The sequence below is a fragment of the Zea mays genome, chromosome 7 (assembly GCF_902167145.1).
Source record: "Zea mays cultivar B73 chromosome 7, Zm-B73-REFERENCE-NAM-5.0, whole genome shotgun sequence".
NCBI lineage: Eukaryota > Viridiplantae > Streptophyta > Magnoliopsida > Poales > Poaceae > Zea > Zea mays.
Window position 1 is genome coordinate 71,028,398 of NC_050102.1, and position 144,179 is coordinate 71,172,576.

General features: G+C 44.5%; 3 protein-coding genes and 1 pseudogene across 8 annotated transcripts; 3 read left to right on the top strand and 1 right to left on the bottom strand.

Annotated features, from left to right (window-relative positions):
- Positions 1–25,923: 25,923 nt before the first annotated feature.
- LOC103632415 (uncharacterized) lies at positions 25,924–40,222 on the top strand. Of its 5 annotated transcripts, none has more exons than XM_023300610.2 (7): positions 25,924–26,495; positions 26,634–26,984; positions 30,998–34,423; positions 34,568–37,086; positions 37,177–37,264; positions 37,347–38,146; positions 38,249–38,529. In XM_023300610.2, the coding sequence occupies exons 4-6, from the start codon at positions 34,568–34,570 to the stop codon at positions 38,136–38,138; spliced, it is 3,399 nt and encodes a 1,132-aa protein (XP_023156378.1). In that variant the 5' UTR covers positions 25,924–26,495; positions 26,634–26,984; positions 30,998–34,423; the 3' UTR covers positions 38,139–38,146; positions 38,249–38,529. The 5 variants fall into 5 exon arrangements, 3 of the variants coding, with proteins under 3 accessions (XP_023156378.1, XP_035816838.1, XP_008652465.1); XR_004851442.1 differs by having other exon boundaries at positions 25,943–26,984; positions 34,568–36,885; positions 36,977–37,069; positions 38,249–40,222; XM_035960945.1 differs by having other exon boundaries at positions 25,943–26,984; positions 34,568–36,885; positions 36,977–37,086; positions 38,249–40,222.
- Positions 40,223–40,579: 357 nt separating this feature from the next.
- LOC118471915 (uncharacterized) lies at positions 40,580–42,313 on the top strand (annotated as a pseudogene).
- A 143-nt stretch (positions 42,314–42,456) lies between these two features.
- Positions 42,457–46,540, top strand: LOC103638606 (uncharacterized). Its single transcript, XM_035960946.1, has 6 exons — positions 42,457–42,719; positions 42,815–43,026; positions 44,963–45,055; positions 45,150–45,254; positions 45,345–45,506; positions 46,063–46,540. Exons 2-6 carry the CDS (start codon positions 42,859–42,861, stop codon positions 46,270–46,272), a joined length of 738 nt encoding a protein of 245 aa, XP_035816839.1. The 5' UTR covers positions 42,457–42,719; positions 42,815–42,858; the 3' UTR covers positions 46,273–46,540.
- Positions 46,541–63,677: 17,137 nt separating this feature from the next.
- Positions 63,678–71,350, bottom strand: LOC103632412 (uncharacterized). 2 transcript variants are annotated; one of them, XM_008654240.3, is made up of 2 exons: positions 70,680–71,350; positions 63,678–64,896 (listed from the first exon to the last, which is right to left on the bottom strand). In XM_008654240.3, the coding sequence occupies exon 2, from the start codon at positions 64,654–64,656 to the stop codon at positions 63,883–63,885; it is 774 nt and encodes a 257-aa protein (XP_008652462.1). In that variant the 5' UTR covers positions 64,657–64,896; positions 70,680–71,350; the 3' UTR covers positions 63,678–63,882. The 2 variants fall into 2 exon arrangements, 1 of the variants encoding a protein (XP_008652462.1); XR_555896.4 differs by lacking the exon at positions 63,678–64,896 and adding an exon at positions 69,492–69,622.
- Between the last annotated feature and the right edge of the window lie 72,829 nt (positions 71,351–144,179).

Genomic DNA, 144,179 nt, shown 5'->3' on the forward strand with positions numbered 1-144,179 from the left:
TGAACTTTATCGTTTCATGCTCCACAAAAACCCTAACCGCCATCTCAAACCTCTTGCTGCTTGTCTGCCCTCCTTGCTCTTGTTCGCCGGAGATCTGGCCCGTGTGAAGCAGACCGCCCACCGCCGCCGACGGTACGTAGCGATGCCGACCTCTTCTTCTTCTGCTGCCGCTACGCTGCCGGCCGACGCGTCGTCTGAGGAGACGCTGAGCACTTTGGCAGCGGAGGAGTTGCGCGCCGGCGACACGGTGGATTTCGGTGTGTCGCGGATGTCCTCGGTCCGCGTGCAAGATATGCAGCAGCTTGGTTACTTTGGCGGCGGAATCGCTCGTGTCCCGGGGACGGAGGAGGTCCCCGAGCCAGAAGGCGAGTTGGTTGTCTTCGAGGCGTTCTTTGCCGCTGGTCTTCGCCTACCTGCGCACCGATTCGTGGGAGAAGTCCTGCGCAGATTTAACGTCCAGATCCACCAGCTGACTCCGAATGCCGTGGTGGCTCTGTCGAAATACGTCTGGGCGACGACTTCGTACGGCGGACAGCCATCGGTCGAAGTCTTCGCGAAGTACTATTGCCTGCACTGGCAGAAAAGGATGATTGGAAATAAGGTTGCTCAGTTTGGGTCCTGTACATTTACGGCGAAGACCGGCAAGACCTCGATGGAGGTAGTTGAGTTGGTTCCTTGTGCCCGCAATAAATGGGGCAACTGGCATGAGTTTTGGTTCTATGTTGCGGAGGGCACAGTCGAAGACCATCCGGGGCTTCCTGTGGCTAAGATGTGCTCGCATTATTACTCAGCATACCCGCAGTTTGAAGTGGCGGAGGAGGATGCAAACGAAGGGGCCCTTCGGTGCGCGGTCGGCCTGAGCAGCGGGCGCGATTTGGTCGAGGAGTTTGTGGCGTATGGGGTGTGGCCTTTGGCGCATGGCTGGGCGCTGGGCGAAGTATGCCCTCGCCAGATGCCTTCCCGTGGTGGGATGCTGGTGCGAAGTCCCGCCTTCGCACTGGATCTGCATAGCCGCGATCCGGCCGCCTTTGTGCGTGAGGCGGAGGATGGGGCGGTGCGGATTGTTGGTCGGTACGTGCCGAAGACAGAGGGCCAGCGTAGCTGGGATATACGCGGGTCTAATGACCGCTTGAACAGGGTCTTCGAGTTGAACCGTCTGCCGTATGGCGGTTATCCCGGGCAAGACGATGCGGATCATCACGGGAAGAAGCCGGCGGCAGAGACCGGAGACGACCCCTCGCCGGCGGCCGCCCCATCCTCTAAGAAGAGGAAGCTAGGTATTGCTACGGGAGGACTGGGGGTTTTCGATGGTTTTGCTAGGGATTTGATGAGGACATGCGCGGCCCCAGGGGGAAGGATGTCTTCGCCCGAGCTCCGGGAGTCTTCGGCGCGGATGCTGAGGGTTACCGGGGGTTGGTGGCCTAAGAATGTTCCTATCCCCCGCGTGGCCGGCGAAGACTTTTTTACATCTCGCATGGTTCGTGATTGGAGAGTGTTTCCTTACGGGCGGAATATTGCTGTTGTTGTGTCGGCAGTGATGGACAAGGATCGTCAGGGAGCTGCGCAGAAGCGCCAGGCGGTCGTTAGGCTGCATGAGGCCAGGCCGAAGAGGTCGCGGGGGACTGCGAAGGCTGCTGCCCCCGGCGGAAACCAGCCGACGCTGGCGGCGAAGTCGGCCGCCCCTGGGTCCAGCAGGGTGCCGGAGGCTGTGAAGGCGGCCGCCGCCGGCGGTACCAAGTCTGTCCCGCGCGGGAGCCGTGAAGGCCCGAGAGTTGCCTCCGCCGGGCAAGCGTGTTGCCGACTTCGCCACCGATATTAGCGTGGATGATTATCTTGGTGGTAAGTCATTAGCTCGAGTTTTTTTGTTTTTTTTAATCTGTTGATACGCTGCAGGGTCGGGCGAAGGCCAACTTGTTGTTGTTCTGCCCGCCGTGGCGACCGCGGCGGCTGCCGTGGTGCCTAGGGCAAAGGGTAGTGCTCTTAGTGCCGGTGGTGAGATTCCGGCACTCACTGTCGTCAGGGACGAGGCGGGCGCTGTGTCCCGCCGGCTGAAGGAGGCATTAAGTCAGGTAAGTTGAGCTAGACTTCGGTTTTTACCAGCTTTGTTGGGGCTGTGGTCTTATGTGTGTCTTGTAGGCGGCTGACTTCGCAGACCGTGCGGCGTCGGGGGCCCTTACGGCAGTTGTGTCTGCCGAAGTCGAGAGACTTCGGGCGCAACATGCTGACGCCGTTCGGGAAAAGTCGGCCGCCGACAGCAAGTGCCGCAAGTTGGCGGACAAGGTGGCTGCGCTGGAGGGTGAGAGGACTGACCTCCGGCGCCAACTGGCGGAGGAGAGGAAGGAGGCTAATGAGGCCCTTGCCAAGGCGCAGTCTGCGTAGGCGGAGCCAATTTGGCACGGGTGGAGGGCAGTCTTGCCAGACAGCGCACCGAGGAATTGGAGGAGCGGCTCAACGCTTTGCAGACCCGTGTGGAGAGGGCCGAGGCTTCGACGCGCTCGGAGGCTGAGCGGACACGCAAACAGCTTATGGACTCATACCACGAGCTGGGCGCGCGGACCGCTGACTTCGAAGTGCTAGACCGAGAGCCCGGACTTCGCTGCCTCGAGTGGCTGCAGGAGGAGTTGCTGGCGCTCCCCGCCATCGTGGAGGGGTTTATGTCCTATGCCTCCCTGGTCACCTGCGAAGGGGCGATGAACGCGCTGTCCCACGAAGGGTGCCGGCACTATGAGGTCTTCGACCAAGCTGATGAGGATTTCGAGCGCGATATTTACAAGGTTGAGGACCCTGTGGTGAAGGAATCTGCGGGAGCCCTCTTCGACCGGATGTGGGGCCCTCACGGTCGGGAGGTGGTCAGGGAGCGGACCGAGACAGCGAGGTGTCAGGTAATGTTTGACTTTTGTTTGGTGTTGTTGAATGTGGGTTATATGTGGGTTTGCTGAATCTGTGTGCTGTGTCTCAGGCGGCGCAGAACGAGAAGGTGGAGGACTTCGGGGCTTTGCACAGCGCGCAGCCTGATTCAGAGTCGAACCCGGCACCGGCTTTGTCCGAGGCCGCCCCGGCGCCGCCCCCGGAAACCGTCGAAGGCGCCCCTGATGCCCCCGCAGCCACTGCGGCCGGCGGTGGCTCGTCGCCAACTGCTGCGCCGAGGGCTGAGGATCCTGTGAAGATGGCGGCGGAGCCGGCAGCGGAGGATCCCGCGACGGCTGGGTCTTCGCAGGTGGCTTAGTGGGTGTGGGTAGTTAGGGAATTTTGCATATGTTGCTGAACCTTGGTTGCTGCGCAGGTTCAAGATTTTGGGCCTGTGCACGCAACCGCTACTGCTAATTTTTTGGCGGCTTCGACCGTGGATGATGGGAATGAATCGGATGAATCTGCATCTAAGTTTTCTGATTTTGGTGACTCTAGGACTTCGGTTGAGTGGACTGAAGAGTCATCGAATGAGGACTTGGATTACTTTGCGGTCTTGGATGTGGCGGTGGCGGGGGCTTCACCGCGTGCTGTGGATGCTGAAGTTGTGCCTGGTCCAAGTGCTGGGCGCAGGCGGCGAAGGGCGGTTGCGAAGCGTAGAGTGAGTGAGGCGGACGGCGGTCGACTTCGTGTGGGCAGGGTTGGCAGGCAGGAGCTGTTGTCCCTGCCGGCCGCTGCGAGTGCAGGTGAGGGGGAGCTGCGAAGTCTTTTTGCGGGTGAGGAGCTGAGGATAATGCTATTTAACTATAGGGAGATGGGAATTATTCCGAAGGTTGAGCCGATGTAAAGTGTGATGCCCTCGCTTGTACATATATAATGGCTTGTATGATGAGGCTGTGTGCCTTCACGCATTCGGCTATGCTCACGAAGGTGTTGCGCACTTGGTCTGGTGTATTTGTTATGTCGGTCTGGCGCGTATGTAGTTGGTCTTTCCGCGGATAGTTTGGTGTAGTCTTTTTCGCACTTGTTGTGCCTGGTCCGGCTGCACCCTTAGGTGACTTTTGCACAGATAGTCTTCGCGGAAGACTTCGATTTTTCACACTTGTTGTGCTAGTCCGGCTGCACCCTTAGGCGACTTTTGCACGGATAGTCTTCGCGGAAGACTTCGATTTTTCGCACTTGTTGTGCTTGTCCGGCTGCACCCTTAGGCGACTTTTGCGCGGATAGTCTTCGCGGAAGACTTCGATTTTTTGCACTTGTTGTGCTTGTCCGGCTGCACCCTTAGGCGACTTTTGCACGGATAGTCTTCGCAGAGGACTTCGATTTTTCGCACTTGTTGTGCTTGTCCGGCTGCACCCTTAGGCGACTTTTGCGCGGATAGTCTTCGCGGAAGACTTCGATTTTTCGCACTTGTTGTGCTTGTCCGGCTGCACCCTTAGGCGACTTTTGCACGGATAGTCTTCGCGGAGGACTTCGATTTTTCGCACTTGTTGTGCTTGTCCGGCTGCACCCTTAGGCGACTTTTGCGCGGATAGTCTTCGCAGAAGACTTCGATTTTTCGCACTTGTTGTGCTTGTCCGGCTGCACCCTTAGGCGACTTTTGCGCGGATCGTCGCACGTGAGGGTAGCTGGCGCTCGGCCTCGCGGTGACTTTGGATTGGTCGAATGTCGGAGACCGTCGGCGCGGTCTTTTTTCGACGTAGATTTTTGCGGGGGATTTTTCACTTGTATATTACATGACTCTGCCTCGTTAAGAACCTCACCCCCAGGGAGGAAAAGAGTGCGGGCCAGAATAAAATTGTTTTTGCGAATTACAAGGGCGAGCTGGCCCTGATGAGTCAAACAAAAAACTTGCGGAGATTATCGATGTTCCAGGAATGCTCCAAGTCTTCACCGTTTGGCGTTGCGAGCCTGTATGCGCTGGTGGAGGCCTTCATCTTGACAATGAAAGGGCCCTCCCACCTGGGCTCCAGCTTGCCCCTGGACTCTGTCCGAGCTGTTCGGACGAGTACGAGGTCCCCTTCGCTGAATTCCCGCGGGATGACTGTGAGGTCGCGCCATGCTTTTGTCTGGGCTTGGTATTTATTTAGAGCCTGTAGAGCGAAGATGCGGTCTCCGTCGATAAGATCCTTCGAAGTGGGTTCGTCCACGTCGGGGACAGCTGACGCAACTGTTCGCGGGGACCCATGCTTTATTTCTTGTGGGGTCATGGCCTCCGATCCATATAGAAGGCGGAAAGGGGTGAACCCAGTCGCCCTACACTCAGTCGTGTTTAGCGCCCAGACCGCTTCAGGTAACAAGTCGGCCCACCTGCCCTTTTTTCGTCGAGGAGCATCTTCTTGACAGCTGTGAAAATTTTTCCATTGGCGCGTTCCACAACTCCGTTGGACTGCGGGTGATATACTGAGGCGAAGGCAAGCTTGGTGCCAATGGAGAAGCAGAAATCCTTGAAGTCTTGGCGGTCAAACTACTTGTCGTTGTCAACTGTGAGTTCGGACGGTACTCCGAAGCGGCAAACAATGTTTTGCCAAAAGAATTTCTGTGCAGTCTTTGATGTTACTGTGGAAACAGCCCTCGCCTCGATCCATTTGGTGAAGTACTCGACAGCGACGAAGGTGAACTTGAGGTTCCCCTGAGCCGTGGGCAGGGGCCCGACGATGTCCAGGCCCCAGCGCTGGAGAGGCCATGTGTGGGCGATCAGTTTTGTGAATTGCGAGGGGCTGCCTGATCGAGGAGAAAACTTTTGGCAAGCTTCGCAGGACCTTGTGACCCGATTTGCGGCGCAGATCATTGCGGGCCAGTAGAAACCTTGGCGGATCACCTTTGCGGCTAGGGCCCTTGGCCCTGCGTGAGAGCCGCAAGTGCCACTGTGGACTTCGCGCAGGATTTGGACGCCTTCGGTCTCGGTGACACATTTAAGCATTGGCTGACTGACCCCCTTCTTGTAGAGCTGGCCCTCAATCAATGCGAAGTCCCTGCTTCGATGTTTGAGGCGCTTGGCCTCGTTGATGTCGGTTGGGTGGTAGTACCCCTGTAGGAACAGGGTTATTGGTGCTCGCCAATCTTCGGTCATAATAAGGTTGACTATGCGGTGGCCCTCGCTGTCATTGGTTATTTGGAGCCCTTCGGGGCTCCGGACGGCTGGCGTGCCGATAACATGGTAGAACACGTCGGAGGGCAGGGACTCGCCTCTAGCAGCAGCCTTGGCCAATGCGTCGGCTTCTTCATTCTTGGCCCGGTCCACATGCTGCAAGGTGAATCCCTTAAATTGCCTCTCGAGACTTCGGATGGCCGCGAGGTATTGCATAAGTGCGGGGTCCTTTGCTGCATAGTCTTTCTCGACTTGGTCGATGACTACCTTGGAGTCTGTTCTGACAATGCAGGTGGTGACACCGAGGGCCCTCAGCTTGCGGAGGCCGAGGATGACGGCTTCGTATTCTGCTATGTTGTTTGTGCATCTGTCAGATTCCAGAGTGACGCTGAGGCGTGCCGCGTATCTGTGCTTGACCGCGGTGGGTGAGGTGATGACTGCAGCGGCGCCTGCCCCCACATGGCACCATGCGCCGTCGCAGTGGATCGTCCAAACCTTCTCTGCGGACGGGTCCAGCTGTGTTATTGGCCCTGTCCAGTTGACGACGAAGTCTGCCAGAACTTGTGATTTGATGGCTGTCCTAGGCTCGAAATTGATGTGGTAGCCGGAGAGTTCGGCCGCCCACTTGGCAATCCTGACCGATGCCTCCGGGTTTCAGAACAATTCACCTAGTCCCCTATCTGAGGTGACCCGGACCTTGAATGCTTCAAAATAATGGCGCAATTTGCGCGAAGACATAACAACTGCATAGGCAATCTTCTCCAGTTCCGTCATGTTACATTTGGATGGTGTTAGCACTTCGGAGACATAATAAACTGGGCACTGCCTGTCACGCCCTCAACTGTCTGCTCCTGCACCAGTGCCGCGCTGACCGCATGCGGCGAAGCCGCAACATAGAGCAACAGGGGTAGCGAAGAGTCGGGGCTGGTAAGGACTGCCAACTCCGATAGGTACTATTTTAATGCGGCGAAGGCCGCTGCCTGCTCTGGTCCCCAAGCGAAGTCTTTTGCGCCACGGAGAGTTTTGAGGAAGGGGAGACTTCGCTCAGCGGATTTGGAGATGAATCTGTTGAGGGCGGCCAATCTGCCCGTCAGGCGCTGGACGTCTCTTGCTGACTGCGGGGGCATCATGTTGATGATGGCCTGAATTTTGGTTGGGTTGGCCTCGATGCCGCGGTGTGATACCAGGTAGCCCAATATTTTCCCCTGGCGAACGCCGAAGACGCACTTTTCGGGGTTCAGGCGAAGTCGTGCATCCCGCATGTTCGCGAATGTCTTGGCGAGGTCAGCAAGATGGTCCTCCTTGCTCCTGCTGGCGATGACGATGTTGTCCACATATGTGAATATATTTCTGCCGACTTGCCCCTCGAGCACTGTTTTGGTAAGCCGGGAGAAAGTGGACCCGGCGTTCTTGAGTCCCTCCGGCATTCTGATGAAGCAATATGTGTCGAAGGGTGTTATGAAGCTGGTGTTGGCCTTGTCTTCCTCCTTCATATATATTTGATGGTAACCAGAGAAGCAGTCGAGGAGTGACATGACTTCGCACCCGGCCGCGCTATCGACTATTTTGTCGATCCGAGGCAGCGGGAAGTTGTCCTTTGGGCAGGCCTTGTTGAGACTGGTGAAGTCGATGCACATTCGCCACTTGCCGCTCTTTTTCTGCACCATCACAACGTTGGAGAGCCACGTGGGGTAAGCCACTGGCTCGATAAATTTGGCTTCTAGGAGGCGATGTACCTCGGCCTTGGCGGTTTCTGTCTTCTCGTCGAACATTTTACGGAGCCGCTGTTTTTTTGGTCTCACCGAAGGGTCGATTCCCAAGCTGTGCTCAATTATGGATCGGCTGACCCCGACCAGGTCGAGGGCGGACCAGGCGAAGACGTCTTTGTTCTTGGACAAGCAGCAGAGGAGTTTCTCCTCGTCATGTGAAGTGAGGTCTTGCTGATGGTGACTGTCTGCTTAGGCGTGGCCTGGTCGAGGGGAACAGTCTTGGTCCCGGCGTTGCTCTGCAGCTGTGCCTTGTCGTGTTCTTTGTCGGTCGGGCTGGCAGACGCAGGGACCTCGCGCTGGGCCGTGAGGCAGTGCACATTTCTTTGCCCGGGGATGAAGTCCCGCTCTATGTTGCGCGCAGTCTGCTGATTGCCATAGACCGTGATGGCGCCTAACGGACCTGGTATCTTCATGCATAGGTACAGTCCGTGAATGGCTGCCTCAAACTTGTTGATGGAGCCCCGGCCCATGATGGCGTTGTACGGATACACGATATCGACGATATCAAAGGTTATTTGCTCACTTCGGGCATTGGGTGCTACACCGAAGGAGAGGCAGTTCTATTTTGCCGACAGGAAAGGTGCCCTTGCCGCCGAAGCCATACAACGGGTTGTCCGAAGGCTTGAGCAGGCTGTGGCTTATGCCCATGCGGTCGAAGGCATGGAGGAAAATGATGTCTGCTTGACTGCCATTGTCGACTAGGACTTTGTGCAGGTCCCAGCCTGCCACGCTGCAGTTGATAACCATGGCGTCGATGTGGGGGGCGCTGCGTAGGTCGACGTCTCGGGCGTCGAAGGTTAGCGGTACGTGGGACCACTTCGTCTGCACGACTGGGCCGGTAATGGCGACGTGGTTGATGCTGCGGTAATGGTCCCGCTTCTGCCGCTTTGTGTCGAAGTCGGTGCTGGACCCCCCAGTGATCATATGAATGACTCCGTGATACGGCTGATCGGTGAAGTCTTCTTGTTTTGGGCGTGGGGGTGGGGGATGTTTTGTTGTTGTTGGTGTGGAGGTGGAGGTGGGGGAGGTACGATTTGTACTTCCTGGTGGTGTTGGTATGCATGGTGCGGTGGATGCGGGGCGGGGGCGTGGATTTATGGTGGAGGGGGTTGCTGATAAGTGTGCACGACAACTCTAGGGTTGTCAGCTGGCTGCGCCCGTGCCATCCTGTCTTTGGTGGCCTTCGTCTCTGGGCAGTCTCTGGTTTGGTGGGCGCAGTCTTCGCCGTGAAAAAGACAGTAGAATCGGCGCGGCGGCTGCGCACGTCCCCGACCCCTACCGCGAGTTCCATTTTCGTGGCCTGGGGGGATATTCCTGACGGCGAGGGGCGTCACCAGCGGGGTGTTGGTTGGTGATGTTGTGCACCTGCTGCTGATTGCGGCCGTCTCGACCGGAGTCTGGCTGCGGAGTTCTGGTCCACGTGCGGCTGGACTGTGGAGCATCTTTGAGTTTCCTCTGAGACTCAACCTTGCACTGGTGGAGCTCTTTGGATTTGGCGTATTTTTCAAATAGTTGATATAATTCCTGGAGGTTCTTGGGCGGATCTCTGATGCAGTGGCTGTAAACGACGCCGGCGCGAAGGCCACTGATGGCGTAGTGGATGGCGATCTGGTCGTCGACTGAGGGCAGCTGTGATTTGAGTGTTCGAAACTTACGGTAATACTCCCGCAGAGTCTCTTTTTCCAGCTGCTTGCAGAGTGAGAGTTCGGCCAAGGCGTCGGTGTCTGGGCGGTACCCTTGGAAGTTGAGCAGGAATTTGTCCCGGAGGCTTCTCCAGGAGTCAATGGACAGTGGGGGCAACCTGGTAAACCAGGTGAGAGCTGGGCCCTCGAGGGCGATGATGAAAGACTTGGCCATCGTGGCGTCGACCCCTCCGGAAGATGCAACGGCGACCTGATAACTCATGATGTACTGTGCTGGGTCAGTGCTGCCGTTGTACTTGGGATAGGTCCCTGCCCGGAAGTTGGCAGGCCAGGGTGTCACTTGCAGGTGTGGCGCCAGGGGACTTCGCTCGTCGAGGTAGTTGACCCCTAGGAATGGCGCGGCGTGTGGGAAGGCGTGGTCGCGCTGGGGGAAGTGTAGGTCTTCCATTTGCGCACGCTATTGCAGGGGTGGCCCGTGCAGCAGGCCGAGGTGGCCTTCGCGTATGTCCTCCAGTTGCGCGCGCTGTTGCAGGGGTGGCCCGTGCTGCAGGCCGAGGTGGCCTTCGCGCTGCATCAGCGCGATCTCCTGCTCGAGGTCCTGGGCCTTCTGCTCTTTGTCGCGTATCATTTGCCGCACCTTGGCTAGTGCAGACACACGTTGGCGCTTGGCCTCCAGTATCTCTTTTTGCCTCTGGAGATTGCGGTTCTTGATGCGCAAGGCGCGCAGCTGTAGCTGTTCTTCCGCTGAGACGCCGAGGACTTCGCCGTCCTCGGTGAGGTCCGTGCCCTCCGGCTGGGCGAAGCCTGGGGGAGGTTGCAGTTGTCCTTCAGGGCCGCGGGTGCGGAGAGAGTCGTCTTCAGTAGCCTCTTGGTGGGTGGAGTGGGTGAGGGCGAGGGCCTTGCCCTTTTTTGCGGCCAGCAGTGCTGCCTTCGCAGCCTCGTCAGCCTTCGAGCTAACTTTCTTGGGTGCCATCGTGGGTGGTTTTTTCGTAGCACGAACGGTGGGCGCCAAATGTTGGAACTTGCTCTCTGGTGCAAGGTGATCCAACGGGGGTGTGAAGTGACGTAAACAGGGTTTTCGCACGAGACGGCAATAGCTCTGTTAATTTAGCCTCTCAAGGGCACTTTGCGGGGGTATTTATAGGTATCCGGGTGCCCAGTGTCCCGTGTTAAGGACGCATGTGCCCTCAGACACCTAGGTTATCCCCGGAATATTCCCATAAAGCGGGGTTACAGACCGTAATTACAGGGAGGCCTTTACAAATTAGGCCTGTAACGCGCGACGGCCACGCAGGGCCTGTTACAATGGGCCGGATCACACGCGGGCCTCCACTCTGGACGAGGTCGCAGGATGATACGACCTCGTCGCGGGTCTTCGTCCGGCGGCGTATGAGACGAAGGGTAAGTCTGCCCGTTGTCTTGTCACCGTTGGTGCAGCGAGTACGGCGAAGGCCTCGAGCGAAGGGTGGCGTCTTCGCCTTCGCCCCAACAGTCGTACTCACTCCACGCCTCACCTGACTCCCCAGACCCAGCACTTAGCTCTGGCGAGCTCTATGCCAACCGCCGAGCCACCCGAGCACTCGGCCCACCGCGGCCAGGCCACCCCCACCCATCTCCACTCGATCCCGTGCCTCGGCTAGTTTCCCAGAGCCCCGTAGAGCTCCTCGAAGCAAGAAATCGGGCGCTACCTCACCGGAGAAGTCGTTCCACCATCGCCGGAGTTGTTCTCCCCGTCGGCGCGCGTGGCCACGCCTAACTGGTAAGCCGCAGTTCAATTACTCGTGCCCACGCAGTTCAGTTACTGGTCGCAAACCAATTTTTACCCAATTACTTATGATATAAACCACTAGGGAAAATATGAAACTAAGGTAAGAACATGATGTAATACACCTCACTTCTTATTCCACGAGAAAGACCATATATTCCAAGAAATGCTACCCCCTTCCCTTTGAGAAAAATTAGCCAAATTCTAGAATGATTGCTCTTGCGTAAAGAAGAAGATAGAAAAATTAGAAAATCTGTTGTTTGACATTTTTCAAATATAGTAGTAGTAGAAAGCACCACTAGACCCTAAAACTTTAGAAAATCACAATAAAATGACCAGTAGGTATCATTGGCTAAAACTTGGTACAAAATCATATTATTGCACCTAAATGCCAGCAAAAATAAGCCTTAGGGAATAATCCACTGTTAAAAGAGAGTTGTAGTTTAAAGCACCTCCTCTGTCCTAAAACTTAATATTTTTGTACAGAGTGAACCCTTAACATTCTAAGCGCAAACTTTTGAGACTGAGAATTATACACCAGTGAGAAACTACTGTAATTTTTACAGAATATTTGGAAATTTATAAAGCTATGTTGTAGTTCAAACCCAGCTTAAAAAGTATAATAAAAAAGGGGAAAAGAGAGAATTGATAAGAGTGATAAATCTCACCCATAATGATTTCAGCAAGGATTATGATAAACTTTTCACTAAGACACAGAAAGAAAATCACTAGGACACTGAAATAATCTGACCACTTAAACTTGATCATACTTGACCCTAAATGGCTAAGTATACCACTAGAACTTCCAATATCAAGATTTAGCTTTACCTTATCAACTTGATCATTTTACTACTACTACATTGCATGTCATGGAATACATGTAACTCACTCATTGCATTCATTAGATTGCAACCTCACTGACGGAGAGTACGTGCTCATTCCCGAGCAAGGAGCTGTCCAAGAGGAAGTCCAGGAACCAGCTCCCGAGCCTACCACCGAGGATCTCCCCGCAGCCCCAGCTTTTGAAGGCAAGCCCCGGTTTTATGCATAATCGTTTATATATGCTACTTTACTACACTTAATGTTTGTAGGCTTGTAATGTGCACTTAAGTGTAGTAGTTGCTTCAAACCCTTAGTTGCATGAACTCAGGATTCCTTTTTGAGATGGATACTAGTATGCTAGGTCGAGTAACTGCTTGCTAATCAGGATCTCGATAGAAGTCGAGTGATTTTTCTTGCACTCGCGCGAGTTCAGACATTGATTGTGTTCATCTTGATAACGGGATCTATGATGGTCTATGGACTTGGATCCAGGGTGGATGCCTTGTCTATGAGACGGAAATGGCATTAAGGATTAATGTGTGGATACCTGAGTCAAGCGTTTGAATGTACTAAACACTATCGGGAAATATGGTAATCGGTAAGCCTAGTACCAGATTGAACCTGCCCACAGACTTTACCCCTCACTAGACCTGAGACGGGTTCTCCCATGCTAGCTATGCTGGGTACAAGTGCAGTCGTTGCACAGTGGCAGTCGGGGACCATTGGAGCATTGTATGCCAAGGCTGTGAGCCCTGTTCTGTTGCCAAGGAGTCGATGGGGACGGTTGACGTGTGTGGAGACGGAGTGCCCCTACATGTCGTGTGTTTAGGTTTACCTTGCAAGGATAAAAACTCGATTCGAATCGTCTGCTTCTCGCAGCTAATGAGACTGCTTGACCTCTTGTACTGCATTGAGTAAAAAGTGAAATGAGGTGTTACTTGAGATAACATGTTGATTGTACTAAATGATTTTTATCATGTATGCTTAGAAAGGAGCAAACCTAGCTAAATTAATTATGCTAGAATTGGAAAAGCTAAAATTGATTTTAGACTCAGCTAGTGCTTTTCTAGAGGTAGAGGAGTAGACTCCTCACACCGGGTAAGTCTAGCTGAGTATTAGTATACTCAGCCTTGCTTGTGGCACAATTTTTGCAGGTACGCTGCAGGATATGGTTGACGGTGTGACTTGGCCTTCCACCCTGACACTGGGTTGGACGGTTGAGTGGGATGCTGCTCCGGCAGGAGAGGATCAGGACGAGTAGTGGGCTAGGCCTTGCCCTATTTCTCAGTATTCGACGTTATCGATTATTCGCTGCACTTTAACTATGAACTTGTTTTCTATTGTTAAAATAACTCTAGTACCTTAACTTGTGGTTACATGTTTATTGTATTCTCTCTGTGACTCACCTTCAAGTGAGCTAGTGGTATTCTATCCCGGGGAAGTGGCTTTATCAGACTAGATCTGAGGGACTGGCGGGTTATTCCGATTTAAGTGTGTTGCTGCCCCTAAGGCGTAACTTGGGCACTTAAGCTGGAATAATTCGGGCGGTTCCGCCACAGTTGCCTCTACACAGAGTCTTCGTCTTTAGGTGCTAAACCAAGGCTGAAGGTAGCATTGACGAGCGTCTGTATTATTTTGCCGAAGGTGTTTTTTACTTGAAGACCTTCGGCGAAGAAGAAGACCCCCAACACCCAGTGCATTTACCCCTTTCCTTGGTGTTTTTAAACTCTTTATCACTTGAGATGATGCATTAGGTGAAAGGAGTTGTGTGCTAAACAATTGCTGCATACCCTTCCTTGGAAACTTATTACCATTCCTTGATACCTGATTTACTTAAAGTTTTTCTGATGCTTAGCTTTGCTTTAGAAAACAAAATGTTTTGTTTTAAACAAAAAATGATGCTTCATATGGGATGGGAATTTTTACAAAGAAAAGACTTGCGATGGTGAATCCATCATGGCCGTGATGGGTTCAACATCTACCTCTGTTAGGTACCAAAATTTGGGGTTGTAAATGATAAAGACGAGACCAGGCGGGTGACTTGCACGAGAAGGTAATCTCGGTGTAGTGTCAACGTCTGAGTTGCCTAAGGACCAAGCCGATGTAGGCTTGATGATCGAGAACCTTTTAACTGGCCACATGCATCGTCATGGGTAAGCTTTGGCTCGGGCGGACCAATACCGGAAAGGCCACCACGCAATGGGAGTGGAGAGAAGACGAGAGTAGCGTGTTCCCTCCGTGGCAAGAGGCTGGACGATTGTGTATCTATGCTCTCGATTGGCGTGAACCCATTCTGGTCTTGAGAAACCAGGTGGCGAGTTGACATATGCAAGGGTTAAGTGCTACATATGGTGTGTGGTTGGAGATGCCCAGCTGGGTATTAATCGATTCGGATCGCCGTTACTTCTCGGACATGAAGACTTGGTCACTACTCTACACGTAGCAAGCCAGTGAACTGAAGGGATGATAAAAGATGACTAGCATAGGCTAAGTGCCTGATCTAAGATAGAAAGAACTCTAGATGCAGGTAACTACTTAACCTGATAATAAAAATGGATTTTTAAGGATCCACTTATAGTAAGCTTTTTTGCAAACAGAGTCTTTGAATTTTGATAAACTTTACCTTGATTCCCAAAAGCCAGCATATCCTTGAGAGTCTTTTCCTTTGACGGGTAAGACTTGCGAAAGTACACTCTGTACTCAGGGGTTTTGAACCCATGTTGTTGTAGGTGATGAAACATCCGAGTTCTGCTGTTTCTGCTCAAAGGTGGTGCCAAAGCAGGAAGAGGATCACTAAGCTTGTTTGTGGGAGGGTGTTTTGCCTCCCAGTTATGTAATAAGTTATGCACTCAAACACCCGGCTATATAATAACTACTCTCTCTATATTTTGGTATGAATGTAAATTATATTATTGTAATCCTTTCCGCTCGTTCTCTTCTCCGATTATGTGTAATGTCTGCGTGATGGGTTAAGCACTCTTGGGTGATATGATGAAGATACAAATAACTGAACTTGTCGAGTCATTATGTGCACCTGCATGGCTGTCTGAGGTCCTTAGGACAGGGACATCTATAGGCGGGCCTAATACCTTGGAAGGTTCCGTCACAGTTATAAAGGGGCAAGACGTAGATGTGATTCTGAAAGTCGCCTAGAGGGGGGGTGAATAGGGCGAAATTGAAATTCTCAAAATAATCACAACTACAAGCCGGGTTAGCGTTAGAAATATAATCGAGTCCGCGAGAGAGGGTGCAAAACAAATCCCAAGTGAATAAAGAGTGTGACACGCGGATTTGCTTTACCGAGGTTCGGTTCTCGCAAACCTACTCCCCGTTGAGGTGGTCACAAAGACCGGGTCTCTTTCAACCCTTTCCCTCTCTCAAACGGTCCCTCGGACCGAGTGAGCTTTCTCTTCTCAATTGCCTTGGAACACAAAGTTCCTACAAGGACCACCACAAGATTGGTGTCTCTTGCCTCAATTACAAATGAGTTTGATCGCAATGAAGAATCAAAGAAAGAAGAAAGCAATCCAAGCGCAAGAGCTCGAAAGAACACAAGCAAATCTCTCTCACTAGTCACTAAGGCTTTGTGTGAAATTTGGAGAGGATTTAATCACTTGGGTGTGTCTAGAATTGAATGCTAGAGCTCTTGTAAGTGGTTGGAAGTATGAAAACTTGGATGCAATGAATGGTGGGTGGTTGGGGGTATTTATAGCCCCAACCACCAAACTAGCCGTTTGGTGGGGCTGTCTGTCGTATGGTGCACCGGACAGTCCGGTGTACACCGGACATGTCCGGTGCGCCAGCCACGTCACCAAAGCCGTTGGGTTCCGACCGTTGGAGCTTTGTCTTCTGGGCCCGCCTGGATGTCCGGTGGCGCACCGGACATGTACTGTAGAGTGTCCGGTGCGCCAGTATGGGCGTGCCTGACTTCTGCGCGCGCTGGCGCGCATTCAATGCACTGCAGGTAGCCGTTGGCGTTGAAGTATCCGTTGCTTCGATGTCACACCGGACAGTCCGGTGTACACCGGACAGTCCGGTGTACACCGGACATGTCCAGTGAATTATAGCGGACTAGCCGTTGCGAATTCCCGAAGCTGGCGAGTTCCAGAGCCGCTCTTCCTTGGAGCACCGGACACTGTCCGGTGTACACCGGACAGTCCGGTGAATTATAGCGGATCGCCTCTGGATTTTCCCGAAGGTGACGAGTTTGAATTGGAGTCCTCTGGTGCATCAGACACTGTCCGGTGGCATACTGGACAGTCCGGTGCGCCAGACCAGAGGTGCCTTCGGTTGTCCCTTTGCTCTTTTGTTGAACCCAATACTTTGTCTTTTTATTGGCTAAGTGTGAACCTTTGGCACCTGTATAACTTATACACTAGAGCAAACTAGTTAGTCCGATTATTTGTGTTGGGCAATTCAACCACCAAAAACAATTAGGGACTAGGTGTATGCCTAATTCCCTTTCAATCTCCCCCTTTTGGTGATTGATGCCAACACAAACCAAAGCAGATGTAGAAATACATAATTGAACTAGCTTGCATAATGTAAGTGCAAAGGTTGCTTGGAATTGAGCCAATATAACTACTCATAAGATATGCATGGATTGTTTCTTTGTTTTTAATATTTTGGACCACGCTTGCACTACATGTTTTGTTTTTGTAAATCCTTTTCAAAGTTCTTTTGCAAACAGTCAAAGGTAAATGAATAAAATTTTGCAAAGCATCTTTAAGATTTGAAATTTTCTCCCCCTGTTTCAAATGCTTTTCCTTTGACTAAACAAAAACTCCCCCTTAATGAAATCCTCCTCTTAGTGTTCAAGAGGGTTTTGATATGAATTTTGAAGAGGTTATACCAATTTGAAATTATATCACAAGTAAGATACCAATTTGAAAATACTCTTTGAAAAACTAAAAGTTTAGAAATTGGTGGTGGTGCGGTCCTTTTGCTTTGGGCTCATACTTTCTCCCCCTTTGGCATGAATCGCCAAAAACGGAATCATTAGAGCCCTAAGAATTACTCTCTCCCCCTTTGGTCATAAATAAATGAGTGAAGATTATACCAAAGACGAAGTCCTTTGCTTTGGACTCTCCCCAAAAGATGGAGAGATGCGCGGAGCGACGGCGAATGATGAGTTACGGAGTGGAAGCCTTTGTCTTCGCCGAAGACTCCAATTCTCTTTCAATTACACCTATGACTTGGTTTGAAATAGACTTAAAAACACATTAGTCATAGCATATGAAAGAGACATGATCAAAGGTATATAAATGAGCTATGTGTGCAATTTAACAAAAGAAGTTCCTAGAATCAAGAATATTTAGCTCATGCCTAAGTTTGTTAAAAGTTTGTTCATCAAGAGGCTTGGTAAGGATATCGGCTAATTGATCTTTAGTGTTAATATATGAAATCTCGATATCCCCCTTTTGTTGATGATCCCTTAGAAAATGATACCGAATGGCTATGTGCTTAGTGCGGCTATGCTCAACGGGATTATCCGCCATGCGGATTGCACTCTCATTATCACATAGAAGAGGAACTTTGGTTAATTTGTAACCATAGTCCCTAAGGGTTTGCCTCATCCAAAGTAGTTGCGCGCAACAATGGCCTACGGCAATGTACTCGGCTTCGGCGGTAGAAAGAGCTACGGAATTTTGCTTCTTTGAAGCCCAATACACCAAGGATCTTCCCAAGAACTGGCAAGTCCCCGATGTGCTCTTTCTATTAATTTTACACCCCGCCCAATCGGCATCCGAATAACCAATTAAATCAAATGTGGATCCCCTAGGATACCAAAGCCCAAACTTAGGAGTATAAACCAAATATCTCAAGATTCGTTTTACGGCCGTAAGGTGAGCTTCCTTAGGGTCGGCTTGGAATCTTGCACACATGCATACGAAAAGCATAATATCCGGTCGAGATGCACATAAGTAAAGAACCTATCATCGACCGATATACCTTTTGATCGACGGATTTACCTCCTTCGTCGAGGTCGAGATGCCCATTGGTTCCCATGGGTGTCTTGATGGGTTTGGCATTCTTCATTCCAAACTTGCTTAGAATATCTTGAGTATACTTCGTTTGGCTTAGGAAGGTGCCTTCTTGGAGTTGCTTCACTTGAAATCCTAAGAAATACTTCAACTCCCCCATCATCGACATCTCGAATTTTTGTGTCATGATCCTACTAAATTCTTCACATGTAGATTCGTTAGTAGACCCAAATATGATATCATCAACATAAATTTGACATACAAACAAATCATTGTCAAGAGTTTTAGTAAATAAAGTAGGATCGGCCTTTCCGACTTTGAATCCATTAGTGATAAGGAAATCCCTAAGGCATTCATACCATGCTCGTGGGGCTTGCTTAAGCCCATAAAGCGCCTTAGAGAGTTTATACACATGGTTAGGGTACTCACTATCTTCAAAGCCGGGAGGTTGCTCAACATAGACCTCTTCCTTGATTGGTCCATTGAGGAAGGCACTTTTCACGTCCATTTGATAAAGCTTAAAGCCATGGTAAGTAGCATAGGCCAATAATATGCGAATTGACTCAAGCCTAGCTACGGGTGCATAGGTTTCACCGAAATCCAAACCTTCGACTTGGGAGTATCCTTTGGCCACAAGTCGAGCTTTGTTCCTTGTCACCACACCATGCTCATCTTGCTTGTTGCGGAAAACCCACTTGGTTCCTACAACATTTTGGTTAGGACGTGGAACTAAATGTCATAACTCATTCCTAGTGAAGTTGTTGAGCTCCTCTTGCATCGCCACCACCCAATCCGAATCTTGTAGTGCTTCCTCTACCCTGTGTGGCTCAATAGAGGAAACAAAAGAGTAATGCTCACAAAAATGTGCAACACGAGATCTAGTGGTTACCCCCTTATGAATGTCGCCGAGGATGGTGTCAACGGGGTGATCTCGTTGGATTGCTTGGTGGACTCTTGGGTGTGGCGGCCTTTGTTCTTCATCCTCCTTGTCTTAATCATTTGCATCTCCCCCTTGATCATTGTTGTCATCTTGAGGTAGCTCATTTGATTGATCTTCTCCTTCATCAACTTGAGCCTCATCCTCATTTTGAGTTGGTGGAGATGCTTCCGTGGAGGAGGATGGTTGATCTTGTGCATTTGGAGGCTCTTCGGATTCCTTAGGACACACATCCCCAATGGACATGTTCCTTAGCGCGATGCACGGAGCCTCTTCAATACCTATCTCATCAAGATCAACTTGCTCTACTTGAGAGCCGTTAGACTCATCAAACACAACGTCACAAGACACTTCAACTTGTCCGGAGGACTTGTTAAAGACTCTATATGCCCTTGTGTTTGAATCATATCCTAGTAAAAAGCCTTCTACAGTCTTAGGAGCAAATTTAGATTTTCTACCTCTTTTAACAAGAATAAAGCATTTGCTACCAAAGACTCTAAAATATGAAATGTTGGGCTTTTTACCGGTTAGGAGTTCATAAGATGTCTTCTTGAGGATTCAGTGTAGATATAACCGGTTGATGGCGTAGCAGGCGGTGTTGACTGCCTCGGCCCAAAACCGATCTGATGTCTTGTACTCATCAAGCATGGTTCTAGCCATGTCCAATAGAGTTTGATTCTTCCTCTCCACTACACCATTTTGTTGTGGCGTGTAGGGAGAAGAGAACTCATGCTTGATGCCCTCCTTCTCAAGGAAACCTTCGATTTGTGAGTTCTTGAACTCCGTCCCGTTGTCGCTTCTAATTTTCTTGATCCTTAAGCCGAACTCATTGTGAGCCCGTCTCAAGAATCCCTTTAAGGTCTCTTGGGTGTGAGATTTTTCCTGCAAAAAGAACACCCAAGTGAAGCGAGAATAATCATCCACTATTACAAGACAATACTTACTCCCGCAGATGCTTATGTAAGCAATCGGGCTGAATAGATCCATGTGGAGTAGCTCAAGCGGCCTGTCGGTCGTCATGATGTTCTTGTGTGGATGATGGGCACCAACTTGCTTTCCTGCTTGGCATGCGCTACATATCCTGTCTTTCTCAAAATGAACATTTGTTAATCCTAAAATGTGTTCTCCCTTTAGAAGCTTATGAAGATTCTTCATCCCAACATGGGCTAGTCGGCGGTGCCAGAGCCAACCCATGTTAGTCTTAGCAATTAAGCAAGTGTCGAGTTCAGCTCTATCAAAATCTACTAAGTATAGCTGACCCTCCAACACTCCCTTAAATGCTATTGAATCATCACTTCTTCTAAAGACAGTGACACCTACATCAGTGAATAAACAGTTGTAGCCCATTTTGCATAATTGAGATACAGAAAGCAAATTGTAATCTAATGAATCTACAAGAAAAACATTGGAAATAGAATGGTCAGGAGATATAGCAATTTTACCCAAACCCTTGACCAAACCTTGGTTTCCATCCCCGAATGTGATAGCTCGTTGGGGATCCTGGTTTTTCTTATAGGAGGAGAACATCTTCTTCTCCCCTGTCATGTGGTTTGTGCACCCGCTGTCGATAATCCAACTTGAGCCCCCGGATGCATAAACCTACAAAACAACTTTAGTTCTTTACCTTAGGTACCCAAATGGTTTTGGGTCCTTTGGCATTAGATACAAGAACTTTGGGTACCCAAACACAAGTCTTTGGCCCCTTGTGCTTGCCCCCAACATACTTGGCAACTACCTTGCCGGATTTGTTAGTTAAGACATATGATGCATCAAAAGTTTTAAATGAAAAGCTATGTTCATTTGATGCACTAAGAGTTTTCTTCTTAGGCAACTTAGCATGGGTTGGTTGCCTAGAGCTAGATGTCTCACCCTTATACATAAAAGCATGATTAGGGCCAGAGTGAGACTTCCTAGAGTAAATTCTCCTAATTTTGCTCTCGGGATAACCGGCAGGGTATAAAATGTAACCCTCGTTATCCTGAGGCATGGGAGCCTTGCCCTTAACAAAGTTGGACAATTTCTTAGGAGGGGCATTAATTTTGACATTGCCTCCCTGTTGGAAGCCAATGCCAACCTTAATGACAGGGCGTCTCCCTCTATAGAGCATGCTTCTAGCAAATTTAAATTTTTCATTCTCTAAGTCATGCTCGGCAATTTTAGCATCTAATTTTGCTATATGATCATTTTGTTGTTCAATTAAAGTCATGTGATTATGAATAGCATCAATATTAACATCTCTACATCTAGTGCAAATGGTAGTGTGCTCAACGGTAGATGTAGAGGGTTTGCAAGAATTAAGTTCAACAATCTTAGAACGCAATATATCATTTTTATCTCTAAGATCGGAAATAGTAGCATTGCAAACATCAAAATCTTTAGCCCTAGCAATTAATTTCTCATTTTCAATCCTAAGGCTAGCAAGAGAAATGTTCAATTCTTCTATTTTAGCAAGCAATTCAACATTATCATTTGGAATTGAAACATTACAAACATTTGAATCAACCTTAGCTAACAAATTAGCATTCTCATTTCTAATGTTGTCAATGGTCTCATGGCAAGTGCTTAGCTCACTAGATAATTTTTCACATTTTTCAACTTCTAGAGCATAAGCATTTTTAACTTTAACATGCTTTTTGTTTTCCTTGATTAGGAAGTCCTCTTGGGTGTCCAAGAGGTCATCCTTCTCATGGATGGCACTAATCAATTCATTTAACTTCTCCTTTTGTTGCATGTTTAAGTTGGCAAAAAGAGTGCGCAAGTTATCTTCCTCATCACTAGCATTTTCATCACTAGAGGATTCATATCTAGTGGAGGATTTAGATTTAACCTTCTTCTTTTTGCCGTCCTTTGCCATGAGGCACTTGTGGCCGACGTTGGGGAAGAGAAGTCCCTTGGTGACGGCGATGTTGGCGGCGTCCTCATCGTCGGAGGAGTCGCTAGAGCTTTCGTCGGAGTCCCACTCCCGACAAACATGTGCATCGCCGCCCTTCTTTTTGTAGTACCTATTCTTCTCCTTTCTTCTCCCCTTCTTGTCATCACCCCTATCACTGTCACTAGAAATAGGACATTTTGCAATAAAGTGACCGGGCTTACCACACTTGTAGCAAACCTTCTTGGAGCGGGGCTTGTAATCTTTCCCCCTCCTTTGTTTGAGGATTTGGCGGAAGCTCTTGATGACGAGCGCCATTTCCTCATTGTCGAGCTTGGAGGTGTCGATTGGTTGTCTATTTGGTGTAGACTCCTCCATCTTTTCCTTCGTTGCCTTGAATGCAACCGGTTGAGCTTCGGACGTGGAGGGACCGTCAAGCTCGTTGATCTTCCGTGAGCCCTTGATCATAAATTCAAAGCTCACAAAATTCCCGATTACTTCCTCGGGAGTCATTAGTGTATATCTTGGATTACCACGAATTAATTGTACTTGAGTAGGGTTAAGGAAAATAAGAGATCTTAGAATAACCTTAACCACCTCGTGGTCATACCACTTTTTGCTCCCGAGGTTGCGCACTTGATTCACCAAGGTCTTGAGCCGGTTGTACATACCTTGTGGCTCCTCCCCTTGGCGAAGACGGAAGCGACTGAGCTCCCCCTCGATCGTTTCCCGCTTGGTAATTTTGGTGAGTTCATCACCCTCGTGCGCCGTCTTGAGCACGTCCCAAACTTCCTTGGCGCTTTTTAGTCCTTGCACCTTGTTGTACTCCTCCCTACTTAGAGAGGCGAGGAGTATGGTTGTGGCTTGGGAGTTGAAGTGCTCGATTTGGGCCACCTCGTCCTCATCATAATCCTCATCCTCTACGGATGGTACCTGTGCTCCAAACTCAACAACATTCCATATACTTTTGTGGAGTGAGGTTAGATGAAATTTCATTAAATCACTCCACCTAGCATAATCTTCACCGTCAAAGGTTGGCGGTTTGCCTAATGGAACGGAAAGTAATGGAGTATGTCTAGAAGTACGAGGATAATGTAAGGGGATCTTACTAAACTTCTTGCGCTCATGGTGCTTAGAAGTTATGGAGGGCGCGTCGGAGCCGGAGGTAGAAGGTGATGAAGTGTCGGTCTCGTAGTAGACCACTTTCCTCATCTTCTTTATTTTGTCGCCCCTCCGATGCGACTTGTGAGAAGAAGTCTTCTTTTCTTTCTTCTTCTCCTTCCTCTTCTCCTTGTTGCGGGACTCTTCCGATGAAGCCTTCCCGTGTAGCGGGCTTGTCGCCGGTCTCCATCTCCTTCTTGGCGAGTTCTCCCGACATCACTTCGAGCGGTTAGGCTCTAATGAAGCACCGGGCTCTGATACCAATTGAAAGTCGCCTAGAGGGGGGGTGAATAGGGCGAAACTGAAATTTTCAAAATAATCACAACTACAAGCCGGGTTAGCGTTAGAAATATAATCGAGTCTGCGAGAGAGGGTGCAAAACAAATCGCAAGTGAATAAAGAGTGTGACATGCGGATTTGTTTTATCGAGGTTCGGTTCTCGCAAACCTACTCCCCGTTGAGGTGGTCACAAAGACCGGGTCTCTTTCAACCCTTTCCCTCTCTCAAACGGTCCCTCGGACCGAGTGAGCTTTCTCTTCTCAATTGCCTTGGAACACAAAGTTCCTACAAGGACCACCACAAGATTGGTGTCTCTTGCCTCAATTACAAATGAGTTAGATCGCAATGAAGAATCAAAGAAAGAAGAAAGCAATCCAAGCGCAAGAGCTCGAAAGAACACAAGCAAATCTCTCTCACTAGTCACTAAGGCTTTGTGTGGAATTTGGAGAGGATTTAATCACTTGGGTGTGTCTAGAATTGAATGCTAGAGCTCTTGTAAGTGGTTGGAAGTATGAAAACTTGGATGCAATGAATGATGGGTGGTTGGGGGTATTTATAGCCCCAACCACCAAACTAGCCGTTTGGTGGGGCTGTTTGTCGTATGGTGCACCGGACAGTCCGGTGTACACCGGACATGTCCGGTGCGCCAGCCACGTCACCAAATCCGTTGGGTTCCGACCGTTGGAGCTCTGTCTTCTGGGCCGGCCTGGATGTCCGGTGGCGCACCGGACATGTACTGTAGAGTGTCCGGTGCGCTAGTATGGGCATGCCTGACTTCTTCGCGCGCTGGCGCGCATTCAATGCACTACAGGTAGCTGTTGGCGCCGAAGTATCCGTTGCTTCGATGTCACACCGGACAGTCCGGTGTACACCGGACATGTCCGGTGAATTATAGCGGACTAGCCGTTGCGAATTCCCGAAGCTGGCGAGTTCCAGAGCCGCTCTTCCTTGGAGCACCGGACACTGTCCGGTGTACACCGGACAGTCCGGTGAATTATAGCGGATCGCCTCTGGATTTTCCCGAAGGTGACGAGTTTGAATTGGAGTCCTCTGGTGCACCGGACACTGTCCGGTGGTGCACCGGACAGTCCGGTGCGCCAGACCAGAGGTGCCTTCGGTTGTCCCTTTGCTCTTTTGTTGAACCCAATACTTTGTCTTTTTATTGGCTAAGTGTGAACCTTTGGCACCTGTATAACTTATACACTAGAGAAAACTAGTTAGTCCGATTATTTGTGTTGGGCAATTCAACCACCAAAAACAATTAGGGACTAGGTGTATGCCTAATTCCCTTTCAGATTCTGGTCATGAATTGGTTAGCCCAGAACAAGACTATTATCAATGCCGATCAAAGGAATATTCAGCTAAGTCATGGACAAGAAGAAGTCAGGTTATCTTTCCCTGTATCTGTCCCAGTCAAAGCATCTGGACAAGTTTTTGAAGTTGTAGTGCAAGATATACAAAACATTCTAGTTGTGTGTGAATTTCTGGATGTATTCCCTGAAGACTTGCCCGTGTTACCTCCAGAAAGGGATGTAGAGTTTGTGATTGAGTTGAAACCGGGTACGACTCCTATTTCTAGAAGATCGTACTGTATGCCTCCCAATGAGTTGGCGAAACTAAAGACGCAATTATAAGACTTGTTGGAGAAGGGATATATCAATCCGAGTTCATCGCCATGGGGGTGTCCAACCATCTTCGTCAAGAAGAAGGATCAAACCCTACGAATGTGTGTGGACTACCGATCCCTTAATGAAGTTACCTTTAAAAACAAGTATCCCCTTTCCCGGATCGATCTTGTAACACCCCATGTGTTTATCATCTGCTCGACCACGAGTGCGGACTTTAACACGTGATAGCGGTAAATAAAATGGACACTAAATTTTAATCATCTTTATCAATCACGATTTTCATATCGTATCTGTCTCCATCTACCTAAGCCATTAAAAAAATTAGAGAAATTTGAACTTTAAAAATCTTTCAAGATGTTGAGTCTATGTTGTTCAGGTCGATCGAGTACGTGAATATGATTTCAGAAAGAGTTCAATTTTATAAATTCGACCACGATCCATATCCAAGAAAAACAAGGCGTATAGTTATAAATTGTGCTGCTCTCTAGCCGAATGTTCAGATAGCGGCAAAATTCGTTTAGGTTCAACTAAATCAAACAACAACTAAAATATCGAATCCGATATCGTATGGTTTAATCCGTCTACATATCGCTCCCGTGATGATGCTGCCATCGTCTCCAGAGGGATTCCCATTGCGATACCGTGCTCGGCTCGCGTAGTTCAAAATTTATTTATTTCATAAAGTGTCAAGTATGGCGCTAGTTTAAAATTAATGGAATAAGGCCGATTGAAAACGTCATTTAAATATTTTGCTCTTGATTCGAGCGATCTCTATGAATTCATAAAGACACTACTGAGGGCAGACTATTTAAATAAATTGAACTCGAACTAATCGAAACTGGAACAACTATTAGCCGATTTTGTTTCCTATTTTAAAGTCAAGTAGATAATAAGATGAGAGCAAAAAGGAAGATCGTTTTTTCCCTTGTCTCATGTTTATATGTGTGACTTGGTAAAAAAATGGAATATCTTCTCAAATTCAGCCGTTCTCATCACTTATCTCTTTCGTGGAGGTCCTATCCGTTCCTCCCTCTATCAGATTTTTATCTGCCGCGCCTTCTGATTTTTTTTCCACCGTCGGAGGCATACGTCCCCTGCCCTCTTCCCATATCGGTGCTCATCTCCTGGGTTGAAGCCGCCGCACAGCCTTCATCTCCCCGCCCAGCCCCTCTCTCTGGCGAGCTTGACCCGGCGTCGAGCTCTGGCGGTCCTCCTCCGCTGCCACTCGTTGGACCTTGCCCCTGCTGCGCCGTCGATAGCTCACCACACCCTCTCCTCCCTGGCTCCCGAGCTTCAACCATGGAGCTTGTCCCCTCTCTGCTCGTCGGTGACCTACGTCTTCTCCAGCCAAGCCGCAGCCAAGCTCATCTCCATAGCCGACGCCCCTGCCCTCCTGCTCGCCATGGCTGGCCATCGGACGACGCACAGCAACCTCGCCGTTTCTGAGCCCGACCCCGCCATGGAGCTCACGGCGCCTACTGCTGCTCAGCCTTGGGTGCCGTCGCTGAGCTCGCCCTGCTCCCTGGTGCTTCCTGCTCGCCGTCTCTGGCGAGCTGGCTGTCCTGCCCGTCATGGTGGCGCGCGCTCCATCTCCCATGGCGCCCGGCCGCCCCTCTTTGCTCATCTTCGCCGTCGGGCTGGTCTCTAGCTCCCTGTGCCCTCGCCTCCTTTCTTTGTTTATGCTTCTCTCTTCTCCCTCATCGCTGGTCCACTGTGATAGCGCAGGTTGTGGTGGTACATCCGTGGTTGTGGTTTGAGCCAGAGTTTGGTGTGTGCAGGGATATTCCTTGGTGCTACAACTGGGAGGTGCTCGCCGAGCCCTGTATCACTGGTTAAGCGTGCCTGCCCACACCGTCGTCTTTGATCTCTCGCTCCGGTCTCCTTGTTCTTCATCGCTTGCCAGGTGTTCGGTAAAATGGGTGAACCGGTGAACGTCGTTAATTTTATGTTTTCGAGTCAAATTACTATCTGGTGCTTATGGGTGTTTTTGTGTGTGAGATTGGAGAAAGGAGATCCTCGGATTTTGTGGATGATGAAGTAAGATCCATGTGACGTTCGCCAAGTATTCGGTGGATTGCTCGAACTAGGATTCGTTGTCGTTTTCGTGAATTCGTGTTGTTTTGATCATGGTAAGTAAAAGGAAATTAGGCGTACACCTAGTCCCTAATTGTTTTTGGTGGTTGAATTGCCCAACACAAATAATCGGACTAACTAGTTTGCTCTAGTGTATAAGTTATACAGGTGCCAGAGGTTCACACTTAGCAAATAAAAAGACAAAGTATTGGGTTCAACAAAAGAGCAAAGGGACAACCGAAGGCACCTCTGGTCTGGCGCACCGGACTGTCCGGTGCATCACCGGACAGTGTCCGGTGCACCAGAGGACTCCAATTCAAACTCGTCACCTTCGGGAAAATCCAGAGGCGCTCCGCTATAATTCACCGGACTGTCCGGTGTACACCGGACAGTGTCCGGTGCTCCAAGGAAGAGCGGCTCTGGAACTCGCCAGCTTCGGGAATTCGCAACGGCTAGTCCACTATAATTCACCGGACATGTCCGGTGTACACCGGACTATCCGGTGTGACATCGAAGCAACGGATACTTCGGCGCCAACGGCTACCTGCAGTGCATTGAATGCGCGCTAGCGCGCGCAGAATGCAGGCACGCCCATACTAGCGCACCGGACACTCTACGGTACATGTCTGGTGCGCCACCGGACATCCAGGCGGGCCCAGAAGACAGAGGTCTAACGGTCGGAACCCGACGGCTTTGGTGACGTGACTGGCGCACCGGACATGTCCGGTGTACACCGGACTGTCCGGTGCACCATACGACAGACAGCCCCACCAAACGGCTAGTTTGGTGGTTGGGGCTATAAATACTCCCAACCACCCACCATTCATTGCATCCAAGTTTTCATACTTCCAACCACTTACAAGAGCTCTAGCATTCAATTCTAGACACACCCAAGTGATTAAATCATCTCCAAATTCCACACAAAGCCTTAGTGACTAGTGAGAGAGATTTGCTTGTGTTCTTTCGAGCTCTTGCGCTTGGATTGCTTTCTTCTTTCTTTGATTCTTCATTGCGATCAAACTCATTTGTAATTGAGGCAAGAGACACCAATCTTGTGGTGGTCCTTGTAGGACTTTGTGTTCCAAGGCAATTGAGAAGAGAAAGCTCACTCGGTCCAAGGGACCGTTTGAGAGAGGGAAAGGGTTGAAAGAGACCCGGTCTTTGTGACCACCTCAACGAGGAGTAGGTTTGCGAGAACCGAACCTCGGTAAAACAAATCCGTGTGTCACACTCTTTATTCACTTGCGATTTGTTTTGCACCCTCTCTCGCGGACTTGATTATATTTCTAACGCTAACCCGGCTTGTAGTTGTGATTATTTTGAGAATTTCAGTTTCGCCCTATTCACCCCCCCTCTAGGCGACTTTCAATTGGTATCAGAGCCCGGTGCTTCATTAGAGCCTAACCGCTCGAAGTGATATCGGGAGAACTCGCCAAGAAGGAGGTGGAGACCGGCGACAAGCCCGCTACAAGCCACGGGAAGGCTTCGTCGGAAGAGTCCCGCAACAAGGAGAAGAGGAAGGAGAAGAAGAAAGAAAAGAAGACTTCTTCTCACAAGTCGCATCGGAGTGGCGACAAAATAAAGAAGATGAGTAAAGTGGTCTACTACGAGACCGACACTTCATCACCTTCTACCTCCGGCTCCGACGCGCGCTCCATAACTTCTAAGCGTCATGAGCGCAAGAAGTTTAGTAAGATCCCCTTACATTATCCTCGTACTTCTAGACATACTCCATTACTTTCTGTTCCATTAGGCAAACCGCCAACCTTTGACGGTGAAGATTATGCTAGGTGGAGTGATTTAATGAAATTTCATCTAACCTCACTCCACAAAAGTATATGGAATGTTGTTGAGTTTGGAGCACAGGTACCATCCGTAGAGGATGAGGATTATGATGAGTACGAGGTGGCCCAAATCGAGCACTTCAACTCCCAAGCCACAACCATACTCCTCGTCTCTCTAAGTAGGGAGGAGTACAACAAGGTGCAAGGACTAAAAAGCGCCAAGGAAGTTTGGGACGTGCTCAAGACGGCGCACGAGGGTGATGAACTCACCAAAATTACCAAGCGGGAAACGATCGAGGGGGAGCTCGGTCGCTTCCGTCTTCGCCAAGGGGAGGAGCCACAAGATATGTACAACCGGCTCAAGACCTTGGTGAATCAAGTGCGCAACCTCGGGAGCAAAAAGTGGGATGACCACGAGGTGGTTAAGGTTATTCTAAGATCTCTTATTTTCCTTAACCCTACTCAAGTACAATTAATTCGTGGTAATCCAAGATATACACTAATGACTCCCGAGGAAGTAATCGGGAATTTTGTGAGCTTTGAATTTATGATCAAGGGCTCACGGAAGATCAACGAGCTTGACGGTCCCTCCACGTCCGAAGCTCAACCGGTTGCATTCAAGGCAACGGAGGAAAAGAAGGAGGAGTCTACACCAAATAGACAACCAATCGACGCCTCCAAGCTCGACAATGAGGAAATGACGCTCGTCATCAAGAGCTTTCGCCAAATCCTCAAACAAAGGAGGGGGAAAGATTACAAGCCCCGCTCCAAGAAGGTTTGCTACAAGTGTGGTAAGCCCGGTCACTTTATTGCAAAATGTCCTATTTCTAGTGATAGTGACAGGGGTGATGACAAGAAGGGGAGAAGAAAGGAGAAGAATAGGTACTACAAAAAGAAGGGCGGCGATGCCCATGTTTGTCGGGAGTGGGACTCCGACAAAAGCTCTAGCGACTCCTCCGACAATGAGGACGCCGCCAACATCGCTGTCACCAAGGGACTTCTCTTCCCCAACGTCGGCCACAAGTGCCTCATGGCAAAGGACGGCAAAAAGAAGAAGGTTAAATCTAAATCCTCCACTAGATATGAATCCTCTAGTGATGAAAATGCTAGTGATGAGGAAGATAACTTGCGCACTCTTTTTGCCAACTTAAACATGCAACAAAAGGAGAAGTTAAATGAATTGATTAGTGCCATCCATGAGAAGGATGACCTCTTGGACACCCAAGAGGACTTCCTAATCAAGGAAAACAAAAAGCATGTTAAAGTTAAAAATGCTTATGCTCTAGAAGTTGAAAAATGTGAAAAATTATCTAGTGAGCTAAGCACTTGCCATGAGACCATTGACAACCTTAGAAATGAGAATGCTAATTTGTTAGCTAAGTTTGATTCAAATGTTTGTAATGTTTCAATTCTAAATGATAATGTTGAATTGCTTGCTAAAATAGAAGAATTGAACATTTCTCTTGCTAGCCTTAGGATTGAAAATGAGAAATTAATTGCTAGGGCTAAAGATTTTGATGTTTGCAATGCTACTATTTCCGATCTTAGAGATAAAAATGATATATTGCGTTCTAAGATTGTTGAACTTAATTCTTGCAAACCCTCTACATCTACCGTTGAGCACACTACCATTTGCACTAGATGTAGAGATGTTAATATTGATGCTATTCATGATCACATGACTTTAATTAAACAACAAAATGATCATATAGCAAAATTAGATGCTAAAATTGCCGAGCATGACTTAGAGAATGAAAAATTTAAATTTGCTAGAAGCATGCTCTATAGAGGGAGACGCCCTGGCATTAAGGATGGCATTGGCTTCCAACAGGGAGGCAATGTCAAAATTAATGCCCCTCCTAAGAAATTGTCCAACTTTGTTAAGGGCAAGGCTCCCATGCCTCAGGATAACGAGGGTTACATTTTATACCCTGCCGGTTATCCCGAGAGCAAAATTAGGAGAATTCACTCTAGGAAGTCTCACTCTGGCCCTAATCATGCTTTTATGTATAAGGGTGAGACATCTAGCTCTAGGCAACCAACCAATGCTAAGTTGCCTAAGAAGAAAACTCATAGTGCATCAAATGAACATAGCTTTTCATTTAAAACTTTTGATGCATCATATGTCTTAACTAACAAATCCGGCAAGGTAGTTGCCAAGTATGTTGGGGGCAAGCACAAGGGGTCAAAGACTTGTGTTTGGGTACCCAAAGTTCTTGTATCTAATGCCAAAGGACCCAAAACCATTTGGGTACCTAAAGTGAAGAACTAAACTTGTTTTGTAGGTTTATGCATCCGGGGGCTCAAGTTGGATTATCGACAGCGGGTGCACAAACCACATGACAGGGGAGAAGAAGATGTTCTCCTCCTATAAGAAAAACCAGGATCCCCAACGAGCTATCACATTCGGGGATGGAAACCAAGGTTTGGTCAAGGGTTTGGGTAAAATTGCTATATCTCCTGACCATTCTATTTCCAATGTTTTTCTTGTAGATTCATTAGATTACAATTTGCTTTCTGTACCTCAATTATGCAAAATGGGCTACAACTGTTTATTCACTGATGTAGGTGTCACTGTCTTTAGAAGAAGTGATGATTCAATACATTTAAGGGAGTGTTGGAGGGTCAGCTATACTTAGTAGATTTTGATAGAGCTGAACTCGACACTTGCTTAATTGCTAAGACTAACATGGGTTGGCTCTGGCACCGCCGACTAGCCCATGTTGGGATGAAGAATCTTCATAAGCTTCTAAAGGGAGAACACATTTTAGGATTAACAAATGTTCATTTTGAGAAAGACAGGATATGTAGCGCATGCCAAGCAGGAAAGCAAGTTGGTGCCCATCATCCACACAAGAACGTCATGACAACCGACAGGCCACTGGAGCTCCTACACATGGATCTATTCGGCCCGATTGCTTACATAAGCATCGGCGGGAGTAAGTACTGTCTAGTAATTGTGGATGATTATTCTCGCTTCACTTGGGTGTTCTTTCTGCAGAAAAAATCTCATACCCAAGAGACCCTAAAAGGATTCTTGAGACGGGCTCAAAACGAGTTCGGCTTAAGGATCAAGAAAATTAGAAGCGACAACGGGACGGAGTTCAAGAACTCACAAATTGAAGGCTTCCTTGAGGAGGAGGGCATCAAGCATGAGTTCTCTTCTCCCTACACGCCACAACAAAATGGTGTAGTGGAGAGGAAGAATAGAACTCTATTGGACATGACAAGAACCATGCTTGATGAATACAAGACTTTGGATCGGTTTTAGGCCGAGGCGGTCAACACCGCTTGCTACGCCATCAACCGGTTGTATCTACACCGAATCCTCAAGAAGACATCTTATGAACTCCTCACCGGTAAAAAACCCAATATTTCATATTTTAGAGTCTTTGGTAGCAAATGCTTTATACTTGTTAAAAGAGGTAGAAAATCTAAATTTGCTCCTAAGACTGTAGAAGGCTTTTTACTAGGATATGACTCAAACACAAGGGCATATAGAGTCTTTAACAAGTCCTCTGGACAAGTTGAAGTTTCTTGTGACGTTGTGTTTGATGAGACTAACGGCTCTCAAGTAGAGCAAGTTGATCTTGATGAGATAGGTGATGAAGAGGCTCCGTGCATCGCGCTAAGGAACATGTCCATTGGGGATGTGTGTCCTAAGGATTCCGAAGAGCCTCCAAATGCACAAGATCAACCATTCTCCTCCATGCAAGCATCTCCACCAACTCAAAAGGAGGATGAGGCTCAAGTTGATGAAGGAGAAGATCAAGCAAATGAGCCACCTCAAGATGATGGCAATGATCAAGGGGGAGATGCAAATGATCAAGACAAGGAGGATGAAGAGCAAAGACCGCCACACCCAAGAGTCCACCAAGCAATCCAACGAGATCACCCCCGTTGACACCATCCTCGGCGACATTCATAAGGGGGTAACCACTAGATCTCGTGTTGCCCATTTTTGTGAGCATTACTCTTTTGTTTCCTCTATTGAGCCACACAAGGTAGAGGAAGCACTACAAGATTCGGATTGGGTGGTGGCGATGCAAGAGGAGCTCAACAACTTCACTAGGAATGAGGTATGACATTTAGTTCCACGTCCTAACCAAAATGTTGTAGGAACCAAGTGGGTTTTCCACAACAAGCAAGATGAGCATGGTGTGGTGACAAGGAACCAAGCTCGACTTGTGGCCAAAGGATACTCCCAAGTCAAAGGTTTGGATTTCGGTGAAACCTATGCACCCGTAGCTAGGCTTGAGTCAATTCGCATATTATTGGCCTATGCTACTTACCATGGCTTTAAGCTTTATCAAATGGACGTGAAAAGTGCCTTCCTCAATGGACCAATCAAGGAAGAGGTCTATGTTGAGCAACCTCCCGGCTTTGAAGATAGTGAGTACCCTAACCATGTGTATAAACTCTCACTACAACACATATAGCCTTCTATGACGAATACCTTGTGACAATAGATCAAAATGTCATAAGCCTCTCCTACTTATGACGTTTCGTAGGGGATGATTGACTTTAGTGATGAAAAGTAAAAATTTGTCATTAAGACCAATGCAAAATCGTCATAAATATGAAAGGTGTCACATTTGTGACGAACACTCTTTCAATCTTATGACAATTAGGTAGTGTCACTATTTCATGACAATGTTGGTCGTCATAATTCTCATGTGAATTTCCTAAAAAAGCAAAAATATAGACGCCACTACAAATAATGAAATAAATCAAAATGATTATGAAATAAGTTTGAATATGAAATCATGTTTAAATAAAAATTGATTAAGCTTGAATTTCCCACATGTATTGTTCTATAAATATATTACTACAGACTTAGATCTAATATATTCATGAGTAATTTGTTATATAAAAATAGCTAAAATGATAATCAAACTATAAAATAGGAACAATTTAAAATTAAAAATTTGGAGAAAACACCAAGCAAACAATGCAAAAATGACAAAAACAATTTTGAAAATAAATTTTTTGCAGAAAACATGAACCCACATAGAAAATAGAAACAACTTTAAAATAAAAAATTTAGAGAAAACACCAACCCACATAAACTAAAAACATAAACATTTTTTAGAATAAAACCTTTGGAGAAAACCCTGGACGTAGACTAAAAAATAGAGAGTTAAAACTAAAAAAGTAACTATTAAAAAGAAATGAAGAATTGAACCTAGGACCTGCTACTTATTAAATCACATGGCTACCAGTGCGCCACAAACAAGAGTGTGATTAATACTTTGATACAGTACATATTATTACGTATTATTGACTTTTGTGTGGTCTCAGCTCCACGTATCCATCCAGCGCCCTGTACCTCAACAACAAATTCTTTCACGCCGCCGCAATTGAATCAAGAGGCAGCAGCCTCCCTCTCTCGTGACATCGCCGGTGGTACCAATTTGGGCGCCATTGAGGGTGACTACGCCACCTCGCCTGTGCCCTCGCACTCGCAGGTAATTGCGGTGGTGCCAATTTGGGCGGCAGTGCAGCTGGTGACGCCTCCCTCGTAGCTCCACCCACAGGTTACTGTCTTGCTCAGATCTGCCCTCATTATAGAAGCAACATCGACTTGCGTGCCCACGACACAAGCTCGTGTCAGTGCTACTGCCACCATCCCTCCACAGCACAGCCACGCTGCCTGCCTCATGTGTCACTACTGCGTCCTATCCTGCCACACCGGATAGAACTTCTACAAGGTACCACATTATTGACCTTCAATTTATGACTAATCAAAGAATTGATCCCTATGGTAGAGGATACAAGTTGCAATGTCGAATGAGTTTTAAATTTTTTCAGCACTAGTAATTTATTATGTTATATTTTATTTCAATGTTCTGCAGATGGATAGATCTTGGATCAAAGACAGACTATTTAGCGATGCACATTTGGATGGGGTCAAAGAGTTCATGAATTTGGTTTCACAAAGATTTGATAAGAATGAGGAGGTACTATGTCCATGTCGAAGGTGTCTGAATCGAGTTCATCAACATAAGGGGGAGGTGTATGATCATTTACTTATTCATGGGATGACTAGCACATACACTAGATGGGTACATCATGGAGAACCATTTGAGGCTGAAATTAATGAAAATTATGATCATGTAGATGAATATATTGGTATCAATGAGGATGACGGTATGAACGAGAATGAAGAAGATGAGCCTGATAATAGAATTCCTGATATGATTCGGGAGTTGTACCCAACTAATGACCAAGGTAGAGGGAAATCTATGTTTGCAGCTTTATTAGAAGAAATGAAGCATGAACTTTACCCTGGAGCACCTTACACACGTTTTTCTTTTTTGGTGAAGTTACTTCATATCAAGTCATTTTATCGAATCAGCAACGTTGCATTCACTGCAATACTAAAACTATTATCATCAGCATTCCCAGATTGCTCTCTTCCTGCATCTTACCATGAAGCAAAGAATGTTATTAATGCGTTAGGACTTGGATATGACTCAATCCATGTCTGCCCAAACAATTGTGTTCTATTTCGAAAGGAATATGCAAAACATGATGAATGTCTGGTTTGTGGTGCATCAAGATGGAAAGATAGTACAGATGGAAAAAAACATATTCCTGAGAAAGTACTACGACATTTTCCAATTATTCCAAGGTTGAAAAGGTTCTTTGCTTCCAAAAAAATATCAGAGGAGACACAATGGCATTTATTGAAGAGGAAGGCATTGGAGAATGAACTAAGCCATCCAGCTGATGGTGAGACATGGAAAGATTTTGATAGAAAATATGAGTGGTTTGCAAAAGATGGAAGGAACATTAGACTTGGTCTTGCTACTGATGGTTTCAATCCATTTGGCAAAATGAACTCTTCATACAGCATGTGGCCTATATTTATTATTCCTTACAACTTTCCTCCATGGGAGTGTGTGGAGCAATCCAACTTCATGATGGGACTACTCATTCCTGGTCCATCATGTCCAGGAAAGGATTTAGATGTTTTTTTGGAGCCACTCATTGAAGAGTTGCAAGAGCTTTGGAAAGGTGTCTCTACTTTTGATGCGTTGACAGGAAAAGATTTTGATCTACATGCTGTTGTTATATGGTGCATTCATGATTACCCAGCTTTGAGTACATTGTCAGGTCGAGTCACTAAAGGTTATTATGCTTGTGTGCATTGTGACAAAAATCCATGCTCTAGAAGAATAAAAAATAAGATATGCTATATTGGCCATCGACGTTTCCTTCCATGGGACCATATATGGAGGACAAAGAAATGGTTTGATGGTAAGGAGGACCATCTTGAAAAACCAGAGGAATTTAGTACAGACGAGTTGATGCAGCAGTTGGAGAGGGTCAAGGATGTTAGGCCGGGACAACATCCTCAAAGTAAAAAGAGAAAGCGAGAAGTAGATGGTCAATGTTGGAAACGAAGATCATCATTGTGGGATTTGCCTTATTGGTCAAATTTGAAGCTACGCCATAACCTTGATGTGATGCACATTGAAAAGAATATATGTGAGTCCATTATTGGTACATTTCTTGGCATTATTGGGAAGACAAAGGACACTATTAATGCTAGGCTTGACTTGGAAGAAATGAGCATAAGGAAACATTTGCATTTGAAGCGTGATGGAAATTCCTACACTGTTCCTCATGCCCCCTATGTAATGAATAGGAGCCAAAAGTTAGTTTTTTGTGACTTCTTGAGAAGAGTAAAATTTCCTGATGGGTATGCTTCTAACTTAGCAAAATCTATTACTAGTGATGGATGTAACCTTCAAGGATTGAAAACTCATGACTGTCATATCCTACTCCAAAGAATTTTACCTGTTGCTATCCGAGGAATTATGCATAGGGATATATACGAAGCAATTGCCGAATTAGGTAAATTATTTCAACAATTATGTGCTAAGACTCTAAAGTTAGATGTTTTGCATACAATGAAAGCTAAAATCCCAGTCATTTTGTGCAAACTTGAGAAAATATTTCCTCCTGCTTTCTTTGATGTAATGCTACACCTAGCTGTTCATTTGCCTGATGAGGCAATCCTTAGAGGCCCAGTACAATATGGATGGATGTACCCAGTAGAAAGACGATTGTTGACATTGAAACGGTTTGTGAGGAACATGGCAAGACCTGAAGGATCCATTGCAAAAGCATATGTCGCTAATGAGTGTTTGACAGCATGCTCAAGGTACTTTGATGATATTGACACACGACACAATCGTGAAGGAAGGAACAAAGAGCGTGTTGATTTGAGAAAAGGTGATTTTTCTGTGTTCCAGCATGGAGTTGATCTACTTGGAGCACCAAGGCTTACATATCTTGAAGATAATTATGACAGAATGGTTTGGTTTGTGCTAAACAATTGTCCGGAGGTTGAGCAATATTTGAAGTATAACACCCTGATATAATTCTAATTTATGTGTGTGACTTGCTAATTATTAGATTCGATGTTCGAATTAACTATGTTTCATAATTGCAGGATATACAAGGAAGAGTTAGCGGATCAAGGAACTCCTTATGTTCAAAAAACCCATGATAAGCAATTTTCTTTCTGGTTTAAGAAGCATGTAAGTTTTATGCCAATATAATATTTATTAAAAATATATAAATTGTGTTGATTTTCACCATATTACGTATTCTATTGTTTAGATTGCAAAACTACGTTACGTGGATGGAGAAGACATTAGTGATGACCTATTTGCATTGTCATGTGAACCGGACCTTCGGGTTCGAATATTTTCAGCATGTCTTGTCGATGGGGTTCGATATCACACTATTGACCGTGAAAGAAATAGAAGAACACAAAATAGTGGAGTCATGTGTGAGGGTTGCCATGGTGACGAAAATATCGAATTTTATGGTCAATTGAAAGAAATAATTGAGTTGCGTTATAACTCAGATATGTCCAAATGTCGCACAGTGGTTCTATTTCGTTGTGACTGGTTTGACACTTATAGCAAGAAGGTTAGAATGAAAGATGATGGATATTTTAGAAGCATCAACCATGGTAGTTGTTGGTACAAGGATGATCCTTTTATTCTATCAACACAAGCAACAAAAGTATTTTACTTGGATGACACTAAACACTGTGAAAGCTGGAGAATTGTTCAAAAGTTTACACATAGGCACTTATGGAATGTCACTGAAAATGAAAATGAGGAAACACCCATGGGCTTGGGACTATCATACCAAGATGAAATATGTGCAGGTTTTCATGTACAAGTGAATGAAGGAAATTTGAATGATGAAGTACCGGATAGTGAAGATTGTCACCACGTCAATACAAGTTTAGTTGATGAGTTTCGTAAACCAAGGCAAGACAATGTGCAAGGAGACGGGACAAGCGATGATGAAGATGAAACTATATGGCAATATGTTAGTGATGATGAAAGTCCAACAATTCTTGTCGAGGATGATGATGATGATAGCGATGCCGAGTAAAGACTAGAGTAAGTTGTCTCTAGTTGAATATATTTTTTTCACCTTTCACATGCTATATTTATTCTATACATACCTTCTAAAATTATGCTTTTTGATTGTCTTTACTGTAGAAGTTGATGGTGGAAGCGTTGCTGACCTATATGGATCTTGGTCATGAAAATGGTGACCCACATGGATATTGGGTCACTATGATAGGATGGTGGCAATTAGTGTGTGCTAGGATATTAAATTTTATTCTAGATTTTGGGATGTCCTAGGTCTTTTAGCTCGGACAAAGTCTATGCTTGTGTCAAATATTTTTATCTTTCTCTATATGTCTACAGACGAAGAAATTATAATATGTCAGAACTATAATATGAATGAGCACCAATTCATTGATTTTATTCAGAAATCATAGTATCCCTTTTTCCTGGGCATATGTTTCACTTAATATTGTTTTAGTGTAGGCTGAGTGAGGAATTGAGGATGCATGCAGTATGAATATGTGTAGGCAATCTGAAATTCTGAATATGTGCACGCAATCTAAAATTCTGAATATGTGGAGATAATCTAAATATGTGTAGGCAATCTGAATTGATTTTAGTCTTCTGGTGATATTCACTTGTGCCATTGAATATTCACTAGTAGTGTCTGAATCAGTTTTCACTTGTTGGCACTGAATCTTTGGCCAAACAGTGGTGGCATGCTTTGACAGAAATTATCTTTGGCCAAGCAGTGGTGGTGACACTGAACACATGGCAGCAACTATGACATAAATTGTCTTTACTGTTTGTATTGGTGTGCTGCTTCGACAACAAGTCTCATTTCTATTTCTTTTGTGCTACTCCAATCTCTTTTGACGCCTACACAAATATGTGCAGAAAACAGTCTCCGATCTAACAAAAAATGACATATATGTACATTCCTGAAATAAATCTTTTCTATAGTTCACTTGTCATATTTGCAGTTCACTTATCAGACAATAGTAGTTTCATTTCATTTGCTTATCAGACAACAGTTTGTGTTATATTATTTCATGGTTGTAAAGTAGTAGCAGTTATTCGAAATAGTATACATGGCATCCAGTACTATGACCAAGCAATATTACTCCTTCAGAATTTTCCTTATTTATTAGGTAACTGATGAGTTGCTCTAGTTCTAACGCATCCTTCAACAAGACAATACATATGAGAAATACAGAGACCAAGAATATGGAAGAAGTTTAAAGCAAAGACAAAGCTGGGTAGTGATCCAAAGTAGTACTGCTTCTTTCATTTCATTTATTAGCTCATCTTGCCTTCCCACTGATGCACAAGTAGAATGAACTATTTTGTGTTTGTTATGTTACCAAAAAGAGCTGTGCCTAGGAGCTTTTCACTGCAGCCCACCAGAATTGAAACTCTTTCAAAAACCATGCTGCTTCTTGGACTTGGACTGCAACTAAAATCCAATCTGTTCATAGCATGTCTTATGCACAAAACAAATAGTCAGATCTGAACGCCACCAAGGTTTGCAATAGAGGGTTGAACATAATCCAATCTGTTCATAGCATGTCTTATGCACAAAACAATTATTCAGATCTGAACAGGAACAAAAAAAAATTTGGCGACCAAGCTTTGCAATATATAGTCTCATTTTTTTAAAAAAAGGGCCTGATGATATTTCTTTCATGTGTTTTCACATTTACAGGGTGAGTGACAAGAGCATTGTGTCCACAACAGCCAAACTTTTTTTTGTCTCTCTCTCTGTGTGTGTGTGTAGTGTTTGAATCTGCCAGAGAATCGATGGCTGGTTTCAAGAAATGACGAGCAGGTGGGATGAGACTGCAAAAGGCTTCCATTCTTGGCCGGAAGAGGAAGACAAAGCTGCCTGAATGAGTTTTAAGGTGATGTGCGCTGCTTTGATTTGCTAGCACCGTGAGCAAAAGAGAAAAGTGAATGGCAGATTAAATCTGGATGTACTATGATCTGCTGTACATTGTGCACTTGTGTACATCAGCTCTGATCAGTCCGTCCTTTGTAAGGAAAATGAACACTGTCTTAAATCATGATATCCTGTTTGGAGCAGGTGTCATGATTTTCAGCAGGGTATCTTGAATGAGTTTGGAGAATCTTGAATGAGTTTGAATCATGATATCCTGTCTTAAATTTCACATGTTTTCGAAATTTCTGTTTCCTTGAGCTTATCAGCTAAAATAATGCAAAAAAGGATTGATATAAAAAATTCAATGAAACATACAATATTTTGTTTACATATTTTAAATTGGCAAAATAATGCAAAAAGGGCAAAAACTATATAAAAGCAAGGGATTCGAACTTGGCATCTACAGTCTCCGGTAAGAGAGGCATACCACTACACTACATGACAGTTAGTGACAACGTAGCAAAGAAGACAACAGTTATTAAGTACGTTCTTCTGTTTATATCTATCAAACCTTACAGTTAGACGAACACATTCCTGAAAGCCCCATTCCCCACGCACGTCCCCATGTAAATCGGAGCTAGAGGCTACCGCTCCCTCCCCACGCCGGCCACTCTCCTGCTCGCACATCGGCCAATCCGCTCGATCCACTCCCCCATCGATCAGTCTTCTGCTCGCAAGCGGCCAGTCTGCTCGATCCACTCCCTCGTCGGCTCATCTGCTCGATCTGGAGACCACCATGGCGCCTGGGCGTAAAACTACAGCAAAATCAACCAAACCAACAGGTAATTTCTTGAAATTTTGCATTGGGATAATGAGGGAGAGGCCGTCCTTGTTGGGTGGTCATATACAGGCACCAGCGCCGTCTTCAAATTTCAGACCTAATTGTAGTGGCAAGCAAACTTATTAACTCATTCTGAATGCTAGGGCCAAGATAATGAACATGAATTTCATCATTAGTGATGCGCTGAACATGTTGTTGCAGAATTGGGTCAAATTCAGCTAGCATTTCAATCAGTCCTAAAATATTCCCATTATTATCTTGGTTCAATTTGCAATTGGTGCCACGAAATGCTAGGTTATGTTCATGCTCTTTAAGTCTAATGTCAAGGTGATGCCAATCATTGAAACCCTCATTTGCTAGCTGACCCTTCACTTTTGAAATTATCAAGAGCACCCTTTTGAGATTAAGCTGCTGCTTCTAATCTTAGTTTCTTCTTTCGCTTTTGAAAACCAGAATCATATTTTATATTCCTAGAATACATGATAATCAATATGATTTGGAGTCCTGTTTGATAAATGAATTAATTAGGGCTTGGGCAAGATTAAAAAAACAAAAGAGCCACACTATGCACTTTGTAAATTAAATAAAAGGAACTTGCATCTAGTTGCCTACTTGCACGTGTGGTGGGTGAGACTGAGAGCATAGAGCCAATTAAAAGAAATTGAAAGAACTTGCCTGGCGTCTGGCCAGTGGCGTGCTTGGTGCTTGCTAGTTAATTAAGACTCAGAGCAAAGCAACTTGGACTTAGCGGCTTCACGCGGGATGGCAGGGCTCTGCTAAGCGACGGGGCTGCAGGCACACATGACATTCCTTGAACAAAGCATATATAGAGGTTTCCATGGGGTCAATGATAATGTACATCTATTGACCATCATATTTAGTAGATAAATAATTTTTATTTCATGTGCAGAAGTGCCACTAACAGAATATGAGAAATTGAGAGCTGAGAATTTGATGAGGAATAACCAAAAGTTGCAAAGACTTGGTGTCACTACACTAGCGTCAATACTTAACCATACTTCTGCAAAGAGCAAGGTTGACACTCATGAAAAATCTGGATCTTTGTATGAGGTCCAGGAAGGTGAAGGTTCTGAAGATGAGGAAGTCAATCAGGTATTATTTTTCGTCGCATGTAGATATTTCTTCAATCTAATTTTCTTGTACATTTCAGCATACAAATTTGCTAATTTGGTTCATATTTTTTCCACAAGTGTGCAACAAAACGGAGAAACAGATTAAAGAGGGTCTTGGCACCTGCGCAACAAGATGAACCTACAAGATTTACTAGGCATAATACAAGGGATTTGGCTTTAACTTTCAGTCCAGAACTGCAACAAGTCGAAACCTTAGGCCTCTCTACTATCACATCCACCCCTCAACAGGACCAGAACAACTCTAGTGATCAAAGCAAGTGATTGTATCTAATTTGTGCAATGCAATCTATTTTCATTTTGTTTTCATACAATGATTAGTTACATACTATCATTTGTCATATTCCTTCTGGCTAGATTAGCAATATCATCTTTACAATTCCATGATTACAATTCTTCTGGCTTCATTATATACATAACCTGATTGTGTGTTGCAAACAACAACTTAAAGATTGACACTAATCGATTAATATGATTTCATTAGGTGCACTTGAGGCAACCATAGATCCAAATGGAAAAAGGAATAGAAGTATGGGCAGAGAACTGGATAGGATAAGTAGAGATTTATGCACTAACATCCTCATACACATTGCTGAAGGAAAGATACGGCCAGAAGCACCTATGCAAGCTGCCAAACTTGCATCAGAGGGCGGGATTATACTTAGGCAGCAAATGCCGATCCTCCGGCATTGGAAAGAGTACAAGAAGGATAAGTCAATTGTTACAAACTATATTGGCAAAGTTGCTGTAAGTGAAATTCAATCATTCAATGTTACTCCATTCAAATATCATTCTACTTTTTTTTGCATTTTTGAAATTCTGACGTTTATGCTCTTTACTAGGCCCAATTCACCATGGACACCAACAATAATGCAATCAAAGCCGCATGTGCCGATTTGCTCAAGGGTGGACAACGACAAATGAGGTACCAGCTGAAAAAAAATATTTCAATGGGATACCAGCAAATCAAGTGAGGACCACATCGCCAGTTAAACATATGACAGACGATCAATGGAAAGCATTGGTGGAGATGTGGTCAGACGCAAAGCACAAGGTATGCCAATTAAATAATAATATGTTTAAAATAATTAGATAAGGTACACTACATTCTCCTTTTGAACATAGTGAGTTAGTTATGCTGGAATTTGTTACGTATTTCCTTTGAGCTTCTAATGTTAATTGTGGACACCATACCAATATTGGTTGGTAGCTGAGTGTTCATTTATTCTTTTCAGTCAATAAAAATTTAACAAGCTTGAGTATTGTTGCTAGCTGAATTTGATCTATTAAAGCTTTATGATCTTTTGTTGTCATTTTGGTTTCCATGATTGGTTAATCTAAATGAATGTGCACTTATACTAAATACTGTAGCATTAGTGTTCAGAGCCTCAGACGCTCAGCTTCTGAGCTTCAGCTACTGCTCAAACCAATTGCAAAATAGTAAATATTGCTACATTCTCCTTTTGAACATAGTGAGTTAGTTATGCTGGAATTTGTTACGTATTTCCTTTGAGCTTCTAATGTTAATTGTGGGCACCATACCAATATTGGTTGGTAGCTGAGTGTTCATTTATTCTTTTCAGTCAATAAAAATTTAACAAGCTTGAGTATTGTTGCTAGCTGAATTTGATCTATTAAAGCTTTATGATCTTTTGTTGTCATTTTGGTTTCCATGATTGGTTAATCTAAATGAATGTGCACTTATACTAAATACTGTAGCATTAGTGTTCAGAGCCTCAGACGCTCAGCTTCTGAGCTTTAGCTACTGCTCAAACCAATTGCAAAATAGTAAATATTGCTACATTCTCCTTTTGAACATAGTGAGTTAGTGATGCTGGAATTTGTTACGTATTTCCTTTGAGCTTCTAATGTTAATTGTGGACACCATACCAATATTGGTTGGTAGCTGAGTGTTCATTTATTCTTTTCAGTCAATAAAAATTTAACAAGCTTGAGTATTGTTGCTAGATGAATTTGATCTATTAAAGCTTTATGATCTTTTGTTGTCATTTTGGTTTCCATGATTGGTTAATCTAAATAAATGTGCACTTATACTAAATACTGTAGCATTAGTGTTCAGAGCCTCAGACGCTCAGCTTCTGAGCTTCAGCTACTGCTCAAACCAATTGCAAAATAGTAAATATTGCTACATTCTCCTTTTGAACATAGTGAGTTAGTGATGCTGGAATTTGTTACGTATTTCCTTTGAGCTTCTAATGTTAATTGTGGACACCATACCAATATTGGTTGGTAGCAGAGTGTTCATTTATTCTTTTCAGTCAATAAAAATTTAACAAGCTTGAGTATTGTTGTAGCTGAATTTGATCTATTAAAGCTTTATGATCTTTTGTTGTCATTTTGGTTTCCATGATTGGTTAATCCAAATGAATGTGCACTATACTAAATACTGTAGCATTAGTGTTCAGAGCCTCAGACGCTCAGCTTCTGAGCTTTAGCTACTGCTCAAACCAATTGCAAAATAGTAATGATTTATAAATGAACTTTGCAGACCAAGTAGCTTCTCCAGAAATGGCAGATCATCATCATGTGCACATATACTGAACTTTGCATGTGCACAAAATAGTAAAGATTTAGAAATGAACTTTGCAGACCAACCTAAAATCCTAGCAAGTCTGTATGTGTGCAGCACAACTTCCAATTTCCAATTGAATTTATACTTTCCCACATCCTAACACTATTGTCATGAGCTCATGACCAAATATTCAAATTCTTTTTTCATCACGTTGATGATTTCTAATTACACCTAAGTATATGCACATCTTTCAAGTTCTTTGTCGGAATATGCTGCCCTAAAATCTAAATATTCTTAAATGTTTAAGAGCTTCCCCTATAAGCAATGCAACTGTTTATTATCAATGTTTTCTTGAAGACGCAACATCTCATCTTGTTGCATTCATGTTATCTTGCATTGAATCTTTTATATTATCTAGATACTCTCTTGTGTCATGTCACTCATGTATCATATGCAGGAAAAGTGTACCAAAAACCAACTAAATCGAGAGAATGTCCGGTTACATCAGCGCACTGGATCTCGATGCTACATTGCACAGGCACATGTTGTGGTAAGAAATGAAACAATAATGTGTCTGATCACTATTCTTGAGACCATGTTCTTGTTTCAAGATAATAGCTCGTTACTGTTTGCAATTATTTTAGAAGAAAGATATATTCAAAGATGTAGAGCCCACCTCAATTGATCTATTCAAGAACTTCCATTGTAGCAAAAATAATGGATTTACCGAGTCTGTACAGAAAGCAATTGTAAGTGATTGTTTACTTTTATTCCTTCTCTACATAAAGTATACATGAATAATACCATGTAAGAAACATCTACTATTGACATTTTGCTAGGATGATATGGAAGGCATTATGAGTGAACCAGTACAAGATGGACAGGAACCAAAGTCAGCAAAAGAAGCTGTTTCTCAGGTTGTCAAATCAACTACTTTTCTTCGTGTTGCAGGTGTTTGTTCAGCCTCCAAGAGTACCTCTAGAGGTGCAATATCATCACAGGTATGAGTGTTTCACATACCAGTCATGTTCCCTTATTTCTTTGGATCATTTATACATGCATCATGTAATTTTTCTAAAGGGTTTGACATAGAGAACATCTTGTTTGACTGTGAGAATTAGTGGCTGCGGCTGATGCCACAACTTATTATGTTGTAGTAAGTACTGTAAATGGACAACGATAAGGGTATTAGGTGAAGAATAAATGGTTGTAGGTTGCTGCGATCTACTCTCATAAGTTACTATAGCATTACTGTACAATTGTACAGACAACAAGAGCAGCTGAAAGTAGCTACAATGAATGCAGACAGTATCTAGAAAATTTAAAACTATTTTGATAGCCCCTTTTTTTGCACAACTAGCAGATCATATTCCATTCTTGACTAGCAGCACAACTAGCAAATTGTTTAGAACCAACATGATTGCCCATATATGTAGACCACTTGATGCTTTGGTGTCTGATTACATATTTATATATTATTTATTAATTATGTTCTTGTTCTTATTTCTCTATATGTGCATGTCTAGATATGAAGTAATAAGTTATGTTTATTTATAGGTCCACGATCTTCAGGTTGAGCTTGAGAATGAGAAGCAAGAAAAAGGAGAACTTCGACAAGAGTTGGATAATTTGAAGATGGAATCAGAAACTTCAAGGGTAAAACATTCTGAGGAAATAGAGGGTTTAAAGAAGACATCACAAGAAATGCATGGTCTCCTTCGCCAACTATTGAGCTTCAACCAGGGTCAACACAATCCAGGGTCATAAAGTTACTAAGCCCCCAACAGTGAACTATTGTAGGATGTTTCTGTTCTGAAATTTGGTTTTTAGTTGAACTATGTCTAGTTTTATCAATAGTTGGTTGCTAGTTGTTTACATGTACAACTAAGTAGGTCCAAGTTTGTTGACTTTTGTTACTGGTAGCTCCAAGTTGTGTTGAACATTGTTGCTTCTTATAAGACGTATTGTGACCTATGAATTAGAAATTGTGTTTGCTATAATTTTGGTCTTTTGATATGTAAATTTTGTGAAATAAGGCATGCGAACATCTGTACATTTGAATGTGATTGCTCAAAAAATAGGCTACAGATTTTGCTGATATAAAATTGTATTCATAGAAAATTACAAATTAGATTTAATGTGGCCACAATTTTGGCCCAGCACTAGGACGAGCCATTTTATAAATTATGACAATGAAGTTCGTCATTGAAAAGCGACATGTCATATTGATAAACGTCATAAGCATTTGCCACATCAGCTCCACATCACCAGTACTCATGATTTTATGACAAAATTTGGTCCACATGGCAAGCCGCTAGCTGATTATTAGTGACGTTCTTGTTTGGCGTAATGACAATATGCAAATGTCATAAAATCTATGACGAAGTAGAATTGTCACAATTTTAATGACAGAAAAACTTCAAATCGTCATAGAACATGTTTAGCCACGTCACATACATGACGAACCAAAAAACGTCACACAAGCGTCATAGATTTCAATATATGACATATATTCACTTATCAATGACACAAGGTGAATGTCATAGAAGGTGAGGTGTGTTGTAGTGTCTCTAAGGCACTTTATGGGCTTAAGCAAGCCCCACGAGCATGGTATGAATGCCTTAGGGATTTCCTTATCACTAATGGATTCAAAGTCGGAAAGGCCGATCCTACTTTATTTACTAAAACTCTTGACAATGATTTGTTTGTATGTCAAATTAATGTTGATGATATCATATTTGGGTCTACTAACGAATCTACATGTGAAGAATTTAGTAGGATCATGACACAAAAATTCGAGATGTCGATGATGGGGGAGTTGAAGTATTTCTTAGGATTTCAAGTGAAGCAACTCCAAGAAGGCACCTTCCTAAGCCAAACGAAGTATACTCAAGATATTCTAAGCAAGTTTGGAATGAAGAATGCCAAACCCATCAAGACACCCATGGGAACCAATGGGCATCTCGACCTCGACGAAGGAGGTAAATCCGTCGATCAAAAGGTATATCGGTCGATGATAGGTTCTTTACTCTATTTATGTGCATCTCGACCAGATATTATGCTTTCCGTATGCATGTGTGCAAGATTCCAAGCCGATCCTAAGGAAGCTCACCTTACGGCCGTAAAAAGAATCTTGAGATATTTGGTTTATACTCCTAAGTTTGGGCTTTGGTATCCTAGGGGATCCACATTTGATTTAATTGGTTATTCGGATGCCGATTGGGCGGGGTGTAAAATTAATAGAAAGAGCACATCGGGGACTTGCCAGTTCTTGGGAAGATCCTTGGTGTCTTGGGCTTCAAAGAAGCAAAATTCCGTAGCTCTTTCTACCGCCGAAGCCGAGTACATTGCCACAGGCCATTGTTGCGCGCAACTACTTTGGATGAGGCAAACCCTTAGGGACTATGGTTACAAATTAACCAAAGTTCCTCTTCTATGTGATAATGAGAGTGCAATCCGCATGGCGGATAATCCCGTTGAGCATAGCCGCACTAAGCACATAGCCATTCGGTATCATTTTCTAAGGGATCACCAACAAAAGGGGGATATCGAGATTTCATATATTAACACTAAAGATCAATTAGCCGACATCCTTACCAAGCCTCTTGATGAACAAATTTTTAACAAACTTAGGCATGAGCTAAATATTCTTGATTCTAGGAACTTCTTTTGTTAAATTGCACACATAGCTCATTTATATACCTTTGATCATGTCTCTTTCATATGCTATGACTAATGTGTTTTCAAGTCTATTTCAAACCAAGTCATAGGTGTAATTGAAAGGGAATTGGAGTCTTCGGCGAAGACAAAGGCTTCCACTCCGTAACTCATCATTCGCCATCGCTCCGCGCATCTCTCCATCTTTTGGGGAGAGTCCAAAGCAAAGGACTTCGTCTTTGGTATAATCTTCACTCATTTATTTATGACCAAAGGGGGAGAGAGTAATTCTTAGGGCTCTAATGATTCCGTTTTTGGCGATTCATGCCAAAGGGGGAGAAAGTATGAGCCCAAAGCAAAAGGACCGCACCACCACCAATTTCTAAACTTTTAGTTTTTCAAAGAGTATTTTCAAATTGGTATCTTACTTGTGATATAATTTCAAATTGGTATAACCTCTTCAAAATTAATATCAAAACCCTCTTGAACACTAAGAGGAGGATTTCATTAAGGGGGAGTTTTTGTTTAGTCAAAGGAAAAGCATTTGAAACAGGGGGAGACAATTTCAAATCTTAAAGATGCTTTGCAAAATTTTATTCATTTACCTTTGACTGTTTGCAAAAGAACTTTGAAAAGGATTTACAAAAGAATTTGCAAAAACAAAACATGTGGTGCAAGCATGGTCCAAAATATTAAAAACAAACAAACAATCCATGCATATCTTATGAGTAGTTATATTGGCTCAATTCCAAGCAACCTTTGCACTTACATTATGCAAGCTAGTTCAATTATGTATTTCTACATCTGCTTTGGTTTGTGTTGGCATCAATCACCAAAAAGGGGGAGATTGAAAGGGAATTAGGCGTACACCTAGTCCCTAATTGTTTTAGGTGGTTGAATTGCCCAACACAAATAATCGGACTAACTAGTTTGCTCTAGTGTATAAGTTATACAAGTGCCAAAGGTTCACACTTAGCCAATAAAAAGACAAAGTATTGGGTTCAACAAAAGAGCAAAGGGTCAACCGAATGCACCTCTGGTCTGGCGCACCGGACTGTCCGGTGTGCCACCGGACAGTGTCCGGTGCACCAGAGGACTCCAATTCAAACTCGTCACCTTCGGGAAAATCCAGAGGCGCTCCGCTATAATTCACCGGACTATCCGGTGTACACCGGACAGTGTCCGGTGCTCCAAGGAAGAGCGGCTCTGGAACTTGCCAGCTTCGGGAATTCGCAACGGCTAGTCCGCTATAATTCACCGGACATGTCCGGTGTACACCGGACTGTCCGGTGTGACATCGAAGCAATGGATACTTCGGCGCCAACGGCTACCTGCAGTGCATTGAATGCGCGCCAGCGCGCGCAGAAGGCAGGCACGCCCATACTGGCGCACCAGACACTCTACAGTACATGTCCGGTGCGCCACCGGACATCCAGGCGGGCCCAGAAGACAGAGCTCCAACGGTCGGAACCCAACGGCTTTGGTGACGTGGCTGGCGCACCGGACATGTCCGGTGTACACCGGACTGTCCGGTGCACCATACGACAGACAGCCCCACCAAACGGCTAGTTTGGTGGTTGGGGCTATAAATACCCCCAACCACCCACCATTCATTGCATCCAAGTTTTCATACTTCCAACCACTTACAAGAGCTCTAGCATTCAATTCTAGACACACCCAAGTGATTAAATGCTCTCCAAATTCCACACAAAGCCTTAGTGACTAGTGAGAGAGATTTGCTTGTGTTCTTTCGAGCTCTTGCGCTTGGATTGCTTTCTTCTTTCTTTGATTCTTCATTGCGATCAAACTCATTTGTAATTGAGGCAAGAGACACCAATCTTGTGGTGGTCCTTGTAGGAACTTTGTGTTCCAAGGCAATTGAGAAGAGAAAGCTCACTCGGTCTGAGGGACCATTTGAGAGAGGGAAAGGGTTGAAAGAGACCCGGTCTTTGTGACCACCTCAACGGGGAGTAGGTTTGCGAGAACCGAACCTCGGTAAAACAAATCTGCGTGTCACACTCTTTATTCACTTGCGATTTGTTTTGCACCCTCTCTCGCGGACTCGATTATATTTCTAACGCTAACTCGGCTTGTAGTTGTGATTATTTTGAGAATTTCAGTTTCGCCCTATTCACCCCCCCTCTAGGCGACTTTCAGTAAGCGGAGCTGTTATTCATATTAATTGGATTAATAGATGGATTGACTACATGTGTTAATCGCGATGTGTGATGAAGTGTAGACTTAAGGTGTTAATTATGCGAAAGATAGTTGATATTTTGGACTGCATGTACTGTTTTTGCCGTGCTAATTGATTAATGAACTAAACTATATTTTATGTAGAAATGTCATATATAAAAGTTAGAGATAAATTCATTATCTCGCTTGTGTTAAAATTTGAATGACATAGGTCTAATAGTTTAGGAATTATGATTTTTCCAAGTTCAGTATTAGAATCTGTCCAAAATCTGTACAGGTTTGCAAGATTGTATTGTTTGATCATTGTTTTCAGATCGCCTGATCGTCTGATCGATGCCACTGGGCGATCAGACGATTAGTCGCGATTAGGCGACGATCAGGGCGATTAGTCGCCCCTGATCGACCCTAATCGTCCCCTGGTCGACCTATGTATTTCCAAGACATATATAGCACTATATATAGATATATACTTATACAGTATAGAGACTTGCTCAGGACAAGCACAAGTATATACAAGGCAGCAGTATAAATAGTCCAAAACAGTAGTATGAATACTTAAATAGTCCAAAACAATAGTATAAATACTTGAATAGTCCACAAACCAGCAGTACATCTCCAGCAACAATTCTATATGAAACTATGAAACTGCAATTCTACAACTTACTAGCCCATGACCAAGAAGGCAACACCTATATGAGATCATCATACAACTGAAGTCTGAAGTCTTAACTAAAGTCTGAAACTCTGAACCTGAGTAATTAACGTGACTAATCGCTAACCAGACGACTAATCGCTACATATCGCCGACTAGTCGGATGATATGGACGATCAGATCACCTGATCGAATCGAACCCCCTTATCGAGCACTGAGTACCGACCAGCCCGACTAATCGCGACTAATCGCGATTAGTCGGACGATCTGAAAACAATGTGTTTGATTAAGTAAAACTGATAATCAGTTGTTAGTAATTATAAATAAGTTGTAGTACTTTTCTTAGGCTTTCCAAAAAGTCTCGGATCACCCCTTTTGGTGGTATAGAAGTCAAGTTATGGCTGTTTGAAATGTGATGTTTGAATCTGTCAAAAGTCTGGACAGTAATGTTTGTTTCTATTAACTGACTTCGATACACATTGAATCACCTTGAGACGACAATATCGAAGTTGTAGAGCACTTCCAAAGCTTTCTAGAAAGTTCTTGTGCACCCCTTTTGGATGAACATTTTGTGAGTTGTGAGCAAAACCGTTGACTGTTGTGCTGCTGTCCAGAAAAATCTGCATGTGGTAAATGGATTGGTTGGCGTCATTCTTGTTTAGCTTGATAGAATTAGTTAATTCTTGATTATTGAAGACTGGTTGAATATAGTGGTTATAGTAATCCATGTTATGCTTTAGTAGTATGATATTCTTTATTAATGACTGGTTAAATACCTTAGATAAATATTTATTAGTGTAGTATAATTCATCTTCATGTGGGGTAGTAATAATGTATTTCAAATTTTGGTCAGTTATCTAATTGTATGTATTGTATAGCAGTAGTAATATGCTCGCATAGGTCATTTTTATGGAAACCCAATACAGTTAATTAAATAACTCATATCCTTATTCCAAGTATGAGTATCCTAGGATAGCAAGTCTAAATGTATGATCTATCGATGTTATGCTCTAAAACTTAAGACCTGTGTTTAATTACTGTTGCTTGTTGTTTGAGTTAAGTTCGATTATCTCGATGGTTTTGATTATTGTAAAGTCATAGTTATCTAGTGTGTGCTCATAGTAGCTGTGATGCATCGTCACTAAGTGTTTAGTTCGCTTTCGTGAAGCATTATTTAGTCATGTTATTCCTTCTTATGTTCATACATGCACATTATGCATCTCATTAGGTGCGCTAGTTGAGCACGTGATGCGAAAGACGCCCCAAGTCGACCCCAAGATGATGTAACGGGTGGGTTACTCCATGAGGTGATGCTAGTGGATCAACCTGAAGGTGGGCAGGCTGATCAAGTGTTAGGACAAGGATGATCGCCAAGTGGACGTCGCCTAACAAACACTAACCTAGTGTTATTCCACGCAAGCCCCGGTGCATTATCCCTTTCCTTGTGTTTTAAAATCTTTATCACCTTATATGATCCATTAGGTGATAGGAGTTGTGTGCTAAACAATTGATGCATTTCCTTCCTTGGAAAATTGATTACCCTTTCTTGATACCTCTTTCATAAAAAGGATTTTATGATGCTTAGCCTTGATTTAGAAAAACAAAATGTTTTGTTTTAAAGCAAAAGGTGATGCTTCACACTGGATGGGGATTTTTACAAAGAAAAGACTGATGACGGTGGATCCATCATGGCCGTGATGGGTTCAACATCTGAAAAGATGTACCTCAGCCAGGTACCAAACTTTGGGTTTTAAATAATGAAGACGAGACTGGGCGGGTGACTTGCATGAGAAGGAGGTGTCGGTGTTGTGTCTCCGTCTGAGTCGATTAAGGACCGAACCGATGTAGGCTTGATGATCGAGGACCTTTTAACTGGCCACATGCCTCATCATGGGTAATCTTTGCCTCGGTCGGACCAATACAAGAAAGGCCACCACGCAATGGGAGTGAAGAGATGGCGAGAGTAGCATGTACCCTCCGTGGCAAGAGGCTGGACGGTGGTGTATCTATGCTCTCGGTTGGCGTGAACCCATTCTGGCCTTGAGAAACCCGGTGGCGAGTTGACATATGTAAGGGTTAAGTGCTACATATGTCGTGTGGTTGGAGATCCCCAGCTGGGTATTAATCGATTTGGATCTCTGTTACTTCTCGGACATGAAGACTTGGTCACTGACTTACACGTATCAATCCAGTGAACTGAAGGGTTGATAAAAGATGGCTAGTATAGGCCAAGTGGTTGAGCTAGGATATAAATAATTCTAGATGCAGGTAAATACTTAACCTATTAAAAATGAATTTTTAAGGATCTACTCATAGTAAGCTTTTCTGCAAACAGAGTCATTGAACCTTGATATGCTTTACCTTGATTTCCAAAAGCCAGCATATCCTTGAAAGTCTTTTTCCTTAGACGGGTAAGACTTGCGAAAGTACACTTCGTACTCAGGGTTTTGAACCCATGTTGTTGCAGGTACTAGATTTGTGCTACTGTGGATGGTGCTAAGCGCCGGTGGGCACGACCTTCTTATAGGTTAAAGTACTTCTTCTATACTTCTTATTGAGGATTGTCACTGAGCTAGCATATATTACAAAATTATGAAAATTATACATCCTCCAAAGTGTAATACTTTGGATTTACTTTTATAATCACTCCAATCTTATATAATGTAATCTTAATGTAACTTGTACTTTTTGTAATAAAGAAATTCCGCTGCAAATGTTGGTGTGTGATTTGTGTTTACTTAATCTTACGATCCTGGTTGTAAGTGGTTTATCCAGGGTCCTTGGGACACTCAGACGGATCCTGTTAAGTTATCCAGTGCACATGCATAGCCGTCTGAGGTCTGTGAGACAAGGACAGGTGCATGTGAGGCCAATAACTTGGGAGGTTCTGTCACAGCTGGTATTGGAGTAGGATTAAGTATAATACGGTCATATACGTATTTTCTAAACAAAGTTTTGGTTTTGGAAAACCTATTTTCAACTAAATGCATTGTTTGGTTTTGGAAAACAGATTTGAAAAACTATAATGCTAGTGACATCCTATGTTAAGCCCTAAATTAAGGACTATCAGGTGGCTTAAATTAAAACACTAACCCACAACCAGGAGGATATTGCATACATGTGTAATGTTGTTTTTGAGGCCATTCAGTCTTGAATGGATCGACGCTCAGGTAAGGTGAGATGTGAGAGCATGATCGTACAAGCGTCGGTCTAGGGGAGTGCTTAAATATGGCGCTTGATTATATACATGTTACGCATATGTATATATGAAGGCTGTGATATAGAGTATTTAATTTTCTGGGATTCAGTACCCCATGGATGTGTATGGGTATGCAGACATGGGAGTACTGAGAAGTGTAATGTACTTGTAACGACGCACCTACGCTCAGGTAAGAAAGTGAGTTACCATAATGGGCTGCCCTATGGTTAAAGTGTGGCAGTGGTGCCTATGCATGGCTCGGCGCTTAATGAGGAGCTAGCCTCCATATAGCAATATATGGAGTATAAACTATGATAAACTGTCATGTCTGAATTGCATCATTTGGAAATTGGGTTGTGATGGAATTTTCTGCAGGTACACTAACCTCGAAAAGTATGTGTAGCTAACGAATAGCAAAATACCGAGAGAGTCGTAAGTATGCCACCGATATAGAACGCTATTGCCACATTATGTTGGCAAAACTTGTGAGGACACATAGGACGAGCTTGCATCTTGATTGTTGCATCGTGTTTGTCACTTGTGCACCAAAATGTTGTTCTGACCTTTATTCCAAAACTTGGTGATTGTAAATAATGTGGTGTCTTAGAGATATGTGCTTAGATGGCTTCCAGCTTTTCTAAATTTGACCATTAGTGCAAATGGTGTTTCTCTTGTATTTGATGTGCCGATAGAATGGTTGTGACATGTTTGCCTAAACCCAAAACTATGCCATATTCTTATTAGTGAACCATGACTCAAATTTGTATTTTTCGTTATCCTTTCATGACCTGTCACACCCGGGCTCTAAGGAATAAAGCTGGGTGCATCTCATACATGCGCCAAAGAAGACAACATATATAATAACAGAGTGTATAGAGATAAATGTCACAATATAATCAGAGTACTTATTACATAGCAGAAGACTTACAAAATAAATTATAAATATAAAACGAACTAAGGATCGTCCTTGGCGCCAGAAAGTCAACTGGGAGATGCCACCTAGATCGAAACGAACTCCTCGATATGTGGCTCCTCTTAAACCACCTGATCTTCTCCTCTGGGGTGTGAGACAGCAAGAGTGAGCTCACACATGTTCATCGCTCAATAAGTTGTGGGGAATAATATGGCATGAAATCACCAAAGGTGGGAGTTCATGTCACACCCGGTTTTGGAAGGTAAACCGAATGTGAACCATGTATGTGCCAGGATCAGAACTCACGTACACAACGATTACATAATTGGACACCATCACACAATGCTTGAATTAAATAGCGGAAAGGTACTTGATTACATCAAGATGTCTGAGACATCCACAAAGTCTATTACATATCCATAGTGTTTAGCAATAACATCAAAGTGCGGAGTAACGAAACGTATAATGTAGGCCTACACAGGCAGCTAACTGGGGGTTTGCCACTAAAGTAAACTAAAACTCGTCGAAGTCCTGGTACTCCTCAAAGTCATCCATGTTGCCAGCTCCACCTCTTGAGCATTGAGTACAGTGGGGACAACCTGGGGTGTGGTGGTTTGTAAAGCAAGGGTGAGTACACATCAACGTACTCAGCAAATGTCTCGTTTGGGTAAAGTGGACTAGTTGTATGTGGAGTTAAGGTTAAGTAGTTGCTTTTAGTTGGTCAAATTTTATTACTATAAGTAGAGCCAAGTTTTAGTAATAACCCAGTTATTACCCAGAAGCACTCCCTCCAAGAGGAAATACCAGGGGTCAGAATTATAGTTACCATTGCTTAATCATCAAAAAAGTAACCAAAGTTCTTCTAATCGAAGAGGATCCCAAGGCTTCTCATAACCATGAGCACGACTGATATACCAGTTTTTAACACTCTGCAGAGGTCGTACACTTTACCCACAAGCCGTGATTCCCATTCTGCCCGGGGTTCTAGGCTCCCCGTTGATCACTACCAAGGTGACCTAGCAAGGTCTCACTACGTAGCCTTTACAAAGATTTCCCAGAGGCCATAGCCGCCCGTTAGGTTTCTCCAGTTTGATAAACACAGTACATCTCCCCAAAAGAAGGTGACTAACAAAACTAAATCAAAGAACATCTGCAACCAACCTCGGCAGAGCAAGTATTGTACACGGACCCCATTGACGGCCATACGGCGAAGCCAACTACTCCTCTGGTTCCTCTAATTAATTAGCTAAGGGCGTCCCATTCCACCCTCATGGTTCCACTGTTATCCCGGGTTGTCACTCCCCAAACAGGTCCTTACGGAGAGGCACTCAGGAAACAGCCTGAGCCCCCTAAAGTAATCATAAGAACCTCATCGGGATATCATCATCATATCATAAAAGATCACATCATGTTCATTGATTAAGTTAAAGCAATAGCATAAGCTAACCATGATTAACCCCAAAAAGTAAACAAGGGTAAGGTAAATACAGACTAGTCAATCCTTAAATTTCAATAATGTAATGCGGGACAGTGAATTATAAAGTAAAGTAGGACATGATAGGTCTAAGGACACTTGCCTTCACCAGGTTGTTGCTCAGAGGGATCTTCAGCAACACACTTAGGAACCACGAGCTGCTCATTGTCTAAGTAAAGCGAGCATACATTCATTACATTTGGAAAGTAAAAATGAACATCGCATCAAACTTTTACAAACATTGGCACACAACTCGAAAAGGTATAGTATAAAATACAAGGGAATGAGATCAAGTTATAAAATAGACTAATTCTAATTCGGGATTAATTACTCTCTAAGTGTTTGGAACATGGTTCAAAAAGGTTAAGAGGTAATTAAACAAGTGGAGATTAAATTATAAGAGGAACTATTCTTATTTAGGAATTCGATTATCTTTTAAGTGCCATCCAAAATTACCTACCTAATTATATTTATGTCATTAAGGACTAAAGATTAAGCCAAAAATAAATCCATGTACTGCATAACACTAATCTCACCAACTTAAATATATTTTAACTCTTAAGGCTTTCATTTTATTTATTTCATAAAATAAAATAAACTAACATAAACATTAATCCTATATTCTAAGTGTAAATTGAAGTATACAGATTACAGTTGATCATATTTTATTTGAACAGAGAATAATATTGTGAACATTTTGCAATTTGAACTACTAAATTTGGAGTTCATATGAAAACGAAATGAAATAAACAAGATTTGAAGTTTGAAATATGAAATTAAGGCTAAATCTGTGATTAAATAAAAATCCAGGGGTCTAACTAAAACAATCCAGGGACCTATGCGCTAAAACAGAGAATGGCGGGTTGATTTCCTAAAACCAGGGGGTTCTTAAGCAAAACCACCACGCGAAGGGGTACGGGGTAATCTCAGTCGTTGGATCAGAAACCGACGACACAGATTAGATCGCGCAGGCGCGCGCGGGCGTGGCTGACAAGCGGGGCTAGGGCGCCAGCGAGACAAGACGGGCTGACCTGCCGGGCCTAGGGGCAGAGACGTGGGTGAGGGGAGAGGGGAGAGACGGTTGGATCTGGATCGGAGGGCTACGATCCGATCCGCTCGGGTTAAGTCTAAACCGCCCGATCTTGGGTGGACGGCCAAGATCTAACGGCAGGGGGGTGGACTTGGGCACGGTGGCGCCGCTCGGTCCCACGGCGGGAGCTCGCCGGAGACGAGGAGGCCGACCACGGTAGGGCTGCAGAGGCTTGGGGGTGGTTCAAGCGTATTCAGGGTGATCTGGCGGACTCAGTCGAGGGCACCACGCTGGTGTGGGAGCACCAGAGGGCGCTGCACGCGGAGAGGCAGACTAACGGCGGAACTAGATTGGTCCGGCGAGCAATCGCGCGAACAACAGGGCAGTACACAGGAAATTAGGGGGTGTATGCAGGTTTCTCACCTCGAGGGGAAGTGATGGAGTCACGGGGCAAGGGCGGTGGCGCAGGGACGTGACGGACGACGGCGTCGGAGCTCCGGCTGTGCGAGAATCACTCCGGCGAGCGTGGGCCGGCTGAACCAGGGAGGGAAGGGGCACACCAAAGGGTGTCCCGAGCAGCGGACAGTGAGGCGGAGCTCACCGTGGCACTGGACGGGGTGCGAACGCGACGGTGGCCGCAGAACAGGTGGTGATGGGCGGCGGGCGGTGGCGGGGCTCTCTACACGTGTGGGCAGAGCGAGAGAGAGGGCGAGGCAGCTAGGCAAAGGGCGCAAATGGGCGAGGGGAAGTGGGCGAGCAGGGCGTGGGGCTCAAAAGGGGCGCGAGGGCTCGGACGTGGCCGGAGAACGCGCGGTCGTGGGTGTGTCCACGACGGGAGATCGTGGGCGAGAGGTTAGAGACGGCTGACAGGTGGGGACGGCGGGACAGAGAGAATGAGCGGGTGCACGCGAGAGAACTAGCACCGACAGGTCTGGCCTACGGGACAAGGAGAGAGAGAGGAAGGGAAGCGCGCTCGGCTTTTCCTTTTTCCTGGAATTTCTAATTGCTTTTCTATTTATTTTCTCTAGGGTCTTCAATTCAAATTCAAATCAAGTTTCAAATTCAAACCAAATCAAATATGTGCAACATTTCAAAGAATATTTAGGTTCAATATGATGCAACATTCCATGACTCATATGTTTTGGACAAAATAAATTAAATAATCCCTCACTAATACAACTAACCCTAATTAAAAGAAGAAGAAAGGGAGAAAACTAGAGTGAGATAGAGAAGAGTAACACCTGAATTTGGATGATCATAAGAAAGAAATTTTATACCCCCAAATTCAGGGTGTTACAGACCTATCCCCCTTAAAAGAATCTCGCCCAAGAGATTCAGGGCTGGCTAGCAAAGAGTTCAGGGTACTTGGCTCTCAGATCATCTTCTCTTTCCCAGGTTGCTTCTTCTTCTGAGTGATGGCCCCATTTGACTTTGCACATCCTGATGGTGTTCCTCCGAGTGACCCGATCTGTTGTCTCCAGAATTTGCGTTGGCTTCTCAATATAGGTCAGATCTTCTTGAACTTCAAGATCTTCCGTTGGCAACTGCTCATCTGGCACTCTCAAGCATTTCTTTAACTGAGACACGTGAAACACATCATGTACCACAGACAGGTTCTCTGGTAAGCTGAGTTGATAAGCCACTTCTCCACGTCTTGCCTGAATCTGATACGGGCCGATATAGCGAGGTGCTAGCTTGCCTTTGACTCTAAACCTTTTGGTTCCTCTGATGGGTGACACTTTCAAGTAAACATAGTCTCCCACTTCAAAACTGAGTTCTCTTCTTCTGGTGTCAGCATAGCTTCGCTGCCTGGACTGTGCTGCCTTCAGATTTTCCCGGACCATCCTGATATTCTCTTGGGCTTCAAGCAAAACCTCTAGACCGAATACCTGCCTTTCGCCGGGTTGATCCCAGTGCAATGGAGTTCTGCAATTCCTCCCATAAAGTGCTTCGAATGGTGACATCTTCAGGCTGGCTTGATAGGTGTTGTAGGAGAATTCTGCATACGGTAGCCTCTTGTCCCAACCTAACTGGTCTTGCAAAGCACAAGCTCTCAACATATCCTCAAGAATCTAGTTGGTTCTCTCAGTCTGACCATCTGTCTGCGGGTGATAAGCTGAGCTGAATTTCAAGTGAGTACCCAAAGCTTCATGGAGCTGCTGCCAAAAATGAGAAGTAAGTTGGGTGCCTCTGTCCGATACTATCTTCTTTGGAATACCATGCAAGCACACAATCCAAGACATGTATAACTCTGCCAACACTGCACTGTTATATGTGGTCTTGACTGGTATGAAATGGGCCGTCTTTGTTAAACGGTCCACTAATACCCAGATGGAGTCATAACCAGCTCGAGTGCATGGCAGACCAACTATAAAGTCCATCCCAATCTCATCTCATTTCCACTGCGGAATCTGCAACGGCTGCAACAATCCTGCGGGCCTCTAATGCTCTACCTTGATCCTCTAACAATTGTCGCATCTGGCCACATACTCTGCTATCTCTCTTTTCATACCATACCACCAGAATCTCTTCTTCAAGTCTTGATACATTTTCTTGCTACCATGATGTATAGAATACACTGTCTCATGAGCTTCCTTGAGAATCAGTTCCCGGATCGATTTGATGTCGGGAACACACAGCCTATCCTTGAACCATACCACTCCTTCTGCATCTTCATGGAAATCTGGGCCTTTCCCATTGATGATTAGCTGCCGGATCTCATTGATCTTCTCATCATCCTTCTGACCTTTCCTGATGTCTTGCTCCAGAGTGGGCTCTAGCTCAATTGCCACTCCTTGAGTGTTGTTCAGAAATCCGAGACTCAACCTGTCGAATTCCTTTGCTAGCTCAAATGGCATCGGGTGAGCGGCCAACATATTGACTTGACTCTTCCTACTAAGAGCATCTACAACCACATTTGTTTTGCCTGGGTGATAATGGATCTCTAGCTCATAGTCTTTGATCAATTCTAGCCATCTTCGCTGCCTCATGTTTAACTCTGACTTAGTGAATATGTATTTGAGGCTCTTGTGATCCGTGTAGATATCACACTTCTGCCCATACAGATAATGTCTCCAGATCTTCAATGCATGAACCACTGCTGCTAGCTCTAAATCATGAGTGGGGTAGTTCTTCTCATGAACTTTCAATTGTCGGGACGAGTATGCCACTACTTTCCCTTCCAGCATTAACACACATCCCAGTCCGGTGTACGAAGCATCACAATATACTGAGAATGGCTTGTGAACATCTGACAGAACTAACACTGGTGTTGTTGTCAACTTCTGCTTCAACATCTCGAATGATTCTTGGCACACTGGGGTCCACTTGAACTCAACCTTCTTTGCTAGCAAGGGTGTCTTTGGCCTGGCAATCTTGGAAAAACCTTCAATGAAGCACCGATAGTAACCGGCCATTCCAATGAAACTCTTGATTCCTCGAACATCTCTTGGTGCTTTCCAGTCTAGAATCGCTGCTACCTTCTTTGGATCCACAGCTAGTCCATCTAGGTTTATAATATGACCCAAGAACAGAACTTCGCTGATCTAGAACTTGCACTTGCTAAGCTTGGCATACAACTGGCAATCTCGTAGCCTCTGAAGTACTTTCCTCAAATGTTCTTCATGCTCTTGCTCATTTTGGGAATATACAAGAATATCATCAATGAACACCACTACGAACTTGTCGAGGTAGTCCATGAACACGTTGTTCATCAGGTACATGAAGTAAGCTGGCGCATTCGTCAATCCGAATGACATAACCATGAACTCATATAGTCCATACTTGGTGATAAATGCGGTCTTCGGTATATCTGAGGGTCGGATTCTGAGCTGATGGTAACCTGACCTCAGATCTATCTTTGAGAACACACTGGCTCCTCTCAACTGATCAAATAAATCTTCAATTCTGGGCAGGGGGTACTTATTCTTGACAGTGACTTCATTCAAGGCTCTGTAATCAATGCACATCCTCTTTGTGCCATCCTTCTTCTCCACAAATAATACTGGGGCTGCCCAAGGTGAAGTACTTGGTCTAATGTAGCCTTTCTCTAACAACTCATCAATTTGCTTCTTGAGTTCCACCAACTCTGGTCTGGACACTCGGTAAGCTCTCTTGGAAATAGGGGCGGTGCCTGGGATAAGCTCTATGGCAAATTGAACTTTCCTTTCAGGTGGCATGCCTGGTAACTCCTTAGGGAATACATCGGGGAATTCTAACACAATCCTAATTGCCTCAATCGGATTGGACTCCATGTCATCTACTGATAAATGGTGACAGGCTCCTTCTTCTAGTTTAGGTAAGTACAGCTTGGTTACTACTTCCTTTTCGGATGGAGACACCAAATTAACTGTTCTCTTGTCACAACTGACAGTGGCTTGATTTCTGTGTAGCCAATTCATCCCTAGGATGACATCTAACCCTTGAGTTCCCATTACTACTAGGCTAGCGGGAAATCTATCCCCCTTATTTCAACCTTAGATTCGGACAAATCCTATCATACTGAACTTTTCCCCCAACTGAATTAACTCTTGAAGGTGGGATCATTGGTTCTATGGGGTTGTTATGTGATTCTACCCAAGATGCAGAAACAAAAGAATGTGTGGCACCAGTATCAAATAGTACTTTTGCTGGGTAGGATTCGACTAGAAACATACCTACTGCCACGTCCTGAGCATCCTAGATTGCGTCGGCCTCCAGGTGATTCACCTTTCCACGGTTGTAGGCCTGACCACGGACTCCTGGTGCTTGTTGTGGCGCTCCTTGTCTTGCTGGGGCATTGACTGCTGGCGGTTGCTAGGCTGCTTTCTTGGGACAGTTCTTCGCCCAGTGATTTTGTTCTCCACAGTAGAAGCATGCACGACCTCCTACTTGTGCTGGGGCTGCTTGGCCATTTTGGTTGGTTGCTGGGGCAGGAAGACGAGCTGCCTGGTTGTTCTGACGCTGGTACTGATTTCCTCCCGGCTGAGTGTTCTGACGGTATTGTTGCTACTGCTGAGGAAATTGCCTCTGGTACTGGTGTTGGTGCTAATGTTGACGCTGGTGCTGGTGACCTTGCTTGAATTGCTGGGGTGAGTTGCCTGAGTAGCGGGGACGGCTACTACTCTCGGCCTGAGGTACACCAATCTTGCGCTTCCTATCCTCCATCTCTCGACGCTTCCTTTCAGTCATGATTGCTCTATCTGGCAAATGCTGGAAGGTGGGGAAAGTGTGGTTCATGAGCTGGTAATGGAGGGGATCAACCAATCCTCTCAGAAAGTGGTACTGCCGCTTGGCATCTGTGTTGACGTCTTCTGGGGCGTAACGTGACAACTGCAAAAACTTATCCCTGTACTCACTGACGGAAAGGGGACCTTGCTTCAGGGCGAGAAACTCCTCCTTCCTCACTATCATCAGTCCTTCGGGCACATGGTAGCGACGAAAGTTGTCCCTGAACTCCTCCCAAGTAATGGCTTCAGGGTTGGCATGGGTGGCGAGGTAAGACTCCCACCAAGACTGTGCTGCTCACCTCAGCTGTCGGGGACCATACAACACCTTCTCACGGTCGTTGCACTGGGCAGTGTGCAACTCACGCTCCACGGTACCCAGCCAATCTTCCGCGTCCATGGGATCAGCAGAGTGTGCAAAAACAGGGGATGGCCCCTCATGAACTCTGCCCGCTTGTCTCTGGGCACTTGTGGCATCTAGACTTGCACTGGAGGCTATGGTGGTGATGGCTGCTGCTGCACCTGCTGCATCGCTGCTAAAGTCTGACCAATTGCCTGAACTGCTTGGGTCTACATCAAGAATATCTACTCAATGGTCATCGGGGGTGGTGGTGGCAAATGCTGCTGTGGAGTTGCCTCCTCCTGGGGTGCCTGCTGCTCTGGCTGAGCACGCCTCGCACCTCTGCGCCTGTTCTCAGACATCTGTAGAAACCACACACATATCAAATCTGACTCTGCAGTCTTTCAGCATAAGAAAAGATATACAGAAATCTTCATAGCACTGAACAATTGATCATCTCCACTGACAGCTTCTCAGATAAAGAGGAAAGTGGAAATAAATGGGTTACCCAACTAAATAACTGACTTTATTAATAGCTACACCAAGTTGCAGGGGATACCCACACCTTGGTGACAATCATTACAAAGATCCAACTTCATTACATGTTCATCTTGACAAGCATCCAACAAAAGATAACGAAACTAACTCTAACTAAGACTGACTAGACTAAGACACTGAATTAAGCATTATTACAGACTCCGACTCCATCAATCTATGGATCTAAATCTATGCGGGTCCTACAGTCTGGGGTACGATAATCGAAGCGACCACGGGGCGGTGAACGGTAAGGGTGCTGAATCCCTATAGGGGCGGGAGAACCACCATCAAGATAGTGGCGTGCCGCGCATTCAGCACGCAATTCCGCAACCTCCGCCCGAACCTTACCCAATTCGTCAAGGGTGTGGTCCAACTCTGTGTTGAGCACGGCGGCCAGGTTGACCATGTTGCTCTGCCTGGGATTGCCCTCACTAACTGGCGAGACAATCACACCTTCAGCACTGCCGGTCGAACGGCGAGGGTAGTACTTCAGGTCAAGGCCATCAGCTACCCCGCTGAACAACGAGCAATAATGAGAAAGTGCCCGTCGTGCTGCATCTTGCATGGCTGCCTCGGCTGTGTCCCTCTCAGTGATAGAATAGTGCTCTGAGAAGGCCTCTGCACCCCGGAGATCATCGTCCAGACAGCGCACCAAGCAAGTAGCCTCCCACTGGTCCGGGTATAACCCGCGACGATGCTGGTAGACTACACAATGGTACTCGATAGACCAAGTGTGTCGGTCAAAGGCCCGACGTAATAGGGTATCGAGAGCGTCGTGGAAGTGACACCCGCGAGCAGCGTCACGAGTGATGGGTCTCACGATCCATCGCTCCGGCTCCGGCTCCTCCGAGCGCTCCGTGTCGTGGCTCGAACTGCCACCAGCGTCGTCGTCGTCTCCGTCAGGGTCTCCTCCAGCAGCCGGGATGCCCTGTGTTGGTCCAGGGGGCATCTCTGACTGAGGTGCAGGGGAAGGCCGCCTCTCAAACTCCACCTCCCACTGAGGTGGGGGGGAAGAGTCCTGCTGCTCCTGCTCCTAGCATCGGTGCTCCTGTTCCTCATGCAGGCGACGATGCAGTCTCTCCAGGTGACTGGACTGACCTGACACCGTGCGACGCAGAGGACGCTCCGCTAGTCGAGAAGGCAAAAAGGGGATCACAGACTTACGTGCAGTGCACCTGATACGGGCCATCTACAAAAGACATCGTAAGCACAAGAGTAAGAGTAGAACTATGAGACCAGAAAGTAAACAGAAATAAAAGTGAGATGAAACCTTTTTGAGATAAGTAAATAACATAGAGTTGATCAAGATAACCAACTTTTGAAAAGACACTAAGGTCAAGGTAAGAGTAAGGGTCTATAGTTCTTAGGGCGACCATTCTAGTCTAGGATAGCAGTCATACAGTCAGCAAGGCTTTGATACCACTTATGTCACACCCGGTTTTGGAAGGTAAACCGAATGCAAACCATGTATGTGCCAGGATCAGAACTCACGTACACAACGATTACATAATTGGACATCATCACACAATGCTTGAATTAAATAGCAGAAAGGTACTTGATTACATCAAGATGTCTAAGACATCCACAGAGTCTATTACATATCCATAGTGTTTAGCAATAACATTAAAGTGCGGAGTAACGAAACGTATAATGTAAGCCTACACTTGCCACTAAAGTAAACTAAAACTCGTCATAGTCCTGGAACTCCTCAAAGTCATCCATGTTGCTAGCTCCACCTCCTAAGCATTGAGTACAGTGGGGACAACCTAGGGTGGGGTGGTTTGTAAAGCAAGGTTGAGTACACATCAACGTACTCAGCAAATGTCCTGTTTGGGTAAAGTGGACTAGCTGTATGTGGAGTTAAGGTTAAGTAGTTGATTTTAGTTGGTCAAGTTTTATTACTATAAGTAGAGCCAAGTTTTAGTAATAACCCAGTTATTACCCAGAAGCACTCCCTCCAAGAGGAAATACTAGGGGTTAGAATTATAATTACCATTGCTTAATCATCATCATAAAAGTAATCAAAGTTCTTCTAATTGAAGAGAATCCCAAGGCTGCTCATAACCGTGAGCACGGCTGATATACCAGTTTCTAACAATCTACAGAGGTCGCACACTTTACCCACAAGCCGTGATTCCCATTCTGCCCGGGGTTCTAGCCTCCCCATTAATCACTACCAAGGTGACCTAGCAGGGTCTCACTACGTAGCCTTTACAAAGATTTCCCAGAGGCCATAGTCGTCCGTTAGGTTTCTCCAGTTTGATAAACATAGTACATCTCCCCAAAGGAAGGGTGACTAACAAAACCAAATCAAAGAACCTCTACAACCAACCTCGACAGAGCAAGTACTGTGCCCGGACCCCATTGACGGGCCTATGGTGAAGCCAACTACTCCTCTGGTTCCTCTAATTAATCAGCTAAGGGCATCCCATTCCACCCTCATGGTTGCACTGTATCCCGGGTTGTCACTCCCCAAATAGATCCTTACGGAGAGGCACTCAGGAAACAACCTGAGCCCTCTAAAGTAATCATAAGAACCTCATCGAGATAACATCATCGTATCATAAAAGATCACATCATGTTCATTGATTAAGTTAAAGCAATAGCATAAGCTAACCATGATTAACCCCACAAGGTAAACAAAGGTAAGATAAATACAGACTAGTCATCCTTAAGTTTCAATAATGTAATGCGGGACAATGAATTATAAAGTAAAGTAGGACATGATAGGTCTGAGGACACTTGCCTTCACCAGGTTGTTGCTTAGAGGGATCTTCGGCAACACACTCAGGAACCACGAGCTGCTCGTTGTCTAAGTAAAGCGAGCATACATTCAATACATTTGGAAAGTAAAAATGAACATCACATCAAACTTGGGGATTAATTAAATATTGGCACACAACTCGATAAGGTATAGTATTAAATACATGGGAATGAGATCAAGTTATAAAATGGACTAATCCTAATTGGGGATTAATTACTCTCTAAGTGTTTGGAACATGGTTCAAAAAGGTTAAGAGGTAATTAAACAAGTGGAGATTAAATTATAAGATGAACTATTCTTATTTAGGAATTCGATTATCTTTTAAGTGCCATCCAAAATTACCTACCTAATTATATTTATGTCATTAAGGACAAAAGGTTAAGCCAAAAATAAATCCATGTATTGCATAACTCTAATGTCACCAGCTTAAATATATTTTAACTCCTAAGGCTTTCATTTTATTTATTTCTTCAAATAAAATAAACTAACATAAACATTAATCCTATATTCTAAGTGTAAAATTGAAGTATACAAATTACAGTTGATCATATTTAATTTGAATAGAGAATAATATTGTGAACATTTTGCAATTTGAACCACTAAATTTGGAGTTCATATAAAAAAGATATGAAATAAACAAGTTTTGAAGTTTGAAATATGAAATTAAGGCTAAATCTGTGATTAAATAAATGTCTAGGGGTCTAACTAAAACAATCTAGGGACCTATGTGCTAAACAGAGGACGGCGGGTTGATTTCCTAAAACCAGGGGGGTTCTTAAGCAAAACCTCCACACGAAGGGGTACGGGGTAATCTCAGCCTCGGATCAGAAACCGACGACCCAGATTAGATCGTGCGGGCGCGGCTGACAAGAGGGGCCAGGGCGCCAGTGGGCCAAGACGGGCTGATCGGCCAGGCCCAGGGGCAGAGACGCGTGTGAGGGGGAGAGGGGAGAGACGATTGGATCTGGATCAGAGGGCTACGATCCGATCCGCTCGGGTTAAGTCTAAACCGCCCGATCTCGGGTGGACGGCCGAGATCTAACAGCAGGGGCGGACTTGGGCGCGGTGGCGCCGCTCGGTCCCGTGGCGAGAGCTCGCCGGAGACGAGGAGGCCGGCTATGGTAGGGCTCCAGAGGCTTGGGGGTGGTTCAGGCGTGTTCAGGGTGATCCGGCGGACTCAGTCGAGGGCACCACGCCGACGCGGGAGCACCATAGGACGCTGCACGCGGAGAGGCAAACTAACGCCAGCGCTAGATTGCTCCGGCGAGCAATCGCGCGAACAACAGGGCAGTACACAGGAAATTAGGGGCGCAGGCAGGTTTCTCACCTCGAGGGGAAGTGATGGAGTCACGGGGCAACGGTGGTGGCGTAGGGACGCGATGGACGACGGCGACGGAGCTCCAGCTGCGCGAGAATCACTCCGGCGAGCGCGGTCCGGTTGAACCAGGGAGGGAAGGGGCACACCGAAGGGTGTCCCGAGCAGCTGACAGTGAGGCAGAGCTCACCGTGGCACTGGAAGTGGCGCGAACGTGACGGTGTCCGCAGAACAGGCGGCGATCGACGGGGGGCGGTGGCGGGGCTCTCTGCACGCGTGGACAGAGCGAGAGAGAGGGCGAGGGAGCTGGGCAGAGGGCACAAATGGGCGAGGGGAGGTGGGCGAGTAGGGCGCGGGGGCTCGGACGTGGCCGGAGAACGCGCGGTCGTGGGCGCGTCCACGGCGGGAGATCGTGGGCGAGAGGTTAGAGACGGCTGACAGGTGGGGACGGCGAGACAGAGAGAGAGAGAGCGGGTGCACGCAAGAGAACTAGCGCCGATAGGTCTGGCCCACGGGACAGAGAGAGGGAGAGAAGCGCGCTCGGGTTGACGAGGTCTAAGCTTAAATGGGCCGGCTGGGGCTGAATTGGCTTTTCCTTTTTCCTAGAATTTCTAATTGCTTTTCTATTTATTTTCTCTAGGATTTTCAATTCATATTCAAATCAAGTTTCAAATTCAAACCAAATCAAATATGTGCAACATTTCAAAGAATATTTAGGCTCAATATGATGCAATATTCCATGACTCATGTTTTGGACAAAATACATTAAATAATCCCTCACTAATACAACTAACCCTAATTAAAAGAAGAAGAAAGTGAGAAAACTAGAGAGAGAAACTAGAGTGAGATAGAGAAGAGTAACACCTGAATTTGGATGATCATAAGAAAGAAATTTTATACCCCAAATTCAGGGTGTTACAGTTCATGTGATGTGTAAGGCTGATCAACAATAGAGGCTAAAGCATTGCTTTTAATAAGTTGGTCAAATTTTATTAGCAGTTACTAAATGTAAGTAAATATCAAACCATAATAAATAATAACAATAATAGAACAAAATTAAAAAATAAACCCCTTCAAATGCAAATGACAAGTTGAGTTTAGGTTCCATAATTTAATCATGCGAGAGTCCTAAACTGCTCCTGACCGTGAGCTCGGCTAGTATACCAGTTTTACACTCTACAGAGGTTGTACCATGTACCCACAAGTGGTGTATCCCATGTCGCCAGGGTTTGCAAGGCCCTTAGACACTACTGAGGTGAATGGCTAGGGATCCACTACGAGGCCTTTACAAAGTTCCACTAGCTTCCGAAAACCCGCTACAGTTTATGGGAAGAGCACTTGCAAGAATCCCCCGTCTGACCGCCATCGCAGCAAAATCAACCCGAGAACCTCCTTGCATGCAACTCCCCTACTGCCCTTGCCCCTTTCGGGTAAGGTAGTCTTCCACTAGCTTTCCTAATTAGTTAGCCAAGGGCGTCCCATTCCACCCTTATGGTGGCACGTGTTTCTCAAGTTAAGCTCCATGTTCCAATTAACATTAATGATCTTGACATGAACATAAATAGAATAACAAAATAATTGGAACGTGGATATAATGAAATATTATCCTAAAACCATGTAAAGTAATAGCAAAACTACCCAAGTGATTCAATGATAACAAGGTAAAATGGATAAACATACTAGGGTGACCTGTTGGGTCCCATCAAAATTAAACATATGCATTGAATAGTGATAATAAAGAACATTATTGGGTAACAAAAGTGGATCATGGGCACAACTTTCCTGACACTTGAGATTCCAGTTACCACGGTAATTCTTCAAATCCTTGTGACCTCACTGCTAGTCGTAGCAATACAAACAGACATAGTATACACAAAATTAACATCACACCAAACATAAAAACATATTGCATAATAATGATCTACGCGTTGCTACGAGATCGTGAGAACGAGAATCACTAAGATCGAAGTTACGATTAAAGAGTTATGATTTTATAAAAGATCGGTGTGATTAAAATATTAAACTATATTATAAATTGGTTAATATACATCATACGAGAAAATATATTCTAATTAATTAATTCAAATTTAATTATAACTTATTTAGAAATCATAATGCCGTCAAATTATAATTACAGACATGTCAATCCTTGGATTAGGGAGTCACTAATCATAGCTTAAATAAACATCCATTTATAAACATAGGCGATTAAGATAAAATAATGTTGTTATTGTGTGGACAAATTTAATACGAGATTAACGCAACTTGAACGAGTCAAATCAGAGTTAAAATGTGAGAGATATGAATTATAAAAGTTTTCAAATATTTTTAGTATTTATTTTATACTACAATTAGCTTTCAGTGGCATATTTAGAAGTACCAAGGGGTTTTCTACAAATTCCAGGGCAATTTAATCTATTTTCTACCACTACCGGAGCGGCGGCTCAATTGTGGCAAAAGTGCAGGGGCTCTTTTGAAGTTTTACGGGGCCGAAAGTGTATAGACGAGTTGAGTCGTCCGATCATGATTCATTAGCCCATATCAGATCGGGCTTCTTATGAAACGGTAAACAATCTTGTCCGTAGGATATACAAACAATCAAGCGCTCAGATTGCCCTGAACGAATTAGTCAGTTAAGATCTAATCCTAGTCGCAGCCCGCGACATCAACGGCTCATCGCGCAACACCCTAACATCTAATCCTGGCCGATCGTCCACATATCTACGCTTCTCATTACTCCCTCAACCAACGCCCCTAGACCGCGACGGCGTCCCCGATCGCGGCGGCGCCGCACGGGCGAGCAAACGCCCCTGTCATCCGGGACCCCATTCTTCCTGCTAACGTACGCTACGCGCAATAGAGAAGGAAGCGAGCCATATGGTGATGCTATTACCTTTGATTGCGCAGCACAAGGCTCCTATTCACGATGATGCGTAGAACTGCGGTGCTGGCGAGGAGTTCCCGCCACCATGCAGCCACAGGTGTCCCCACGGAGGACCGCTGATGGCCTGAAGCCACACCTCGCCCAAAGTGGTGGACACAACACAGGCGAGGTTCACCCGGCGGCCTGCTCGCCATGGAGGTGCCCTCGATACTGGATAGTGGCTTCGACCTCGCCTTAGCAGCCACACGGTGGCTCTCTCCGTCTCCAAGCTTTATCCGGCGCAGCGATGGTGCCCCAGTCCGGAGCAGAGGCAGAGCGCGCGGCAACGACTGGGCTTGCGGCAGCCAGGTTGTCGAGGCCCACAGAAGGCACCGGTTTTCCGGAAGCTACAGGTAACAGCGGTACCACGGCCACAGGTAACAGCGGCACCGGACGTTGCACCCGCACGACTTCCCCAAGCACTCCGCTTCCTCTCCAACAGTCGTCGAGGTCGGACCGGCAGCCCCGGCGGGAATCGTCCGCGGCCGCACGCTCCCACACATCTCCTTCAGCCCGAGGCCCTGGTGGGCGCGAGATAGGCATTTGGCGGAGGGCCGCATGGGCAGGCTTTATGCGGAGGGGCTCTGGCCGCCGGTGTGTAGTTGGCGATTGAGGCTGGGAGGCGGTGGAAAAGAGATTTAACTGAGATCCGGTGCATGCGGGTGGTTGCAACAAACTTCAGGAAGAAGCTTCCGCCAACTGGGTCCCATGCGCCAAGGAAAAAGTGGCACGACACATGTGTTCTCGGGGAGCAAGGTGCTGGCCCCAAGGATGAGTAGTTGGGTCAACAACGTGAGTTTTGGCCCAACACGCAGGTAAGTTGTTTTTTAATTTCAGTTTTGTTTGCTATTATTCAAACTTCCAAATTCAACTTTGAATCAGTTTGAAAAACACACGTTAAATTAGCACAGAAAAAAATCCAGCATGAGATGAAGGTTTTATATTTTTTTCTTATTTATTAATAATTATTTAAATAAATGCTTATCATGTAACGTTTAATGAAAAGAATATTCACTTAGTTAAATACGAAACCTTTCTACTACTTCATTTCTAAAATAACTCTTAGTTTCAAAATTCAGTTTTCAAAATTCAAAACTCAACTATAATTTGAGATATCCTAATTTACTATTTTACTTCTTTATTAACATCTCTTCAAAAGTAGGGAGCCCTCTAAAAGATATTTTAATTCTTAAACTTTTTTTAATAATCTTTTCGTGAAAACCAAATGGAATTTTGGGGTGCTACATGACCAAACTCATGCAAATGAATGCTTAGATAATTTCTTTGTTGGACATAAAGTGTACCTAAAACAAGAATCTCGAGTCATGTCTCCTTCCAAAACCATTCCTTTGTTCGGTTGGTTCATGTTGATGTCTTTATTCTATTTTGCCTCTCCTAGAGGATTGCATTGTCGCTTTATCAACCTAACCCAGGAAAAACATGTCTGATTATTTTCTTGGGTCTGATGCCTTTGGTTTCCCTATATCTATCTGTTGGTCACTTGTTCTCAAAAGCTCTGAATTAAGAACAAGGCAACACATATATTAATGGTTAAAGACCTTCGTCCTTCATGACATTATCTCTCTTAGGATATAATGATCTTCGGACGAAGGTCATGAAGGACATACCTTCATCATTTCAATATGCAAACATATAAACAGGGACATATAAAACGCAGAGAAAGCATAAATAACCATTTCAGATCATTAGATTATTCATATTATCATCATATATCCATGAATAAATATTAATGATATTTAAATTACATCAATACCTTCGGCTTGACAGAAGGCAAAAATACAAGAGTGACGCATGAGCGATTACAGGTCAGCGTGAAGAGTACAGGGGTACTGTTCATCTATTTATAGGCACGGGACACAGCCCGGACAAAATTACATTCGTGTCCTTGACAACTAATCATAACCATGACACAAATTATTAGGGACTAAGCGGTATTTTCCTCTTTAAGTCGGTGCTGCCCTTCGTCTCAAGCGTGTCATCATGCCGAAGCTCTTTCAATTGTAGCTTCGGCTGGTATCTTCATGTCGTGCCTGCTTGCATATCATCTTGCCGAAGGTGTTTTTGCTTAGAGGAATTTCGGCGGAGAAGAAGGCACCCAACAGTAGCCCCTTCGCGGTGCTAGATCGTTTTACGTAACGAGCTCGATCCGCGAAAAAACTCGAATGCTTCGGAATGCCGAAGGTCCGAAAAACACCTTCCATGAGCTCGATGCCGAGAAACGATTATAATATTTCAGGCGTCGAGCGGTCCACCATTCAGCGAGTGCAGGCGACCTGGCGGTTCACCTTCCTAAAAGGGAAATGTGCCCTTAGAACATTTCTATAATGTTTTGGTGATTAAATGCCCAACACGATTGATTAAATTCTTGTGTGCTAAATGAAGAGAGAAATACAAATCATATTACAAGGTATGTTTCTAGACTTAGAATATTGTTGTTGAATACTAATATGTTTGTCCAAGTGCTAGAAATAGTGACAAAAGAAGGAGAAAAGAAAAGGGAAAGAGTTGGCTGTGTGCAGCCAACACCAGCTCGGCCTGGCACACCGGACTGTCCGGTGGTGCACCGGACAGTGTCCGGTGCGCCAGGCTGGTCAATGGTGAAGTAGCCGGTCTCGGGAATCGACGGAGTTGTACTGCTATAATTCACCGGACAGTCCGGTGGTGCACCAGACTGTCCGGTGAGTCATCCACGACGAACTCGCCACTCTCGGGAAACAAAAAAGGCGACGTGGCTATAATTCACCGGAGTGTCCGGTGGTGCACCGGACTGTCCGAAGAGCCAACGGTTGCCAGCGCCAACGGTCGGCCACGCAATCTGCGGGCGACACGTGGACTGCTCCAAAGGTCATCTTGTGCACCGGATAGTGTCCGGTGCGCCAACGGGCCCGGAGGAGCAACGGTCGGATGCGCCTGATTTCGAAGGAGATCGTGCACCGGACATGAACAGTGGCTGTCCGGTGCACCACTCGACAGAAGGCAGGAATTGCCTTCCAAGATTGTCTCCAACGGCTCCTAGCTGTCTTGGGGCTATAAAAGGGACCCCTAGGCGCATGGAGGAACACACCAAGCTTTCAAGAAACATTATAAGACTCCCAGACTCCGACTCCACACATTTGATTCTCTGTGTTAGTAATTTGAGCTCCATTTGAGTTACGAACTCCGTGTGTTGTGTTTCGAGCTCAAGTCGTGACTTGTGTGCATGGCTGTGCTGCGGATTTGAGTCTTGCGTGTGTTGCTCTCCCCAACCTTACTATGTGCTTTCTTTGTGATCTCTATTGTAAGGGCGAGAGACTCCAAACTATGGAGATTCCTCGCACACGGGAAAAGACTCTAAAGGAAAAGACTGTGGTATTCAAGTTAATCATCACATCACTTGAAAGGGGTTGAGTGCAACCCTCATCCATTGGGACGCCACAACGTGGAAGTAGGCAAGTGTTACTTGACCGAACCACGAGATAAAAATCGTGTGTCTCTTGTGTTGCTTTCTCTATGATTGTTGTGTTCCCAAGAACTCGCTTCAAAGCTACTTAGTCGCACTAACTCTCTAATAAACTAAGTCTTGTGGCTATTTAATGTTTGATTTTATAGGATCATCTATTCACCCCCTCTAGGTGCTCTCAATTGGTATCAGAGACGTACTCTTCATCTAAGGCACTAACCGTTCGAAGAGATGGATCCTAAGGGAAAGGGGATGGTGGTCAACGACAAGGAGGAGTCCCTCTTGAATGAGCCAAGAGACGACAAGCCTACCGACTCTGGCTTAAGTCACAAGAAGAGAGACGGGAAGAAGAAGAGGCGCATCAAGAAGATCATCTACTACGACAGCGATGCCTCATCTTCTTCACCAAGGGACGACAACGACGACGACGACTCCTCGTCAAAGAAAAAGACGGTCAATCAAAATTATTCTATTGATTATTCCCGTATTCCGTACAATTCAAATGCACATCTACTTTCTATTCCTCTTGGAAAACCTCCACAATTTGATGGAGAGGATTACTCATTTTGGAGCCATAAAATGCGTAGTCATCTATTTTCTCTCCATCCTAGCATTTGGGAAATTGTGGAAAATGGGATGCATTTCGATAGTACGGATAACCCTGTGATGATTAATGAACAAATTCATAAAAATGCCCAAGCTACTACTGTCTTGCTAGCTTCACTTTGCAGGGATGAGTATAACAAAGTAAGTGGCTTGGACAACGCCAAACAGATCTAGGATACCCTCAAAATATCACATGAGGGAAATGATGCCACCATGATTACCAAGATGGAACTGGTGGAGGGCGAGCTGGGAAGGTTCATGATGATCAGGGGAGAGGAGCCAACTCAGACCTACAACAGGCTCAAGACCCTGGTCAACAAGATCCGAAGCTACGAAAGCACAAGATGGACGGATCATGATGTCGTCCGACTCATGCTAAGGTCATTTACTGTAATTGACCTCCATCTTGTGAATCTTATTCGTGAAAACCCTAGGTACACCAAAATGATGCCCGAGGAGATCCTCGGAAAATTCATGAGCGGGCGCATGATGGTGAAGGAGGCTCGATACATGGACGATGCACTAAACGGTCCACTACCCGTCTACGAGCCACAACCCATTGCTCTCAAAGCAACCAGCAGCAGGGAGGCGCTACCAAGCAAGGTGGCACAAGTGGAGGCTGCCGGGCTCAATGAAGATGAAATGGCGCTTATCATCAAGCGCTCCAAGACCACGCTTAAAGGACGCAAGGAGTACTCCAACAAGAACAAAACAAGGGGAAAGCGCTCCTGCTTTAAATCGGTAAGACTGGTCATTTCATTGCACAATGCCCCAATAATGATAATGACCAGGGACAAGAAAAGAGCGGGAAGAGGGAAAAAAAGAAGAACTACAGGAAGGCAAAGGGTGAGGCACACCTTGGAAAGGAGTGGGATTCTGACTGCTCCTCATCTGACTCCGACGATGAAGGATTGGCTGCCTCGGCCTTCAACAAGTCTTCGCTTTTCCCAAACGAACACCACACTTGCCTCATGGCCAAGGAGAAGAAGGTATGTATTCGAGATTCCCCTAAGTACTCTTCTTCTAGTGATGAGGAATCCTCCGATGATGAAGTAGATTACTCTGATTTATTTAAAGGTTTAGATAGAGCCAAAGTAGAAAAAATTAATGAATTAATTGATGCTCTAAATGAAAAAGATAGACTGCTAGAAAAGCAAGAGGACATTTTGTATGAGGAACATGACAAATTTATTAGTGTACAAAAATTTCTTGCTTTAGAAACTAAGAGAAATGAAATGCTATCTTCTAAGTTATCTGCTTGCCATGAATCTATCTCTAGTTTAAAGAATTTAAATGATGAATTAAATGCTAAGCTAGAGGAAGTTAGTAAAACAAGTTCATGTGTAGAGCATGTTAGTATTTGTAATAGATGTAAGGACTTTGATGTTGATGCCTGCGATGAACATCTTATTTCTATTACTAAATTAAATGATGAGGTGGCAAGTCTTAATGCTCAACTTAAGACTTGCAAAATTGATTTTTATAAATTTAAATTTGCTAGGGATGCCTACACTATTGGTAGACACCCATCAATTAAGGATGGACTTGGTTTTCGAAAGGAAACCAAGAACTTAACAAGCCAAAGGATTCCCATTCTCAACAAGGAGAAAGGGAAGGCCCCTATGGCGAGTAGTCCTCAAAGGAACCATGCCTTTATTTATGATAGGAAAATTGCTAGTCGTTCTCATTATAATAAGAGTTATGTTCATAATACTTATAATGATTCACATGCTATGTTTGCCTCTAGCTCTACTTTTGTTCATGATAAAAGTAGGCCTAGGAGAAATCATGTTGTGCTCATGTGCCTAGGAAAATGCGCAATGAACCCACTACTGTTTTTCATGCTTGCAACATTTCTTTTGTACTTTCATGTAAGAATGAAAAAGTAGTTGCTAGGAAGCTGGGATCCAAATGCAAGGGTGACAAGACTTGTATTTGGGTTCCAAAAATTATTGTGACTAACCTTGCAGGACCCAACAAGAGTTGGGTACCTAAAACCCAAGCTTAAAATTGCCTTGCAGGTTTATGCATCCGGGGGCTCTAGCTGGGCAATCGACAGCGGATGCACAAACCACATGACGAGGGAGAAGAAGATGTTCACCTCCTACATCAAGAACAAGGATTCCTAGGATACGATCATCTTTGGAGATGGGAACCAAGGCAAGGTCAAAGGCTTGGGCAAGATTGCCATCACTAACGAGCACTCAATATCGAATGTATTTCTAGTAGAGTCGGTTGGGTACAACCTTCTGTCTGTAAGTCAATTGTGTCACATGGGTTACAATTGTCTATTTACAAACGTTGATGTATCTGTCTTTAGAAGGAGTGATGGTTCATTAGCTTTTAAGGGTGTATTAGACGACAAACTCTACTTAGTTGATTTTTCGAAAGAGGAGGCCGATCTAGATGCATGCTTAATAGCTAAGACTAATATGGCTGGCTTTGGCATCACCGTCTAGCACATGTTGGGATGAAGAACCTTCAGAAACTTCTAAAGGGAGATCATGTGTTAGGACTAACTGATGTCTGTTTTGAGAAAGACAGACCTTGTGCAGCATGTCAGGCAGGGAAACAGGTGGGAAGCAATCATCACAGCAAGAATGTGATGACAACATCAAGACCATTGTAGCTTCTTCACATGGACCTCTTTGGACCCGTTGCCTACCTAAGCATCGGGGGAATTAACTATGGTCTTGTAATTGTTGATGATTTTTCCCGCTTCACTTGGGTGTTCTTTTTACAGGATAAGTCAGAAACCCAAGGGACCCTAAAGCGCTTCTTAAAGAGAGCTCAAAATGAGTTTGAGCTTAAAGTGAAAAAGATAAGGAGCAACAATGGGTCTGAGTTCAAGAATCTACAAGTTGAAGAGTTTCTTGAGGAGGAAGGCATCAAGCATGAGTTCTCCGCTCCCTACACACCACAGCAAAACGGTGTGGTAGAGAGGAAGAACATGACGCTTATCAACATGGCGAGAACGATGCTAGGGGAGTTCAGGACGCCTGAGCGGTTTTAGTTGGAAGCTGTGAACACAGCCTGCCACGCCATAAACCGGCTCTATCTGCATCGCCTCCTCAAGAATACCTCCTACGAACCACTTACCGGTAACAAACCCAATGTCTCTTACTTTCGTGTATTTGGGAGCAAATGCTACATTCTGGTGAAGAAAGGTAGACATTCTAAATTTGCTCCCAAGGCAGTAGAAGGGTTTTTACTAGGGTATGACTCAAATACAAAGGCGTATAGGGTCTTCAACAAATCATCAGGATTAGTTGAAGTCTCTAGCGATGTTGTATTTGATGAGACTAATGGCTCTCCAAGAGAGCAAGTTGATCTTGATGATATAGATGAAGATGAAGTTCCAACGGTCGCAATTCGCACGATGGCGATAGGTGATGTGCGACCATAGGAAGTACAGGAACAAGATCAGCCTTCTTCCTCGACACTGGTGCATCCCCCAACTCAAGATGATGGACAAGTACCTCAAGAAGAAGGGCAGGATCAAGGGGAGCACAGGAAGATCAAGTGATGGAGGAAGAAGCACCACGGGCCCCCAACTCAAGTCCGAGCGTCGATCCAAAAACATCACCCCGTCGATCAGATTTTGGGTGACATCAGCAAGGGAGTAACTACTCGCTCACGATTAGCTAATTTTTGTGAGCATTACTCGTTTGTCTCTTCTATTGAGCCTTTCAGGGTAGAAGGGGCCCTGCAGGATCCGAACTGGGTGTTGGCCATGCAGGAAGAGCTCAACAACTTCAAAAGGAATGAAGTCTGGAGCCTGGTGCCACGTCCAAAGCAAAACGTTGTGGGAACCAAGTGGGTGTTCCGCAACAAGCAAGACGAGCACGGAGTGGTGACAAGAAATAAGGCTCGACTTGTGCAAAAGGTTATGCCCAAGTCGCAGGTTTGGATTTCGAGGAGACTTTTGCTCCTGTGGCTAGGCTAGAGTCAATTCAAATTTTGCTAGCCTATGCCTCTCACCACTCTTTTACGCTATTTCAAATGGACGTGAAGAGTGCTTTCCTCAATGGGCCAATCAAGGAGGAGGTATATGTGGAACAACCACCTGGCTTTGAGGATGACAGGTATCCCTACCACGTGTGTAAGCTCTCTAAGGTGCTCTATGGAGTTAAGAAAGCCCCAAGAGCATGGTATGAACGCATTAGAGATTTCTTAATTGCTAATGCTTTCAAGGTTGGGAAAGCTGATCCCACTCTTTTTACCAAGACTTGTGATGGTGATCTCTTTGTGTGCCAAATTTATGTCGACAACATAATATTTGGTTCTACTAACCAAAAGTCTTGTGAGGAGTTTAGCAGGGTGATGATGCAAAAATTCGAACTGTCAATGATGGACGAGTTGACATACTTCCTTGGATTCCAAGTGAAGCAACTCAAGGACGACACTTTCATCTCCCAAACGAAGTACACTCAAGATCTTCTCAAGAGGTTTGGGATGAAGGACGCCAAGCCCGCAAAGACACCGATGGGAACCGACGGGCATGTCGACCTCAACAAAGGAGGTAAGTCTGTTGATCAAAAGGCATACCGGTCCATGATAGGTTCATTACTTTATTTATGTGCTAGTAGACCGGACATTATGCTTAGTGTATGCATGTGTGCTAGATATCAATCCGATCCCAAGGAATGTCACCTTGTGGCCGTTTAGCGAATTCTTCGATATTTAGTTGCTACGCCGTGCTTCGGGATCTGGTATCCAAAGGGGTCTACCTTTGACTTAATTGGATACACAGACTCCGATTATGCCGGGTGCAAGGTTGATAGGAAGAGTACATCAGGGACGTGCCAATTTCTTGGAAGGTCCCTGGTGTCCTGAAGTTCCAAGAAACAGACATTCGTTGCCCTATCCACCGCTGAGGCCGAGTATGTTGCCGTAGGACAATATTGCGCGCAACTACTTTGGATGAGGCAAACCCTCCGAGACTTTGGCTAAATCTGAGCAAGGTCCCACTCCTATGTGACAATGAGAGTGCAATCCGCTTGGCGAATAATCCTGTTGAACACAGCCGCACTAAGCACATAGACATCTGGCATCACTTCCTGAGATACCACCAGCAAAAGAGAGATATCGAGGTGTACCATATTAGCACCGAGAACCAGCTAGCCGATATCTTCACTAAGCCTTTAGATGAGAAAAGGTTTTGCAGGTTGCGTAGTGAGCTAAATGTCATAGATTCGTGTAACTTGGATTGATCTATAGCATACATGTGTTCTATGCATTTGATCATGTTACCTGTGCATTTAAATCAATTATCGTTTATTTATGGTGCTCAAGTTGTACAAGTGATTCCCGGACCTCACAAGTCCATATGCAAATGATGCACATATTAAGGGGTAGATGTGCTACAACTTGACCCTTTGAGACTAAACTGTTTGTTTGAGTATACTTGATGTAGTCTCAAAGGTGCATTGAAAGGGAAAGGTGAACTTGGACGACGAAAATACTTCCACTGCACTTCGGTATTAGTGTATTTAATTCTAAGTTCATACTTATGCTCTCATTGCCTTTTTGCTCTTAATTGACATTTTTGGTGAGGCAATGGGGTTAAAAGGCCAAGAATGATCCCATTTTGGTGCTTAATGCCAAAGGGGGAGAAATTAAGGCCAAAGCAAAATGGATCAGCCAACCACTTGTGAATTTTTGAGAATAATAGAGTAAGAATTTGTGATTTGCTCAAAATACGCTTATTGCAAAATTTGGTCTCTCTTGGGGGAGATTTTTGACTATGGGAAAAGGGAGAGTTTTTGGCATTTGATTAATTTTACTCTTGGAATATCTCTCTATGTGCCCAAACAACTGTGTTTAACTTAGAGATAGGAAAATGAATTTGATTTGCAAAAATAAACCAAGTGGTGGTAAATAATGATCCAAATATGCCAAATCCTAAGTAAAGAGAATTTGATCTTCATTTGCATTGATGTTGCACTTATTTCTGTTGCTTTGTGATGTGTTTGCATGAATCACCAAAAAGGGGGAGATTGAAAGGGAAATGTGCCCTTAGGCCATTTCTATAATGTTTTAGTGATTAAATGCCCAACACGATTGATTAAATTCTTGTGTGCTAAATGAAGAGAGAAATACAAATCATATTACAAGGTATGTTTCTAGACTTAGAATATTGTTGTTGAATACTAATGTGTTTGTCCAAGTGCTAGAAACAGTGACAAAAGAAGGAGAGAAGAAAAGGGAAAGAGTTGGCTGTGTGCAGCCAACACCAGCTCGGCCTGGCACACCGGACTGTCCGGTGGTGCACCGGACAGTGTCCGGTGCGCCAGGCTGGTCAACGGTGAAATAGCCGGTCTCGGGAATCGACGGAGTTGTACGACTATAATTCACCGGACTGTCTGGTGGTGCACCAGACTGTCCGGTGAGTCATCCGCGGCGAACTCGCCGCTCTCAGGAAACAGAAAAGGCAACGTGGCTATAATTCACCGGACTGTCTGGTGGTGCACCGGACTGTCCGGTGAGCCAACAGTCGCTAGTGCCAACGGTCGGCCGCGCAATCTGCGGGCGACACGTGGACTGCTCCAACGGTCAGTTGGTGCACCGGACTGTCCGTTGTGCACCGGACAGTGTCTGGTGCGCCAACGGGCCCGAAGGAGCAATGGTCGGACGCGCCTGATTTGGAAGGAGATCATGCACCGGACATGAACAGTGGCTGTCCGGTGGTGCACCGGACTGTCCAGTGCACCACTCGATAGAAGGCAGGAATTGCCTTCCAAGATTGTCTCCAACGGCTCCTAGCTGCCTTGGGGCTATAAAAGGGACACCTAGGTGCATGGAGGAACACACCAAGCTTTCAAGAAACATTCTAAGACTCCCAGACTCTGACTCCACGCATTTGATTCTCTGTGTTAGTAATTTGAGCTCCATTTGAGTTGCGAACTCCGTGCGTTGTGTTTCGAGCTCAAGTCGTGACTTGTGTGCGTGGCTGTGCTGCGGATTTGAGTCTTGCGTTTGTTGCTCTCCCCAACCTTACCCTATGCTTTCTTTGTGATCTCTATTGTAAGGGCGAGAGACTCCAAACTGTGGAGATTCCTCGCACATGGGAAAAGACTCTAAAGGAAAAGACAGTGGTATTCAAGTTGATCATCGGATCACTTGAAAGGGGTTGAGTGCAACCCTCGTCCATTGGGACGCCACAATGTGGAAGTAGGCGAGTGTTACTTGGCCGAACCACGGGATAAAAATCGCGTGTCTCTTGTGTTGCTTTCTCTGTGATTGTTGTGTTCACAAGAACTCGCTTCAAAGCTACTTAGTCGCACTAACTATCTAATAAACTAAGTCTTGTGGATATTTAGTGTTTGATTTTACAGGATCACCAATTCACCCCCCTCTAGGTGCTCTCACTTCCCCCCTGCAGCACTATATAAACAGACGGGTTGGTGAAGAGTTACCACAACATTCATTGCCATTGCACTGTTGTGCTATTAAAAAATTTAACCATGGCCAAAACTTTCTGCACTGCTCTTTCAAGCGAACACCTCATTGTTCAAGGTTAACTTCGTCAGACGGGTTAGCTATGTCAAACGATAAAAATCCATCAAAATGACCAGAGTGCGATCAACTACAAGGGTGTCTCATGAGGGAGGCGAAACCAAGGCCACTGAAACAGCACCAATTTCAGAAGTAATGAAACGATCAGGTCTGGTTGTGGCTAACGAAGGTACTTCTAATGTCAAAGCTGAGCAGACTGTGATTGAAGGTGAAGATGTTGAGAGTGAAGAAGACTACAGTATTCTGATCCCAACGAAGCCTAGTCATCTAGATTTTGAAAAATCTACTATGTCTGAAGATGACATGCCTATGATGATTAAACTGGGCTATTTTGGAGAGGCTGAAAGCAAACTCTTCCGATTTGCTGGAGAGGAGACTACCCTAGAGCCGAAGAATGATGAAGTTGTGGTTTTCAATAGCTTCTTCAGAGCGGGACTGCGATTTCCCCTGAATGAGATGATTGGGGTAGTTCTAAAGAACTTAGAAATATATCTACATCAGCTGACTCCTAACGCCATTGTTAGGCTCAGTATCTTTATTTGGGCCCTTCGAAGCCAAGGGATGAGCCCGGATGCCGAAGCTTTCTACCGAGTGCAAGAGCTGCACTATCAGACGAAGGCCAGGGCAGATGGCCTTCACGAGAATTTTGGTTGTTATAATTTTGCATATCGAAAGGACACGAAAGCACCAGTCCTCAGCTACCGCACAAAGTGGCCAACCGGTTGGAAAAATGAATGGTTCTATATGAAGGCTGATGAGAAAAACAGGGAGAAGCTAATGACCATGGTCATGAGTCCACTGAGTTTAAGCTTCAGAATGACCTGACCCTTATGTAATATGCAACTGGGGTCAACCTGTCAGCTGGCCGACGTGGAATTTAGAGTGGTAGCTAAGCAGATCAGTACCAGGGACTTAGTGCAAGAATACTTGGCGAACAAAACATATCCTACGTCAAGTGGCTGGGGAATGCCAAAGAAGAAGGAAGCGGGGAAGAAGCATGAACTTGTTCGTGTTGCTTACCGTTTCAAATTTGAAAAACAATTCAAGAAACCTTGCAAAGAATGGCTGGACATGATTGAAACCATGTGCAACGAAATACTTGGGAATTATACCAAGAAGGAAGATCAATTGATGACAGCAGCCTTAGGCACCCGGCCAAAACGAAGGTTGAACCGGGTAATGGACGCTTTGAAATTTGAATACCCTGATTATGAAAAGCTTTACAAAGGTGCCGAAGGGGTTAAAAGAAAAAGAATTGTCAGCATTCTGAGCAGGCAAGCTGCTAGAATGGTAAAGGAGGATGAAAAGGCTTCAAAGAAGAGAAAATCCACTACTGAACCGAAGGCGGCAGTTTCGAAGAAGAGGAAGGCTGAAAGTCTAGAGCCGAAGATAACTGAGGCAATAGAGGAGACTCCTTCGATGCCTCCTGCTACCGAAATAGCAGAAAATTTAAAAATGACTAAATCTTTACCCATCAAGTTGCTAAGTCCTCTGGGGCCAGAACTGACGAAACTTTTACAGAAGAAGGATGAGCCTTCAGCTCCAAAGGAAAAGGCTGACGGGCAAAAAAACAAAGAATTATTACTGTCATGCAAGCCATTGAGTGGATGCCACCGTTGGCCTCGGCATCCAAAATAGCACCTATCGCAAGTGCTAAGGCCACTGCCGAAGCTGATACCTCTGCAGAAGCTACAGCTGCTGCCGAAGCTGTCAATCTTGAAAGTATTATGTCAGGGATTGATAAACTTCTTTTGGATATGGCTGTAGAAGAGACAACTGCAGTTGTAGAGAAGGTCATGGTCGCAGTGCCTGACAAAGGAAAAAGATTGCTGATGCTGCTGCAGAAGAAAAGAACTTTGACCTTCAGAACCTGGTGGGTTAAGAATTGTCCAAGGCTGAGAAGGAGCTACGAGAATATGGGATATCCTGTGGCTACCAGCCACGAGCTATGCTCTTTGGTGGAATTGACGAAGGGGCCTTAGGATGTATTCGAGGTCGCGCCGGGGCAAAGATAATCGGCACTCTATCGAAGAGTGTCGGTTTCCCGAAGCTTGAGGCTGATATTAGCGGCTACCGGCGACAACATATCGTCGGCAGTCTGCTTTACTCCAATTTCAAGGTAAAATTTCGTTTACTTAGGTTTATTTTATTTTTGTGATGAAGCAGGATTTTTTTATGTCGGCTTATTTCTATAGAGTATCTTATTAAGTAAAGCACTGCGGATGCAACAAGACCTCGAAGACAAGAAAAATGAAATCATAATCGAAGAAGGACTTCCTACTTCGAGCAACAGAGGGCTCGCTTGCAGAAATTCAAGCTGAAAATGCTAGATTAAGCGAGGAGCTTCTCCAAAGTCAAACAACCTTAAAAGAAAAATCAGAGAACTTCGAACAAGAGAAGAAAAATCTGCAAGCAAAATATGAAGCCGAAGCTGACAAAAATACGAAGCTGCAGAAATCTTTGAAAGACCTTCGGGATTCATGCTTGAATTTTGGCAACCGCTGCGTGCAATGGTTGAAAGAGGTCTTCAGCTTGGTTGGGGCTAGCTCTGAAGATTTTTCCCCTTCGTCTGAAGACATACCAAATATCTTCAAACATATTAAAAATGAAGTTGATGCACTTGATGAAGTGATAGCTGGGCATGGTGACTTCTGTGCCTTGCTAGCTTCTCGCGGCACAGCTGCCGCATTCTTGAAGGCTGGTTGCACGCATGCAAAGAAAGTAAATAGGCCAACCTTTAGTATGTCGCAATCAGATTTAATTTATATTCCTAGTGAAGCCCAAAGCATCGGAAACAGATTCATAACTCAGATTTGGGCAAAGGGTGGACGATAATTGGCTGAGGACGAAGCCCGAAACTTGCTTAAATCAGTACGGAACTTGTACCTGTTTCTTGCCTTGATTCTTGTAATTACTTTTTACCTTATACTGTTGTTTGTCTGCAGGATGGTGGTGCCGAAGGTTGATAACCCGAAGCATATTCAGAAGGTTGCTGAGGCTTCTCTTTAGGCCTACCTGTATAGAGCTTTAGGAATATTTGTATTATCTTTGCAAAAAATTGTAATCAAGAATTAAACAATACTGTGTATATTTGTCCATACCTTGTAATATATTTTTACCTTTTCATCGATGTACAAATTGCTTTGCTGTGGACGAAACTTGTATCTTTTGAGCCGAAGGCAAAAAACACCTTCCCTTCTTTTCGTACACAACGAAGCATGTCTTTGCATAAAATGCGTACGTTTAAAACAAAACTTCTTCGTGTTCATCGAAGCACTGTCGTCGAAGCCGGAGTATTTCTGTTTGTGCTTCAAGTTATGATGATGATGATCCTACGAATGTCTAAATGAATTTATGTATGAATGCAATGAATGATGTAATGTAATGTGCAAATGAATGTCCCAAACGCACACGAAGCCACACCCAGACTCTGCATCCCATTGGGAACGACTTTGGAATCTTTAAGCTCTGCATTCCCTTAGGAATGACTTTGGAGCTTCTTCACCTTCTATTTCAGTGGCATTTAAGTTCTGCATCCCCTTAGGAACAACTTTGGAGCTTCTTCACCTTCTATTTCGGTGGCATTTAAGCTCTGCATCCCCTTAGGAACGACTTTGGAGCTTCTTCACCTTATATTTCGGTGGTATTTGGCTCTGCATTCCCTTAGGAACGACTTCTGAGCTTCGGAACTTACGCTGCTCCCTTAGGAACGATTCTGTAGCTTCGAAACTTACGCTGCGCTCCCTTGGGAACGACTTTTTGCAGCTTCGTCATCCTTGGGGTGATTACAGCTCTGCATCCCCTTAGGGACGTATTTTGAGCTTCTCCCTGTTTTCTTTTTGCACTCGATGGTGCAGGTTCTGATTTTACATATTACATATGTTTGGGGGATTTTGGCCCTTGTATTGCATGGGGCTAAACAAGAATGAAAATTACAAACTATGGCCCCATTAAAAACCTTTCTCCCCTCCTGAAAGGAAAAGGGTGCCATAGGAAAAAATGAAAAAGATTACATCAATTATACATAGTACCATCGAAGCTCATCCGCATTCCAAGATCTAGGTATGTCGTTGCCGTCCATATCCTTCAATCTGTAAGAACCGGATCTTGATGAAGATACTACCAGAAAAGGACCTTCCCACTTCAGCTGTAACTTGCCCACTGTATCTGGGTTGGCCACTCTCCGAAGCACCAAATGACCTGGCTTGATGTTTTTCAATCTAACTTTCCTATCACGCCACTTTATTGTTTTAGCCTAATACTTATTGATGTGTTCTATCGCCTGATGTCTGGTCCCTTCTATAGTGTCTTTTGTTATTTGATAATTAGCTTTGTCCTCTACTGAAGCTGCTGTTCTTATTCATCCTGTTTTTGCTTCTTCTGGTGTTATTGCTTTGTCACCGAACAGGAGCTTGAAAGGTGTAAAACCTGTTGACCTTGATACAGTTGTGTTGTGGCTCCACACCACTTTAATCAACTCAACTGGCCACTTTCCTCTGGGCTAGTTGAAGATTAACTTCATTATTCCTGTCATTATAATTCCATTTTCTCTTTCTACCAACCCATTTGATTCTGGATGCCTTACTGATGCAAAATGAATTTTTGTACTGATTCGGTAGCAAAAATCATTGAATGTTTCAGCATCAAATTGTGTTCCATTGTCCACAGTTATTGCCTTCGGCACGCTGAGGCGACAAACAATGTTTTGCCAAAGGATTTTTTGTACTGTGGCTGAAGTTATTGTGGCTAAGGGCTTTGCTTCGATCCACATAGAGAAATATTCCACTGCTACGACGACAGATTTCAGATTTCCTTATGCTGGTGGAAGTGGAACTAACAAATCCAAACCCCACCTTTGCAGTGGTCAAGTTGGCTGTATTAACTAGGTTAGAGACGAAGGTTGCTTCTAGTCTTTTGCACATCTTTGGCAATTTTCACATTTTTGAACCAGGTCTGCTGCATCAGAAGCTGCCTTCGGCCAGTAAAATCCTTGTCTGAAAACCTTCCCCAGCAAGGGCCTAGACCCAATATGAGACCCACATAAACCTGCATGTATTTCCTTCATCAGTTCTTGACCTTCGATTCTGGATAAACAATTGAGTAGTGGAGAGCAGACTCCATGTTTATATAACTCCCCTTCTATTATCACATATGGTCTTGTTCTTGCTTCCATTCTTTTATTATAAACTTCGTCATCCGAAAGATAGTTTCCTTGGAGGAAAGATATAATCTCAGTCCTCCAATCTTCACTATGCACAAGTGATTTGCAAGCACTGCTCTCTCCATAAGTTCGACTGAAGGTACTTTTATTGTCTCAAAGAACATTTCCGAAGGCCAAGGGAGCCCCTGTGCCGCTGATTTAGCTAGCAAATCTGCATGCTCATTTTCCCCCCTTCGAATTTTTTTACAGAAAATCCTTCGAAAGAAGCCTCCAATCTTTGGACTGCATCCAAATATTTTTCAAGCTTCAGATCCCTTGCCTTGATGCTTTTGTCTACATGGCCAGAAATAACTTGGGAATCAGTTTTAAGGATTGCCCTTCTTATTCCCATTGCCTTTAGCTTCCAAAGCCCTAACAGAAGAGCTTCGTATTCGGCAATATTATTTGTACAACTAAAGTCCAGCCTTGTTGCGTAGCATATCCTGACTTTAGAAGGCGCTAGTAGAACGGCAGCCGCTCCTGCGCCGAAGGCTCCCTAAGAACCATCACAGAATACCGTCCAGGTTTCGGCATCTTTTGTTGCTTCTTCTCCCTCAGCCTCTGGCGTCCAATCAACAATGAAATCTGCTAATGCCTGAGACTGAATTGAGGATCTATGTACATAATCAATGGTGAATTCATTGAGTTCTGCAGCCCATTTTCCAATTCTTCCTGTAGCTTCTCTGTTTCTCATTATATCCTTGAGAGGTTGAGATGAAGGGACTATTATATGATATGCTTGAAAATAATGCCGAAGCTTTCTGGAGGCCATTAATACAGCATAGAACACCTTCTCCAATTCTGTGTAATTTTTCTTTGATAAACTAAGTACTTTGGAGACGAAGTATACCGGTGCTTGTATTTTTACTTGGCCATCTTGCTTCTCCTATACAAGTGCTGCACTGATTGCAGAATGGGAGGCAGCCACATACAGGAGTAACGGAGTTCCTAATGAAGGTGGAGTTAAAGTTGTCAAGTCTATCAGGTATTGCTTTAACTGTTCGAAAGCCTTCTGTTGAGCCAGACCCCATTGAAAAACTTCGGCTGACTTAAGTATTTCAAAGAATGGCAGATTCCTCTCTGCTGATCTTGATATAAATCTATTCTGCGATGCCAGCCTTCCTGCCAAACGTTGAGCCCCCTTCTTTGAATTTGGTGGCTCCATCCGAAGGATAGCTTCGATCTTACTTGGGTTAGCTTCGATACCCTTTGTTGATACCAGACAGCCAAGGAACTTGCCCTTCTTTACTCCGAAAACACACTTTTCTGGATTTAACTTGAGACCAACTTGCCTAAAATTGGCAAATGTCTCTTGCAAATCGGCAATATGATTATCTTGTTTCGTACTTTTTACTATGATGTCATCAACATAAGTTAGCACATTCCTGCCTATTTGAGAGTGAAGAACCTTGGCTGTCATTCTGCTGAAGCTTCCTCTAGCATTCTTGAGTCCCTCGGGCATCCGAAGGTAACAATAAGTACCACTGGGAGTGATGAAGCTTGTCTTTGTCTCATCCTCTTTTTTCATCCAAATTTGGTGATAGCCCGAGTAGCAGTCCAATAAGCTCATGAGTTCCGAAGAAGCTGCTGCATCTACAAGGGAGTCTATTCTTGGTAAAGGGAACTCGTCCTTCGGACATGCCTTGTTGAGATCTATGAAATCAATACACATTCTCCATTTCCCATTAGCCTTCTTCACCATAACAGTGTTGGCTAGCCACTCTGGATATGTTACTTCCCTGATAACACCAGCACTGAGAAGTCTCTTTACTTCATTCCGAGCACCTTCGGCTTTATCCTCAGACATTTTCGGAAGTCTTTGCTTTCTTGGCCTAAAAGATGGATCCACATTGAGTGAATGCTCAATGACATCTCTGTTAACACCACAGAGATTGTTAGTTGTCCAAGCGAAGACATCTTTGTTGTTGAATAAAAATCTTAGCAGGGTCCTTTCTTGTTCATCAGATAACTGAGATCCCAGCAACACCTTTTGGTCTGCTATATCTTCACACAGGAGCATAGGCTTCGGTTGCTCTGCCGAAGCAGCCTTCTCTCTTTTGTGCTTATATTGCTGACAAGCTTCGGCTCCATCTATGTTATGGATCGCCTTTGAATCCGTCCAACTCCCCTCAGCTCTCCTGGCAGCTTCTTGACTCCCATGAACAACAATGGGCCCTTGTTCTGATGGTATCTTCATGCATAAGTATGCTGGATGGAGTATTGCTTCGAAGGCATTAAGCGTCCCTCGACCAATGATTGCATTGTATGGGTACTCCATGTCAACAATGTCAAAGACAACTTGTTCAGTTCTTATGTTGTGGATGTAACCAAAGGTAACTGACATTGTTATTTTGCCGAGTGCCACAATCTGTCTTCCTCCGAAGCCACAAAGAGGGTGTGTTGCATCATGTATCTTGTCTTCTGGTTCTTGCATCTGTCTGAAAGCCATTGCAAAGATGATGTCCGCTGCACTGCCCATGTCAACCAGGACATTGTGGACCAGAAATCCCTTGATAACTCAAGAGATAACCATGCCATCATTGTGAGGATAATCTTTAAGCTGAAGATCTTCCTAGGAGAAGGTGATTGGAATGTGAGACCACTTGGATCTGATGAAGGGTCCTTGCACCCCAACATGCTGCACTCTTCTTTGTGCTTCCTTCTTTTGCTTCTTGTTAGCTGGTTCTAAGGAACCGCCTGTGATTGGGAGCACCAGCTTCGTAACCGAAGGTGCTACATCTTGGTTGTTGTACGAAGCCATCGTCATAACAGTGGAAGTGAGTTCACCGGAGGTGGGCGTCAATGTTGGTCACTTGTTCTCAAAAGCTATGAATTAAGAACAAGGCAACACAAATGTTAATGGTTAAAGACCTTCATCCTTCATAACATTATCTCCCTTAGGATATAATGATCTTTGGACGAAGGTCATGAAGGACATACCTTCATCATTTCAATATACAAAGATATAAACATGGACATATAAAATGCAGAGAAAGCATTAATAATCATTTCAGATCATTAGATTATTCATATTATCATCATATATTTATGAACAAATATTAATGATATTTAAATTACATCGATACCTTTGGCTTGACAGAAGGCAAAAATCCAAGAGTGTCGTGTGAGCGATTATAGGTCAGCGTGAACAGTACGGGGGTACTGTTCATCTATTTATAGGCACGAGATACAGCCCGGACAAAATTACATTCGTGTCCTTGACAACTAATCATAACCATGACACAAATTATCAGGGACTAAGCGGTCTTTTCCTCTTTAAGTCGGTGCTGCCCTTTGTCTCAAGCGTGTCATCATGCTGAAGCTCTTTCAATTGTAGCTTCGGCATGTATCTTCATGTCGTGCCTGCTTGCATATCATCTTGCCGAAGGTGTTTTTGCTTAGAGGACCTTCGGCGGAGAAGAAGGCCCCCACCACTATCGAAGGCATACCAACTTAATCTTATGATTATTTTCCCTCCATATCTAATCAGATACTAATCCTTGACCTTGTCATCCTTGCGATGGGCATAAAAATATGCTTGGGGCTGAAGTAATAGTCTCCCATCGTACTCCTTTCATCAAATTTAGGTTATGGTCATGTCTTATTCATTTCATCGGGCCATGATCTATTTGACTCTCTACTTGTAATCATTCTTACAAGTGGTGTCTATTTTGTATATTGCTATCCTTGCTTAGTCTATTTGCGTCGCGTGAGATTCCTTATTGGTTACGTCTGGTAATGGTGTTATGACTAAAACCGATGGTGCCGTGACGAAACCGAGGGCCTCCTGCGAATGTACACACATGGTTGTGCTGCTCGGCACAAGCTGGTATCACAGTTTGTAGTCATAATCCATTATGAGACTATATCGATATGTTATCTCTACATAAATTGTTCTTACCACGTGAGATTCATTATTGGTGCCAGTTCGGTGATGGTGGCATGATTAAGGACTTATGGTACCGCCGCAAACTGAGAGCCCCTTGTGAATGTACACGCAAGGTTATGCTGCTTGGCGCATACTGGTATCGAGGTCTCTGGTCATGATCCATTGTGGAACTACACTGATGTGTGATCTTCCGTGGACTCCTCCCTTGAAACAATTTCTATGTTGTTTGTGAAATAATCAAACAACCTATGCCATGACTATTGGATCAAAAGAGTATATAACTCTGATATATTCCTTAAGTAAAGTTCTTACCAATTCAGAAGTCTTCATCGAAAATCAAAACCTATATGTATCTAATCATGTGAGAAAAATCTATCTTCTCATGTGTGGTCTCATTTTCCTTGACTTTGATGGTGACTTCACACATACAAGTTCCCTTTTGCATCATTTCTTGTAAAGGTGAAGCCTTGGAGCTTTTTAGTGTTGAGAGACAACTGATTAGGTCTCGAAATGGAGATTGCCTTCCCTTGTAGCTAAAATGCAGGAGTTTGTTCATTCGCTCTCTTATTTAATCCATGTATTCCCGTACCAAGTCAATTCATCTCGCATGAAGAAACGGATGAACAACATGACCAAATGGATTTCTACTCAAGTGCATGATCTCCTGTTAACAAAGGTAAACTCTCGACCATTGGATTGCCGATGGATAATAAGAGGGCTTGCTTAATGATTAAAAGTAGTTCAACAAATTGGTTTTACTAACTTGTAACTGCCGAATGAACAAAGGTTGAGTTTAGAGATCATTTTATCGAGTTGTCTAAACTCACTTTAGTTCAGTCTATCATGAGGAAACCCTTATCAAGATCAAGTGTAGGTTATGAACATATGCGCAGATCTTGTGCCATATTGGATTAGATTATGAGCATATACATCTTAACTCTACATTGTTGGCTGAGGTACTTTGCCATCCTCAGCTAATTGGTGATAGCTTGACCATAGTTCTAGTCGTGTATCAATCGCCTCACTTGTGATTTTCTAACATGTGTGATTAAGTCGATCCATGTTTAGTGCTTGAAAAAGTGGATTGATTGCAAAGTCAATATCTACAGATCCCTTCGCTGGTGATTTTTCGAGTCTCTATCATTTTTCTTGGACTTGGATTCTCTGGCTAACACGAGTTAACTACGATGTTGTTCGACATCCACACTCGTCTTATGTGCTATGAATTTCCAATGACCACTTGTTGGTAAACCTCTTTTTGTGTGTTTACCCAAGTGGTTGCATCTAGTTTTGTTTGGATAAAGTCGCATATCTACCACTCGCTCAACAGACTCAGATAGTACAATGTTATCAGAAAAAGCAAACTACACACATGGAACCTTATGTGTTCTTCTGGCAGACATCGTCTTTATTGTTGGACATCTCTAAATTAGCTTAAGGCGATACATATTATATCCACTAGAGAAACAACATCCTGAGATACTTGCCTCCGCTTGGAACTGCCTTATGCTATCGTTGATACGGACAGGAGTTACATGCTTCTCTACTCTTAGAAGTCTTTCGTTCCGAATCTCGGGACGAGATTCTTTTAAGGGGGAGGGTTGTAATACCCTAGGTGTTTATCGTCTGCTCGACCACGAGTGCGGACTTTAACATGATAGCGGTGAATAAAATGGACACTAAATTTAATCATCTTTGTCAATCACGATTTTCATATCGTATCTGTCTTCGTCTACCTAAGCCATTAAAAAATTAGAGAAATTTGAACTTTTAAAATCTTTCAAGACGTTGAGTCTATGCTGTTCAGGTCGATCGAGTACGTGATATGATTTCAGAAAAGTTCACTTTTATAAATTTGACCACGATCCATATCCAAGAAAAACAAGGCGTAGAGTTATAAATTATGCTGCTCTCTAGCCGAATGTTCTGACAGCGGTTAAATTCGTTTAGGTTCAACTAAATCAAACGTCAACTAAAATATTGAATCCGATATCGTCTGGTTTAATCCGCCTACATCTCGTTCCCATGACGATGCTACCATCGTCTCCAGAGGGATTCCCATTGCGATGCCGTGTTCGGCTTGCGTAGTTCAAAATTTATTTATTTCATAAAGTGTCAAGTCTGGTGCCAGTTTAAAATTAATCGAATAAAGCCGATTGAAAACTTCATCTAAATATTTCGCTCTTGATTCGAGCGATCTCTATGAATTCGTAGAGACACTACTAAAGGCAGGCTGTTTAAATAAACTGAACCTGAACTAACCGAAACTAGAACAACTATTAGCCCATTTTGTTTCTTATTTCAAAGTCAAGTAGATAATAAGATGAGAGCAAAAAGCAAGATCGTTTTTTCCCTTGTCTCATATTTATGCGTGTGATTTGGTAAAAAAAATTGGACAATATCTTCACAAATTCAGCCGTTCTCATCACTTTATCTCTTTCGTGGAGGGCCTATCCATTCCTCTCTCTATCAGATTTTTATCTGTCGCGCCTTCTTCTGATTTTTTCCACCAGCGGAGGCGTACGTCCCGGCCTGCCCTCTTCCCATACCGGTGCTCATCTCCCTGGGTTGAAGCCGCCGCACAGCCTTCATCTCCCCGCCCAGCCCCTCTCTCTGGCGAGCTTGACCTGGCATCGAGCTCTAGCGGTCCTCCTCCGCTGCCAATCGTTGGACCTTGCCCCTGCTGCGACGTCGGCGGCTCCCCACACCCTCTCCTCCCTGGCTCCTGAGCTTCAACCTTGGAGCTTGTGCCCTCTCTGCTCGCCGGCGACCTGCGTCTTCTCCAGCCAAGCCATAGCCAAGCTCCTCTCCATAGCCGACGCCCTTGCCCTCCTGCTCGCCATGGCTGGCCATCGGATGCCGCACAGCAACCTCGCCGTTTCCGAGCCCGACCCCGCCATGGAGCTCACGGCGCCTCCTGCTGCTCAACCTTGGGCGCCGTCGCTGAGCTCGCCCTGCTCCCTTGTGCTTCCTGCTCGCCGTCTCTGGCCGTCTGGCGAGCTGGCTGTCCTACCCGTCAGGGTGGCGCGTGCTCCATATCCCATGGCGCCCGGTCGCCCCTCTCTGCTTGTCTTCGCCGTCGGGCCAGTCTCTAGCTCGCTGCGCCCTCGCCTCCTTTCTTTGTTTATGCTTCTCTCTTCTCCCTCATCACTGGTTCACTGTGATAGCGCAGGTTGTGGTGGTACGTCCGTAGATGTGGTTTGAGCCAGAGTTTGGTGTGTGCGACCCCGAGCCCGAGGAAGATCCTAGGCACCCTCGTCGGTGCGGACGACGATTGAATCGGAGATTCCCCCGTGGCGGCTCTCAGCTCTCTTTCTCGGTTCACGGAAAAAAAGGTAGGGAGATAGAGGATGCGTGGCGACTGAGACCCCGTGATAGCTTTTATCCACCCTTGCGAGATCCCCGCAGCAGGACGTGACGGCGGCTTCCGCCATGCGCGCAATTTCGTTGAAGGGAGAGCTGACCAGCGGACCCCACAATGTAGTGAGTCAGCGGCGCGCGCAAGCCACGGAGCAAGCGCCGACTGCCCGGTCCCACCTGTCAGGGTCAGCGGCCGATATGCGCGCACGCGGGCGGAGGAGAGGGTTTGGGCCGCGCAGATGACTTCGGGAATGGGCCGAGCTGAAGGACTTTGGGCCCAGGCGCATTCACTACTTTGTTTTTTCTTTTTATTTTATTTTCTCCATTTTTTATTTCCCAATTCCATTTTAAATTCAGATTTAAAATTCAAATCATGTGCCAAATTGTCCTCACATTATATTGTGAAATTAGAAGTGCCAATTTTGGAGATATAATTTTGTATATATTATTTATATTTTCATATCCTTTCTTTCTTTTTTTCTCCTTTTTTTCTCAAATCATCTTCTCATTTATATTTTTATTTTATTCATATTATTATTGCTTTTAATGCACAAACAAAAATCCAATATGATGCAATGGGTTATTTGTGTCTTAGTGAAGTTTTACTCATTTTTAAACCTGATCAGTCACATGTGATGATAAATAGAGATACATACACATATATAAAGGCGAGAAAATTCTACTTTTATTCTCCCTTACAATTTGGGTATTACAGCTAATTAGGATCTCGAAAGAAGTCGAATGATTTTTCTAGCACTCGCGCGAGGTCAGGCATTGATTGTATTCATATTGATAACGGGATCTATGATGGTCTATGGACTTAGATCTAGTGTGGATGCCATGTCTATGAGACGGAAAAGGAATTAAGGATTAATGTGTGGATACCTGAGTCAAGCGTTTGAATGTACTAAACACATGTCGGGGAATATGGTAACCGATAAGCCTAGTACCTGATTGAACCTGCCCGTAAACTTTACCCCTCACTAGACCTGAGACGGATTCTCCCATGCTAGCTATGGTGGGTACAAGTGCGGCCGTTGAACGGCGGCAGCCGGGGACAATTGGAGCATTGTACGCCAAGACCGTGAGCCCTGTTCTATTGCCAGGGAATCGATGGGGACGGTTGACATGTGTGGGGACGGAGTGCCCTACATGTTGTGTGTTTAGGTTTACCTTGCAAGATTTTAAAACTCGATTTGAATCGTCTGCTTCTCGCATCTAATGAGACTGCTTGACCCCTTGTACTGCATTTAGTAAGAAGTGAAATGAGGTTTTACATGAGATAACATGTTGGTTGTATTAAATGTTTGTTACCATGTATGCTTAGAAAGGAGCAAACCTAGCTAAATTAAAATATGCTAGAACTGGAAAAACTAAAACTGTTTTTAGACTCAGCTAGTGCTTTTCGCAAACCAAACCCCTCAGCCAAACATCTGCATGGTCTAGAGGTAGAGGAGTAGAGTCCTCACATTGGGTAAGTCTAGCTGAGTATTAGTATACTCAGCCTTCCTTGTGGCACAATTTTTGCAGGTACGCTGCAGGACATGGTTGATGGTGTGACTTGGCCTTCCACCCTGCCACCGGGTTGGACGGTCAAGTGGGATGCTGCTCTAGCAGGAGAGGAGCAGGAGGAGTAGTGGGCTAGGCCTTGCCCTATTCCTCAGCATTCGACGTTATCGACTATTCGCTGCATTTTAATTTATGAACTTGTTTCAGTTTACTTAAAAACTCCGATTTATGTAAAAACTCTAGTACTTTAATATTGTGGTTTCCCATTTTATTGTATTTCCTCTCTGACTCACCTTCGAGTGAGCTAGTGGTATTTGATCCCGGAGAAGTGGCTTTATCAGACTAGATCTGAGGGACTGACGTGTTATTCCGATTTAACTGTGTTGCTGCCTCCAAGGCATGACTTGGGCACTTAAGCTGGAATAATTCGGGCGGTTCTGCCACAGCTGGTATCGGAGCAAATACCACCACAGAGAAATCAATAAGTCGTGAATACCAACTTTTCAAAAATAAAAATTTGCTTAGAAACCATTATTGGAATCGTTTGGACTAGAACGCTACACTTAGGACGAAAGGCCTTAGGAATAGAGGGAAAAGCAGGTGGCTAATTAAGTAGGCCATATGGGCCAGTTTTAAAATCTCAAGGATGCCCTAAAAGCACCCTTCTGATCGGTGAGGAGACGTTCTTTTCGGCATGCATGCACTATAAAACATGAAAGGATTAGAAGTTATCCTTTTAATCTAAGTACGAATATAGCAAATAGGGATGATAATATAATGTAAGGAGTAAAAATTTAATCTAACCTATTAACAACCTAGGCTCACGTATCTTTCTTTCTTCTACCGTAATCTTTACATCTAATCCTCTTCCATAGATGACTTCACCCACCCCCGCCAATGGATGAGACACTTGTTTCAGTTTCGATTTCCTTTCCCACGAGGGTTTCCCTTCCATCTTGTGGGAGGTGCTCAACTCCGCCGGTTACCCTAAGCCCCCTTTGTACACAGTGCAGCTATACGAGGAGCATCGAATGCCACGTTGCCGAGTCTGGCTGACTCTGGAAGCTCACCCCCTTCAGCCGGGTTGGCGTTCCCTTGACTCCGAGACTATTGGATTTAGGGCAGACGACACCACCGACGCGGCAGCCATGAAGACTGACGACTTTCTATGGCTACCATCCCCTGGAGATGGTGATGGACCTAGTGGGACTCTTCCCCGCTGAGAAGAGGGATGACCCCATGTGGTGTAACCGTGTGGGCCATGTGAAGGACGTGTGGGCTATGTATCCCGACCTAGTTGGGAGGATCAGTGTTTAGTGTATGAGCGCACTGTACCGCCTACAGGCCCTACAGAGCGATGTTATGGCACACCTTGCTAACCTTGCTTAGACCACTAAGCTCACCCTTGACAGCCGAGAGGACTTCGTGGTTGACTTGTCTTCAGAGTTGGTGGAAAAGGACCTATAGGTGGAACAGTTGAGCCAGCGCATCGCCACCCTAGAGCAGCAGGTTGAGATCCGGGACAACACCATTGATGTCCTGGAGAACCAGCTCCACGATGTGCAGGAGGAGCTTGAGGAAGCTAATGACCACCTAGACATGCACCACCTGGAGATGGATGCGAACGAGGCCGAAAGCGAGGGAGAGGAGGCTCCCAAGGAGTTAGGACCAGCTCCTGGTACCAATGTGACTCCCTCCAAGATGCCCAGTCGCCCATATCTAGTGTCGCTTCTACTACTCAGGGTTGATGGGTTAACTTGACGAGTTAGGAGGATAGAAAGCCGCGTGAGCTTAGTTGGCAACAGATTTTGGACTAGGCTTACGGGTACCTTCCCTAAATTGATGTAACCCAGGAAAACTTTTATGAGTGATGAAGTGAATGCAATCATGTTATCCTCGTTCAAGTTGATGTTATGTATGACATTTTCTTTCCGTATGATATAAAGCATATTGTTCGGAATCGTGAATTGGGATAACAATGGAAACAATCTATGTTTTTAGATGGCAGCTAGGCAGCGTCGCGGGCAGAACGATCAAGTTCCCCCGCCACCTCCTCCAGCTCCCACGGTGCAGGAGCTGATGGCTCAACAGAATGAGATTCTGCGACATCTTTTGCAGCGCCAGCACACCCTCAGCAGTATGGTGGAGGCCAGCCGCGGCGACCTCCGGCCGCGGCAACCTATCAGGAGTTCCTGAGCATGCAACTGCCCTTGTTCACCAAGGCCGAGGACCCGCTTGACGTCGATGTGTGGCTACGAGTCGTGGAGTCCAAGTTTCCCCTCCTCACGGGAGCTTGCCCTAATGACACCAAGGCTCGTTTTGCCGCACAGCAGCTTCGCGGACCTGCTTAGACATGGTAGGACTATTTCCGCGCCATGCTACCTGCTGATCATGAAGTGACATGGGAGGAGTTAAAGACTGCTTTCAGGGGACATCACATTCCAGCAGGGATCCTGGATCGCAAGCTGAATGAGTTCCTGGAATTAACTCAAGCAACCCGCACTGTGCTCCAGTATGCCCAGGCCTTCAATGACCTGTGCCAGTATGCGGGTTATCATGTAGACTCTGATGAAAAGAAGAGAGACCGCTTCCGCATGGGTCTCAACACCAAGTTGCGTGAGCGTCTCAACACTATTCGGGCTGATAGTTTCAATGAGTTGGTCAACCTGGCCATACCACAGGAAGACTATATTGTAGCTCACCGGGCAGAGAAGAAGAGGAAGGCACCAATGTCAAGACCCTCCGCTCCACCCCCGAGGTTCAAGATTGTCTCCAACAATCAGAGCAGAGGATTTCAACAGTAGGCAGGAAGATGGGTTATCAGGCCACCTCAGTAGCAGCAAGCACCCAACCGCTTTCCAGCTCCCGCCCCGAGGAACAATCAACCTCAGCAGCTGCAGCAGCAGCAGTTCCGCCAGGGAAATGGGAACAAATGCTCTTGTGGCAATGTGGGCCATTATGCCAAGAATGGCCTAAGGAATCAGCAGAGGCAGATGCTAGCACCAAATCAAGGCAGAGGAAGAAAGCAGATGGTGCAAGTCAGACAAGGGAAGCTCAATTTCACTACTCTGGAGGAGCTATCTGAAGGAGCACCTGTCATGACTAGTATCTTTTCAGTTTTTAATCAACCTGCATTAATTCTTTTTGATTCTGGTGCATCTCATAGCTTCATTAGCCAGAAGTTCAGCGCTAAATGCCAACTGCCTTTCTATCATACCCAAGGGTCTTTTATGATAGCAACGCCTGGGGACAAAATTGCAACAAACCAATTAAATCGAAGTGTGCCTATTCAGCTAGGAAGAAGCATTGTCAAAACCACTGTCCTCATTTTGGGGATGGATAATGTGGATATTATTTTGGGAGCCAACTGGATGACCCGGCACCAAGTGGTGCTAGATGTCGCCAACCACATCGTGGAAATCCGTTCACCAATCTGTGGGGATTTCACCTTGTTTTTGCCTAGCTAAGAAACCATCCGGTCTTGTGCTTTTACTATGATAGAGTTACCCTTGAAAAAATTCCAGTGGTCTGTGAATATGCAGATGTTTTTCTTGATGAGTTGCCAGGAATGCCGCCAGATCGGGATATTGAATTCGCCATCAAATTGCAACCGGGAACAGCACCCATTTCCAAGAGGCCCTACAGGATGCCACCCGCTAAGTTGCAGAAATGAAGAAACAACTGCAAGTGTTGTTGGACAAGGGTTTCATCCACCCAAGTACTTCACCTTGGGGATGTCCAGCCTTGTTTGTGAAGAAGAAAGATGAAAGCTTGAGGCTATGTATAGATTACCGCCCACTCAATGTGGTGACTATCAAAAACAAGTATCCATTGGCTCATATTGATGTTCTTTTCGATCAATTGGTCAGAGACAAATTGTTTTCCATGATAGACCTTCGCTCCGGCTATCATCAGATCAAGATACGAGCAAGTGATATTCCAAAGACTGCCTTCTCAACCAGATATGGGTTGTATGAATACTTGGTGATGTCGTTTGGGCTAACTAATGCGCCAGCATACTTCATGTATCTGATGAATTCAGTCTTCATGCCTGAACTAGACAAATTCATGGTGTTCTTCATCGATGATATTCTGGTGTACTCGAAGAATGAAGTGGAGCACGCCAAACACTTGCACACGGTACTCCAACGTCTAAGACATCACCGCCTTTATGCCAAACTGTCCAAGTGCGATTTTTGGCTGAAGGAAATCAAGTTCTTGGTTCACACTATCTCTAAGGAAGGAATAGTTGTTGATCCAGATAAAGTGCAAGAAGTGATGAACTGGAAGCCGCCGACAACTGTCCGTCAGATTCGAAGTTTTCTGGGATTGGCCGGTTATTATCGAAGATTCATTCTAGACTTCTCTCGAATTGCGAAGCCCATGACTAAATTATTGAAGAAGGGAGCCAAGTTTGATTGGGGTCAGAAGTGTGAAGATGCTTTCCACTCCTTGAGGCAGCATCTAACGACAGCACCCGTGTTAGCGCAACCCGACAAAAACAAGCCATTTGATGTGTACTGTGATGCCTCTGGCACTGGACTGGGTTGTGTTCTGATGCAAGACAACCGGGTCATTGCCTACGCATCCAGGGCACACAGGCCTCATGAGCAAAATTATCCCAATCATGACTTGGAATTAGCAGCCGTGGTTCATGCATTGAAGATGTGGAGGCACTATTTGATGGGAACCCACTGCAACATCTACACAGATCATAAGAGCCTCAAGTACATCTTTACTCAGGCTGATCTCAACATGAGGCAGAGAAGATGGCTAGAGCTGATCAAGGACTATGACTTGGAGGTACACTACCACCCAGGGAAAGCCAATGTGGTGGCTGATGCCTTAAGTCAGAAGTCATAATGCAACTGTGTTATGATGGATTCTCGCATCAATACACTATGTGATGAGTTGAGCAAGATGAAGATCGAAGTGATTCCTTCTGGTGCTTGTCTCAGATTTCCATTGAGCCAACCTTGCAAGACCAGATAATTATGTTCCAACTCAATGACAAGGGAGTGCAAATCATCAAAGAGAATCTTAGTCAGGAAGTGGGGAAGTATAAGTGCTTTCGCCAAGGTAAGAATGGGGTATTGTGGTTTGAAGACAGATTGGTGGTTCCTAAAAACAAAGACCTCAAGAAGAAAATTTTGGATAAGGCTCATCTCTCTAAATTCTCCATGCATCCGGGAAGCACCAAGATGTACCATGATCTGAAGCCCCTATATTGGTGGACAAGGATGAAGAGGGAAATAGCCCAATACATATTGGAATGTGACACATGCTAGAGGATAAAGGCAAGCCACTTAAAATCAGCCGGTGCCTTCAGCCCCTATCAATACCTTCATGGAAATGGGATGACATCAGCATGGATTTCATTGTGGGTCTGCCCAACACCTCTCGGCATCATGATTCGATTTGGGTCATTGTGGACCGATTGACGAAAGTGGCACATTTTCTTCCGATGCACGCCACCGATAAGGCTTAGAAGTACGCAGAACTGTATATTGACTGAATCGTGTGTTTGCACGGATTACCTCGGACCATTGTCTCTGACCGAGGAGCCCAATTCGTTGCCAGATTTTGGGAGCAACTGCAAGAGTGTTTGGGAACCAAGCTAATAAGGAGTTCAGCTTACCACCCACAGACTGATGGTCAGACCGAAAGGATCAATCAAATTCTTGAAGATATGCTAAGGGCTTGTGCGATCGATTGCGGCAAGAACTGGGATAAGTACCTCTCTTTGGCAGCGTTTGCTTATAACAACAGTTATCAATCCAGCCTAAAGATGGCACCTTTCGAAGCCCTATATGGAAGAAGGTGTCGAACACCCCTCAACTGGTCTCAGCCTAGAGAAAGAGAAATCTTTGGACCTGACTTAGTGACTAAAGCCGAAAGGAAAGTCAAATTGATTAGAGAAAATCTAGAAGATGCTCAGGCCAGGCAGAAGAGTTACCACGACAAGAGAAGAAAAACCCCTCCGGTTTGACGTGGGAGATTTCATATATCTGAAAGTATCACCCACCAAAGGAGTGCAAAGGTTTGGGATCAAAGACAAGTTAGCCCCTCGCTACATTGGACCTTATGAGATCGTGGAAGCATGTGGACCCGTGCCATACAAATTGAAGTTACCTCCAAAAATGTCTGCCATCCACAATGTGTTCCATGTATCCCAATTGAAGAAATGTGTTCGATTGCCAACCGAGATCATAGCAGGACCTGAAGTTGAGATAGAGCCAGATCTATCATATCAAGAGTACCCTTCCAAGGTTCTGGATTGCAAAGAAAGATCAACTCGGGCTAAATCGATCAAAATGTATAAGATCCAATGGAGCAATCACTCAGAGGAAGAAGCTACTTGGGAGACTGAGGAATTTCTACGTTCGAACTTCCCCGGTTGTCTACCTAAGGGAATCGGTACGTAACCACACGTAGCCCCTCCCCTGCCCTTTGAATCTAAATGTAAGAAGAATGATCTTAACATAAAATGAGTTAGTTATAAAATTAAACCCAAAAGGACTTCCTTTTGAAGTTGCAAAGAGGATGACATTCGAAGAGCAGTTTACTAAGAGAACCTTAATAAACAAACCCAAAAATTCAAGGCAGCCATAACCTTCTCTTCACCCCAGAGGACTCCGTCCCGAATCCCAGGACGAGATTCCTTTAATGGGGGAAGGCTGTAACACCCAGGTGTTACCTAGGGTTTTTTCTCAGTCCTAACATCAAGCTTAAGGCCATTATCTCGTGTGGATCAAATTGAGCAAAAGGCACCAAAAACTCAACTAAGTCTTTTTATCTTAAGAACCATGCCTTAATCATATCATGCACTCAAAGTGGGGAAAATGTCCAAACCCTAGAATAACCTTAATTAGGTCATTTAAGTGAAAAGGGGGAAATTGGTAAAAAAGACCATGAAAAACTTGGAATCATGGCTTAGGCCAATTATAAAAGTTGAAATACACTAATTAAGCTACAATAACTACTAGAAAAGTTTGGCCAAAATAATTGCTTAAAATCCCCAAAAAGGCCATGCAAGTGGAAGCTCTCTAGGGAAATTTGAAAATTCAGATTTCTGAATTTTAGCTCTCACCTAGAACTCGAGCGCGTTCACCTTAATCCCTAATTCAAAACCTTAAGCCCCCATTGACTAAGTTGTGCTAAATTAACCCCTCTGCAACGTGTGTGAAGATGACATCGAGATTTGTGCCCTAGACACGTCAAGTCAAGGGTTTTAGCTCGGATTCACGTGGTGAGACAAACCCGATTTGATCACCCCATATCTTTGGCTCCAGTCAACAAAATCTATAAGCCGCCACACATAAATGACAAAGGAAGGTCCGGTGAAGAGATCTCTCAAAGGGATCATGGCCATAATCGCGAATATTTGGAGCCAATGAGTGCTTTAACATGGTCACTCTCTACGTTGCCTCGTGCTCGACGCCGTGCCCAGGCGCCAGAGCACGCACTAGCACTCCCCCGCGCTCGCCCCGAGCGCGTGTCAGAGCAGCCCTCGGCCAAGCTCGCCCTCGCCCTTAAAGACCACCCCCGGACGCGCCACACTTCGCTCCACGCCTGCCCCCGCTGTCCCGACCCCGTCCTTAGTTCCAGCGAGCTCTGCGCCGCCCGCCAAGCCACCCGAGCACTCGGCCGCCGTGGCCAGGCCACTCCAGCCCATCTTCGCTTGATCTCGTGCCTCGGTTAGCTTTGCCAGAGACCCGTGAACCTCCCCAAGCCCTCAGAACCAGCAGAGCTTCACCGGAGACCCCGAATCCCCCTCGCCAGACTTCTTCCGCTCACCGGTGAACGTGGACCGGGTAAGTCTCTGCACCATTTTCCAATTCTTTCCGTGTACCGCCTCTATATCACCTGGTCAAGCCTCTCGAGCCAACCAATTGGACTATCACGCCGTGGTTAGGCCGGAGCCCTCACCGCTGATGAACTCCCCCGCCTACGCACGTGGACCGGCCGACTCCGACCACCCCCGACGTCGAACCGCACATCGACGTGACCGCCACGACCTCCCCTACATCCTCGACCACCTTGCCAGAGCAATCTCGCCGCCGGTAAGCCCCTCCGCCGCGGGTACTATTTAAATAGAGGAAGGACCTCGGATTAGGTTTAGTGAAACCCTAGGGGGTTTTCTGATTTGTCAGAGACACATTTGAATAGTGACCCGAGGACTAGTCTGTAAGGAAAATAGGAAGTACACGCCAGGGACCCTGATGCAAAGTTATTTTCCCTTTAACCATTTCTGTTATTCTTTTTAAAATGAGTAGAGAACTTAGGAAATTCATAACTTGAGTATTATTTAACCAAAATTTGTCAAACCAGTTTTGCTGGATTCCAAATACTATGAACCATCAGACAAAAATACTGAACCCTATGTTTTCTGTACTAATTTTTAGAGTTTTGAATTAAATAAGGAAACTGCTCAACCCTTATAAATACAGAGAAAATTAGAAATAATTATGTGCTAGGCTTAAGAAAATTTATGGAGGTACGTACCCAACATATGCATTGTTTAAAAATACTAAACACCTCAGTAAAAAAATAACTCAAGATTGTCTATTAAAAACCATATCTGTCCAAAACATAGAAAATTAAGAAAGGCAATGAAAAATAATAAACAGAGAAGGAACATATTTTTTCTAGTATACTTAAGTGTTAAAGAATATAGGAAAAATACAGAGAACCCTAGTCCAGAGCTACTTCAAGGTTAAATATTTATTAGGCACTATGAAATCAAGGAAAAACCATGATTAAAAATACAAGGACCACTGTAAAAAGGGTAAAGAAAATTCAGTAGAATTCTAACTGCTAGAACACCACTACAAAAATAATAGACACCCAACCCCTCACAATAAGTGAGTTAAACAATTAAATCATGGATTTGGCCCATATTCTAATTAAATCATGAGGAATCCTAAAATTGTGCAACAGTAGGCAAATAAATTTTTACCCAACTATTGATGAAGTAGACCACCAAAAAAAATATAAAACCTATTTAAAAAGGTAAGGTAAAACACATTACTCCCTACCCCATGAAAAAGACCAAATGATCTAAGAATTTCTACCACCCTCTCCCCTAAGCAAAAAGTTTCCAAATTTCAGAATGATTGCTCTTGCACAAAGAAGAAGATAAGAAAAATTGTAAATCTGTTGTTTGACATTTTTCAAGTATAGTGATAGTAGAAAGCACCCCTATGGCCAAGAACTTTAGAAAATCACAGAAAACTGACCAATAGGTATTAATAGCTAAAACTTGGTACAAAGTCATATTATTACACCTAAATGCCAGCAAAAATAAGCTTTAGGGGTTAATCCACTGTTAGAAGAGAGTTGTATTTCAAAACACCCCCTCTGCCCTACAACTTGATAATTTTGTACAGAGTAAACCCTTAACGTTTTAAGCCCTAATTTTTGAGTCAGAGAGTTGAACACCAGTGAGAAGCTACTGTAATTTGTACAAGATTTTTGGGAATTTATAAAGCTATGTTGTAGTTCAAGCCCACCTTAAAAGCATAAGAGAAAAAGAGAAGAAGGAATTAGTAAGGATAATGAGTCTCACCCCCAATGAATTCAGCAAGAATCATAATAAACACTCACTAAGACAATAAAAGAAAATTAGTAGGACACTAAAATATTCTGACCATTTAACTTAACCAAACTTGATCCTATATTGGCTAAGTATACCACTAGAACTCTCGTAGTAAGATTTAAGTTTACTTATCAATATTAATCATTTCTATTACTACCACATTACATATCATGATATACATATATCTTAATCATTGCATTCATTAGACTGCAACCTCACTGACGGAGAGTACGTGCTCATTCCCGAGCAAGGAGCTGTCCACGAGGAAGACCAGGAGCCAGCTCCCGAGCTTGCCACAGAGGATCTCCCCGTAGCCCCAGCATTTGAAGGCAAGCCCCGATTTTATGCATAACCAAATTAGATATTCTACTTTACTACACTTAATGTTTGTAGGCTTGTGATGTGCACTTAAGTGTAGGAGTTGCTTGAAACCCTTAGTTGCATGAACTCAGGATTTCTTTTGAGATGGATACTAGTATGCTAGATCAAGTAGCTGCTTTGCTAATTAGGATCTCGGTAGAAGTTGAGTGGTTTTTCTAGCACTCGCGCGAGGTCAGGCATTGATTGTATTCATATAGATAACGGGATCTATGATGGTCTATGGACTTGGATCCAGGGTGGATGCCTTGTCTATGAGACGGAAAAGGAATTAAGGATTAATGTGTGGATACCTAAGTCAAGCGTTTGAATGTACTAAACACATGTCGTGGAATATGGTAACCGATAAGCCTAGTTCCTGATTGAACCTGCCCGCAGACTTTACCCCTCACTGGACCTGAGACGGGTTCTCCCATGCTAGCTATGGTGGGTACAAGTGCGACTGTTGCACGACGGCAGCAGGGGACAATTGGAACATTATACGCCAAGGCCATGAGCCCTATTCTGTTGCCGGGGAATCGATGGGGATGGTTGACATGTGTTGGGACGGAGTGCCCTACATGTCGTGTGTTTAGGTTTACCTTGCAAGGTTTTAAAACTCGATTCGAATCGTCTGCTTCTCGCAGCTAATGAGACTTCTTGACCCCTTGTACTGCATTGAGTAAGAAGTGAAATGAGGTTTTACATGAGATAACATGTTGGTTGTATTAAATGTTTGTTACAATGTATGTTTAGAAAGGAGCAAACCTAGCCAAATTAAAATATGCTAGAACTGGAAAAACTAAAACTGTTTTTAGACTCAGCTAGTGCTTTTGGCAAACCAAACCTCTCAGCTAAACAGCTGCATGTCTAGAGGTAGAGGAGTAGACTCCTCACACCGGGTAAGTCTAGCTGAGTATTAGTATACTCAGCCTTGCTTGTGGCACAATTTTTGTAGGTACACTGAAGGACATGGTTGATGGTGTGACTTGGCCTTCCACCCTGCCACCGGGTTGGACGGTCGAGTGGGATGCTGCTCCAGCAGGAGAGGACCAGGAGGAGTAGTGGGCTAGGCCTTGTCCTATTCCTCAGCATTCAACGTTATCGACTATCCGCTGCCTTTTAATTTATGAACTTGTTTCAATTTACTTAAAAACTCTGATTTATGTAATAACTCCAGTACTTTAATATTGTGGTTTCTCATTTTATTGTATTTCCTATGTGACTCACCTTCGGGTGAGCTATTGGTTTTTTTGATCCTGAGGAAGTGGCTTTATCAGACTAGATCTGAGGGACTGATGGGTTATTTTGATTTAAGTGTGTTGTTACCTCCAAGGCGTGACTTGGGCACTTAAGCTGTAATAATTTGGACGGTTCTGCCACACATGAGTAAGGACAAAGTGTGCACAAAAGACCCGTGTTGGTCTGTGGGGACAATATATGATCCTAGAGAGATGCCAAGATTAAGTACTGTCGGTCCAGGGATTGGACGAGGTGTTACAAGATAAGACAAATAAGTAAATATGGAACACTTGACTTTTAGGTCATGATCTTTTGGGCAACAATAGCTCAGTAGATTGGAGTGTCACCTACCTAACATTTCTACACTACATCTATGGAGGTACATGCTAAGATGTACCCACTATACTAAGTTTTATGGTTTATATAGCCCCACAACTATTTCAATCAATCAAAGAAGCAAATCATAAGAACAAAAGTAGAGCAAGCATTCAAGCGCCTAAATACCGATTATATATATATATATTTGTCTTAGGTCTCATATCTCTTTGGGAATTCATAGATATAGGATTCCATGGTGTGAAATCCTTTCTGTCTTTTCTCTACAAAGGTCGGGTCTATTTCAACCCTTTCCCTCTCTCAATCGGTCACCTAGACCGGTCGAGTGCTTCTTCTTAATCTCAGGGGTCACTGAGACCCCGTAAGGATCACATCACAATTAGGTGTCTCTTGCTTGCTTTACAAAACACTTGGAAAGTTTAGAAGGAAAAGAAGAAAGCAACCAAGCAACAAGAGCAATAATTGAAACACAAATCACCCTCTCTCAAGTCACTAAACACTTTTGATCACTTGAGTTGATTATGGCATTGGAGAGGATTGAAGGCTTTGAATGTGCCTTTGGAGTGTATTCTTTGCTCTTGTATTGAGTGTAGCGAGTGGAAAGCTTGGATGACTTGAATGGTGGTGGTTGGGGGTATTTATAGCCCCAACCACTATTCTAGTCGTTGGCTGTTCTGTCTGTTGACGGGCACACCAGACAGTCCAGTGCGCACCGGACATGGAACTATTCATTGTCCAGTGCGTGCCACATCAGCCGACCATTGAGGTTTGGAGCTGTTGACCGTTGAAGTCGTTTGTCCTTGTGGTGGACCGGATAGTCCGGTGCGACCTGACATCGAAGACTATCTCTGACCTTCTGACGCTTCAGGCTATGGTGCATTCGACTGCAGACGACCATTGGCGAAGTTGACCGTTGCTTCGTGGGCACCAGACTGTCCGGTGATTTTTAGCGGAGGAGCTCTGAGAATTCCCAAGAGCGACCAGTTCGCTGGACATGCCAGCCTGGGTAGCGGACACGATCCAGTGCGCCACAGGCTGGTGCAAATCTGTTTTGCTCCATACTTATAGAATTGCTCCAAGGTCATTTTCCTTGTATGTGTATATGAACCTTATGCACCTGAGAAAAGATCAACTAGGCAAACTAGTTAGTCCATAAGGTTTGTGATGGTCGTCAAACACCAAAATCGATTATAGGAAAAGTTTGAGACCATTTCCCTTTCAATCTCCCCCTTTTTGGTGATTGATGCCAACACAAACCAAAGGAAATACAAAGTACAAAAATGTAGCTAGTTTGCATTTGTCAGATGTGCATAAGTTACTTTAAAATGAAAGCAGTTCTAAGAATATATGATTGTTTTGATATATTTAACATTTTGGACCACATTTGCACCACTTAGCTTGTTTTTGCAAATCTTTTAAAAAAGTATTTTCAAATTCTTTTGCAATTAGCCAAAGGTATAAGAATATGATTTCTAAAGCATTTTCAAGTTTTGAAAGAGTCTCCCCCTTTTTCAAATGCTTTTCCTTTGGCTAAATAAAAGCCCCCCCTGAAAAAATCTCCCCTTAGCTGTCAAGGGGGTTTTTGCAAATAATTTGGAAAAAGTTTTTAGAAAACAGGTGAGTGGTGGTGCGGTCCTTTTGCTTTAGCCTATTAATTTCTCCCCCTTTGGCATTGAGCGCCAAAAACAGAGAAATCGAGAGGTCTTTTGTAAGAAATATATGAATGTAAATACATGAGTAGGGCAAAGGATATATGATACCGACAGAGTCGTAGTGGAAGCCTTGCCTTTGCCTATTACACCATTTCCCTTTCAATCTAAGACTAAGCATAAAAATACCTCTTGGAAACACATTAGTCTTAGCTTTAGAACAAGAAGAATAAGAAATATGCATTTGTACCAAATGAAAGAAATATGACATGATCAAAGGTATAATGATCAATGTGCGCAAGATTTCAATCATAGTTCCGAGAATCTAATACATTTAGTTCATTCCTAAGCTTGCTAAAAGTCTATTCATCCAGGGGCTTGCTGAAGATATCGACTAATTGGTTGTGGGTGCTAACATAAGCAACTTCGATATCCCATTTTGTTGGTGATCTCTCAGAAAATGATACCAGATGTTTATGTGCTTAGTGCAGCTGTGTTCAACGTGATTATCCACCATGAGGATTACACTCTCGTTGTCACATAGGAGAGAGACCTTGCTCAACTTGCAGCCATAGTCTCTAAGGGTTTACCTCATCCATAGTAATTGTGCACAACAATGTCCTGCAACAATATACTCGGCTTCGGCAGTTGATAGAGCTACTGAATTTTGTTTCTTTGAAGCCCAAGACACCAGGGATCTCCCCAAAAACTGACATGTCCCTGATGTACTCTTTCTATCAATTTTACATCCGGCATAATCGACATCAGAATACCCGATTAGATCAAAGGTAGATCCCTTGGGGTACCATAGCCCAAACTTAGGAGTGTAAACTAAATATCTCATGATTCTTTTCATGGCCCTAAGGTGGATTTCCTTAGGATTGGCCTAGAACCTTGCACACATGCATACTGAAAACATAATATCTGGTCGTGAAGCACAAAAATAGAGTAAAGATCCTATCATCGACTGATATACCTTTTGATCTACAGATTTACCTCGTGTGTCGAGGTCGAGATGCCCATTTGTTCCCATGGGAGTCTTGATGGGTTTGGCATTCTTCATTCCAAACTTCTTGAGAATATCTTGAATGTACTTTGTTTGGTAGATGAAGGTGCCCTCTTGGAGTTGCTTGATTTGGAATGCAAGGAAATACTTCAACTCCCCCATCATGGACATCTCAAATTTCTGTATCATAATTCTACTAAACTCTTCACAAGATGACTTGTTAGTAGACCCAAAGATAATATCATCAACATAAATTTGACATATAAACAAGTCTTTATCAATTGTTTTAGTGAAGATAGTAGGGTCAGCTCTTCCGACTTTAAAGCCATTAGTGAGAAGAAAGTCTCTTAGGCATTCATACCAGGCTCTTAGGGCTTGTTTGAGCCCATAAAGCGCCTTTGAGAGCTTATAAACATGTGTAGGATACTCACTATCTTCAAAGTCGGGAGGTTGCTCAAAATATACCTCTTCCTTGATAGGGCCATTGAGGAAGGCACTTTTCTCCTCCTCAAGAAATCCTTCAATTTGAGAGTTCTTGAACTCTGTTCCATTGTCGCTTCTAATCTTGATTCTCAATCTGAACTCATTTTGAGCTCGTCTCAAGAATTTCTTTAGAGTCTCTTGGGTTTGATACTTTTCCTGCAAAAAGAACACCCAAGTGAAGCGAGAATAATCATCCACAATTATAGGGCAGTACTTACTCCCGTCGATGCTTATGTAAGCAATCTGGCTAAATAGGTCCATGTGGAGTAGATCGAGCGGTCTCTCGGTCGTCATGATGTTCTTGTGTGGATGATGAACTCCAACCTGCTTCCTTGCTTGACATGTGCTACAAATCCTGTCTTTCTCAAAATGAACATCGGTTAGTGCTAAAATGTGTCCCTCCTTTAGAAGTTCGTGAAGATTCTTCATCCCAACATCAGCAAGTCGACAATGCCATAGCCAACCCATGTTAGCCTTAGCAATTAAGCAAGTGTCTAGTTCAGCATTGTTATCATTGAAATCAACTAAATATACCTAACCATCTAACACTCCCTTAAAAGCTATTGAATCATCACTTCTTCTAGAGACGGTAACACCAACATCAGTAAATAGATAGATGTAGCCCATTTTACATAATTGAGAAATAGAAAGCAAGTTGTAATCTAAAGAATCTACAAGAAAACATTACAAATGGAATGGTCAGGAGATATAGCAATTTTACCCAATCTTTTGACCAAACCTTCATTTCCATCCCCGAATGTGATTGCTCTTTGGGGATCATCATTTTTCTCATATGAGGAGAACATCCTTTTCTCCCCTGTCATATGGTTTGTGCACCCAATGTCGATTATCCAACTTGTTCCGCCGGATGCATAAACCTACAACACATATTTAGACCTTGTTCTTAGGTACCCAAAGAGTCTTGGGTCCTTTTACATTAGAAACAAGCACCTTGGGTACCCAAACACAAGTATTTGGGTTCTTATGTTTGCCCCCAACATATTTGGCAACTATCTTGCTAGATTTGTTAGTAAGCACAAATGATGCATCAAAAGTCTTAAATGAAATGCTATGTTCATTTGATGCATTAACAATCTTTTTCTTAGACATTTTGATATGAGTTGTATGCCTAGAGCTAGAAGCCTCATTACTATAAATAAAAGCATGATGAGAAACAGAATGAGATTTCTTAGCATGAATTTTTCTAATCTTATGCTCAGGATAGTTTTCAGGATATAAAATGCAACCTTCCCTATCCTAAACCAAGGGAGCCTTGCCCTTGACAAAATTAGAAATCTTGTTTCTAGGGGCACTAAGTTTGATGTTGCTTTGGCTCCCGTGTTGGAAGCCAATGCCATCCTTAATGCTTGGATGTCTCCCATTATAAAGCATATTACGAGCAAATTGAAATTTTTCGTTCTCTAGCTCATCTCGGCAATTTTAGCATTTAATTTAGCTATGTGGTCATTTTTTCTTTAATCATAGCAAGGTGATCATTCATAGCATCAACATTAACATCTCTACATCTAGTGCAAATGGTAACATGCTCAATAGTAGATGTAGAAACCTTACAAGTATTCAATTCTTCAATCTTAGCAATCAAACTAACATTTTCAGTTCTAAGACAAGAAATTGAATGATTGCATATATCTAGCTCTTTAGTCAAGTTTTGGCACTTTTCAACTTCAAGAGCATAAGCATCTATTAGCTTAACAAATTTTTTAATTTCCTTAACGAGCAAGTCCTCTTGGCATTCCATGATCTCATCCTTCTCGTTAATGGTTTTTATTAATTCATTAATTTTCTTCTTTTGTTCCATGGTAAGGTTTGCAAAAAGAGAAGTCAAATCATCATCATTTTCACTAGAGCTACCCTCATCATCGGAAGTAGTGTATTTGGAGGTATATCTAAAATGTACCTTCTTTTTGCTATCCTGGGCCATGAGACATTTGTGGCCAATGTTGGGGAAGAAAAGACCTTTGTTGACGACAATGTTGGCGGCATCCTCATCGGAGGAGGAGTCGGTGGAGCTCTCGTCAGAGTCTCATTCCCGTCCTATGTGTGACTCACCACCCTTCTTCTTGTTGTAGTATCTTTTCTTCTCCATCTTTTTCTTCCCATTCTTGTTGTCGTCCCTGTCACTATCACTTGTATATGGACATTTAGCTATAAAATGACCAGACTTACCACACCTATAGCAAACCCTCTTGGAGCGGGGTTTGTAGTTCTTCCCCTTCCTTTGCTTGAGGATTTGTGGAAAGCTCTTCATCATAAGAGTCATCTCCTCATTGTCAAGCTTGGAGGCGCCAATTGGGGCCTACTTGTTGGTGTAAGCTGAAAGGGAAATGTGCCCTTGGGCAATTTCTATTATGTTTTGGTGATTAAGTGCCCAACACATTTGAATAAGTTCTTATGTGCTAAATGAAGAGAGAAGTGCAAATCAAAGAGAAGGTATGTTTCTAGACTTAGTACATAGTTTTTAAGTACTAATATGTTTTATCTAAGTGCTAGAAACAGTGAGAAGAAAAGAATTGCAAATGACTTGGCTTGGTGCAGCCGAAGTCCAGCTCGGTCTGGCACACCAGACTGTCCGGTGGTGCACAGGACTGTGTCCGGTGCGCCAGGCTGGCTTCCGGTGAACAGGCCACTCTCGGGAAAAATCGGCGGCATACGGCTATAATTCACCAGACTGTCCGGTGGTGCACCGGACTGTCCGGTGAGCCAACGGTCGCCAGTGAAACGGTCAGCCGCGCAATCCACGGGCGACGCGTGGCCCGCGCCAACGGTCGGCAGGGGGCACCGGACTGTCCGGTTTGCCATCTAGCTCGGAGATGCAACGGTCATCTGCGCCAGAATAGGAAGGAGATCGGCACCAGACCGTCTACAGTGACTGTCCGGTGGCGCACCGGACTGTCCGGTGCGCCACCCGATAGAAGGCAAGGATAGTCTTCCTTGTTGGCCTCCAACGGCTCCTAGCTGCCTTGGGGCTATAAAAGGGAGCCCTAGGAGCATGGAGGAGCTACCCAAGCTTACAAGAAACATTCTAAGACTCCAAGACTCCAACTTCGCGCATTTGATTCTTTGAGATAGTGACTTGAGCTCCATTTGAGTTGTGAACTCCGTGGGTTGTGTTTTGAGCTCAAGTTGTGACTTGTGTGCGTGATTGTGCTGTGATTTGAGTCTTGTGTGTGTTGCTCTCCCCTCACTTACTTCTGTGCTTCTTTTGTGATCATCATTGTAAGGGTGAGAGGCTCCAAGTTGTGGAGATTCCTCGCAAATGGGAGAAAGACTAAGAAAGGAAAAACCATGGTATTCAAGTTGATCATCAGATCACTTAAAAGGGGTTGAGTGCGACCCTCGTCCATTGGGATGCCACAACGTGGAAGTAGGCAAGTGTTACTTGGCCGAACCACGGGATAAAAATCACGTGTCTCTTGTGTGCTTTCTCTTTGATTGTTTGTGTTCACAAGAGCTCGTTTCAAGCTACTTAGCCGTTCTAACTTTAATAACTAAGTTTTGTGGCTATTAGTGTTGAATTTTACAGGATCACCTATTCACCCCCCTCTAGGTGCTCTCAATTGGTATTAGAGCCGTTCTCTTCATCAAAGCGACTAATCGCCTGAAGAGATGGATCCTAAGGGAAAGGGGATGGTGATCAACGACAAGGAGGAGTCCCTCTTCAACGAGCCAAGGGACGACACGCCCACTGACTCAGGATCGAGTCACAAGAAGAGGGACGGGAAGAAGAAGAGGCGGATCAAGAAGATCATTTACTACGACAGCGACACCTCCTCTTTTTCACCAAGAGACGACGACGATGACTCGTCTAAAAAGAAACCGGTTAATCAAAACTATTCATTTGATTATTCTCGTATTCCGTTCAATTCCAATGCTCATTTGCTTTCAATTCCTCTTAGTAAACCTCCACACTTTGATGGAGAAGACTACACTTTTTGGAGTCACAAAATGCGTAGTCACTTATTTTCTCTCCATCCTAGTATTTGGGAGATAGTTGAAAATGGAATGCATTTCGACAATGTGGCGGAACCTCCCAAGTCATTAGGCCCACCTACAGTTGTCCTTGTCCAACGGACCTCAGACAACCCTGTAGGTGCCCCTGAATCACTTGATAAGTTCGGTATCTGCTTTTCTTACCTTTCCCAAGAGCGTTTCACCCGTCACGCAGACATTACAAGCATCGGAGTTACGAGAATGCGGAAGCAATTACATGAACTTACCTTTATTTAAAAGTAAGGTAGAGTTGAATATTTACAGACCAGAATATAACCTACGAGTGCATAGTATTATTATTACACACCAAGGGAGGCAAAAACCCCTCCTGATAAGTATCAAACAAAAGTTTTTATGGAGGATCCTTTCCTCCCGCAACTTTACTCCTAGTGTTCTTCCTTCGGTACCACCTTAGAACAGAAGCAACAAAAGTTGGTTGCTTCCTCACCTAAAAACAACGGGGAATAAAACCCTGAGTATGGAATTACTCAGCAAGTCTTACCCGACTAAAGAAAAGACTCTCAAGGGTATGCTGGCTTAAGGGAGTCAAGGTAAGGTTTCTCAATGATCAAAGACTCTGTTTTGCAGAAATGCTTACTAAAAGTGGATCCTTAAAAATCCAATTTTAATTTGTCAGGTTAAGTAAGATTACCTGCAACTAGAGTTCTTTCCACCCTAGTTCAAACACTTGACCAGCACTAGCCAATTTCTTAACAACCCTTCATCTTTACTGGATTTCTACGTATAGGGCAGTGACCAAGTCTTCATAACCGCGAAGGTACGACGATCCGAATCGATTATACTCAGCTGAGGATCTCCAATCACACTATATATGTAGCACTTAACCCTTGCATATGTCAACCTGCCACTGGGGTTCTTAAGACCAGATCAGGTTCACGCCAACCGAGAGCACAGATACACCACCGTCCAGCCTCTTGCCACGGAGGGTACATGCTACTCTCGCTATCTCTCCATGCCCATTGCGTGTTATCTTATTCTGGCCTTAGTCTGCTCGAGGCAAAGCTTACCCATGACGAGGCATGTGACCAGTTAAAGGGTCCTCGGTCATCAAGCCTACATCGACACGGTCCTTAATCGACTCAGACAGAGACACTACACCGAGACTCCTTTCTCGTGCAAGTCATCCGCCCGGTCTCAGGTTAATCATTTCAAACCCAAAGTTTGGTACCTGGCAGAGGTACATCTTTTCCGATGTTGAACCCATCATGGCCATGATGGATCCACCATCAAGTTTTATTTTCGAAAACATCCCACCCACTTTTGCCACATCATCTTTTGTAAAAACAAAATATTTTGTTTTTCTAAAGCAAGGCTAAGCATCAAAAATATTTTGTAAAATGGGTGATCAAGGAAGGTAATCAAATTCAAGGAAGGTAATGCAAGAATTGTTTTAGCAATCAACTCCTATCATCTAATGCATCAAGCAAGTGAAAAAGATTTTTAAAACACAAGGAGGTGGCAAATGCACCGGGGCTTGCCTTCGTTTATAGGTGAGTCAGGCTCGATCCGCAGATGTCAAAATAAAAACAATTTCCTGCCTGATGTTCCGCAGGTGGTGGTGGCGAAGTCTTCTCTTCTTCTACTTCAACTTCTTCCTCGTTTTCTAAATATAACCATATATATATAAGAATGAATGCTCATGAAATGCTTATGAGTGTGCAAAGATAGTAAAGGTTTATTTCTAAAATCTTGAATACAACTTTCCTTCACGGTTTTTCGGGAAACTAGGTTTTCCAGAGTCAGTTAAGGAATTCAAAGGGCAGGGGGTAGGGTTTTGGGTTCTAAGCATCAAACAAGGTCCAAATCAAAGCAAATTCTACCCAAGGCTTTTAAATAATCTTTAGAGTTCAAATAAAAAGTTTGGGCATTTTTGGAATTATTATCTATTTTCTAAAAATCCAGAACCAATGTTTTAGGCTATTTTAAATGCTCCAAAATTCCCTATTTAACCTAAAAATCCTAAAACTATTTTTATTAAATACTATGGAAAATTAGGAATCTAGGAAAATTGGTTTGACCTTTTTACCGTTTTTCTACAATTTTCTATAGATTTCCAAAGTTTCATAGAAAAAGAAAAAGAAAAGGCTGAAACAGTGTTGGGCCGAATCTAGCCCAGGTGGCCCAACTCAGGTGGAAAGCGCGCCCGCGCCCCTGTGGATTTTGTAGAAAAGACCTTGGCTTATGGAATAACTGGAAGCAGGACCGAAGCACTATTTAGATGAGTCACTGATGTATTACAAAGAAACCCCCCACGTTCTATTTCTTCACAGACCAGGGTCCCCGACGACGACGAGCGCAGAACCGGGCTTCAGCGAGCTAGACTAGCCGGAGGGAGCCAAGACCGGTGCCCTGCTTCGGCCTAAACCAAATTCAAGACCTAGAAAATGTTTTCCCCAACTTATTTTCAAGAATGGGTAACTGGTTGACTCTAGCCACGACGACCGTAGACCATGCGGACAGTTGAACGTGTTCCCGACGATGGGTGTCGGTCTAGTTCAATCTGGTGGGTCGATGAGCATCACGGGTTCATGAGAGTACTCAAACAAGAAAGTAGAGAGGATGAACTGACTGGAATTGTGCTGGCCGCGGTGAGGTCGTTTTCACGGTGGCGGAAAACCAAATAGGGGGAAACGAGAAATTTGCGAGCTCTAGGGGACGATTCGAGGTACGAGTTGCTTCACTGGTTGCGTAATTACCTAACGGAGCGGACGGTGGCGGCAATTTATAGCCTCTAACGGCGGTGGCGCCCAATTTTACCAGGATGTGCTGGCGGCCGGAGAGAAAAAGGCACTGGTACGTGGAACAGATGGCTTTCACCGTGGCGGCTCCTCCGGCGATCACCGGACATGCATAACACGGTTAGCCGCGACGTGGTAAAGCATTTGGACACGCGGCGGACGGCAGGGATGACTCAACGGCAGTGAGATCTTATCTGATCGACGATGAGCAAAGGGGAAAAGTGCGGCGGCTAGCCGGATTGGTGTCCAGCTCAACGGCGGCGATGATTTTTCTACCCCGCGACGTTATCCATTTACCCTAGGCACGAATCGAGACGCCAGCGGCACGAATCGCGGCGGAGAGATCATCGGCGGCGAGGTTCTGAACCTTATCCTCCAGGGGCACTGTACCATGGCGAGGATCATTCAGTGCACCTGACAGCCAAAGTTTAGGGCGAATTTTCTCTCAATTTTATGTAGTAACATGATCATCACCCTTTAGCAAAGTTATAGCTCTATGATCCAGCTAAAATATTGTTATAGCAATCCTAATCAAATTCTTTCTCGATCATATTTGAATTCATGCCCAAAGTCACTGCAATTGCACTGTCAGTCTGAATTTCAGACATTAAACAGCTTGACAGCCCAACTTTGGGTGAAATTTTCTCCAATTTCTTCATAACAACCATGCTTACACTCTTAAGCAAAGTTGTTCTCCTTTCAAAGAGCTACAAAATTGATGTGGTGACCTAGGGCAAAAACCTTATAATTTGAAAGTTACAAAGCTCCAAATTTGAGCCCATATCACTGAATTTCAGACTTAGGTGTATAGGGTTTAAGTGGTGCTTTTTTGCAAATAGACCCAAAACTTAGGGTTTAACTTGCAAATCCACATATTTGTGATCCATACGACTTAGGACATTTTATTATCATGGTTTTTGCACTTTAGTCCAAAAGTGGACTAATTTTGCACTTAACCCCCTAGGCTTTGGATTTAGGGTTTTCCAGGGTTGCTTTTTAGGGTTTTTGGTATTTCAAGGGTGTGAATGTATTGTAAGTCCCTTCTTAGTAACATTTTATGACTATTTTACTTAAACTTTAGGGTTTACTCTATTTGGGTCTTGTTCTACCCTTCAGATCCCTGTTTAGGGTTAAGTATCCTATACTAGGGTCTTATTTACAAAATACCATAACAATACAACTTGTTTGAAATTTTTGCCTAGTGAATGCATTCTAGGTGTATCAAACATATGAAATGCTAATGCTAATGATGTTATGCTCAAGTTTTAGTAACAGTAACACTAGAGGTGTTACAGACAGTACGGATAACCCTGTGTTTATTAATGAGAAAATTCATAAGAATGCACAAGCTATCACTGTTTTGCTAGCATCTTTATGCAGGGATGAATACAACAAGGTGAGCGGCTTGGACAACAACAAGCAAATTTGGGATACCCTCAAGATATCACATGAGGGAAACGACGCCACCATGATCACCAAAATAGAGTTGGTGGAAGGCGAGCTGGGAAGGTTCGCAATGATCAGGGGAGAGGAGCCAACACAAACATACAACAGGCTCAAGACCCTGGTCAAGAAGATTAGGAGCTATGGAAGCACAAGATGGACGGACCACGACGTCGTCCGACTAATGCTAAGGTCATTTACGGTAATTGACCCCCATCTAGTCAACCTTATTCGTGAGAATCCCAGGTACACCAAGATGATGCCCGAGGAGATCCTTGGGAAGTCTGTGAGCGGGCGCATGACGGTGAAGGAGGCTCGATATGTGGACGATGCTCTAAACGGTCTACTACCCATCCACGAGCCTCAAACCATTACCCTTAAAGCAACCAGCAACAGGGAGACACTACCAAGCAAGGTGGCACAAGTGGAGGCCGCGGGCCTCAACGAAGATGAGATGGCGTTTATCATCAAGCGCTTCAAGACCGCATTGAAAGGACGCAAGGAGTACCCCAACAAGAACAAAGCAAGGGGAAAGCGCTCCTGCTTCAAATGTGGCAAGACTGGTCATTTCATAGCACAATGCCCCGATAATGACGATGACCAGGAACAAGAAAAGCATGGGAAGAGGGAGAAGAAGAAGGTCTACAAGAAGGCGAAGGGCGAGGCGCACCTTGGTAAAGAATGGGATTTAGACTGCTCTTCATCCGACTCCGACGATGAAGGACTGACAGCCTCGGCCTTCAACAAGTCTTCGCTCTTCCCCAATGAACGCCACACCTGCCTCATGGCGAAGGAAAAGAAGGTGAGTGTTCGAGATTCCCCTAAGTACTCTACTTCTAGTGATGAGGATTCCTCCGATGACGAAGTAGATTACTCTAGTCTATTTAAAGGATTGGATAGAGCTAAAGTAGAAAAGATTAATGAACTAATTGATGCTTTAAACGAAAAGGATAGACTTTTAGAAAAGCAAGAGGATATTTTGTATGAAGAGCATGATAAGTTTATTAGTGTTCAAAAATCTCTTGCTCTAGATATTAAAAGGAATGAAATGCTATCTTCTGAGTTATCAGCTTGCCATGAAACTGTGTCTAGTTTAAAGAGTGTAAATGTTGATTTAAATGCTAAGCTAGAGAAAGCAAATAAATCTAGTTCATGTGTAGAGCTTGTTAGTATTTGTAATAGATGTAAGGATTTTGATGTTGATGCCTGTGATGAACACCTTATGTCTATTACCAAATTAAATGATGAGGTGTCAAGTCTTAATGCTCAACTTAAGACTTGCAAAATTAATTTTGATCAATTAAAATTTGCTAGGGATGCCTACAACGTTGGTAGACACCCCTCAATTAAGGATGGACTTGGCTTTTGAAAGGAAGCCAAGAACTTAACAAGCCAAAGGGCTCCCATTCTCAACAACGAGAAAGGTTAGGCCCCTATGGCTAGTAGTACTCAAAGGAATCATGCTTTCATTTATAATGATAGAAAATTTTCTAGGAATGCTCATTATGATAGGAGTTATGATCATGATGCCTTTAATTCACATGCTATGATTGCCTCTAGCTCTACTTTTGTGCATGGTAAGCCTAGGAGAAATCATGTTGTGCATCATGTGCCTTCTACTATTTAACATGCTTGCAATACTTCTTTTGCAATTTTTTGTAAGAATGAAAAAGTAGTTGCTAGGAAGTTGGGATCCAAATGCAAGGGAGATAAGACTTGTATTTGGGTTCCAAAGGCTATTGTGACTAACCTTGTAGGACCCAACAAGAGTTGGGTACCTAAAACCCAAGTGTAAATTACCTTGCAGGTTTATGCATCCGGGGGCTCAAGCTGGATTATCGACAGTGGATGCACAAACCACATGATGGGGGAGAAGAAGATGTTCACCTTCTACGTTAAGATCAAGGATTCCCAGGATTCGATCATCTTTGGAGATGGGAACCAAGGCAAGGTTAAAGGACTGGGAAAGATAGCCATTACATCCGAGCATTCTATCTCCAATGTGTTCTTAGTTGAATCGCTTGGGTACAACTTATTGTCTGTGAGTCAATTATGTAACATGGGTTATAATTGTCTATTTACAAATATAGATGTTTATGTCTTTAGAAGGAGTGATGGTTCATTAGCGTTTAAGGGTGTATTAGACGGCAAAATCTACTTAGTTGATTTTTCGAAAGAGGAGGCCGATCTAGATGCATGCTTAATAGCTAAGACTAGCATGGGCTGGCTGTGGCATCGCCGTCTAGGACATGTTGGGATGAAGAACCTTTATAAACTTCTAAAGGGAGAACATGTGTTAGGACTAACCAATGTCTGCTTCGAGAAAGATAGACCTTGTGTAGCTTGTCAGGCAGGGAAACAGGTGGGAAGCACTGATCACAGCAAGAATGTGATGACAACATCAAGACAACTGGAGCTTCTTCACATGGACCTCTTCGGACCCGTCGCCTACCTTAACATCGGGGGAAGTAAGTATGGTCTTGTAATTGTAGATGACTTTTCTCTCTTCACTTGGGTGTTCTTTTTGCAGGATAAATCAAAAACCCAAGGGACCCTAAAGCGCTTTCTAAGGAGGGCTCAAAACAAATTTGAGCTCAAGGTGAAAAAGATAAGGAGCGACAACGGGTCCAAGTTCAAGAACTTACAAGTTGAGGAGTATCTTGAGGAGGAAGGTGTCAAGCATGAGTTCTTCGCTCCCTACACACCACGACAAAACGGTGTGGTAGAGAGGAAGAACAGGACGCTTATTGACATGGCGAGGACGATGCTTGGAGAGTTCAAGGCGCCCGAGTGGTTTTGGTTGGAAGCTGTGAACACAGCTTGCCACGCCATAAACCGGCTCTATCTGCATCGTCTCCTCAAGAAGACCTCCTACGAACTCCTTACCGGTAACAAACCCAATGTCTCTTACTTTCATGTATTTGGGAGCAAATGCTACATTTTGGTGAAGAAAGGTAGACATTCCAAATTTTCTTCCAAAGCTGTAGAAGGGTTTTTACTAGGATATGACTCAAATACAAAGGCGTATAGGGTCTTCAACAAATCATCGGGTTTGGTTGAAGTCTCTAGCGATGTTGTATTTGGTGAGACTAATGGCTCTCCAAGAGAGCAAGTTGATATTGATGACATAGATGAAGACGATGTTCCAACGGCCGCAATACACACCATGGCGATTGGAGATGTGCGACCACAGGAACAACAAGAGCAAGATCAACCTTCTTCCTCAACAATGGTGCATCCCCCTACTCAAGTTGATGGACAGGTTCCTCAAGAAGAGGCGTGTGATCAAGGGGGAGCACAAGGAGAACAAGTTTTGGAGGAAGAAGCACAACTGGCCTCTCCAACTCAAGTCTGAGCGACGATCCAAAGAAATCACCCCGTTGATCAAATTCTGGGTGACATAAGCAAGGGAGTAACAACTCGCTCAAGATTAGCTAATTTTTGTGAGCGTTACTCATTTGTCTCCTCTATTGAGCCTTTCAGGGTAGAAGAGGCCTTGCAAGATCCGGACTGGGTGTTGGCCATGCAGGAAGAGCTCAACAACTTCAAGAGAAATGAAGTTCGGAGCATGGTAACACGTCCAAAGCAAAATGTAGTGGGAACCAAGTGGGTGTTCCGCAACAAACAAGACGAGCACGGGGTGGTGACAAGAAACAAGGCTCGACTTGTGGCAAAAGGTTATGCCCAAGTCGCAGGTTTGGATTTCGAGGAGACTTTTGCTCCTGTGGCTAGGCTAGAGTCTATTCAAATATTATTAGCCTATGCTGCTCACCACTCTTTCAGGTTGTTTCAAATGGATGTGAAGAGCGCTTTCCTCAACGAGCCAATCAAGGAGGAGGTGTATGTGGAACAACCCCCTGGCTTTGAGGATGACTGGTATCCCGACCATGTGTTTAAGCTCTCTAAGGCGCTCTATGGACTTGAGCAAGCCCCAAGAGCATGGTATGAATGCCTTAGAGATTTCTTAATTGCTAATGGTTTCAAGGTTGGGAAAGCCGATCCCACTCTTTTCACTAAGACTTGTGATGGTGATCTTTTTGTGTGCCAAATTTATGTCGATGACATAATATTTGGTTCTACTAACCAAAAGTGTTGTGAGGAGTTTAGTAGGGTGATGAATCAAAAGTTTGAGATGTCAATGATGGGCGAGTTGAACTACTTCCTTGGGTTCCAAGTGAAGCAACTCAAGGACGGCACCTTCATCTCCCAAACGAAGTACACTCAAGATCTTCTCAAGCGGTTTGGGATGAAGGACGCCAAGCCCGTGAAGACACCTATGGGAACCGACGGACATGTCGACCTCAACAAAGGAAGTAAGTCCATTGATCAAAAGGCATATCGGTCTATGATAGGGTCATTACTTTATTTATGTGTTAGTAGACCGGATATTATGCTTAGCGTATGCATGTGTGCTAGATATCAATCCGACCCAAGGGAATGTCACCTTGTGGTCGTTAAGGGGATTCTTAGATATTTAGCTTCTACGCCTTGCTTCGGGATCTGGTATCCAAAGGGGTCTACCTTTGACTTAATTGGATATTCAGACTCCGATTATGTTGGCAGATGCAAGGTTGATAGGAAGAGTACATCAGGGACATGCCAATTCCTAGGAAGGTCCCTGGTGTCTTGGAGCTCAAAGAAACAAACATCTGTTGCCCTATCCACCGCTGAGGCCGAGTATGTTGCCGCAGGACAGTGTTGCGCGCAACTACTTTGGATGAGGCAAACCCTCCGAGACTTTGGCTACAATCTGAGCAAAGTCCCACTCCTATGTGACAATGAGAGTGCAATCCGCATGGTGGATAATCCTGTTGAACACAGGCGCACTAAGCACATAGACATTCGGCATCACTTTTTGAGAGACCACCAGCAAAAGGGATATATCGAGGTTTTCCATATTAGCACCGAGAACCAGCTAGCCGATATCTTTACCAAGCCATTAGATGAGAAAACCTTTTGCAGGTTGCATAGTGAGCTAAATGTATTAGATTCGCGTAACTTGGATTGATCTATAACATACATGTGTTTTATGCTTTTGATCATGTTACTTTATGCATTTATGAAATTTTTTGCTTATTTATGGTGCTCAAGTTGTGCAAGGGATCCCCGAACCTCACAAGTCCATGTGTGAATGATGCACATATTTAGGGAGAGAAGTGCTACAACTTGACCCTTTGAGACTAACCCTTGTGTTTGAGTTACTTGATGTAGTCTCAAAGATGCAAAGACTTCCACTGCACTCCGATATTAGTGTACTCACCTCCAAGTTCATTCTTATGCTCTTATTGCCCTTAATTGATATTTTTGGTAAGGCAATGAGGTTAAAGGGCCAAAAATGATCCCGTTTTGGTGCTTAATGCCAAAGGGGGAGAAATTAAGGCCAAAGCAAATGGATCAGCTACCACTTGTGAATTTTGAAAACAATAGAGTTAGAACTTTTGATTTGTCCAAAATACTCTTATTGCAAAATTTGGTCTCTTATGGGGGAGAATTTATGATTATGGGAAAAAGGGGGAGTTTTTGGCACTTGATAAATTTTTTCATTGGAATATCTCTCTTTGTGCCTAAACAAGTGTGTTTGACTTAGAGATAGGAAAATGAATTTGATTTGCAAAAACAAACCAAGTGGTGGCAAAGAATGATCCAAATATGTCAAAATTTGTGCAAATACAATTTTGTTCTCAATTGCAGTGATGTTGCACTTCTTTTAGTTGCTTTTGGATGTGTTGGCATAAATCACCAAAAAGGGGGAGATTGAAAGGGAAATGTGCCATTGGGCAATTTCTATTATGTTTTGGTGATTAAGTGCCCAACACATTTGAATAAGTTCTTATGTGTTAAATGAAGAGAGAAGTGCAAATCAAAGAGAAGGTATGTTTCTAGACTTAGTACATAGTTTTTAAGTACTAATATGTTTTATCTAAGTGCTAGAAACAGTGAGAAGAAAAGAAGAAAATAATTGCAAATGACTTGGCTTGGTGCAGCCAAAGTCCAGCTCTATCTGGCACACCGGACTGTCCGATGGTGCAACAGACAATGTCCGGCGGCGCACCGGACAGTGTCCGGTGCGCCAGGCTGGCTTCCGCATAACATACCACTCTCGGGAAAAATCGGCGGCGTACGACTATAATTCATCGGACAGTCTGGTGGTGCACCGGACTGTCCGGTGAGCACAGTCGCCAGCGCAACGGTCGGCCGCGCAATCCGCGAGCGGCGCGTGGCTCGCGCCAACGGTTGGCAGGGGGCACCGGACTGTTCGGTGTGCACCAGACAGTGTCCAGTGTGCCATCTGGCCCGGAGATGCAACGGTCGTCTACGCTAGAATAGGAAGGAGATCGGCACCAAACCGTCTACAGTGACTGTCCGGTGGCGCACCGGAGTGTCTGGTGCGCCACATGATAGAAGGCAAGGATAGCCTTCCTTGTTGGCCTCCAACGGCTCCTAGCTACCTTGGGGCTATAAAAGGGACCCCTAGGCGCATGGAGGAGCTACCCAAGCTTACAAGAAACATTCTAAGACTCCAAGACTCCAACTTCGCGCATTTGATTCTTTGAGATAGTGACTTGAGCTCCATTTGAGTTGTGAACTCTGTGGGTTGTGTTTTGAGCTCACGTTGTGACTTGTGTGCGTGATTGTGCTGCGATTTGAGTCTTGTGTGTGTTGCTCTCCCCTCCCTTACTTCAGTGCTTCTTTTGTGATCATCATTGTAAGGGCGAGAGGCTCCAAGTTGTGGAGATTCCTCACAAACGGGAGAAAGTCTAAGAAAGGAAAAACCGTGGTATTCAAGTTGATCATCGGATCACTTGAAAGTGGTTGAGTGCAACCCTCGTCCATTGGGACGCCACAACATGGAAGTAGGCAAGTGTTACTTGGCCGAACCATGGGATAAAAATCATGTGTCTCTTGTGTGCTTTCTCTTTGATTGTCTGTGTTCACAAGAGCTCGTTTCAAGCTACTTAGCCATTCTAACTTTAATAACTAAGTTTTGTGGCAATTAGTGTTGAATTTTACAGGATCACCTATTCACCCCCCTCTAGGTGCTTTCATAAGCTCTTTTGTCTTTTCTTCTGTTGCCTTGAATGCAACGGGTTGTACCTCAGGTGTCGAGGTAGCGTCTTGCTCCAAGTTGACAATATGTATGGAGTCTTTGAACATAAGTTCAAAGCTCACAAACTTGCCAATCACCTCCTAGGGAGACATCTGTTTATATCTAGGATCTCCATCGATTAGTTGCACTTGAGTGGGGTTACGAAAGACAAGAGATCTTAGAATAACCTTGACCATTTCATGGTCATCCCACTTGGCGCTCCCGAGGTTGCGGACTTGGTTGACCATCATCTTGAGCCGATTGTACATTGCTTGTGGCTCTTCTCCCTTGTTGAGGACGAACCGACTGAGTTCCCCCTAGATAATTTCGCGCTTGGAGCTTTTGGTCACCTTGTCCCCTTCATGCGCCGTCTTGAGGACGTCCCAAATCTCTTTGACACTCTTCAACCCTTGCACCTTGTTGTACTCCTCTGGACACAAGGAAGTGAGGAGTATGGAGGTGGCATGGGAGTTGAAGTGCCTTATTTGGGCGGCCTCATCGGAGTCGTAGTCCTCTTCGCCCACCTATGGTACCTGCGCTCCAAACTCAACAATATCACATATGCTTTCGTGGAGTGAGGTTAGATGATGCCTCATTTTATCACTCCACATGCAATAATCTTCACCATCAAAATATGGTGGTTTTCCTAGGAGAACAGGAAGTAAGGGAGTGCATTTAGAAATACGGGGATAGCGAAGGGGGATCTTACTATATTTCTTACGCTCTTGGCACTTCGAGGATCTCGACTCGGCGCCGGAGGTTGAGGGTGAGGAAGAATCGGTCTTGTAGTAGACCACCATCTTCAACTTCTTTTTCTTCTTGTCACCCTTCTAATGTGACATGATGGAGTCGGCGAATTCCTCCGTGTGCTCCTTGTGCATGTCGCCGACCTCCTTCGATGGAGTCCTTTCTTCATTCTTCTTTCCCAAAGATCCAGGCTTTTCCTCGGTGACCATCTCCCTTTTGGCGTGTTCTCCCGACATCACTTTGAGTTGTTAAACTCTAATGAATAACTTGGCTCTGATACCAATTGAAAGTCGTCTAAACAGGGGTGAATTGGCGAAACCTAAAAATTATAAACTTTGAACATGCACTTCACCCAGGGTTAGGGTTACAAATAAATAATAGTGAATTCAGAGTGCGGAAGATAATTCTTCTAGCTATGAGTTGCTCAATCAATGCAGATAACTTTGGGAGCAAACTCAAAATAATGTGAGCAAGAGAACTTTAGAGAAAGAGGAGAGGTGAGAAACAAATCTAATGGTGAAGATCAACACAAGTGGACACAAAAATTTGTTTCCCGAGGATCGGTTCCACAGAACCTACTCCCCACTAAGGCCAGGTCTATTTCAACCCTTTCCCTCTCTCAATCGGCCACCTAGACCGGTCGAGTGCTTCTTCTTAATCTCACGGGTCACTAAGACCCCGCAAGGATCACCACATAATTAGGTGTCTCTTGCTTGCTTTACAAAACACATGGAAAGCTTAGAAGGAGAAGAATAAAGCAACCAAGCAACAAGAGCAACAATTGAAACACAAATCATCCTCTCTCAAGTCACTATACACTTTTGATCACTTGACTTGATTATGACACTTGGAGAGGATTGAAGGCTTTGAATGTGTCTTTGGAGTGTATTCATTGCTCTTGTATTGAGTGTAGAGAGTGGAAAGCTTGGATGACCTGAATGGTGGTGGTTGGGAGGGTATTTATAGCCCCAACCACTATTTTAGCCGTTGGCTGTTCTATCTGTCGATGGGCACCCCGGACAGTCTGGTGCGCACCAGACATGGCACTGTTCATTGTCCAATGTGTGCCACGTCATTCGACCATTAGGGTTTGGACTGTGGTGCACCGAACAGTCCGATGCTATCTGACATCGCAGGCTATCTTTGATCTTCTAACGCTTCAGACTGTGGTGTAGTCGACCGCAGTGGACCGTTGGTGAAGTTGACCGTTGCTTCATGGGCTCACCGGACAGTCCGATGACATACTGGACACTCCGGTGATTTTTAGCGGAGGAGCGCTGGGAATTCCCGAGAGCGGCCAGTTCGTTGGACGTGCCAGCCTGGGCACCGAACACTGTCCGGTGCACACCGGACAATCTAGTGCACCACAGGTTGGTGCAAATCTATTTTGCTCCATACTTATAGAATTGCTCCAAGGTCATTTTCCTTGTATGTGTATATGAACCTTATGCACCTGAGAAAAGATCATCGAGACAAACTAGTTAGTCCATAAGGTTTCTGATGTTCGTCAAACACCAAAATCGATTATAGGAAATGTTTGAGACCATTTCCTTTTCAACATCCTCGTCCCTACGACAAAAAAATACCCCATAGGGATCCCCATGAACTCTTGTGGGGGACATTTCTTCCCCATCCCCGCTCCCCGTGGGGATAAATCTCCGTCGGGGATCCCGTCCTTGCTTAAATTATAATTAGATCGTACTTCATTTGTTATTAATGTAAAACATTGTCACTTACACACATAGTTAGATGTCAAAATCATTATGTGTACATTAAAATACACACATTTGCACGAGTGATCTCTTGACAAGGTATTTATTTATTTTTATCATTAATTATTACATGAAAACATCGTCACATGTAAGTTTAATGGGTCCCGCGGGGAACGGGGATGGGGACCCGTCCCCATTTACCCATCGGGGGATAATTTATCCCATTTACATCCCCGTGGGAAAGAAACTTCCCCATCCCCTAATAAAGGAATTCCCCATGGGGAATCGGGTCCCCATTGCCATCTCTACTTCACCCCCTCCGCGCTAACTGTAAAGCCCAAAATTGATAGAAGGGAAAAATAATAAAATAAATAAATAAATATATTTATGATAGTATTTCTAGAATTTTTGAAACCCTTAGGAATTTATAAGAACCCTTCCTATTCATAATTAATTAATAAAATTAAATTAGTTAAGTAACCAATAAATAGGTAAGGAAAGGTTGATCCAAGTTTCTTCGAGGCACGCAACTCCTTGATGACAGAATCTTTTGAAGACATTAGCTTACTAAGTCGTGACACTTCAGTGTGGGAAGCCCTCAACTCATCCCTATGATGGTCTAGTTCTGACATAGTAAAGCGATGGCTCCTCTCCAAGATAGTGAGAGAATTGCTAGCGTCCCGATACAATCTATCCAGATTGTCACGAGAATCAAGAAGCGTTCGACTCTCCTCCTACAGGCAAGAAGAGCACTAAGCATCGAAGCAAAGGGGTAAAACAGAAGCAGTTAGGAAAATCTACCTTGCAAGCCATTTTCTCTAAATCGAGTTGAGCATTCAAGGAAGAGTTCAGGGTCCGAACGCTGTCTAAGAATGCAGAAACCTGGTTCAGATCAGCTTGACTCTGGGCATACCTTTCCTCAGCATCGAAACACCGCTGAGTCAGAGCTGGTGAAGTAGCAAGAAAAAAAATACTAAATGTAAAACGAGAGAAGCAATAAAAAGCAAAAGGAAGCTGCAGACCCACTAACCAAAGTTTGAGGTTTTTAGATTATCTATTTGCCTCTGGAGTAGGAGATGATTCTACTGCATCAAAGACAAAACTTGATCGAGGACATGGGTGCCACAAGATTTCAACTGGGCCGACATAGAATTGAGGACATTTTGCAAGCTCAAAAGTTAGGAAGAGAACCCGTTTGCCAACATAAATAACGCAAGGCAAAGATCAGCTCACCTGGAGGTTAGAAAGGAATAAGGGAAATCCCAGAACCAGAGGCATCGGTGCACTATCTGATGATGGAATGTTGATAGAGATAATGTTGAAAGCATCACTCAGGGAGGCCTCAGCTCCGACAGCAGACATCGGATTCCTAGCATCCGGGTCACGGACCTCTAAGGTGACCGGACCGACGAGAGCAGTAGGCGAACTCATCACCACAGGTTCCTTAGATTGGACCGGTGGCGATCCAACATGAACATCCATGGAGGCAGCCGAAGAGGAACCAGGCTCAGCACCCTTGGGGGTTGGGTCATCCTCAGCACCACCCTCGGGGGCTGGGTTATCTTCAGCGGCACCTTTGGAAGCTGAAGCACCCTCGGTCGTACCCACCGGAGCTGGGTGACCCTGGCCTGCAACGTCAAGAGCCAGTGTATCCCCGTGAGCTAGACTGCCCTCCAAGGTCGAAGAAGCGTGAGAAATTGTCTGGGTTATTTCTTGCCCGACAGGATTACCAGCCAAAAGGATGTCATCCGTAATCTCTGTACGGGCGATAGAACTTTCAGTCTCAGGAGGCTCCAACAAAAGGTCTTCAGGAATAATTTCCTCTAGTGCATGATCAATGGCAGACATCGTCAACCCCTGGAGACTAACTAGTCTCTATAAAGCCTGCATTGGAGCGTCATTGCTGCTATGGTTGCGGTTGTTCTTGCGAATCAAAGGGACAACTTCTTCCTCCTCTTCATCCTCATCAAGCACACGACCACCAACTCTGACACCACCACAATCTTCAATTTCATCCTAAAGGTTGGCACTCGCTGGGTCACCGACGAGGACTGAGGTAGTAGGATCAGCACCCAGTTCCAAGCCTGATGACCGCCGAAGTTTTTTCTTTCTTTTCTTCCCCTTGGCAGGCATGGCTAGATGGCTCGTTCGACGCAATTGTTTGCGATGAACGCTTCCAGGACTCTGAACTCCATCCTCACCAAGGCAATGTCAATTTGCAGCAGTCACCGGCTCAGTACGGGCAGAGTCTGTCGATTCACTCGCTAGCATACTGAGAACAACGTTCACCTCAGCCTCATCAGTGGTTGTTTGCATCTGGAAATGGGTCAGTTTCTCCTCATTAGGGAGATTTCGGTATGGAGCAATGAAGGCCTCAATATCCTCTAGGTAAGGTCGCACTCTATGGCCCGGATTGCCATATTGAACAGGAGGGTTGGAAACAAACTCGGAAAAGGGGCTCTGTGGAGGAAGATTCTAGGCAGAATACGATAAGGAAGCACCAGCATTCAAAATATTGCCTCTCATCATCAAATCAATTCAGCTCAACATGTCTTCTTTAGGAATCCGTCTGTTGGTAATTCGGGTAGGGTCATTGACCCTAGTATATAGGTAGGCAGGGTAGACTCTATCTTTCAAAGGTTGAATATTCTTGAAGACAAAATCAACAACAACAGCTTCAGCAGTCAAGCCTCTATCCTTCAATGCACATATCTCGGCAAGCAGCACTCTGGACTCAGCAAGCTCTGAATCTATAGGGGCCTCTGTCCAGCTGGGCGTTCTGATGTCAGGCTACCTCCTCGATCGAGAAGGGAGGGACTTGTTGTGATTCTCCATGGTAAACCACTCGAGGCGCCATCCCTTAATATTGTCCTTCAAAGGGATCTCAAGATACTTAACTTTCCTGCCTCAACAAAGTTCAAGGCTAGCACCGCCAACAAGCTCATGCTGTCCTCTAGCCATCTCAGGCCGACAGTGGTAGAGGTGCTTCCAAAGCCCAAAATGAGGAAGAATTCCAAGGAAAGCTTCGCAAAGATGAACAAACATGGCAATTTGAAGAACAAAATTAGGGTTTAAATGAGTAAGATTCAGAGAATAAAAGTCGATAAGGCCGCAGAAGAAAGGAGAAGCCGGTAGGGCTAGTTCCCGGATGAGAAACGACACAAAGATAACAACCTCATGGGTATCCTCTGTCGGAACAGTAACCCCACACCAGATTCGGTAGGAACACAATTCTTTTGGTGGAAGAGCACCAATTTCAATGAGGTGCAGAAGTTCAGCTTCAGAAATAACAGACACTTGGTTACCGACGAATGGGAGTTGGCTGTTGGGATCGATTGGCGAGATGATCGGAATAGCAGCACTCTGTTTCCTCCTCTTGGGTGCCATCGTGGTCTCTCAAACGATGCAGGCAGAGTTACGAGCTTAGGAAATTGAATAGCGGCAAAGGAAAAAGCGAGAGCTAGGATTCAGAACTCAAAGGGGGACATCAACAGAAGTATGGGTGGCGTGATAAGTCGGGCACAAAGCGGCAGGCCGATAACTCAGGAAAAGTTGGGATCGCAGGAAAGAAAGCATCACTCGGGCATTACCTCTAAAATGCTAATGAACCTTCAAATGCATGAACCGAGCGTGCAACAATAGATCAGCAGGGAACCGCGTCTTCATTCATAGGGGGAGATCATTACAAACATGAGAACCGACTCATCCTGAGTCGGCCTCCTCACCCCTCGATCATTACATCACATTACATTACACTACACTACTAACTAAACTACCTTATTCTACTACTAACTACTACTACTGCTGCTACCTATACTAATACTTATGCCAACAACATTATGACGTCGGCCTTGCCGTTGTCATCGTCGCCCTTGCCGTCGTCGTCGCCCTTGCCATTGTCGTCGCCTTTTCTGGGTCGTTGTCCTCATCATCGCCATCACCGCCTTCGCCGTCGCCGTCACCACTGCCCTCGCTGTCGTCGTCGTCGCTGCTGCCGTTGCCCTCACCGTTGTCGCCCTCACCGTCGCTCCACTCCTCGAAGTCAGTGAAATCTTCCACCTCCTCCGAGAAGGTCTCCTCCGAGTCGTCCGACCCACCGAGCCCGGCACACTCAATGAATCGCCAGTACGCCCGCGCCGCAATAGACAACCCCATGGAGTCGTCCGAGTCCTCGAACGACGCCATGGGGGACGCTAGAGCAGGCGACGGATCATACTCGGAGGAAACCTCCTCTGAGTACTCTGAGTCCTCGAAGTCCTCCGAGGGTGGACTCGGAGGATGCTTGCGCTTCCCGTCAGCGCGGCGAGGCCATCCCTTGCCTCTACCCATGGTCGTGCAAAAGTGGGAGAAGCGAGGAGGAAGAAGAGAGCAAGTGATCAAGGGCAAGTGAAGAAAGCAGCCGAGGCAAGCGGGCTATTTAAAGAGGCCAAGGGGTGACCGTCCACTTCCTACCCTGCTCACCGAACAATCGCAAGAATTCAATAAGCAATTCAAACCGCTAGAAAATGAGTCAGGCGACTGGCACCGTTTCGCGTAACACAGCACCGGTTGGAATCAAGTCAACTGCTCAAGCAAATGATTACGCCCCTCCATCGCATCAAATTACTACTTTAGGACAACGCGATAAACACCTTTCGCGGAGCAGACACCCTTAGGGCACACCCATTGGGTGTACCGCCCGGAATCTTCAAGATTTTCTGAAGTGGTGATACCTGCAAAATATACGCAATGAATGTATCGCGACAAAAAGAGAAGATCGGCTGAAATGGGAGGAAGTCCAAATGTGGTTACCGAAGCACAAGTTCAATCAACAGAAGCATTAAAGTACAGGGCTGAGTGGTGTCCAGGCAGGGGTCCTCTGCTTCAGCCGGCCAGATGTCCAACTTGTCACCGATCAAATTGATTCTAGACCTAACAAGACATGGGCAGATGTCATCATCTCGTTATTCTAAAAATTATCTTGAAAACGACATAAGATGAAGACCTTTGAATTGATTATTTCAAAATCAACTCAAAGCTTGGGGGCTACACCCATTGGGTGCACCTTCGGTGCACCCAACAGATTCACAATGCCTTGAAGCCAAGTGCTGATTTCAAAAGCATAAAGATGAAGACCTTTGAATTGATTATTTCAAAATCAACTCAAAGCTCGGGGGCTACACCCACTGTGTGCACCTTCAGTGCACCCAATAGATTCACAATGCCTTGAAGCCAAGTGCTGATTTCAAAAGCATAAACATAAAGACCTTTGAATGGATTACTTCTAAATCCACTCAAAGCTTGAGGGATACACCCAACATAGGTACAATAGATCAAGTCAAACTACAAACTCTTGAGCATGGACCAGGAACCTTTGAATTGATTATTGCAAAATCAACTCCATGTTTGGGGGCTTGTGGGGGACATATATCCCCCGGGTCCACTAGAAGGCGAAAACCCTTGCGTGGGGCCAAAACCAGTCTCCTCACAGGGTCGTCACATCGTGGGCCGAGCAAAGACTACAGTTGAAATGGGCCGACCCAAGAAGGTGATGGGCTCGCGCTGTAACACATAATTTGTAAGAGATCATATAAAAGGAGAAAAGTGTTTTCCTTTATATATATGTGTGTGTCATCTCCATCTATCATTTCATTTGAACACCTTACTTACACAAATAAATAATTAACAAGAGACACTCCAATAAATTGTGCATCATGCTGAAATTTTATGTGGTGTGCATTTTGTGACATAAGATAAAATCATGTGAAAAGAAATATATCAAATTTCATAATAGAATGTAAGACCTAAAGGAAAATTGAAGAATTTGGAAATAGAGAAGGGAAGAGAATAAATATCATGTGAAAAAAGGTAAATAAAAATATATTGTTCCTAAACTAGAGTTTGAATTTGTGAAAAAGGTAGGTACTCATAACCAAATTCAAATTCAAGTTTGAATTCAAAAAGGGAATAAAGAGGAAAATAAAATCAGAAAAAGGAAAAAGATAAAGAAAAAGAAAACAACGCCTGGGCTGATTCCTGTTCACTTCGGCCCATCTCTAGCTCTCCCGCGGCCCATTCCTCTCCTTTCCCCTCCGCGCAGCCAGCCCAATTCCACTCCCCGCACCGCGCTCACTATTGCGTGGGACCGTCACGTCAGCTCTCTCCCGCACGCGTGTACGATTCCGTGGAGCCACTGCGTGGTGGGCCCGGGGTGCCAGTCAATGACCTCGCCCATCCATGGCGGAATCGCCCCGTGGAACTGAGAGCCCGTTGCTCAAACCCGACACACGACCTCGCGACCATAAAGGTTGAGCCGCCATGACCTCGTCCCCATGTCTGACCTAACCACCCCGAGAAAACCTTGCGCCGCCAGCGCCCGGTGAAGAAAGAGTGTTGCGCCGCGAATCAAGTGACCGGAGGTCGCACCGCCAGTGGAAACCATCCGTGCCGGTGTTCCGTCCCCGGCGCAGGGTCGTGTGGGATTCGCCAGCGCCTGGGGAGTCCGTCCGTGCCCTTGAATCAAGCGGTGTGCGTCCGAATCAGAGTGATTTGCTCACTTGAGCGCTTCATCGCCGCCAAGCCACCCCTTTGACATGGTCCTCATTCTTCATGTTGCCATTGAAGGTAATAACATCCCCCTGTCCCCGCTGAACCTTGATTTGGGTTTGCGTCCGTCCTGTGATGCGTAGAGTCGCGTTTGTGCCGGGTTGGGGGCTCGCCGGAGTGTGCCGCCGAGGATCGTGCGAGCACCGCCGTGCGTATGCTTGGGTGGAGGGAGACGCTTGGATGGCCCTCAGTTGTAGCAGGGACAGCTAGGATTAGCCCCTGTTACCGGTTCAGCTGAGTCGATCTAGAGTGTTAGATCCGGATCGGGCGGGTGCGAGTTGTTCTAGGCGCCTTTGAATCCGAACCGTTGATGCACGATCTGAGGGCTCTCTGTGTGTACCGTTTCGTTATAAGATACAGTCTAATCTCCATCGTCGGCTATCGATCCAACGACTCAGATTGGCACATACCCTTACGCTCTGGCACTTTAGCATAAGAAACACTAGGCTTTTTGAAATAGAACCCCCCATCCTATTACACAGTGCGCTGAGTCTTGGTACTCTTCTGTATTGACCCCTGTGCTTACCAGAATTTGAGGCCCAATCCAGTGCTGGTAAAAATTGAATAAATGAATTGAAAAATTGATTTTTAATATAAAATAAGTGCTAGAATTTGTATAATTCATAGAAAATTCATATGAACTCCAAATTAACCCATTCTAGTTTCTAATTTTTTGTAATATTATTTTCTATCACCTAGAGGCTCTGTTTTGTCATGAAAATAGTAAGAAAATTAATTGCCCATTTAATCCTATTTTAAGCACATAAAACCTTTGGAAATTCATATCTTAAAATCTATAACTCCAAAACTTATGATTCATGTTCCTAGGATTTTATTTTAATATGTAGATTATTATTATGTATTTTGTTTACATGTTTGGTGTGATGTTAATTTTCTCTATATAATGTGCTTGTTTGTATCATGGCGAGTAGAGGAGCCTGTGACTGAGGATCCTGGTGACCTGCAGATAGAAGTAGCTGAGCAGGAGCTCATTGAAGGCAAGTTATGCCCTTGACCACTTTTTTATACCCAATAATGTTCTTTAATATCACTTATTCATGCATAGGTTTAATTTTGATGGGACCCAATAGGTCACCCTAGACTGTTTATCCATTTTACCTTGTTATCCCTGAATCACATGGGTAGTTTTGCTATTGCTTTACATGGTTTTTGGGATAATATTTCATTATATCCATGTTCCAATTATTTTGTTATTCTATTTATGTTCATGTCAAGATCATTAATGTTAATTGGAACATGGAGCTTAACTTGATAACCACGTGCCACCATAAGGGTGGAATGAGATGCCCTTAGCTGACTAATTAGGAAAGCTAGTGGAAGACTACCTTACCCAAAAGGGGCAAGGGCAGTAGGGGAGTTGCATGCAGGGAGGTCCACGGGTTGATTTTGCTGCAATGGCGGTCAGACGGGGGATTCTTGCAAGTGATCTTCCCATAAACTGTAGCGGGTTTTCGGAAGCTAGTGGAACTTTGTAAAGGCCTCGTAGTGTTACCCTGCCTCGCTTCCTTGGTAGAGGTGTATGGGGCCCATATAACCCCGTGGCAGATGGGTAACATGACTTGTGGGTACAGGGTACAAACTCTGCAGAATGTAAAACTGGTATACTAGCCGAGCTCACGGTCATGAGCAGCTCAGGACTCTCGCATGATTAATTTATGTAACTTAAATTCAATTTTGTCATTTGCATATGCATGTGATTATTTATTAATTTTGTTCTATTACTTTTATTAAGGTTTGGTATTTACTTACATTTAGTAACTGCTAATAAAATTTTGACCAACTAATTAAAAGCAATGCTCAGCTTTAACCCCTGTTGTTGATTAGCCTTACACATCACATGGACTCCCACCTTTGGTGAGTTAATGCCCACTGGTTTCCGCACAACTTGTTGAGCTATGATAATGTGTGAGCTCACCCTTGCTGTCTCACATCCTCCCCCCGCACAAGAGAAGATCAGGTGGTTTAGGAGGAGCCACAAAGCGAGGAGTTTGATCTGATCTAGGTGGTGTTTCCCCAATTGACTTTTGCGCCAAGGATGATTCTTAGTTCGTTTTATATTTATCTTTTATTTTGTAATAAGACTTCTACTATGTAATAAATACTCTGATGTAATAAATACTCTTATATTTATCTCTATACACTTTGTTATTATATATGTTGTCTTCTTGGCGCATGTATGAGATGCACCCGGCTTTGTTCCTTAAATCCGAGTGTGACAGAAGTGGTATCGGAGGAAATGTTGACTATAGGACGAAACCTAGATAAAACTAGACAAAACCCTTACCTACTTACCTTACTCTGATTCATTCTATACTTATCTTATCTTGATCCAGTCTTACCTTTTGCTGTTCTACTCTGATTACTCTTATCTTTCCTACTCTAAGACAAGATGGATTTCACACCTTGGAATCCTACATTTATGACATTCTTAAGAGATAGGGAACCTACGACAAAATTTAAACTATTTTCTCTATTTAAAAATGTTGTTTGATTGTTCTGATGATAAATGTCTGATTTGCTTCTTTGATTGATTGAGATATTATAAAAGGACATCTAAGCATGTACCACCATAAGGTAATGAATTAGCTTTGGTTGGTAAAACAATAATCTGCTTACCAAATAAAACCCCCAAAGTAACATGCATCGTAATCACCTGCCTTGTCTACAATCCTTTCTCTCTTACCATATGTTTCTAACTCAGATGGTCAATACCAGGAAGGGTGGTGGAATTGATCTACCTCCCAATCGACACACTCGGAGGATATTTAGACAACCCCAACCCCAACAACAACAACAACAACCTGAGATGGATCCTCCATAGCCTCCACCAGCAGGAGTTGACCCAACAGTTGAAGCTCAGATGAGGATGATGCAACAGATGACAGACACCATAGCGGATATGCACGCGCAGATGCGGCGGGAACGCCAGGAGATGCACCAAGAGCGAGAGTGTTGGGGACTTGTTCTCAAATACTATAAATTAAGAACAAGGCAACACAAGATGTTAAATGTTAAAGAACTTCGTCCTTCAAAGCATTATTTCCTTTAGGATATAGTGATCTTCAAATGAAGGTCATGAAGGACATACCTTCATCATTGCAGTATATGTTAAATAAAAGAAGAAGTATATAACATATAGGAAACAACATAAACAATTATACAACATTATTAATTCATTCTAATTATATAATCATAGAAAGGCAGAAACAATATTGAATTACAAAAGTACCTTCGGCTTGATTGAAGGCAAAAAAGTACAAGCGTGACGCAAAAGCAAGTACAAGTCAGCGTGAACAGTACGGGGGTACTGTTCATCTATTTATAGGCACGGGACGCAGCCTATGAGATTACATTCGTGCCCTTTACATTTATTATTGACTTATATACAAATCTATGAGGACTAAATAGCCTTTTCTCCTTTAAGTCGGTTCCTTTTCCTGTGGATAAGTCGAAGCTCCCTTGCGCGTAGCTTCGGAGCAACGGCAACCTTCGTCACGATCATGCTCTTCTCATCGTGTACGCTTTTATCATGAATCCGAAGGTACCTGTCCATAAGCCATACTTGGAAGACATTGTTAAATTACGTTTTTGAGGACCTTCGGAGGACGAAGGCCCCCAACAGTAGCCCCTCGCAGTATTAATTTGTTTAAGATAACGAATTCAGATTGCGACATGGACGAAGGCCTTAAGCCAAAGGTCCGAAAAAACACCTTCCCTTTGCTAGAATAGCAACAGTCAATGACAGACGGGACCCTCCAACTCGGGGCGCGTCGAGCGTATAAATAAGAACTTGCACCAACCACATTTGGTACGCTGCTTGCGCCATTTGCTTTGTTTTCTCAATTTTATAGCTCTTGCTCACCAACACTTGCTAGTTTCTCAAGCTTTCTAAGCTTCGGTTTGAAGGACACGTTTTTGCCATTTCCGAAGAAAAGGTGTCTCAAGACAAGAAAGTTGCTACTGAGACGAAGCTAACCGAAGAGGAGAAGCTCTATGAGCAGAAGAAGGCTGTGAATCCTTATATAGCTGGGTTTTTAGAATCAATGGCAAAATCAAATACAAAGAAGATTACAAAAGAAATATTGGAGGGCCTGTCTGAAGACACTGGTGACAGTGACAATTATGATGCAGAAAGTGGAGGTGAAGATTCCGAAGATCGACTGTGGAGGCCAATCCATACAATTTTCGGAAAGTCAACCATCAAGCAAAGTCACCTTGAGAGCATGAGGGGGAGTTATTTTCGAGATATATCTATTGTGAGGGCTGGCGAAGACAATAACACTCCTGCGCCTAAGGAGAATGAAGTTGTGATCTTCCGAAGCTTCTTTAAAGCTGGGCTTCGGTTCCCACTGAGCAGGTTTGTAGTTGAAGTGTTGAAAACCTTCCAAATTTTCCTTCATCAACTGACCCCCGAAGCCATATTGAGGATGGGAGTCTTCGTCTGGGTAGCAAGGAGCCAAGGGATATAACCAAGCACAAAATGCTTCTGCAGCATGCACGAACTTATGTTTGAGACGAAGGCCACAAGGAAGGAACAGTATCATAACAACTTCGATTGTTATGGGTTTATCGCCCGTCCCAACGCAAGTCACCCAGTGCCAACATTTCGGAAAAGGTGGCCGAGAAATTGGATGGAGGAATGGTTTTATGTGAAGAACGACTTGGTAGCGAGGGAGGATGTTAAGGATGTTATTATGCGTCCCATATGGTCCCGCTTCGGCCTCCGAAGGCCAAAGGTTGAGATTGACGAAGCCGCCGAAGCATGCCAAAAGGCATTTGGTACTGTCTGCTTTTTTATTGGCACAAGAGATTTAATCCAAGAGCATATAGCCTTCAGAGTATGGACGCTTGTAGAGAACTGGGAAATGCCGAAGGAGACTATCACCGAGTCTAGCGAAGGTGACCTGGTTCGACTGAAATACACCTTCAGATATGGAGATTAATTTGATGAACCAAATGACGACCGGCTGAAGTGTATCGAAGCTACAAGTGATAAACTGCTTGGGCCATACTCCAAAGCAGAAGATAATTCATTATCCACATCCTTCGGGGGCCTGGGAAAAAAGAGATTGAACAGAGTTTTTGATGCCATTGGTTTTGTTTACCCCGATTACTGCTACCCGTTGCGGGGACGAGGAAAGAAGAGGAAAACTGCTGCTTCGGCCAAGACTGCTGCTTCGGCCACTCCAGATGAGCCTGCGCTGAAAAGCAAAAAGTTGAAAGTCCTTACCCACCGGCCACGCTATATTGAACCGGCCATGGTGCCTAAGTTTGGTGGGGACACTTCTTCAGCTGCTGAAGCAAAGGAGCCCATTCCTCCTACGCAGAAGGCTGAAGATCCGGCTTTAATGCCGAAGGTATCCTTAACCGAGCTAGTTGAGTTGAAGACTGATAAAGATAAGGCCAAAGAGCCAAAAATTGAAGGAACAAAAATGTTAGAAATTTTAAGTCCTTCGGCAGAAGTAACAGTGCCGAAGGTGCAAAAAAGTTTTGCGGTGACTCCCAAAAGAAGAAGGATGGCAAATGTACTCGATGTGTTAGAAACAGTAAAGGCTTTAAGCTCTACTCCTTCAGGGAAAATTGCCGAGGCTTCAAAAATGCAAACTGAAGCTGAAACAAAGCCGGCCGAAATTGAAGCTGTAGTAATCCAAGCTATTGCTGAAGCTGGGCCTTCAGAGCTCGCCGAGAAAAAACCTTCGGAAATTGAAGAAAGGGCAATAGAAGAAAAGGCCACAGAGCAAGTTTCGCCTGAAAAGGTTGCTACTCCTGCTCCCGAAGCTTTGAAAGAGAGCATTGATTACATCATCCGCCATGCTTTGGGAAAGGTACTTTCTATGGAAGAAAAACGAGAAGCTCAACACTATGCCCAAAAACTGAAATACCCGAAGGGGGCATTGGTGTTTAATGGCAGCAGGAAGAAGATTTTTTGTACTGTCCCCCGGATAACAAAGAGATATCCGTCAGCCGAGAGATAGGAAGAAGCTTCGGATTTCCGAAGCTAGAAGATGACGTCTCAGTATTGTCAAAGGATGAATTAGCTGACAGTTTAGCATATAATAGCATAAAGGTATGAAAATCAATTTTGTATTTGAAAACGAATTACTTCATTTGTTTATACTTAATATTGTACTTCTCTTGCAGGGCTTGATCCTTAGCAATGCCCTCAAAGCACAGAAAAATATTGAAGATGAAGGGTGTACAATGGCTCTGAACAACCTTCGTTCAGAGGTGATTGAACTAAGGAACGAAGGCCTTGAAAAGGATAAAATATTGATTTCATTGGTAAACAAAATAAAAGAAGACAAAGCTAGTTCCAAAGTTCAAGCTGAGGCCCAAAAAAGTGAAATTGGAGACCTTCGGAGACAATTAGCAGAGGCCAAAGAAAAATGCGCTGTTGCTGAAGCTAATCGAGAAGCCAGCGAATATTGGAAAAATTATTTAGAAAAGACAGTTGCAGAGCTTCGCGCCTCCAAGGAATAATGTTTTGAAAAATCTGTGGAGTGCGTGAAAAAGATGAAAACTAGCTTCGCCAACGTGGGCGCCTATTCAAACGAAGACAACTTCATACGAGGCGACCCTGAGGGTGTTATCGAGTGGATCAGCGGTGAAGCCGAAGCTTTTGAGGAAATTTTAAGTGATCGTGGCGACGTCTACGCATTCTCTGGTGCGAGAGGAGTTGCAGCCGTCTTGGAGAAGGCGGGTTGTGATCATGTTAAAACCTTGGCCCAGGCTGAAGCTGCTTTCTCCGTGGATGACACGAAGGATCCCTCGGCCGAAGCAAGTTTTATGGGCGGAAAATTTTTCACTGATATCTGGGAAAATGGCGGCCGAGAAATGGCTCACGAAATAATGAAGAAAAGTGAAAAAGATATTCATGAGGCTCGAGAAACGGCGAAAAAAGCTGAAGAAGCTACCGAACGCGAGAGACGGATATGTATCATTTTAATAGCTTCTAGCTTCGTCATCTGTTTTCGTGACTTCGAACTAATTGATATTTTCTAACGCAGCTGAACTACCTCCTCCACCAGAGCCATTCAACCCACTGGCCGACCCAGAAACGAAGAAAGCAATAGAAATCATTAATATTGCCGAAGCTATTGTCGACGAAGTTGTTACCAAACTGCTTAACGAAGTTGCAGAGGAAGTTCTGAAGGAAGAATAGTAGTTATTGTAGAAACATTTCTAGGATATTAATGTAACATTTGCTGAACTAAGTCTGTAATATTTGATGCTTATAATTTTGAATCTAATATGTAAATTGTTTATAATTCAGTTCTTTGTGATGCATGAAACTTTGTGTACATATCGTTTTTGAGCCTTCGGCGAAAAAACACCTTCCCTTCTTTTCATGCTTCGTAAAGAAGAGTGTTTATGCTTCGTGAGAATACCCATACTTCGTAAAGAACATCCAAGCTCCGTAAAAACTTCTTAAACATTAGATCTAATGAAGATGCGCTTCTCAGCTTATTTTGTGCCTTGGCACCTTTTCATTTTTGTAAAACATTCTCCAAAGATCGACTTCATTTCCAATTCGTGTCAATGATGCGATATGATGTATGATGTGATGCTATGCAATATGATGCGATGATATGATGCAAAGAATGATGCTAATGCCGAAGACACACCCACGCTAAAACACAATCTCTGCGTCCCCCTAGGGACGATCAAAATCTCTTTGTCGCTTTTTTTTCGGCTTCATCGCTTATTTTTCGGTGTAAGTTCTGCATCCCCTTAGGAACGTCTTTTGAACTTCTTTGCCTTTTATTTCGGTGGTATTCGCGTTGACTTTTTACGCTTCGCCTTATATTTTGCCGGTATTTGGCTCTGCATTTCCTTTGGAACGACTTTTGAGCAGAAAACTTACACTGCGCTCCCTTAGGAACGGCTTTTTGTAGCTTCGGCAAACTTACATTGCGCTCTTTAGGAACGACTTTTTGTAGCTTCGGTGAAACTTGCACTACGATTTTTAGCTCTGCATTCCCTTAGGAACGTCTTTTGAGCTTCAGTAATTTTTTGAGCTTCGTAAGTCTGTGAAGAATATATATTTCATTCTGACAGAAGCGAAGCTATTACAAGAAATTAAAAATGACAAGAAAACTAGGTTTACACTGATTGTTCCTTATTAAAAAGAAAATGACAATGAATGTAAAAATATTTCAGAGGTAGGATATCTCTCAATAGATGTGTTTTGATTCTGGCACAGTACTGTTGACTGTGCGAGCTTCGGATTCCTCCCTGAAATCTCGCTGCTGATGGGTCTATTGGCTCCCTTCTGGCTTCTGACCTCGTGAATAGGCAGGTTGTAGTTGTGGTGGTGGTGGAAGCTGCAGCCAAGAAGCCTGTGGCTGACTAGCCGAAGCAACAGAAGCTGCAAGATGATTACCCACATATTCTGGTATGTAGGGTGAGTGACACGAAGCAGTGTGCAGGACCTGCTTCGGTTGACTTTGCCGGGCTTCGGCTTCTGCGATCTCCTTCTGCTTTTGGATGGTGATTTGGCACATTCTTGTAGTGTGGCCCTTGTCTTCACCACAAAATAGGCAGTAGATCTTCCTGGGCTGATCCCCATATCTTTCTCCGAAGCCCCTGGCGCCTCTACCTCTTGGAGCTGGCGGCCGGAAAGAGCTTTGTTGCTGCCCCGAAGATTATGAAGTATACTGTGGCCTCTGCGCTGACTTCCTCTGTCATCACTCTGAGTGGAGTTGTGAATTGACCTGACATGCCTCGGGTGGATTCTTCCTCCGAAGCCCCTGGTCATCTCAGAGAAACTGTATGCTTCCTCCCTTCTTTGGCGGAAGTCATTGTCAGCCCAGATGTACTCATCCATCTTTTGAAGCAGCTTCTCCAGAGTCTGTGGGGGCTTTAAGCGAAATACTGGGCAGTAGGTCCTGG

What these genes read in the sequence shown, in the direction of transcription:
- LOC103632415 (XM_023300610.2), top strand. Translation starts at nt 34,568, where the DNA reads ATGGATAGATCTTGGATCAAAGACAGACTATTTAGCGATGCACATTTG. An exon ending in GAGGTTGAGCAATATTTGAA is followed by an intron (nt 37,087 to 37,176) that starts GTATAACACCCT and finishes TCATAATTGCAG; the next exon opens with GATATACAAGGAAGAGTTAG. An exon ending in CTTTCTGGTTTAAGAAGCAT is followed by an intron (nt 37,265 to 37,346) that starts GTAAGTTTTATG and finishes TCTATTGTTTAG; the next exon opens with ATTGCAAAACTACGTTACGT.
- LOC103638606 (XM_035960946.1), top strand. Translation starts at nt 42,859, where the DNA reads ATGTGCCGATTTGCTCAAGGGTGGACAACGACAAATGAGGTACCAGCT. An exon ending in GGTCAGACGCAAAGCACAAG is followed by an intron (nt 43,027 to 44,962) that starts GTATGCCAATTA and finishes TATCATATGCAG; the next exon opens with GAAAAGTGTACCAAAAACCA. An exon ending in TTGCACAGGCACATGTTGTG is followed by an intron (nt 45,056 to 45,149) that starts GTAAGAAATGAA and finishes CAATTATTTTAG; the next exon opens with AAGAAAGATATATTCAAAGA.
- LOC103632412 (XM_008654240.3), bottom strand. Translation starts at nt 64,656, where the DNA reads ATGCCCCCTGGACCAACACAGGGCATCCCGGCTGCTGGAGGAGACCCT.